Source organism: Lolium perenne, chromosome 6 (genome assembly GCF_019359855.2).
Source record: "Lolium perenne isolate Kyuss_39 chromosome 6, Kyuss_2.0, whole genome shotgun sequence".
Lineage (NCBI taxonomy): Eukaryota > Viridiplantae > Streptophyta > Magnoliopsida > Poales > Poaceae > Lolium > Lolium perenne.
Genome location: NC_067249.2, coordinates 38,533,497 through 38,676,453, shown reverse-complemented (window position 1 = coordinate 38,676,453; position 142,957 = coordinate 38,533,497). Strand labels below are relative to the sequence as shown.

Below are 142,957 nucleotides of genomic sequence, written 5' to 3'. Positions count from 1 at the left end.
TAATCTAATGTATAAATTTTCCTCCTTGATCCTGGCAGTGATTGTTCCTTCACACAAAAGCCGATTGATGGGAAGGTTCCATGTTTGCAGTTTTCTTTTTCTGAGGACATTCCTATGTTATCTGAATCTGTTGAGAAAGCTGTGAATGTGCTAGTCGATTCTATATGTGGTGTGCTTCTGGATAATATTATAAAAGGTACTTTAAGCTGCACAAACTAGTCTTCCTCCATGGAAATTTCGTTCACTGGATATTTCAAATTACAATCATTCTCTTGTTAAAATATAATTTCATTCTCCTATCTTATTGGAAAAAATTCTTATGTAATGCACCTTTTAATTTTTTCAACAAGGCTCGCATATAAATTACTACGTCCGATCCAAAGCTTAAGTCTTTTATTTTTTTGTAAAGTCAAACCAAGTAAAGTTTGACCAAACTTTTAGAAAAATCTATTAACAAATATGATATTCTGTAGATACCATATAAAAATACATTTCATTATCCACCTAATGATATTGATTTTGTATTTTACATGTTAAAGATTTTTGGCAAAAATTTGGTCAAACTTGACATAGTTTGACTTTCTAAAAATAATATAAGCCTTAAGCTTTGGAATGGAGGTAGTAGAGAATTTCATCAGTATAGTCAACTATAACTGTGTTCCTGGATGAGCCTATTGTTCTCAGTGGACTGGTAGTTCTGTATGCCTGTTCTTATGGTACCAGTGTAAGGACTGGCCGTTGGCTTTGTATCCAGAGTTCCTGTTCGTTAAGATCATTAGGGAGTACTGAACTCTGAACCCACCGAAGAACCAAAACATTAAATTTTCACGCTTGTGTCTTCTAATGCCTATTCCTTTTGGGTGGTCCTTCTATGTACTATGTATACCGGCACGTTTTAGTGATGAATATGTATCTTTTTGTGTAATAGATGGCCACTTAACTGAGATTTTGGTACAGCATTTTACATATATAGTGATTAAAACAGATGATTCATATCTGGGCCTACAAAGTAACAGCATGTATACCGGTCACGCATGTGGCGGAAGATGGTCCTTGGCTCTTCCGAAACAACATGTTGTTGGTTGAACCATATGACGGAGTCACGAAGTCGGAACATTTTAATGATGAATACGTATCTTTTTATTTAATAGATGGACTTAACTGAGATATGGTACAACATTTACATATAGCGATTAAAACGGATGATTCGAATATGGGCCTACAAAGCAACAGCATGTTTCTCTTGGCATTTTGTTTTGGTTATCATTTGCAGTGCTATAGCTGTGATCTAGACATATCCTTTTTCATTTTTTGGATACCGCTAATTTTTGTGCAAGTTTATGCGCAAGAAATTGATATATGTACTCTTTTCGGCCCATTAATTCTTCTCAATTAACAATTTAGGTAGTGTTTAACAGATATGTGTGTGAAGGACTTTCAGCTCAACTATTTTTTTCATTTGCTCTCCTCTGCAGGTGATCCTCGAATTCAAGAGGCCAAAATTACGTGGGTTGGGTCTGATGCAACGTCTTGGGTAAAACACACAAAGAAGGCATCAAAGGGTGAGCCAGCAGTAGAAATTGTTGTTGAGAAAGGTGAAGCTTTGCAAAACGGTGACGCATGGAGAATAGCGATGGATGCATGCATCCCAGTAATGAACCTCATCGACACACGAAGGTCCATACCTTATGGTATTCAGCAAGTGCGGAAACTTCTTGGCATAGCATGCTCCTTTGATCAAGTTGTCCAGGTTCGCCTTCTTGCATCTGGAGAGTATTCTTTTGGCACTTTTTTTTGTAAAGCTGAAAAGGTGTTTTATTTAAGATCCGCCCTTTGGTGGCAAAGGTTTCAAATCACAGGTAGGGCTCCCTTTTTATGTAAATTAGAATGGTCTTCTAAAAATAGTCCCAAGATTCCCCAGAGAAACCAGCAAGCAGATGCAGTTCACTCTCCTTTAATTTTTGACTTGGTCTATTTTTAGTAAGTAGCTAAATACCCCTGCTTAGCTACGGATCAACAATTTTGAGCGTCTCAGCATGTCAAACAATTGTTGCTATGCTCCATTGCGCTGGGCATTATCCCATTTCTTGCCCAATCCCTTGTCTAGGGGTTTGCCTGTGGGATCACTAACATTTTTTATTTTTAGATTTGGAGTTGGTGGATGGGAATTAAGGATGCAAATGTCTTTCTTGTGACAAACTGTAAATTACCTCAAATAGTTTTCCCCAGTTAGACGAATCATTGCTACAACAGGTTTTCTTCGGGGCGCTAGACAATTGCTTTCATTAGCACCATTCTTGGGCTCCATTGGGAAAATTTCTTTTTTGGTAATTCTTAGGGATGCTAAGACAATTGCTTTCATTAGCACCATTCTTGGGCTCCATTGGGAAAATTTCTTTTTTGGTAATGTTTTGGTCCATGCTTCCTATATTTTTGTTCCCCGTGTTCCATAGTTTTGTTCTGTGTCCAAATTGAATTCATTCTATCGTGCTAGCCTCGTTCCATTTGGAGTCATGTTTTGTTCAACGGTTCATATATTTTGTTTTCCACATTTTGTAAATTTTTCGCGTTTAGATTTGATTTGTTTCTTTGGGCTAGCCTTGTTCCTTTTATAATCATATTTTTGTTCCCCATGTTCCATAGTTTTGTCCCGCGTTATGATTTTGTTCCTTCGTACTAAGCCTTGTTCAATTTACGGTCATCTTTTGTTTCCCACAACATCTGAGATTGTTCCTTACATGCCTCCAAGGTGTTCCTCATAAAAAGTGGATTTTGTTCTCCTCAACCGATGGAGAAAATGACAAAAACTACCACAATTGAGGCAGTCGTGTCACATAACTACCAAACGTGTTAAACTGTATTCTGACTATTCGGGCCTATCTGTAAGGACTATGTGGCACGTGAAAACCTAACTGTAGTTTCATTTTGCAAAAATAACCTCAGAATATATTTTTATGTCACAGACAGATCCCATTCCCCACATAAAAAAACAAAAAAATAGATAAGTGAAGAAAATAGAAGTTCTCATTTATGCTTATGTGATGCACCGATGAGCTGCCCCGCAAAAGCAGAGGATGGGGGCGGAGGAGCACCCACCGCACTGACGAGCTTGAGCCTGACAGGGGACGGGGCGGAGCCGCGGATGAGCTCGTGGTCGCTACCGGCGACGAGCTTTAAGGGGCTGGTGGGGGAGGCTCTCATGGTTTTCACCATGGGGATGGGGCGCGGTCAGAGGGAGATCGGGGCCTCCATCGATGGGTGAGATGCTGGTAGGGGAGAAGCAGGTCCGGCGCCCCTCCGCCGCTTGGTCTCCTGCCGCGTATGACGTGTTGTAGGCTGCAGGGGTGGGATTTTGGGCGGCGACAGAGGGGGGGGGGGGGGGGGTGGAGAGCGTGGTGCTGGATGGACGGGATCTTGATGAAAAGGCTCGACGGCAGTGAGCCGTGGAGGTGGTTGTTTGACACGACTCGACGCCGGTGGGATCTCGCCGCCAGAGGGAGCCACCGTGAGCCGGGGAGAAGGGGCAAGGGCTGCTCCGGCGAGCTCTCTTGGGTCAACATAGAGGGGGACGAGGAAGATGTCGAATGGGACTTGATTGCTTTTTGGGAGAAGGAGATGGGGGGTCTTTTGTAAAATTAGCAGAAACACTTCATCTGTTTTTGCCATGTAGGACCTGACAGTGTGGGTTCCAGCTGCCAGAAACTGGATTAAAGCGCGCAAATTGGAAAATTAGTGCTCTTCGTCGCGAACGGACCCCAATAGTGGTACTCATGTGACAAAACGAACACGTTGTGTAGTTATGTGACACGATTGCCTCAATTGTGGTAGTTTTTTTGTCATTTTCTCCAACCGATGGGATAGTTTCTTATATGCCTCAAGTTTTTTCTAGTTATAAATGAGCTTGTCCCCCTCAACCTATAGTGTTGTTCCTCATATTAATCCAAGTTGTTCCTCGTTATAAATGATTTTGTTTCCTCAACCTATGGGGTAGTTCACTATATGCCTCTTGTTCCTCACTATAATGGGCTTGTTCCCATCAACCTATAGTGTTGTTCCTCATTATAAATGGTTTTGTTCCGCAACACTAAAACTTTGTTACCCTTAGTCGTGATTTGTTCCATAGACGCTGAATTTTTGTTCTCTTGATAGTCGTGGTTTGTTATGCCGATGCTAGCCTTGTTTCTTTTTGCGCTCATGTTTTGTTCCAGGGTCTCTATATTTTATTTTCCCCATATTTTATATGTGTTGGAATCAATTTTGTACTTCAAAGGAGACAATACATCTGTCCCATTGAGATAGTACTTGCTACTTTTTTTCCCTGATGTATTCCAACGGTTTTAATGCTGATAGAGAATGTTGAATGCTAGACCATTCATTTAGGAACGACAAGTTTGGTCAATCTCTATTAAATTGCTACTAGATTTTGCGAATCCTTGGCTGTGTCATATATGCTGTGATCATCTATTCGTATATTTCTTTTGTCAGTCCAAGTTGGCCAGATTTACTTGACCTATACCACAGGACTAGCTAATTTTATTAGGGGTGAGTATTCAATTATTTTAGTTTGTAAAATATGGTTTTCCAGCAGATATGTATAGGTGTGACTAGCTAATTTATCATTCAAATTTGTAGGCATTAGTAGATAGTACCATCTTTAAGATCAGTCTAGTTAGTCGCAGCAGGCTAGTTCCGAGATGTATAACTACTTAGCAATTTACCTTTCATCCTGTTTAACTAAAGTGTAACGCAATGCTTATGACGTCAAAGAATTTTCTGCAACAGTTTTTTGGTTGTGGATTTGGGCAGCGCCTTTTTGCAACTTTATCACCCTATCTTTATAGGTATTATTTTTCTTGATGATTTTTGCAGCGCCTTTCGACAACTATGAAAACGGTTGCTAAAGGAATTCTTAAGGACCATCTGGTACTTGTGGCAAACAGCATGACATGCACCGGTAACTTGAATGGGTTCAACAATGCTGGTTATAAGGCAACCTTCCGTTCATTAAAAGTTCAAGTACCTTTTACAGAGTCCACCTTATTCGTAAGTTTATTTCTAAGATCTTTTGATTTGTTTTTTTATCACAACATGCACTATGCTGATGTCCTGGTCTTCTTTTGTAGACCCCTATGAAATGCTTTGAGAAGGCTGCCGAGAAATGCCATTCGGATTCATTGGGTTGTGTGGTCTCATCATGTTCGTGGGGCAAGCATGCAGCACTTGGCACTGGGTCATCTTTTGAGATTCTTTGGAACGAAAATCAGGTAAGCTGGTCTTTCAATCCACTTGAGCTTATTGTTCATATAATTGATGGAGCTTAAGCCTAATATTTATGTAGTCAAATTTATTGCCGTTTTACTACAACACTTAGCCTAAGTTAGATACTGCTATAAAGATCTGCTACTACATGATGTGGTCTAACAATGCTAAATTACACCTTTGTGCTTTAATTTGACTATTGCAGCTAAAAAGCAACAAGGAGTATGGTGATGGCCTGTATGATTTCCTGGCCTTGGTGAGGACTGACCAAGAAAAGGCTAGATACACATTCTTGGACGATGTGGACTACCTTATTGAAGACAACGCGTTATCACCAGAATTGGATGGTATGCCTACTTTTGACGATTGTCTTGAAGAACAGCCAACAGATCAAGGCAATTCATCTTGGAATGTCCCCGCGACAGTGGAGAATGAATCCGCTGATTGGGGAGGCTGGGGCGCTGATAAGGCGAAGGATAAGAAGACTATGCCAGAAGAACCAGCTGGACTCAATACTTGGGCTGATCAGAGTGCTAAGAAGGATACAGATGGAGGCGGTCGTAACTGGGGGAAGCAACCAGCAGATCAAGATTCATCTTGGAATGTGCCTGCGGCAGTGGAGAATGAATCAGCTGATTGGGGGGGCGCTGAAAAGGCGAAGGCTAAGAGGACTATGCCAGAAGAACCAGCTGGACTCAATACTTGGGCTGATCAGAGTGCTAAGAATGATACAGATGGAGGCGGTCGTAACTGGGGGAAGCAACCAGCAGATCAAGATTCATCTTGGAATGTGCCTGCGGCAGTGGAGAATGAATCAGCTGATTGGGGGGGCTGGGGCAGTGAAAAGGGAAAGGATAAGAAGAGTGTTCCAGAAGAACCAGCTGAAAACAACACTAGGGCTGATCAGAGTTCTAAAAAGGATTCAGATGGAGGTGGTGGTAACTGGGGTAAGCAGCCGAACATGCCAGCATCACCATCAGTCAGTGCATGGGGCAAAAAGAATTCTGATGGAGGTGATGGTACCTGGGAAAAGCAAGCCAGCTCTTGCAAGAAAAATGTTGACCAGGCCTCTTGGGGAAACGAGCCAGTGCCACCGTCAAGAAATACATGGGACGACAAGGCGTCTAAGCCGCATACTGATGCACATAATGATTCCTGGGGAAGTGTGGCAGCTAATACTCGGACTTCTACTGCAGAAGATGTTCCTTGGGGAAGTACTCAAACTTCTTCTGCGGAGCATATGGATGCACAGAATGATTCCTGGGAGAATGTGGCTGCAAAGGCTGCTTCACTGTCAGATAATGCATGGAATGCTGCTCCAGTTTCCCAGGGAAATGAGAATTCAGAAGCAAAGGAGCCAGATGCTTGGGATGGCTGGGGTTCTGCTCAAGCCAAGGACTCCAGTACTGATGATTTGAACAAGAGCGATGCTTCTAACAACAGCAAAGGCTGGAAATCAGATGGATGGGCTGCCAAAGAAAGTCGGAGAGACCAAAGAGACAATCTGGGTAGGCCCCCAATGAGACCTGTGGAGAGGCCACCAAGACCACGGTTCGAACTACCAGCTGATGCAAAAACGATTTTACACGAAATTGAACCTATTGTATTATCGGTCAGAAAGATCTTCCGTGAATCATGGTAAATCATCTCACAATTTCTTGCGCTTTGTGTTTTTCATAGTGTTGCTATCAAGTTTTTAAAAGGTCCTAACAGATCAAAAGTATGCGACATGCAAAACAGTTACTTTGTTTACACTTTCTTAAATATTTACTTTTATCTTTATCTTAAAATGTCGCAGTGATGGTGTAAATCTTTCCCTGGAGGATGAGAAGTTCATCAAGGAGAAGATTCTGGAGCACCATCCTGAAAAGGATAAGAAGCTGTCCTCTGAAACTGATCATATAGTGGTATGGGTTCTTGTGCATTCTATGTCTACCATGATACTCTATAATAGAGTATGAAATACAGCAATTTGGTTCATGGGTGTGTTATGGGCTCACTTTATTTGTTGCAGGTTAACAAGCACCACACGTTCCAGGAGAGTCGCTGCTTTTACGTGGTGTCATCAGATGGAACACAGACAGACTTCTCCTACATCAAGTGCCTGGACAATTACGTGAGGAAGAGCTATGCAGAAGAGCCCGCCGAACTGGTCTCCCAGATGTACTTCCAGAGGCGCAATCGTGATCGAGCACCAGCTGAGGCTTCTCAACCAACTCTAGCAGAGACCTCACAAGCCACTCCACAGGAGGCTCAGCTAGAGACTCCAGCCCCACTTGCAGAAACAGCTTCACAAGAGGCTCTGGCTTCTCCGTCAGCGACCCAGCAAGAGACCCCAGCGGCGACTCCTCAGGAGACTCCGGCAGCGACAGAGACCGCCCCAGCGGCGACTCCACAAGAGACTCTGGCAGCGACAGTCAACAAGTGGGCTGAAAAGCCAGATTCTGATTCAGCGTGGGGCGCAGGAGCCTCCGATGATAAGTGGGCCTGATGATGTCTTAGGCGTGGTGTAGAAGCAACTGAACCAATGTACATGCAAGCCTACCTCTCATGTTAGCATGGCATATGCTAAAACCTTTCTGCTTTGCCCTGACTTACGTGTAGAGGGTTGACAGTACCAGTCTTTCAGAATGGGCCGTGTTTCCTGTGTCCCTTCCAGACGAGTTCTACATTCCGGGAGATGGAAGTGCTGCCATCTGTAGTAATCGAGACTAGTTTTGACCTGTCTTTGATCTCCTTGGTTGCTGGATATCATAGTTTGAATGATCTGATGCTAGTCGTATCTTGTGGTTGCTGTTTGTAAGGCTTCGTACCATCACTTTATCTGGTGCTGAAACTTACAGAGCTTCGGAGTTTGACTTGGTGCTACCATGTGACTGATAAAGGGCAGTTCCTTATTATGAACTTGTAGGCGGCCCTAGGCATTTTTTTGAAGGGAAGTCAGCTTTAGGCATAGAACTTGTGTTAGGCTAACATGTTTGTTTTTGCTTACAGTCAAAGCATCACAGTCAGGTGGTGCGCTCTTGCTGATGCGTTTGCTGTTGACGATCCCATCCTGGTTCTCGTTGTGGATCAATTCAGTCCATAGAATTCCGTTTTCCAACGATTCATGGTTTCAGTTGGACCACTCTCTGCAGTCGATGGCAGCAGAATCTATTCTTGCCAACACTGAACCTTGTTGGAAAATGCCATCACCCACATGGTAAGAAATTTACTTACTCCGGCTGCAACAGCCATTCTAGCCGAGTAGACAGGCTCGAAGTGAATGCATTCATCATTCTTGTGGCAAGACCACTATGGCTAGAGGGTAACAACAGAGTATTATGAGAGATGTGCCTCGATACTTATGGAGTCCACATGAAGATAAACACGAGAGATGGAGCCATGGAGGCTTACCAAGATTTATCTAAACTCGGATATATCTATACGCTAAAGAGTATCTAGAGATACATCTAAATTTTAATTTAGATAAACTTGCAACAACTTTTTATAGATGGAACTAGTACTTTTTTTTTCTTTCCGTGGAATGCATTTAGGTTCATGTAACAGAAACGTGTGAACTTCTTGTAACCAAACATTCTATCTATCTTAATGAAGAAGACACATAGAGCTTACCTGTTCTTGAAAAAAAAAAATACTTCCGATACAGAACTTCCAACACATAGAACACTCAAAAAATGGGAACAATAAGGTTATAAGGCCATCTTCAAGGAGACCTGATCGACCTTCCCCGCCTCACCCCCTCCCACTACCACCATGGGCTCGATGAGGGCCTGTACAAAAAGATGTGCTACAACGGGCCTCCCCATCGATCTAAAAGTGGTCTTATATGGAGACCCAGGCGTGCCCCCGCGGTTGGCTATTGCGCCCCGGCCCAACTAGACATTTTTTTGCTTCTTTTTTTAATATTTTTTTTCAAAAAGAAATGAACATTTTTAAAATGTGAATATTTTGTAAATTTTATTTTTTTAAAACGTGAACATTTTAAAAATTCAACATTTAACCTGATTTTTTTTAGATTTGTTGTTTTTAATTTTAATATTTTTTAAGATTGAACATTTTTATAAATCCAAACATTTTTTATATATGATTTTTTCGAATATGAACTTTTCTAAAATTTGAACATTTTTAAATCTTAACTTTTTTAAAATCTTAATATTCTCCAAATCTAAAAAAGATTAAAAAAAAGAGACAAAAATAAAAAAGAAATAGAAAGGAGAAGGAAAAGGAATGAAAAAATAGAAATAGAAATAGAAAACAAAAAACAAGAAACAAGAAAAAAAACGCGAACTGGTTGACTAGGTTGGCCCATACCACATGTTCAAGCTAGGAATGTGACACTCAGCCCTGCTTGGTAGCAACCTATCCATTCTCTTTCTCTCTCTCTCTCCCTCTCCCCTCTCTCTCCCTCTCCCTCTCCCTCCCTCCCTCTCCCTCCCTCTCTCTCCCTCTCTCCCTCCCTCTCTCTCTCCCTCTCTCTCTCTCCCTCTCTCTATCTCTCCCTCTCTCTATCTCTCCCTCTCTCTCACTCTCTCCCTCTCCCTCTCTCCCTCTCTGACAAGGTATCAACTTGTCAATGCGGTCTGTTTACCTCGATCCATTGCGTTGCTTGCGGTTGATGATGTCGAAGAACTTGAACGTGCCATCGAGATCAGATCCTTACGCCTCTAGTCCCCACAGACGGCGCCAATTGACAAGGTATCAACTTGTCAATGCCTATGGATTGTAGGCTAGGGTTTAGTTGAAAGTAGAGGGCAAGTAGATCTCGAAGGTTTCAGCCGAAAAGTACTCGACGATTATGAAAACTAGGGTTTGTAAACAATGATTCGATGATCTCTGTGTCCCTCGACTCCCCCTTATATAGGAGGCAGAGCCGAGGGATTCGTGTAGTACAAGTTACATAGTCCGGGAAGGTTTCTAACTCATCCCGCAAGATTACAAATAACACTTTCTATTACAACTCTAACTTTCCTTAATACTATCTTGGGCTTCCGAATCTCCTTATTCTTCGGGTAGTGGGCCTTCAGTAAACCCCGGGTACTATCTTCGGCAGGCCCATTTGGGATGCCTATGTCACTCTCCCTCTCTCTCCCTCTCCCCCTCTCTCTCTCCCTCTCTCCCTCCCTCTCCCTCCCTCTCTCTCTCTCTCTCTCTCTCTCTCTCTCTCTCTCTCTCTCTCTCTCTCTCTCTCTCTCTCTCTCTCTCTCTCTCTCTCCCTTTCCCTCTCCCTCTCCCTCTCCCTCTCCCTCTCCCTCTCCCTCTCTCTCTCACGTGGTTGCCTCCTCTCTCCTCACTGAATTGTTGGCGCCTTCACTCCACTCTGTCACCGCATGTCTTTGTGCTTCCACCAGGTGACCCTTTGCCACTCTAGTCGATGTTTTTGATGCATTTCGGCTGCGGGTAACCTTGGGCATAGAAGGATTCAGCCGTTGTTGCCACTGCCAAGGGAGGCCAAGAGAGCATGTCTAAGCTGGAGCGGTCTCCGTCCCTCACTCAGCCGTCTGAACAGCTGCCAGTCGTCCTTACTGGTCAGCCTCATGTCGTCAGCGGCGCCAACCTCCACCTCAGCATCGTCCGCTCACAAGGTGTTCAATCATTTGACCAACAAGGTTTTAGGCAATTTTTCTTGCAAAGTTTCTTCGATGAAATTTCATGATTTTTTGTTTGCATTGTTTGATGCGTTGACTATGAATATCGATAATGAGTATTGCTACTAGCCTACTATGAATATGTGGACACATCATCCGATGATGAATCCCGTGATGAAGTTGGCATATTCATCATCGTGACCCTTTTCTATGTTTCGAGGAGCAACCAAATGCATCGATCTGCCACCAACGTTCAAAATCGGGGCACATTACATCATGAAAGGATAGTCGGCAGTATTCTCCTCTACAAACACTATTTAAGATCCAATGAAAAATCTTTATGCAGAAAGTTGACACTTCATGATGCACAAAGAGGTGTGTATGTATTGTGTGTGGGTGTGGGGTGGGGTGGGGGTGAGATAGTATGATGGATAAGTCAAAGTAAAGAGAGATTGCACCGGCCTAGTTGGGCTCTCTTCTATTTAGAAGTACGTTGCTGCTATCGGTTACTTGCGTATGGAGTTGCTTATGATCAGGCAGATGAGTACCTTTGCATGAGACTCGCAGAGGCCACACGCCTTGATCATGAAATGTACATGTTTTTTTATAACAATGATTGCTAACGAATACTTAAGAGAACCAAATGCTATAGACATAACTTGGTTCTTGGAAATTAATGTTGCTAGAGGATTTTTTTGGGATACTTAGATGCATCAATTGCATGCATTGGAAATGAAAGAACTGTCCATTTTGGTTGGTAAATATAAAGACCATGTCAGAGCGTTCATTGTCATATTTGAAGTTGTGGTAAATTATGTCATATGGATTTGACACCTCTTCATTTGGCATGGAAGGATCTCACAATGACATCAACGTGCCGTAATGCTCTCTTGTGTTTGTAAGACTTGTCAAGGCAACACTCCGAAGTGCAACGATGAGATAAATAGCCACTGATACAACAAGGAATACCACCAAGCTGATGGCATATGTCCTTGATGGGAAACATTTGTGAAGACAACCATCAACAACAAGGTGACAAACGATCTCTCTTTGCACAACGACAACAAGAGAGTTGCATTGTGCAGCGGGAGTTTGATGTGCTCCAAGCTCGTTGGTCTATTATTCTTCACCCTGCTAGAACATGATCAGTATATCAAATATGGGAGGTCATGACTACTTGAGGTTGGGAAAGGCGCTAGGCTTAGGCAAAATGGTTGGCATTTTCCTAATGCATAAGCGAAGCTTAAGCGCCCTAGGCACCGCATATAATTTTTACCATCAAATATGTATATAGGTTATTATATCTGAATACATATTAATTTAGATCATGTAAATGGTTAAATTACTAACAAATACCATTAGAATATGCCCCATCTCTGACGTAAGTGAAATATGCCATGATTTCTTATTGGGGAAATAATTTCTTGGTTGCCCTACTTAGACTTTCGTTTATGCCCCAGGCGAGGCATATGTCATGCACCTAGTGCCTAAGCGTGCTAAAGCGTTGAATAGGACTTGCTTTCTCCAATAGTGTCATCATGCACAACATAGCTTTTTGGAATGAATGTGATGATCTCCGAGTGCACGATCCAGAGTGGGACTTCAGGGGGCCTCTTGTCGATCCAAATCATGCATCAGTCGAGCGTGCATACTTCCTCCAGAGGCATCCACAAATTCGTGATGAATGTGTTCATCGTAAGCTCAAAGATGCACTTGTTGAGCACATGGGGATCGCAAAAGGAAACCTATAGTTTGCATGTTCATGTCTCGTAGTGGACATTTCCTATCAAACTTTCAAAAAGTTTCTAAAATTTAGCTTTCATTTGAATTTTCGTATGAACTTCAATGTTTGAATTGTTGTTTAATTAGTTTGGATGTTAAAATTTATCTTGCACTTGATTTGTTTCATAAATTTTATAAATGTAACGAAGAACATGGAAATTGTCAATATGGACGAGGGTCGGTCCCTTTGGGGGGTTTCCCTTGGGCACACCCACCCCTATGTATAATATGAGTCTATACAGAAAAATTAGAGAAAAAATGCCCATTTTATAATTGTGAAAGAAAATAAATATGTATGTCTAAGCGCCACTTTAATTCTCGTCTCTTGTCTTTCTTTTACAATACATCATATGCTACATTCTTAAATATATCGTGGTAAGTGTACACTATCTACTTTTTTTTTATTAAACTTTGTGATACATTTTCTCAGCATGAGGTGTGCTATGCACAACTCTTCATGCATACTTACTAGTGGGAAGATGAGTCCTCCTCCTCCATAGTACAAATATTACTTTTCGTTATTCTCTTTATTTGACAACCCCAATAATTTCCAACAACATATTCATTCTTAGGAACATTCACGTGTACATTACTGAAAGCACTGTTCAAAAACTAGGCCGATTCAACGATTACTAGGCCGATTAATCGCTACTAGGGGCCTGACCGTGTCGATTACCATTAATCGCTTGGGTTAATCCTTTAGCCCGATTAATCAGTCTGAAAGTCCGATTACTAGGTATGTTCCCGATTAACTATTACACTTGGCTAATAAAGTTACAAAATTTTCAATGCATATCGCTAATACAGGCGCTACGCTCCCCAATAAAGTAGATTTTGTGAAGCTCCCGCTTCATTGCAGCCTCCAGTAGCTTGATTTCCACTATCGCCAAATAGTTTTTTGCCCTCCTAGACCAGTTACTTGTAGTTTCCCGGGCCTCAGATACAGGAGCTCGACCACCTTGAGGAGCTCGTCCAGGAGCTCGGGGACGCCTTCAAAAGGTTAGGTGGTTGAGGTGTAAGAGGGGTCGTACCCTAGGTAGGTGGTGGGAGAAGATAACCTTCAGAGGTGAGAGAAGAATAAGTGGAAGAAAGGAAGGCGGCTCCGGCTAGTGGATCCTGATTCGCTCGTGACCATGAAGATTATGTCACGCAGGAGAAGCGTATATGTTTTTCTAGGATTTTAGGCTCTAGAGATGTAGGTACAGACATATAGAGGCTCATATACTTGTATTTTTCTTATACAAACTATTTTAAGTGCTAATTTGTGTAGGTTGCACCGATTAATAGCTGACCGATTAAATCAGTTAATCGTCCGAATTCCGATTAATCGCTACTCCCAAGCCAACCGAGCAGTTAACGATTACCGATTTTCTTAACATTGACTGAAAGAATGACTTACTTTCCTGCTGCACGCCATACAGGATCCCGCTTGGAAGGTTCTGAAGTTAATAGCAAGATGACAAGGACCCTTGGTTAGCTACTAGCCTACTGCATCCATGAACAAGAAGATGGATAGCACAAAACAATATTGAAGATAAAACGGGGAAAATGTAAAGGAATATATGCAACATTGCGGGGATGATAGGCGCGGGAAGTTGAAAGAAGTTACTTTGGCTGGGCCCAGAGTTTGGTCAAAGCCATCCTAACATCACAAGCCATCTATCACATCACCTTTCTTGAGATTTGAAAGGAATTGCTGCAAAATATCATCGCTCTCCTCCATGTTAATTGTGGTTTAGTTGTAATAAGGTGTCCGGAAGGAAGTGCAAAGTAAAATGGGACATGGTTTGCCGCCCAACAAAGTTTTGTGGTCTAGGAATCTCAGATCTTGAAAAGTTTGCCACCTCTCTAAGAATTCGATGGCTATGGATTGAATGGACTGATAAGTCAAAAACTGGTTTTGCCTTGGTAACCCTTGTAATTAGAAGGATAAAGACTACTTTGATGCAGCAACCACTGGGAATGTTGGTGACGGGAAAAGCTAAATTTTGGCATTCACCTTGGCTCTCCGGTATTAGGCCTAAAGACATTGCCCCTAAAATCTTCAAGTTAACAAAGCAAAAGAATATTTCAGTTAAGAAAGCCCTTGACAACAACCACAAAATGGTTTCGAGGTGGAGCACATTTAACATTTTTTTTTTTTGCTCTTTGGGAGCTTGTCTCCACCTTCCAACTCCATTCTAGGAGCAATGACCTGATCATTTGGAAGTTCACCAATTATGGCATATATTTGAGATCCTCGTCCTACAAAATGCACTCCGAGTACATTATCATCTCTCGCTACGACCGTACTACATAGGTAATTTTTGTTCCTCAAAAAATGCAAGTTCTTTGCTTGGTTGATCTTGCAAAGTATAGTTTGGATGGAGGACCACTTGATTCAGTGAGGCAAAATTGCGGAAATTTCCCCTTTACAGCCAAGTGCAAGAATCAGCGTCGCATATTATTTTCAAGTGTTGGTTCACCATGCGAATTTGGAATGACATTCTACCTTGGTTTGGCCATCAAGATATAGACACCTCCCTTTGGGAAAACGAGGCTTACGTGCAAGATTGGTGGATCAAGATGGCCACGAGTCATGGAAATGCCTCACAAAGATATGGCCTCCTTGCTCATGCTTGTTTCTTGGGAAATTTGAAAAGAGCAAAATGCAAGAGTCTTCTGTAAGCATGTTTCTCCAGCCCCCATAATCATTGTGAAGATCAAATATGAAGCAAAAAATGTGGAGCAGCCGGTGCAAAATTCTTGTGTAATGTAATTCCGGGATAGTATGCTACTTAAAACCTAGGGCTCGCCCTAGGCACTTGTTCTAATAGCTTATTCTTGTTCAATTCAATGGCAAATCTTTTGCCTCCTTTCGAAAAAAGATAACTTGAGCCTGGTGATGCCATATTTTTCATGTGTGGCACTCATAAAATTTATGTAGTTGTCATCGTTCATGGTGAACTCGTGCTTCTGCCATTTTGGTTTGATAGCAGTGTGGTAGCAGCAAAAACTTGAGAATACTAATAGTCAGGTTTGAGAAATACTTCCCCTTATTTTGTTTTATAAGGTATGCATATTAGATTTTCAAAAATCAAAATTTTTCATGTTTGTCCAAGTTTATATAAAACAATGTCCAATTTAGAATAATAAATAAATTAAATGTGAAAATATGTTTTGTGATGGGTCTAATGTATTGATTCGTATTGTAAAAGTTGATAATTCTTCTAAATAGAGAATTTTGTCCAGTTATGTTTTTGCTGTGGTACTTGAAATTCAACTCCACAAGAGAGAGAGAGAGAGAGAGAGAGAGAGAGAGAGAGAGAGAGAGAGAGAGAGAGAGAGAGGTAGAGAGAAATGGGTTAATCTCCGGTGCGTGACTAATTCTCGGTTGATTGAGAATTAAGTTAATTCTGAGTCAGGTGATGTCATCCATGTGTAAGTAGTCAAATATCAGTTGCAACCTAATGTTGAGCTGAAAGAAAAATCTCAGTTGTAATTTATGTTGTAACTCATGGCTAGCATGATTGAGTCAAGTCACACTCCTATTATTTAGAAGTCGACTGAGAACTAAGCTATCTCCCAGTCAGCCGAGAATTAGCAAAACCGTGATCCCGGTGATTTAAATCTTAGACTCCTTGAAACATGGATGTTTCAGAAAGGAAAGCGAAAGGTTGCATTCAGGTTTTCCGGATAGTTCCATTTTTTGTCAAACCTTATTGTTCACCGCAGATCCAACCAAGTATCATTGCACATCTCAGCTATACATGGATAATACTCTAGAAAGGTGGGGCGTACAATACACTATATGTAGAAAACCCGTGCATGCATACAATATATGTATACATTTACCCTTAGTAACTTACAATATATATTGATGCCCACACACGTGCATGCTTGGTGGCTCCCATCATTCTTCATTATTTCATCATATACATACGTATTGTGCTCCATCCGATTCATAATAAGCGTGGTTTTAGCTCAAATTAGCTCAAACTTAAACTAAACCCTTGCCGCTTATTATATATCAGAGGGAGCACTTGATTTGGTTTACTGCAGCTTTGGTGGATACGTAGGATGGCAAAGCTAGTCGTCGTCTTGCGGCGCCACATAGGCACCAAAGCCTACAAGGCCATCAGCACCAGACCTGCCGAAGAAACCGACAGCAGCGCCATTCTCCGGCAGTGGCACGCTGAAGGCAGCTCCCGCCGGGCACCCAAATGGGCCATATACTTCTTCTTCGGAATTGACGAACTTGAGTGAGGTGATGCCGTATTCATCGTGGGTACCACTGATGAAGTTTATGTAGTTGCCATCGTTCATGGTGAACTCGCGCTTCTGCCCCTTGGTCTTGGACCCCCAGGGGCCGACGCGGATGTACTGCCCGTTCTTGTCGAGATAGGTGTAGGAGAAGCCGTAGATGCGGCCTCCGGACCTCTCGCTGCTGCGGATGGCGACGCTCTGCAGCCGCTCTGGCATGTTGCTCGCCAAGAGGTCCCTGGATGAGCCGGCGTGCCCTCCCCATGGACCCACCTTCACCGGAGACTCCTTCGTCCCCGGCACGTACACGCCTAGGGCCTTGAGGGTGTCACCTGAGTGGCCGAAGAAGGCAACCACCTCACTCTTGCCCTGCCGCACCGGCACGCTGAACTCCGGCCCAGACGGCCATCCGTAGGGGCCATGCTCCGTCTGGTTGGTACCCAGCTTCAGAGAGGTCACCCCTCTGTTGTTCGCGGTGCCGCTCACGTGGTTCACATGCTCGCCAGGATTCATCTTAATCTGCAACATTTTTTTTATAAGATATATTAATATCAAGCTGATATCATGTCAGTTAGACATCATACGACATATATACATGTAGCTAGTAATAATTCTAGGTAGAGTGTGTGTACAGTAGTGACACATCCGATGAAGTTAGTGCCCCATGTTTCGGACGAGATGGCCTTTCCGGTTTGGTCGACATAGGTGAAGGAGAAGCCATTGATGCAGCCTCCCGGGGTCTCGTTGCTGCAGATGCTGATGCTCACAAGGCGCTGGGGACTGCTATAGCTGTTGATGTCGCAAGGTTTCCCGCTTGGTGCACCCCACGGACCAACCTTCACTGAGTCCTATATTTTTTTACATAAATATCTGTAAATAGATCGCAAGAAAATACTATTTGACATCATACATACTCTCATGCACTTACTGCCATTCGAATAAGGGATCTCTTGCTAGATACTCGATAGGTCCAACTAGAGCTAGCTAGCTAGTGTGTGTAGCTAGCTCGAGATGGATGCTTGATGATGTCCAAGGCCGCCTATTTATACCGCGGGAGAATGGGCGAGCATCCCATATGGATCAATTTGTTACAGCTATCCTGATCGAATCTGTCTAGCATTTCCTCGCAGAAAAGACAAGAAGAATCCAATGATCAGATCGAAAGACTCAAGACTTTAATGGACCTCAAAGTAGAGAACATATGCTGGCTGCATCAATCATTTCTCTCCACTTATTCTACATCTCGCTTATTTTGCAGCCGTGAGAAAACTGTTTTCTTCGAGTTGTTACTCTAACTCATCAATCTCTATACAGAAAATCACATCCCCAATTCAACAGCGCCATATATGTCTTAGTAACAACCTAAAAATTGGAGGGTTTGTCACTATTGACGAATCTGAGTATTTGTCTTGCCTTCTTTTGGTGATAAAATTAGTAAATAAAAATTGTTACATCAGTGCAGAATCTTTTGTGCTTCATTACGCACATGTAACTTCCTTGGGATTTATCACGGTAACTAGTACTAAGCTTATCATGAAGTATGCTTCTATAATGCATAATCTTTTGCACAACAATTGATGTCAAAGTATTTGTTAGAGATATATTTGGTAGTTAGAGATATTAAGGGATTTGTATAGGACTACCATATCTTGAGAGCTTCTTAGCCTTCAAAGTTTGCAGTACTATATAAGTCGCCCGAGAGGCTCAATACAAACATCCACCAAATTAGGCTTATCGTGAAATATGCTTCTATTATGCATAATCTTTTGCACAACAATTGATGTCAAAGTATGTTACTCCTACCATGTTTCTTTTTCTAGGTCTTATTTTGATTGGTTAAAACGACAACACCCTTAACCATCTTGAGATTTGTGATATTATCCTAAAAGACTTGCATTTCCAAGCCGCCATGTTTATTCAGTTACCACCCCCACAGAATTTCTCACCCGGTAGATAAGGTTCCTTTCTATCCTTACTTCACGTGTGGAACGTTCGTTTTGTCGAAAGATTCATGCATGTATGTGGTCAGTTCCTAAATATACAGATGTAGCAGAATCTTGTGCAGCTAACGTGGAGTACCAATTGCAGTAAAGTTATTCTCACAATAATGGATATAGGAATGTTCTCTTATAGTGAAACTAGCGCCCCGGAGTACTGAGAGGCTCCTGAATAAAGGAGGTTACTGAAAGTGATATTGATACGGGTATTCCCTCCATTTTTTAACCGATGATGTTTTACACATTGACATTATCTTGGTTGTTCATTACCGTTACAGGCGTTTACTTGCGAGTGTAAGATTCTTAACATTTGTATCATGAATAAACTGCTGGTCATGAGCTTGCTCGCCAAGGTTCTTCGCAGGGTATTAGTTTTTTTTTTGTTTGGTTTTCTGATCCCCCAGACTTTCTTATCCCTGTATTAGTTGATGACTGTGTGGTTATTCAGTAATAAAGCTGCCTAAAGTTTTAAAAAAAACTACTGGTACTATTTTCATCCTACGTGCTGATTCTATATTAATTTGAACATACTTATTTTACCTGTTCCCATCCAAAATTGGCCGAATTTGGATTTCTTGCAGGAATAGCCTTTATTAGAGTTCAATAGAAACTGGGATAGATAAGCCCTCGGACAGCGCTAACATCCACACTTGGCAGCCTTGATCATCAAGCACTACACAACTAGCTAAATTATGTGCTTCTTTATTCGAAATCAATGTATGAGCTACATACATTATGAGCGCTCATACATCCCTGTTTCTTTTTACCTGTGTCGTTGCTTTGCTTGAGGTATCTACATCGACTAGCGCTCATACATAGTGTGCCACAGTGAAGTCAATTAGTTTGTGCCGCCAAGAGCCTGCGGCCCCGCACATCTAACACCGATCATCGTTGATCATTCTTCAATGATGTACTCGGAACATCATTAGTTGGTAGGGACTGTTTTGCCAACTTCCACAAAAACACCTTCACCTTGGATGGTACTTGGGTGTGCCACAACTATACCGGTCCACTTGAGACAGTGGCTCTATCTTCCAGCCCATCTTCCAACTTCTCTCTTGTACACACCAACATCTTATAGGTTGATCGCACCGAGAAAACACCTTTTTGGTCGTTAAGCCATGCCCAGAAATCTTGCCTCCCATTGCCCAACGGGGTTTGCATGATTGCTTCAACGTCCATAGGCAGCTGACGAATATGTTTCAGCTTGCACATCTCCTTCCAATAAACCCAACATGTATTCCTCTCTCCCTCTTGGCTGCCCCGCCAAAAACACGCTGATATGAAGGCAAAGACCCCTTGGCAGCCGGAAGCAACCCATGGAGAAAATCAACACATCTTGGGCAGCATACTTAACGAGGATGACCTTGCTCTGTATTCTGCTCCATATGCGATCTTTGATGTATTTGAACACACCACTTCTTGATCGCCCAATATCCAAGTGCATCCCCAAATATTTATCATCCAGAGGGTGGTCTCAGTGCCCCGATGTTGTCCTTCATTCCACTCGGGCATCTTGGGCAGCATACTTAAAGAGGATGACCTTTCTGTATTCTGCTCCATATGCGATCTTTGATGTATTTGAACACACCACTTATCGATCGCCCAATATCCAAGTGCATCCCCAAATATTTATCATCCAGGGTGGTCTCAGTGCCCCGATGTTGTCCTTCATTCCACTCGGGCACCTCTTGCTAAGGAAGGAGGATTTTATCCCACTTAATCCTCTAACCAAATACCAAGTAATACTTGTCCAGCAGGTAGCTCCGGTGCTGCCTTTAAACCATGGAGCTCTGATGATAAATCATGGCATTTTAAGTGGCACACATGTGTTACGTCGATGGAGAGACATTAGTATACATTCCAATAAAAAAAGACATAGGCAGCATATATAAGACTGATGCTTAAATAATTTTGTGATGCGCTCGCAAAAATAATATAATTTCATCCACGTAGTCAATGAACATGAACAAACATCACATAACAGTTTCATCATCCGACATGACCACCTATCTATAAACCATCGACCTCAGCTGGTGTCCACATGCAACGTCCAAAACAAAATGGAACACATATGCTAATTGTAGTTAAGGCAGCTGAGGGAATCAACTACAACACAGGACTTAAACTTCATAATACTTCCCATTTTCAGGAAGAAGAGCATAATGAACCAAGCAGGATGTGACCTGACCTGGTCTCAGTCAGAAAGTCTTCAGAGTTTACTCTTGGATCAATTTCAAAGCTAATGAGCTACTACACTGACGAAGACCAACATGGCAACATGCAGCAGCATAGTACGGTTTGTCTTCCAAGTCTCTTGGATCAATTTCAAAAAATAGTCTTCAAAGTTCACTCTTGGATCAGTTTCCAAGCTAAGGAGCTATTAAGTTGATCATGACCAACAGGCAGCAAGTCCAATGTATATTACTAACTGTGCAAGAACTAACTAACAATGCATTTCTTACCATTAATTGTTCTGCGTTGACTGAAGGAGATAGCATGACAACTACATACATTGGAGGCCCAGAGCTAGCCAGCCAGCTTTTCAGTAACAATCTGTCAAGGAAAGGTATCTGCTGCAATGTATGTCGAATAAGTTCTCCAACTGCAGTATGACCTTCAGCTTAGGTTCCCTAATTCAACATCAAGTCTAAAATAATAATACTCAACTGCTCTCTGCATATCTCACCAATACTTAGCTTAACCGCCAACTCGACCTAAGTTTGCAACACCCTGCAAGACTTTGCTGCTGTCTGAGCTCACATATAGATCCAATGAGCAGCGGGCACTGCCTATCTAGACCTTCATTCCGGTGCTATGCTGCTTCAGTTTTCTGAGCACAAGATGAGCTTCACATGGTCCCCAGCTATTGCTTCCTTCCATCCTGCAGTATACATGGGTCATGAATCATCCTTTGCTGTACATTGGTCTAAACAACGAATTAATCAAGATATAAATTTCCCTGGTTCTACAAGTGTGGTAGTACCAAACACTTCTACTCTCACCGTACAAGAAAAACTCCAAGCAAATAACCAGGTAGAGTAAATCTACCTACTGACAGAAGGCAGTTGAGTAAAACAAGTCAGGAATATCGTACCAAACCACATTTTTTTAGTCCTGCAAATCAAACAGCCGATAAGGGTAGGTGCTTACTCTGAGAAAGGAAGAACGCCGCTTCTTTACTGGAAAGCACAGTGCCTCCACCCGCTGCCAACTCTGCATCGCAGTAGCTTGAACCGCTCTCAGCCGTCACAAGGCTACAGGGAGAATGATTCTCTGCCGCAGGCGTAGCATCACCACCAATACTGTCTTCACAGCCATTCAAATCATGGCTGATTGATTGCGTCACCTTGACTACCTGATGGGATTCAGGGCTTGTGTAATCCTTGGAAGGCTGCAAGCCCTGCAAACATTTACGGCCGCCATCTTCGATCGCGACACTTATAGATCCTATCAGCAGTCGGGAGTTTTCACCTGCGATTGGAGCCATCCCATGTCCACCATCAACATCTAGCTCGGCTTTTGGGCATCGTTCTTCGACATCAGTCCGCACTTTCCATGCCCATGTTTTGCTTCTGTTTGACACTGCGCTGGCATTCGGATCCCTGTGACGTAAATGCCTTGTTGGAGATGGATGCTTCGACGCAACGACGGAATCTGAGACAGTGCTGTTATGGGGAAGGTTTTCTAGTCTGTCCTGATTACTTGTTGACATGGCTTGTTCCCTCCAAACAACACCAATATCAACTTCATGTCTGACATCTTCTCCATTGAAACCATTATCACCTGAAGGTGTTGGTGGTGCTGGCAATTGAAGATACTGTGGATTTTCTTGCTCATAGAGACCAAGACCTGAAATAGCCTCGACGCTATGAATCCCTGTTGCACCATCCACCATTACAGGTACCTGGACGATGACATCCTCATCTTTGAGGTCTTTCAACCTCTGTTCTTTCTGTCTCAGCTTCTTCATCCGTTTCCTTTCCATGATTTCAGCTTGCCTACAGGTTACAGAACGATAGTTGAGATATCGGTCACATCACAAATTTAAGTAAAAAATAGTGTGTTCATACACAATAACCTTTTCTGTGCAGCATCCTCTTCCTCCACAAGTAACTTCTGGCATCTTAATGATTCGGCAGCCTTGTCAGTGGACCATGCTTCAACCTATTGTTGTTTTATTAAACATTCAACATTAAAATTATAGAAACTCGTAGCTAAGAATAAATGGCTAAATGCACTAACTCTCTTTTGCATAATGGAAACACAATCATACCAGCTTCTGTTCAAGGATGTAACTAGTGCACGCAACAACGTTTTTCAGCTCTGTTGCAACTTTGTCAACCTCCCCGTCAAACAAAAACTTTTGACTACAGGCAGCATCCGCTGTGTTGGTACACAGAAACGTATTCTCACTTGCTTCGTTGAGCATGCTAAATAGCTCGTTTGAGGAGATAGGTAGTCTTGAAGCCGTTGTTTGAATAAGGTCCTACAGAGGGGGGACAGGAGAGAAGCTTAGACATGATGCTCAACACCAAATCCATATGGTAGAGTACTCTCAAGTCTGGTCAAAACTTTACCAGGAGCTCATTTCCAGCTCTTGCATATGGCAGCGGCAATGAAGCATACCCTGGCTTACACATCCATGACGACAATGCGGTTAAAACAGATAAACCTTTGATATCCTGAAGATGTATTTGTATTCAATATTAGACGCTTCAAAATACGAACTGGTGCATATAGCTTACACATTCTGGAGATATCAACCTATGATCATTACCTCTATAACCACATCCTCCAAGGATAAAATTGTTTGGGCCTGATCCACCGTGAGCTGAAGAGCATGACATATTAGTTTCATGAATGGTACAAGACGAGGGAACATATTGTTTCATTTGAATAGGTTATATGTTATCAACCACGGTAGCAAGGAGAGCAAGCTACTTTCTTCACCAAGATAGAGCATAAAAAAAGGAGTCACAAAGCAATATCTTACTTTGTCCCAGAATGCAGCAACATGGTCTCTATTCTTGGGGAAATCCTACAGACCATGAACAGATATGTCATGGCAATGTAAAGTAACAAGGAGAAGCGCTGAGTACACGGAAAATTAAAGGTGTGAAACAAGCCAACTTGCATATCATGTCCAACATCAGATGATCACAGTAATATGTTGAAATAATGTTGTAAGAATGTTGAAACAAGTTAATGAGGACCAGACATTTTTTAATACAAGATGCTTCATAATCTTAGCGAGTGCTACTTTGCTTGTTATGCTAGAATTCTGAATACACTATCAGAAACACGCATTCTTCCTATTTGCATCCTGTTGACCGCGTATACAAATATATGTGTAAAATGACAGTCTGCATCTAAGCACACATGTTATTCAGTAGTTATAAAGTGGGTTTTCACCCTAACTGACTGAAAACACGGACAACATTGGCTACCTTGTCAATCTTGAGAGCTCGGCGATGAACGCGCGAGTGCCGCCGAAACGCGACCGACGAGCAGAACTCCCTGGGGCACTTGGCGCACTTGGTGAGCTGCATCTTGGGGGGCGAGAACAGCGGCCACCCCGGGAGATCTGCGAGAAGAGGAGCAAACGAACACGAATCAGATTTCGTCTGCGCTAGTGCGTTGTGCAGGACCAAACCTAGCTGCCCTGCTCTCGGCATGACATACATTTTTCGGTCTCGCCGTTGGCCTTGGCGGCGGCCTGGGCGAGCGCGACGACGGCGTCCGGGATCTTGAGCGGCTGGATCTGCCCGGAGGTGGCCATGGCGTGTTATCGCCCGGATCCGAGGTTTCTGCGAGGCGACGGTCGCTGGACAAGGAAATGCTCGTACCACGGACACCAGCGGCCGAGGTCGACGGACGGGGTTGAGACGGGATCGGGCACAGTGAGGCGGGACGGCGACGGCGGCAGGGTTTGAGGCGGCACGGCGGTGGCTCTAGGGCATTGGGGTGGAATCAGGGGAAGTCGGGGAGAGGAAGACGAAGAGGAAACCAGGGAGAGATCACGATGACACTAGGCTTTCCCTTTTTCATTTCTTTTGGTTGAATTCTGCTGATACTGTGTTTGGAACTTTGGATGCATAAATTCCTTTCCGTTTTCAGGGCCGCAACCCAAACGGCAAAAAATAATCATAAATTCCAGATTTCACCAATTTAAGATCTAATTTCTTGCATCTAAATACAGAATGACATTTTTCAATTAAACTGCACATAAACTAGTGTTAATGTCATAACTTGGCATCATATATATTTATATATCAATATAGAAATAAAAAGGCGAGAGTGGGCAGATCCAACATCACGGCCGTACAAGCTTACACAATATCATCTCGCTCGTTAAGCCCTCAATCCCCTCTAAATCATGCTCGCGCTAATCAATCCTAACAAATTAATCTCCTCGTGCAACCATCTTTTTCTTGAAGAATTGATCTTACCAGTTCGTCACAGGCGTCCTACCGTCAGCCGCTGCCACCTTGCCTCCATCCAAGCCATGACGCTATTGTCGCCCTGCCCGCCCTCGCTCCGCTAATAAACTTTCGTCGACTCTACTCACGAACTGTCGTCCTCACACGCGACTCCCCTTCTGTCGCCTCGCTTCCCGGCACGCCAACGTCGCATTGCACGTGAACCCTCATGCGTTGTGGCCTGCTACCTGCCCGCTGCGCTCGATTCGTGTATGGAGTCAAGTTGCTGAGGCGGCAGAGCCCCACACCTCGCACGTACAAGTTGGCTTAGGGGAGCGTCCGCAACACGAGTGCAATTTTGCAAGGTTCAATCACGAGACTTGGTGTGTTGATCCCAGTGATTTGGTGTGGTGGTCATGAGACTTGAATTTCCCTACGGCTGAAAAAATTCGGTTAGCATTATTGTTGTGTGTTATCTTAGATAGATGAGCTATGAATCCCATCCCTTCCTTAGGCTGGTGCCAATGCATCACCACACTATAGCCTCGCCACGTCAGCTCTCACCCCCACTCTCACCCCACTCTCACCCCACGGTGCTAGTGCACGGGCTATAGTGCCATCTCTCACTTCCTCTCTCCTCTCTATCGCCTCCCTACTGCGGTGACCCAGCATACCACTGCATGTTGTAGTATACAAGTCGTTGATATGATCTTTGCGAAGGGACTTCTTCACAATTTGCCATATCCCTCAGAGTGGTACAACAGAAACATTGCAGGTCATAACACTCCATACTTTATTACAAACATTGCCTTAACAAGTTGGTATTCTCACAGGTCCTATGAGAACACCCTAAGATACTACTTAAGTACGATTACAACTCATAACAAATATAAAGAGCTCAACAACTTATTTAGGTAAGTTCTACGTTGCTCGGCTCTATGATGCTAAGGTATGTCACTACTCCTCCACCTCCGTGTCATCTGGTCCGTAGACTATCCCATAGTCTACGCCTTCCACTCCGCCTGTAAGATCAGGTTCTTCGTAGACCAGCTCGTAGCTTCCTTCTGGTGCTCCATCGTTGATAGCCTCCACGTCCGGATCACAGTCTAGCAAGGGTGTCGAAAGAAAGTGAGTACAGAGGTACTCAGCAAGTTCTAAAAGAATAAAAGGTGTTTGATGCACTAGCTACGACCATTGATCAGGAAATCGCAGGTCAATGCATGTTTTTGAAAACATTTCTTCAAAAGGTTGCTTTTATTATGAAAACTATGCCCGTCAGTCTTCACAGGTTGACCAGAACTTCGTGGAGTTCCTTTCCTGCCGCGTTCGCAGTTCCCTTCCCGGAACAAGGAGTGACAGCCACAATTTGATACACTCTGCAGAGGTGCGTTACTTTTCCCACAAGAGATCTCACCCTTTTTGCCATCCGCAGGGACTTGCCCCCGTTCACACTTCCTTTGGTGTGAGGCCAGGTATAAAGATCCAAGCCCACACCGCCTTCTCCGCGACTGCAAACCCACCCTTTTGTCCAACCGTACACCTCGATGAGACTTCCCCGATAATACGGCTTTACTCATGGTGTACTCCGGACAATCCCTCATAGATCGTAGAGCTTATCATCACTAATGGATGGGGATTTAAAAGGATTTCCCAACCTATTGCGGCAGTGCCTCCAGCACCCCACCGGCTCTCCGATCCGTTGGCGTGCAGAAGGGAAAAGATACGGCTGGCTTTTCTAGAGCCATTATAGATCTCATGGTCAACGCGGTTTGTACGGCGCTAGAATCACTGGACGGCATTGGTAATTAATCCTAGGGTGATATAACCCATTGCAATGGAACCTCCACCATATCAACACATACCATGGTTCCATTGCCAGCCACATAGTCATATTCATAGTTGGAAAATAACATTTCATTTGCGATGCGGGAATGATAAGTATATAGCTTTGCATTAAAGTAGTAGAAAATAATCAAGTTGACATGAGCAAGGGTGAACTTGCCGTGGAATGCGAGAGATAGTGCGATTCAATGCGATTGATGGAACCTGGACCTCGGGTTCTATAAGAAGCATCATTGTCCGGTAAGGACAATGTTATAAAAATCCAAATAATGCAATCATGGATGGATTATTTTATGTTGAATCCCTTTACCCCAATGAGTTATTACAATTTAGGGTTGTATTTAAGATTTATGTCTTTGACGGTAATTTACAATTGATTTAAAAGTATTAATCATTGTGATTCACACAAAGTACAACAATTCAAAGTAAAATGATTTTACTTGATGATTACCTTAGTCATTCCAAAATAATTTGAAATTATAGAGTGAACTCTATAGTTTTTGGAATAAAAAGGAGTATAGTATTTTTCTGGGAAAAATACCCTCTTTCAAAAGAAATGATTTGGAATAGTAGAATTTCATTTTGAAATGTTTGAAAATAAGTATTTAAACTTATTTGAGATTTTTCCTTGAATTTTAATTACAAGGAAATAATAATCTTTAATTCCAAGTTATTATTTAAATTCTGAAAATTCATAATTTTGAATTTGTTTCATAACTTCCATTTCATATTTTATTCTGGTTAAGATTTATTTTTCATTCATAAATCCAATTTTTATTGGATTTTTAGAGTTGTTTATGATTTATTAAAATTTGGTAAAGTTTTGGTCTTTTATTAAATGTAAAAAGACCAAATTGCCCCCCTGGACCCATATTGGGCCCAGCCCAATAACTTAACCCAGGGACGGCCCAATAAGGCTAGCCCCCTTTTGGGTTCGGTGGCGCCGAAGCGGCCCACCTCACTCACTCTCACTCGGCCCTCTCACTCGCTCGCCTAACCCTAACCTCTGGCGACTCCCGTGGCGATGGCGTCGCCGCCATGGCCGCCGCCTCGCTCCGGCCATCGCCGTGCTACTCCGCCGTAGCCACCTACCGATCCTGAACCGCCGCGTGCAAATCTATCGATCTATCCGCGCAGTTTTCCCCTTCTCGTCCTCTCCTGGCGAATCGCCTCCGATCTGGATCTCGTGGAGAATCGCCTCGACGAACTCCGGCGAGATCTCGTCCTCGCCGACGATGGTACGCGCCTGGGGTTGACCTGGCGCGGGTGCTGCTTGCAGTACTCGTGCCGTCGCCTCAGGTGCTGCTACGGTGGTGCTAGTTCGTGTCTGGTTCGCCGGCGTAACGTCGGCGCCTACCCTGGATTTGCAGCTGTTAGGGCCGCGCGAGCACTGCCTCGCCATGCCCTAGCCTCTGCTTCCAGGCGTAAGTAAGTGTTGCGTCTCTATCTCTCCTCTGTGCGCCTCTCCTCGTTACTGTTCTTCTTCCTCCTCATGCTCTGCTGCTCTCTGGTGATCCTGTGATCACACAGAGCCATGCTATTCCTATGCAATTTGTCTGTGCTTTGATTAATTGCAAGTTCATGGCACAGTTACCATTTACTGGTACTGGCACATGCTGCTTTGCTTGCTGTTCATGATGTGCTTGCTTCTCTGCTGCTCCTAGCTTGCTCTACACTTGCCATGCTCTACTGTGCTTGCTCAAGAGCTATCTATGTCATGCTATGACTTGCTTGTGCTTACTGGTATATCATGCTTGCTTGTCTAGGTGTACTTGTGATGCATCTGTGACACTTGTGTGTGTGCCAGAGGTGCCTGTGATATGCTCCAGTACTGCCTCTGCAAGCCAATGATCCATTGGATCATTCCTTGCTTGTTGGCTAACTCTCTGTGTAACTTGGCTTGCTATGATTGATCCATTTGATCAATTGATTGTCAGTGATGGCTTACTGGCTAATACTGTGGCTAAATGATTCAATTATCTTTGTGATGCTGATGCTCAAGCATTACTGTGCTGTTGCTTACTTGTGCTGTTGCTTATCTTAGCTACCTAGACTTGTTCTAGTGGCTATAGATTAACTGTGTTGCTTAACAGTGTGCTACTGTCATGCTTAGCATGGATCTGTGATAAATTCATGCTTGTATTACTTAAATTATAATGAACTGCTTATGCAGTGATGATTGAATTACTTGCTTGTGTCTGAATTTATGATTCATGATTCCTTTACAAGCAATTAGAGTCTGAATCCATTTCTGGATAGTGATGCTTTGTATTTGGCTTTCTCTTAATTGGTGCTAAGTGTGATGTGACCTCAGTAGCCTTGCTACTGACTGGTTGCTCACATGGTTGGTTGGATCTTGTTGGCTACTCATCTTTGCTTGCATATTTGGGGATCATAGTAACCATGAATGCCAATATGCTTGCCTGTGAAGAAATCTAGGGTTTCTGATGGTTGTATGCTTAGGATTCTTGTATAGTCTTAGCTGCTAATCTTTGCCATCTTTGGTGCTATCTATGCATCAAATCTGGCTAGTGTATGCCTCGTGCATATGTGCTAGTTTCGTGTATAAGATCTGTACCTAGATGCTTTCTATTTTAGTGGCTTTTGACCGGCAGTAATCCTTGGTGAAAACCAAGTGATGATCTACCCATATGAGCATCTGCTCATCCCATGCTTATTCATGCATATGATGGATTAGATCCATTGGATCTTTTCCAGGAACTAGGTATACCTTGTTCCAGCTCCTAGAAAGTAATGTTTTGTTGATGCAGACTTGGGTTTGTGTCACAGCCCTTCACCTCCAGGTCTTGGATGATCTTCTCAGGTCACCATGATTTCTGGTGGTTGAGTGTGTGTGTGTGTTGGTTTTGTTCTTGCTCAAGAACTGGATGAACTGAGCTTGTTCTTGCTTCACCCTTACCTGGTGAATCTTTATCTGGTCGACTGGTTATGATTTCTAGGGTTTGTGCCCCTTTTATATGAACTCTGCTTCTATCCTTGCATTGACACACAAGCCTGGCTTGTTTGGTGACTAAGCCGATGCATGGCCTTGTTACACGCTTACTTGACACACTTGAGCTGTGTGCTCTCATATGCTGAAACTTGAGCCCTCGGTGTGTGCTCAGGTTTGGTCTCTTTGCTGCCCTTATCTTGTGTCGTCCATGGTTTTGGACAAGCACAAGTGTGCATGACACTTGGTTCTGTCCAAACTGAATCTTGTGTTATTTGCTAACTGTCCAAACTGAATCTTTGGCTAACACTAACATTCTGGCTAGTGTTGATTCTTTGTTTTGCAGGTTTTGAAGATGGACATGACCATGAAGAAATACTTCAAGTCATATAGTCTAGGTTTTAGTTTAGGAATCATATTGTAATCTTCATTTTTATTTCTGTTTATTATTCATCAATTCTTGTATCAAGAATTTTGTAAAGACAATGTAATTTGTGTTGTGATATCAATAAAGCCCAAGTTTTTGTTTATGAGCTTTTGATTTATGTAATATTTATATTCTGGAATATACATTGTATTTATGATTCACTTTGAAATTCAAAGTTGTTTAAATTCATAAGTTGTGTTTAAATTATGCATTCCTTTTATATTGTTCAATGCTTATTGTTAAATGTATTAACACTTGTCAAATGAAATCAATTCCCCAAATCAACAAGATACAAAAGAGATCATGTCGAAATTTCCCTAACTCACATTGTAATCCTAAGTGCAAAATGAGAGAGAACCTCGATCCCTCTTAGGTTTAGTTGCAATAAAGCGCGAAAATTTCCCCCGTTTTGCGATGAAATGCACATCCCATTTCTAAATCAACCCTTCGTTGTTCCTATGTTCTGGGTTATTACAGCCTCTCCCCCTTAACAGAAACTTCATCCCGAAGTTAAGATTGGTACCTGAACATCTCGGGGTAAGACTTCCTTAATTCTTCTTCCGTCTCCCAAGTTGCTTCTCGCTCCGGATGATGTTGCCATTGCACTTTACAGTATTTGATTGCCCTGTTTCTTAACTTCTTCCATTGTACTTCTAAGATCTTTTCAGGCCTTTCCACATAAGTTAGATCAGATTGTAATTCTATTTCCTCATATGTGATAGGATCATCCGGTGCCTTCAAACACTTTCTGAGTTGTGATACATGAAATACATTATGAACTTGATTTAGTTGTGCCGGTAATTCCAACTCAAAAGCTGTTCCTCGATTCTGACTGATTATCTTAAATGGTCCAATATATCGAGGGCTTAACTTTCCTTTTACTCCGAACCTCTTAAGTCCTTTCATTGGGCTAACCTTCAGATAAACCATGTCTCCCACTTTCGGTTCCCAATCTCTTCTCTTTAAGTCAGCGTAACTCTTCTGACGACTCTGAGCTATTTTGAGTCTATCCCGGATCACCTCGATGACGTCTTGTCTCTCCTGGATGTAGTCCGGTGTAAACTCCTTGTTTTCTCCGGTTTCAAACCAACAAATTGGTGATCTACACTTCCTTCCGTACAATACTTCGTACGGTGCCATCTGGATGCTACTCTGATAACTATTGTTATATGAGAACTCTGCTAGAGGTAAATGATCCTCCCATGAGCCTCCAAAGTTCAGAGCACAGGCTCTAAGCATGTCCTCAAGTATTTGATTGGTTCTTTCGGTTTGTCCTCCGGTTTGTGGATGGTATCGTCTTGAAATCCAACTTGGATCCTAAAGATTCTTGTAGTTGTTTCCAGAATGCTGATGTGAAAATTGAACCTCTATCTGAGACTATCTTCTTTGGTACTCCATGCTTACTCACAATTTCCATTACATAAATATCCACAAGCTTTTCTGCAGTATCCTTTGTGTTTACGGCTATGAAATGAGCACTCTTGGTAAGTCTGTCCACTATTACCCATATCATATCCTTCCTCTTACTAGTCATTGGTAAACCAGTAACAAAATCCATTCCTATTCCATCCCATTTCCATTCCGGTATCTCTAGTGGTTTGAGTAATCCTGCAGGACTCTGATGCTCTGCCTTCACTCGTTGACATGTATGACATTCTGAGACATATTGTGCTATTTCTCTTTTCATGTTGTTCCACCAGAACATCTCCTTCAAATCCATATACATCTTAGTACTTCCCGGATGTATGGAATAAGGGGTTTCATGTGCTTCTTTTAATATGATTGACTTCACTTCTGGATCATCTGGAACACAGATCCTTTTCTGGAAGTATAATGAATCAAAATCCCCTAGATGGAATTCCGATGGTCTTCCTTCGCCAATCCTCTTGATTTCCTCTTGGATGAACAAATCATTCGCTTGCTTTCGGATAATCTCATATTTCAAGTCTGAGTACATCTCATCCATAATCCTCATGGTTGCTATACTTCCTTTGACGTCACCTTGAATAAACAAAATCTGAGCATCTTCTAACTCTTTCCGAAGTTCCTTTGGAATCTCCCATTCCGTAGGTTGATTCTCCGTACTCTTCCTACTTAGGGCATCTGCTACTACATTAGCTTTGCACGGTGTATAGTTGATCTTAAGGTCGTAATCCTTAATCAACTCCAACCATCTCTTCTCGTCCCATGTTTAATTCTTTACGGGTGAAGAAATATTTCAAACTTTTGTGATCGGTGTATAACTCACACTTGGATCCATATAGAAATTGTCTCCAACTCTTCAAAGCATACACAATCGCCGCTAACTCGAGATCATGTCTTGGGTAGTTGTGTTCATGTGGTTTTAACTGCCTTGATCCATAAGCTATTACCTTCCGATCTTGCATAAGAACACATCCAAGTCCATTCTTGGAAGCATCACAATACACCGTGTAATCCTTTCCGGGTTCCGAACTGCTAACACCGGTCTTGTGGTTAACTTATCTTTGAGTGTTTGGAAGGCGGCTTCACACTCATCGATCCACACAAATGGAGTATTTTTCTTGAGTAACTTGGTCATTGGTCCTGCAATCTTCGAAAATCCCTCTATGAATCTCCGATAATAACCTGCCATACCAAGAAATCCTCGTATCTCCTTAGCATTTTTAGGTGATTTCCATTCCAATACGGACTGAACCTTGCTTGGATTCACCGCTATGCCTTCTTTGGTTATAACATGTCCAAGAAATTCAACACTATCTAACCAAAATTTGCACTTGCTAAACTTCGCATATAGCTGATGTTCCCTCAAAGTTTGCAGAACTATCTTCAAATGCTTGGCATGTTCTTCTTTATCTTTGGAATAGATTAGAATATCATCTATGAACACTATCACAAACTTGTCCAAGTACTTCATGAATATCTTGTTCATCAAGTTCATGAAAATTGCTGGTGCATTTGTTAGTCCAAATGGTACAACCAAGTATTCATGGTGTCCATACCTTGATACAAACGCTGTTTTTGGTACATCCTCCTTCTTGATCTTGATTTGATGGTATCGACCTTAAATCTATCTTTGAGAAGACTCCTGCTCCTTGAACTTGATCAAAAAGATCTTGAATTCTAGGTAAAGGATACTTGTTCTTGATAGTTACATTGTTCAAATTTCTGTAATCTCCACACATTCTCTTTCCTCCATCTCTTTTATCCACAAAAATAACTGGTGTACCCCATGGTGACACACTTTCTTGAATAAATCCCTTCTGTTCCAGTTCATCTATCTGAGCTTTCAGTTCCACTAACTCCTTTGGCCCCATCTTATATGGTGGTTGTGCTATTGGTCTTGTGCACGGAATCAGATCGATTGTGAATTCTATCTCTCTATCGGGTGGCATTCCCGGTAGTTCCTTAGGAAATACATCCTTAAACTCATTCACTACAGGAATATCTTCAATTCTTACTTCCTTCAGGCTATTTAGTTCCAATCCGATTTCCAACTCACTGTACTTATCTCCTTGGAACACTATTCGACCTCCGATGGAGTTGCGAAGTGATACTGTTTTGTCTCCACAGTTAATCACCGCTCCATTTTCTGTCAACCAATCCATCCCTAAGATGACTGATATGTCCTTCATGGGTATGATGAATAGGTCCGCGAAATACACACAGTCACATATGGTTAGGACTTGTGCTTCTTTCACGTGGGTTACTAAGATCGTTCCCCCCGCGGATAGAACAGTTATAGGGGTTTCTAACTTAGAACATCTAAGCCCAAATTTTTCCACAAATTCCAATGCAAGAAATGATGTGGTTGCTCCAGTATCAAATAATACTTTGCCAGGATGAGTAAGAATGCTTAGCGTACCTAAGACTGTTTGATCCGACTCTTCCGCTTGTTCCAAAGATGTGCAATTCAGCTTTCCATAAGGCTTTCCCCTCTTATTGTTGTTGTTGTAGTTGCGGTTGTTGTTGTTGTTGTTGTTGTTGTTGCGGTTGTTGTTGTTGTTGTTTCCACCTCGTCCTCCAGAGCTCTGTCCGCTCCAGGACGCCTTGTTTGGACAATCCGGCTTGATGTGTCCATCCTTCCCACAACCATAACAGAGATGATTACGGGTTTCGACAATCCTTCGCAAATGACCTCTCGTGCCACAATTGTTGCGAGATGATCCGGTTAATTGGGTTCGACTCGACCTCCCGGTTGTATTGATTACAGTAGTAGGTCGGTATCGGGGTTTGAAACTCCGATCAGGTGTTGGTTCTGCGATTGGGTACTTCCTTGGCTCTATACGAGCACTCTTCCTGCTGTCCTCAGGGAAGTGCCTGTCGTCATCCTCGTCAGTGATTGCCGAGTCTATCAGTTCCTGTAATTCGGCAGTCCTTGCCAACCTTAGTTGCATCTTCATGTATGGATTCATGCCTTTCATGAACCGCTTCTTCCGCTTCTCCTCGGTATCTACATCCTCGTGTGCATACCTGGATAACCTATTGAAATCCCGAACATACCGCATGATTGGTGCAATGATTCTGTCTAGTTCTTCAAATTCCCTCTTCTTCACTCCACCACGCCGTCCGGAACATGAGCATCCCGAAACTTCTTCTTGAACTCTTCCCATGTGAATACCTTATCTGGAGGGTGTACTGCTACAAGGTTCTCCCACCATGATGCTGCTGGTCCTGACAACAGATAAGTGGTATATCTGATCTTTTCCTCATCGTTGCAACCAACGGTCTTTAATTTCCGTTCCGTATCCATGAGCCAATCTTCAGCGTCCATTGGTTCTGGAGCTGATGTAAATGGTAGTGGTCTTGCATTTTGGAAGTCCGATAGAGTTACTCCCTTGCCTTCATTACCCCTATCATTAATGACATGGGTAAAGAAATCCTGCATGTTTTTGCTCGCTTTCCCGGTAACGCCTCCTATCCTCCTCCATTGACCTCATATCTGTTGGAAGTCCGGGTGCAACATTGGGTGTGGTGGTGGTGGTGCGTTCTCTGCTCTAGCCGCTGCATCCGCCTCCTCTTTCTCTCGGCTTCCCGCTCTCTGCGAGCCTCTTCGGTTTCTACTAACGCCATTTCCCCCTAGTCCTCAGAATAAAGAGCGATTACTCATAATTACACCATGCAAATGTTTTACGAGCTCAACTCATTGCTGAACTAGTCACACAATGAAATCAAGAAGCAAATCCAAAACAAACATTTATTATGTATATACACCGTATAATACATAACACACTCACAAACTTAAATTACATGTGGTACATATAAACCACTTATTTGGCTCAAAGCCCAAGCCAACGGAAATTTAAAATACGTTCTAATACAATACCACCTAAATTACTTTATTCTTCATTGGAGCTCTACTCCTCCTCATCATAGCTCGCCTCCGCGTACATCCCTGGGGTCCATCCGGTACAACGGTCTGTCCTCCGAAGACCGTCCGGAATGAAAGTTCTTCCCGTAGGTATGTAGTCTGAATCGGACGAAGTGCCGAGACAGAGATCTGTCATGCCAAAGTAACTAGATAAAGACTCATACATATCCCCAGTGGAATACAGCTCCTCCTCTCCAGTCATCCATGGAGGATTCCTATTCACTTGACCCCTCATCTTCTTCTTCTTCTTTTTCTTTGTTCCAGAACTCTCACCTACGACGTACTGGGATGTTTTGGGTAACCCCATCTCCAAATCTAAAGAAATGGAGTTGGTGTCTTTCTCTTTCTGCCCATAGCTTTGGTTAACATTCTGATTAACCGCATCACTCTCATCTCTGTATCACATGGAATTGGCTCCTCCTCATCACCGAAAGGTTCCCCGAAACGCCAACCCGTCGAGTTCTCGATCGGTGACTCCGAGCAGTTTATGTTCCATGAATGGTCTCCCCCATATCCAGTATCATACGATGCTGACACGTGTGGATCGTGCGGGACAAAGTTAGGTGTAAGTGGATCTCTTGTAAGTGGGTTTCTCTTGGACCACTGGTCACTCAAATCTACCTCGCTGTCTGGGTTAAAGAAAGGTGTAGTATGTTGTGGTTGTGCCCTCAAATCACGCATCCGAGTTTGGACTTTATCAGGGTCCGTGAACTCAGCTAGCATGTGGTCAATCTCACCTCTCATCTTCATGTGTAAAAGGTACATCGTGGTCAATAAAGACTTACTGACTATCCATATCTTTGTCTGCAGCTTCAGGACTTCTGTGTGCTAACACCAAATGATTCAGAGTAGGATCCTCATCTTCCTCGGCATGAGGTATATGAGAAAACTCTGAACATAGGAGTTCTACTAACTTATGCTGCCTTATCTCAAGGATTGCCTTGAATAGGCCCATATGGTAGGCTGTGGTGATAGTTTTGGCTTCTCCGTATGGCATTATACGACTCATCAGCAGTTTTTCCGGTAGTTGGACCGATACTCTGCACTTGGCTAGGATTTCCCCATCATAGTAGGTATACTTGATAACAGGTATCCGTGGATCACAATGAAGTTCCTTCAGCATCCCACACAGGAGAGCTGTTATTGGTCCATCATAATCACCGAGCCAACCCTCAACCTTCCTCAAAGTCCTCTTAGGAAAAGTGTTCGCCATTATGGCTATATACAAAAGCAGAATATTAGTAGTGATAATGCATCATAATAGCTATAATAAAGAATTATCGCACTAAAATATATGGTTTTGCTATTCTCAAGTGAATAATCACCATATTTCTAGAGAATCCTTTACTATTTCTACTAGACTCCTACAGGTTTCTTCCCTATACTAGGTTTTTCCAACCTAAGGTCGCAACATTTGCTCGATACCACCATGCGGTGACCAAAGATACCACCGCATGTTGTAGTATACAAGTCGTTGATATGATCTTTGCGAAGGGACTTCTTCACAATTTGCCATATCCCTCAGAGTGGTACAACAGAAACATTGCAGGTCATAACACTCCATACTTTATTACAAACATTGCCTTAACAAGTTGGTATTCTCACAGGTCCTATGAGAACACCCTAAGATACTACTTAAGTACGATTACAACTCATAACAAATATAAAGAGCTCAACAACTTATTTAGGTAAGTTCTACGTTGCTCGGCTCTATGATGCTAAGGTATGTCACTACTCCTCCACCTCCGTGTCATCTGGTCCGTAGACTATCCCATAGTCTACGCCTTCCACTCCGCCTGTAAGATCAGGTTCTTCGTAGACCAGCTCGTAGCTTCCTTCTGGTGCTCCATCGTTGATAGCCTCCACGTCCGGATCACAGTCTAGCAAGGGTGTCGAAAGAAAGTGAGTACAGAGGTACTCAGCAAGTTCTAAAAGAATAAAAGGTGTTTGATGCACTAGCTACGACCATTGATCAGGAAATCGCAGGTCAATGCATGTTTTTGAAAACATTTCTTCAAAAGGTTGCTTTTATTATGAAAACTATGCCCGTCAGTCTTCACAGGTTGACCAGAACTTCGTGGAGTTCCTTTCTGCCGCGTTCGCGATTCCCTTCCCGGAACAAGGAGTGACAGCCACAATTTGATACACTCTGCAGAGGTGCGTTACTTTTCCCACAAGAGATCTCACCCTTTTTGCCATCCGCAGTGGACTTGCCCCCGTTCACACTTCCTTTGGTGTGAGGCCAGGTATAAAGATCCAAGCCCACACCGCCTTCTCCGCGACTGCAAACCCACCCTTTTGTCCAACCGTACACCTCCAGTAGACTTCCCCCGATAATACGGCTTTACTCATGGTGTACTCCGGACAATCCCTCATAGATCGTAGAGCTTATCATCACTAATGGATGGGGATTTAAAAGGATTTCCCAACCTATTGCGGCAGTGCCTCAAGACCCCACCGGCTCTCGATCCGTTGGCGTGCGAAGGAAAAGATCTGGTGGCTTTTCTAGAGCCATTATAGATCTCATGGTCAACGCGGTTTGTACGGCGCTAGAATCACTGGACGGCATTGGTAATTAATCCTAGGGTGATATAACCCATTGCAATGGAACCTCCACCATATCAACACATACCATGGTTCCATTGCCAGCCACATAGTCATATTCATAGTTGGAAAATAACATTTCATTTGCGATGCAGGAATGATAAGTATATAGCTTTGCATTAAAGTAGTAGAAAATAATCAAGTTGACATGAGCAAGGGTGAACTTGCCTGTGGACTGCGAGATAGTGCAGTTCAATGCAGTTGATGGAACCTGGACCTCGGGTTCTATAAGAAGCATCATTGTCCGGTAAGGACAATGTTATAAAAATCCAAATAATGCAATCATGGATGGATTATTTTATGTTGAATCCCTTTACCCCAATGAGTTATTACAATTTAGGGTTGTATTTAAGATTTATGTCTTTGACGGTAATTTACAATTGATTTAAAAGTATTAATCATTGTGATTCACACAAAGTACAACAATTCAAAGTAAAATGATTTTACTTGATGATTACCTTAGTCATTCCAAAATAATTTGAAATTATAGAGTGAACTCTATAGTTTTTGGAATAAAAAGGAGTATAGTATTTTTCTGGGAAAAATACCCTCTTTCAAAAGAAATGATTTGGAATAGTAGAATTTCATTTTGAAATGTTTGAAAATAAGTATTTAAACTTATTTGAGATTTTTCCTTGAATTTTAATTACAAGGAAATAATAATCTTTAATTCCAAGTTATTATTTAAATTCTGAAAATTCATAATTTTGAATTTGTTTCATAACTTCCATTTCATATTTTATTCTGGTTAAGATTTATTTTTCATTCATAAATCCAATTTTTATTGGATTTTTAGAGTTGTTTATGATTTATTAAAATTTGGTAAAGTTTTGGTCTTTTATTAAATGTAAAAAGACCAAAATGCCCCCCTGGACCCATATTGGGCCCAGCCCAATAACTTAACCCAGGGACGGCCCAATAAGGCTAGCCCCCTTTTGGGTTCGGTGGCGCCGAAGCGGCCCACCTCACTCACTCTCACTCGGCCCTCTCACTCGCTCGCCTAACCCTAACTTCTGGCGACTCCCGTGGCGATGGCGTCGCCGCCATGGCCGCCGCCTCGCTCCGGCCATCGCCGTGCTACTCCGCCGTAGCCACCTACCGATCCTGAACCGCCGCGTGCAAATCTATCGATCTGTCCGCGCAGTTTTCCCCTTCTCGTCCTCTCCTGGCGAATCGCCTCCGATCTGGATCTCGTGGAGAATCGCCTCGACGAACTCCGGCGAGATATCGTCCTCGCCGACGATGGTACGCGCCTGGGGTTGACCTGGCGCGGGTGCTGCTTGCAGTACTCGTGCCGTCGCCTCAGGTGCTGCTACGGTGGTGCTAGTTAGGTATGCAGTTCGCCGGCGTAACGTCGGCGCCTACCCTGGATTACGGTATTAGGGCCGCGCGAGCACCTTTGCCTCGCCATGCCCTAGCCTCTCGCCTGTGCGTAAGTAAGTGTTGCGTCTCTATCTCTCCTCTGTGCGCCTCTCCTCGTTACTGTTCTTCTTCCTCCTCATGCTCTGCTGCTCTCTGGTGATCCTGTGATCACACAGAGCCATGCTATTCCTATGCAATTTGTCTGTGCTTTGATTAATTGCAAGTTCATGGCACAGTTACCATTTACTGGTACTGGCACATGCTGCTTTGCTTGCTGTTCATGCTGTGCTTGCTTCTCTGCTGCTCTAGCTTGCTCTACACTTGCCATGCTCTACTGTGCTTGCTCAAGAGCTATCTATGTCATGCTATGACTTGCTTGTGCTTACTGGTATATCATGCTTGCTTGTCTAGGTGTACTTGTGATGCATCTGTGACACTTGTGTGTGTGCCAGAGGTGCCTGTGATATGCTCCAGTACCGCCTCTGCAAGCCAATGATCCATTGGATCATTCCTTGCTTGTTGGCTAACTCTCTGTGTAACTTGGCTTGCTATGATTGATCCATTTGATCAATTGATTGTCAGTGATGGCTTACTGGCTAATACTGTGGCTAAATGATTCAATTATCTTTGTGATGCTGATGCTCAAGCATTACTGTGCTGTTGCTTACTTGTGCTGTTGCTTATCTTAGCTACCTAGACTTGTTCTAGTGGCTATAGATTAACTGTGTTGCTTAACAGTGTGCTACTGTCATGCTTAGCATGGATCTGTGATAAATTCATGCTTGTATTACTTAAATTATAATGAACTGCTTATGCAAAGGATGATTGAATTACTTGCTTGTGTCTGAATTTATGATTCATGATTCCTTTACAAGCAATTAGAGTCTGAATCCATTTCTGGATAGTGATGCTTTGTATTTGGCTTTCTCTTAATTGGTGCTAAGTGTGATGTGACCTCAGTAGCCTTGCTACTGACTGGTTGCTCACATGGTTGGTTGGATCTTGTTGGCTACTCATCTTTGCTTGCATATTTGGGGATCATAGTAACTATGAATGCCAATATGCTTGCCTGTGAAGAAATCTAGGGTTTCTGATGGTTGTATGCTTAGGATTTACTGTATAGTCTTAGCTGCTAATCTTTGCCATCTACTGGTGCTATCTATGCATCAAATCTGGCTAGTGTATGCCTCTGTGCATATGTGCTAGTTTCTGTGTATAAGATCTGTACCTAGATGCTTTCTATTTTAGTGGCTTTTGACCGGCAGTAATCCTTGGTGAAAACCAAGTGATGATCTACCCATATGAGCATCTGCTCATCCCATGCTTATTCATGCATATGATGGATTAGATCCATTGGATCTTTTCCAGGAACTAGGTATACCTTGTTCCAGCTCCTAGAAAGTAATGTTTTGTTGATGCAGACTTGGGTTTGTGTCACAGCCCTTCACCTCCAGGTCTTGGATGATCTTCTCGAGTCACCATGATTTACGGTGGTTGAGTGGGTGTGTGTGTTGGTTTTGTTCTTGCTCAAGAACTGGATGAACTAAGCTTGTTCTTGCTTCACCCTTACAGGTGAATCTTTATCTGTCGATCGGTTATGATTTCTAGGGTTTGTGCCCCTTTTATATGAACCACTGCTTCTATCCTTGCATTGACACACAAGCCTGGCTTGTTTGGTGACTAAGCTGATGCATGGCCTTCTTTATTCTTGCCCAAAGACACTTGAGCTGTGTGCTCTCATATGCTGAAACTTGAGCCCTGGTGTGTGCTCGGGTTTGGTCCGTCGCTGCCCTTATCTTGTGCTGTCCATGGTTTTGGACAAGCACAAGTGTGCATGACACTTGGTTCTGTCCAAACTGAATCTTGTGTTATTTGCTAACTGCCCAAACTGAATCTTTGGCTAACACTAACATTCTGGCTAGTGTTGATTCTTTGTTTTGCAGGTTTTGAAGATGGACATGACCATGAAGAAATACTTCAAGTCATATAGTCTAGGTTTTAGTTTAGGAATCATATTGTAATCTTCATTTTTATTTCTGTTTATTATTCATCAATTCTTGTATCAAGAATTTTGTAAAGACAATGTAATTTGTGTTGTGATATCAATAAAGCCCAAGTTTTTGTTTATGAGCTTTTGATTTATGTAATATTTATATTCTGGAATATACATTGTATTTATGATTCACTTTGAAATTCAAAGTTGTTTAAATTCATAAGTTGTGTTTAAATTATGCATTCCTTTTATATTGTTCAATGCTTATTGTTAAATGTATTAACACTTGTCAAATGAAATCAATTCCCCAAATCAACAAGATACAAAAGAGATCATGTCGAAATTTCCCTAACTCACATTGCCTAACCCTAAGTGCAAAATGAGAGAGAACCTCGATCCCTCTTAGGTTTAGTTGCAATAAAGCGCGAAAATTTCCCCCGTTTTGCGATGAAATGCACATCCCATTTCTAAATCAACCCTTCGTTGTTCCTATGTTCTGGGTTATTACACCTACCGCCCCCACTAGCACCGCTATCGCCCTCTCTCGCCTCGCTGTCGCCCCCAACGTGGGCGGTAGCCGGACGGCAGCGGGCGGTAGCGCCCGGCGCCACGGCGCCCGCGCTCGCGTCCCGCCCCACTCCCGCCCGCCTCTCGCCCCAAGCCGGGCGATACCGCCTCCACTCCCGCCCCCATTGGCACCAGCCTTAGTGGAGAAGTTCCCATTGTGGATTCCAAGGCCTCTTTTCATGGAGTTGTTCCCCTTTCTTCATGAGATTCTAAGTATTGCTTGGCAATCTTCACCATCAATGTTCTAATTGTTATCAATCTTCCCTAGCATTCTATTGGTTGCTACTATTCTTTACTGGATTTCTTTTGGATGTGTGAACCGGCTGGTCAGAAGGAAGCAATTTCAATTGGAGTCATCGTTGGCTTGTCGTTTGAAATACAGAGGTTGTTGTGTTGGTGGTTTATTGCTAGATACGATTCTGCATGTCAAAACGTGACACCGGGCCACACCTCAAGAGGTCAGACCTTATAAACTAATTAGAAAGCTGGTTTGGTTCACGGTATGAAGATATTCTTCGATTACTCGAGTTTGTGTGAAACCTTATCTGAGTAATAAAGTTATTGTTTTCCCCACAAACAAGTAGAAGAAGAAGTAGAAGAAGATGAAGAAAAGGTCGTCTTATGAAGGATATTTGCTAGGAGAAAAGACAAGATCATCGACATGAGAAGAGCTGAGTCGATGAAAAATTTGCTAAGAAAATGTAGCATGTTGTTTTCATATAGTCGTAATTTTTTTTCATATAACCGGGTAAGAATTACGTCTGTATAACAAAACTTTGGAATAAGTTAACACAAGTTATAATTGGATATTGTTTTGTAGAACTATGCAGTAGAAAATCTCTGAATTGAATCGGGCCCAGAGGTCATTCCCCTCTCCTTCTCTCTCCACCTCCCTCTCGTCTGAGAGTCGCCTCGGTCGTCCCTGCTCTAGCCCTCTCTCCTGTATAGATGTAGCTTTCATTTGTCTTCTGGTGTGGAGTCTGGCCCTATCCCATTAGTCAGGAGCGGAGTGCTTAGCCAGATCTAGTGCGGTTTAGGGCTCCTTCTCGTCGGCATCTTGCTCCAGTGGCCAGAGCTAGAGGCGAGAATGATGAGCACTGTCTCCTTCAATAAAGCCGAAGCTCTTGGTGGGGGTGGTCTGGGGAGGGGAAGCTCTGCTCTGTTTCGGTCTTTGTCCTGCCGAGGGGAGACGAGACGGTGGTGCTCTTTCCTTCTTCCGATGGTGCCTTCCCCGGTGGCGGTGGTTCTTCATCAACGCGCACAAACCAAGCTAGAGGCTCAGCTATCCTTAGCCGACATGGCGGCCCATGATCAATAACCTCTAGATCGGAGGCTCTTCTCCGTCTTGGCTGCTGTAGCTCGGCGCTTCGTCGCCACCAAGTGGTGCGTCCCGGTGGCTTTGTGGTGACTAGCGGCGACGGGTCTACGTTGGAAAGGGGTGTTCGAGCGTTCTCGCTCTGTTCCGCAGAGGTGAAGCCTTGAGGACGCCGACGTCTGGTGGCGGAGGCATACAGGGATCAGATTGCTTTTCTTCTTTTTGTTCCGACATGTTGTCTGTAAATAGATAGGCCTTAACCTCAAGTAGTAGGTACTTTAAGGCGAGTGTTGTAAAGGTCCTATCTGCAATTTGTACCTGCCCCGTGGTTCGCTAAGGCTGGTGCCAATGGGGGCGGGAGTGGAGGCGGTATCGCCCGGCTTGGGGCGGTTGGCGGGGGGGAGTGGGGCGGGACGCTAGCGCGGGCGCCGGGGGGCGGCCGGCGGTACCGCCCGCTGCCGCCCGGCTACCGCCCGCGTTGGGGGCGACAGTGAGGCGAGAGAGGGGCGATAGCGGTGCTAGTGGGGGCGGTAGGGAGGCGGTAGGGAGGAGAGAGAAGTGAGAGCTGGCACTATAGCCCCGTGCATTGGCACCGTGGGGTGAGAGTGGGGTGAGAATAGGGTGAGAGTGAGGAAAAAAGCTGACGTGGCGGGTGAGAGTAGGGTGGTGCATTGGCACCAGCCTAATAGATGTTCCACCTGGATCTTCTAGACCCCTCTCTTGTTAATAGAAAAGAATTTAATCGGCCCCCCACGCGCACATTGGCATATTGCATTGTGTGTGTTGACTCCACAAGAACAACAAGAAGAACAACACTGCACAGCACAACACGCGAGTGGTGGTGGACTCCGCCGCACACCCCTTTTCCCCACTCCCTCTCTCCGTCTGCGCGAGGTTGATTGATTCATCCGCCGGAGATCAACAACCGCACTGCCGGTGCCGGAGGCGACGATGCTGGCTTCGATCTTCAGCCGGAAGGGCGCCTCGGGCTTCTCCTGGGCCTCAACCGCCGACCAGGTCACCCAAGGCCTCTCCGCCGCAGGACTCACCGCCATCGTCACCGGTAACCGCCCCTCCCCTCTCGCCTCCCCTTCCCTTCCCTTTGCCGCCGCCCCTCATTTCGATTCGGACCCCAGGGGCGTCGAGCGGAATCGGCGCCGAGACGGCGCGGGTCCTGGCGGCGCGCGGCGCCCACGTCGTCATGGCCGCCAGGAACCTCGCCGCCGCCGACTCCGTGCGCCAGGCCGTGCTGGCGGACACCCCCGCGGCCACCCTCGACGTCATGGAGCTCGACCTCTCCTCCATGGCCTCCGTCCGCAAGTTCGCCGCCGACTTCATCGCCAAGGGCCTCCCGCTCAACATCCTCGTGTACGCCCCTTCTCTGCTCCTAATTTCCATATGAGTACTAATATAGTACTACTACTTCCGTTAATACACTCCCTCCCCATTCCCGTGCGTCTCAAGGTTGTTAAATCGCTTCCGCCAAGGAACCTTCGGTTTCGGTTAGGAGTTGCACTAGTAGTAGATTTGATGTGATTTCAACTTCAAATTCCTGATTGTACAAGTACTACAACTGTGATGTGACCAACTATCAGTTTGGGTGCAATTAGCTGGTTTCATCTATGCACATAGTTCCAGAACATTTCCCTCGTAGATTTAATTCAGGTTTTAGGACAATTACTAGTTCGAAAGAACAATTTCAGTATGAGTTCATTCTATACAATTATAACACCCGTCATAAGTGCCTGAGAAGTACACCTGCATAGTTACTACCTATGACGATTCTTGTGCCAGGACACTTGATCCACGGCAAACACAAACCTCTCGCTTATTTACATCTACTATTTTCATGCTCTGCTCGCTCGGACACTTGTTCAAGTGTACTTTACAGCTCACTGCATTCCCTGATCAAATGATGCTTTCTCTGGCAGGAACAATGCAGGAGTGATGGCGATTCCTTTCACCCTTTCAAAGGATGGCATAGAGATGCAGTTTGCAACTAACCATGTCGGTATGACTACGGACTCACATCTACTTGACTAGCTGATGACAAACCAATTACATACTGTTATACAACGCTTTGTCAGAACAATATAGTGTTGTTGTTGCCATTGAAATTCACTTCTCACCCTCCCAAATTTGAAATGGAATGGTGTCTGCCTTACAAAAGTTTGGATGGTGTTATGTTTTCAGACAACAACAACATAGTAAAATATGACTCTGGTGTCATAATATTCAGGTCATTTTCTCTTGACACATCTTCTGCTGGAGAACATGAAGAAGGCCTCTCGTGAATCAAACGTGGAAGGAAGAATCGTCAATGTTTCATCAGAGGGCCACAGGGTTACATACAAGGAAGGCATCCGATTTGACAAGATAAATGATGAAGCAGAGTATGTAATTATTTGTTTTCCCCCTCCTGTTTACTTCATTTAAGGCAAATCCATTCACTAGTTGATGTTCAATCTTGCGTTGTGTAGGTATGGCACCATTGGCGCTTATGGGCAGTCAAAGCTTGCAAACATTTTGCATGCTAATGAACTTGCTAGGAGATTTAAGGTATCTGCACTGAACCTCATAGTCATAGGCTAGTAGCGTGTCAGACTTTTGTAAACTGTTTGCACGTAACTTGTTTTGTCTGTTTTCAAGTTTGTTTCCATGCCACATAGCTTTGTTTGAGCTCAGCTATGTGAAATCATCATGATCCTGATACAACATTTTATGTAACAGGAAGAGGGTGTTAACATCACTGCAAATTCTCTCCACCCTGGATCTATCATCACAAACCTTCTTCGCTACCACAGTATCATAGACGGTAAATATACTTGGCAGATATTTCAGACTCCTGCTTTCGCAGAAGAAATTGTCTTGAATCATGTTTCTCCTTACTTTAAATAACTCATGGTACTCACATCAACAAAAAAGAGAACGGAGTAGATATAAGATTTAGACAGAAACGACATGCATGAATCAAAATTATGCAAATTACCTGTAACTGTGAAAATAAATGATACTTTTGGAGCGGTAGCGACTGATCTCATCATTTTATCATATGCAGTTCTCAGTCGGACGCTTGGTAAATTGGTGCTGAAAAATGCTAATCAGGTACACTTCTGCAGTACTATGCTCAGTCTTCTGGGACTTTATCTAATCATATTAGAGAACTGAAAAGGCAACAAATGTTGCATTTCGTGTTATATTGTGTTGATCAATGATTGCTACGTTACTCTGTCACCAACCAACTTGTATCCTAGGGTCTGCCAGGTGGCTGTAACTTGTCTGGAAATGGCATACATATCTTTAGTTTTGGAGCACACCTTAAAGAGATTGATAATATATTGTTATATTACTCTTGTCCTAGGTTTAGCGATCTACAAACCCACGCTTCTTGGTCAGATTCAAGCCCCTACAATTAAAGATCTACTCTAGCATTTACGGTCTCTACTACCATATTGTACTATATTGATAGTACAACTCTGGATCTCACTAAGCCACTTGTTTATGGCTATGCTAATGTTCAGTGGGCAGTAAACCATTATTTAGTTTGCCGTTATGTGGCTGTTGCATTCATTTTTCCGTGCTGCCGCCGGGTTGTGCCGTGTCGTAACTGGAACAGTGGGTGGCAATCTAGTGACCTGCGCTGCACTTGGTCTGCTACATGCCCCTTAAACTTGAAGATCTAGCTTCGCATGTATGATCTCTGCAAGATGACCACGACTATACTGTATACTATATTGGTAGCACAAATCGCCAAGTCATTAGCTTAATGCCTATGTTAAGATTGCATTCCTCTGATCTTGGTTTGCTGCCTGCCTGGACCTGTCTCATACACTAGCCTTGCATTTGTGCTGCTAACAGGGGGCGGCAACCACGTGCTACGTCGCGCTGCACCCGGGCGCGAAGGGTGTGTCGGGGAAGTATTTCTGCGACAGCAACGTGTATGAGGCGAGCGAGAAGGCCAAGGACGTGGAGCTGGCCAAGAAGCTCTGGGACTTGAGCGTCGAGCTCACCACCTGAAGAACGCTCCTCGTGTCTTGTGAGAGATGAGATGATGGGAGGAAAGCAATACAGTATTGCAATGTAGACACCTCACTGAAACTTAATCGCAATGATGGTGAAGCAGAGGGTTTGGTCTATGAACTATTATACAGGTGGAGGAAACGCGCGCGGGTCTCTGAATTGCGCTGTGTTGCTGCACCAAGATGGTGTCTGAATTTTATCTTGTGAGGTTACTCAGGTAGCTGGGTGTCCTTTTTGACACTAGATACTGGGCCCGCTTGCAGAGTGCTTTAGGAAGGGACCGCCGTGATCCATAACTGCTGTACATATGTTCCTGGCTTTCGCTGGTGGCATCCCGTGCTAAAAACCTTTCTGTTTTGTCCACAGCGTGTTTGATAATCATTAGACCATCGTTAATAGGGCACCTGAAATAATGTAGTACTACGCGAATTGGGTGCACCTGGGCACACCAGGTGCCTCTTAATGTTTTTGAAATTTGTACTTTTGAGTTTCAGAAAGTTCCAAAATTTATTTTTGGAATACATATACATGATCTGTATATAGTAGAAAACTCGTTATGTTTTGGGTTATAGAAAAAAAAATCTAACAGTATATAGGGGTAACATATGTGTATTTTTGTCAGAATTTTTTCTTTTTTTGTATTCCCAAAATATAGCGTATTTTTAAACAAAACAATTGGGTGTACAGTCATGATGTAATTTTTTGTAGATATTTTGGACACCGAAGAGTATGAGTTTCAACTTTTTTTTCAAAATATAGGGCTCAATGGTGCCCAAGAGCATGGATGAGATTTTGACCTGAAAACTATTATAGGGCACCACTTTTGGGGTTTTACAAGAGCATGTATGAGTTTTCGACCTGAAAACTGTTATAGGGATAAAGCACCAGTTTCAGATCTTATAAAATAGGGCATAAGCAAAATTATAGATGTTGTAAATAGGGCACCACACATAGCAAAACCAGAATGTAGCGTCAATTTCATCGAGTGTGACGTTTTGGAGGCTGAGCTACTCTTTATTTTAAAGACTAAAAATTTGTATTTTAAAGTTTTAAAAGAATCTGAAATAAAATTCTAGAGATTGCCAGTGATGTATGCTACAAATGGTGCAAACTCTCATTGCAAACTGATTTGTATTATAAGCTACACGAAATTGACAAAATTTGACAAAATTAGTAGTCTTGAAATATGCAATATTCACTATAAAATTTGTCAGAATTTATCATTTTTGTGCAGCCTAGAATATAAAGTAGTTTCTATTGAGATTTTACATCATTGTAATACACATCATTGGTTATCTCTAGAATTATGATTTGGTTTTTTCAAAATTTTGAAATACATATTTTGAGTGTTTGAAAATAAAGGGCTACGTGTAGCTCGGCCTCCGTTTGAAGTTTTCCCAATTTTATCCCCATATGTCCAATAGAATTGTCAAATCAAAAGCAAGCTTTAGACTTGCTTGCTAAACATGTTGCTTTCTCGAGAAAGATGTTATCAGCAAAGGCGTTGATGGAAGAAAGCGGAACTGAACTAAGAGCATATCTAACAAGCCTCCTACTTTTCTACCCCGTAAAACGCGAGTATTTCGTCCTGTATAAAAAAATGCCCATAGTTAGATCATTCCGTCTAGCTGATCCCGTATTTGATCCCGTATGTTTGAAAATTTTAAAACCCCGGGAAATTTGTCCATAGTTCATAGTTCATAGATGGTTGATCATACACACAGATCATACATACATACATACATACGGAATTGCGCGATCCTTGGATCGCGACTTCTAGTCGGAGAGGTCGATGATGTATGCGTCCGCCTCCGCCTCCCGCGCCTGCGCCTCCTTCACGGCGGTGATGGCCGCCTCCTTCTCTTCTTCCTCCGCCCTCTTCTTGTCGGTGTCGTCCTTGAGGGACGCGGCTATCGCCTACAAGAAGATGGGGTCTTCCCCCTCCTCCTCATCCTCTTCCTCCTCGCCGGTGAGCGGAGCTCCTCCGTCGCTGGTGCTCCCGATGCGCGCGTCCCATGCCGCCTTCGCCCGGCGGTTCCTCTCCCACTCGGCGCGCCACTTCTCGAACTCGGGGCCGCTCATCGGCTTGAGAGGCGGATCTTCCTTGTACCAGCGCCCATCCGCGGCGAACTCACGGAGCGACGGCGACACGTACAGGGGGCCGGCGTACCTGCAAGCCGCACACCGACTCCCGGCGGCGGACCGCTTGCATTGGAGCCGCCACGCCTCCTCGACGGTGTCCGACGAGCGGGATCGCTTCGATCCGCTCGCGGGCGACGCAGTACTACTGCGGCGTCTGTACATGGCGACCGGCGGTTGTAATGCGGAGGCGTGCAGCGCGGGATTTCTCACCGGAGCTAAGTGGGGAGGCGGCGGCGTGATACGTCCATTTTGCATCACTATTTTATATCATAATTTGCTGTTATTCATTGATATATTTCATATTTAGAGGTAATACTTATGTTATTTCATCTATTTTACATGTTTCATGATTATTGGAGGATCGCGCACCGGAGTCAGGATTCTGCTGGAAAAAGTGCCATCAGAATGCAATATTTCGGAAGATCAACAATTGACGAAACTTATATGAAAAATCCTATTTTTCCAGAAGACGAAGGGAGCCAGAAGGAGGAGCCGAGGAGGGCCGCCATGGGCCCACCTCATAGGCCGGCGCGGGCCAAGGCCTGGCCGCGCCGACTTGTGAGGAGGGGGCCCACAGCCCCCTCTGGCCTCCTCTCCTTCGCGTACATCTTAGCCCCAAAAACCTAAGCTCCAGGGGATAGTCGCGAAGAGTCACAGCCGCCTCTGCGGGGCGAAAAACACCAGATAGAAAAGAGCTCTCCGGCAGGCTGAAATCTGCCGGGGAAATTCCCTCCCGGAGGGGGAAATCGACGCCATCGTCACCGTCATCGAGCTGGACATTATCTCCATCATCATCACCATCATCTCCATCATCATCACCGCCGTCTCCACCGCTGCACCTCATCACCGCTGTAACAATTTGGGTTGGATCTTGATTGTTTGATAGGGGAAACTCTCCCGGTATTGATTTCTACTTGTTATTGATGCTATTGAGTGAAACCATTGAACCAAGGTTTATGTTCAGATTGTTATTCATCATCATATCACCTCTGATCATGTTCCATATGATGTCTCGTGAGTAGTTCGTTTAGTTCTTGAGGACATGGGTAAAGTCTAAATGTTAGTAGTGAATTATGGTTGAGTAATATTCAATGTTGTGATATTTAAGTTGTGGTGTTATTCTTCTAGTGGTGTCATGTGAACGTCGACTACATGATACTTCACCTTTATGGGCCTAGGGGAATACATCTTGTACTCGTTTGCCAATTGCGGGGTTGCCGGAGTGACAGAAACCTAAACCCCCGTTGGTATATCGATGCAGGAGGGATAGCATGATCTCAGAGTTTAAGGTTGTGGTTAGATTTATCTTAATTACTTTCTTGTAGTTGCGGATGCTTGCAAGGGGTATAATCATAAGTATGTATTAGTCCTAGGAAGGGCGGTGCATTAGCATAGTTTCACCCACACAACACTTATCAAAACAATGAAGATTAATTAGCTATATGAAGCGAAAGCACTAGACTAAATTCCCGTGTGTCCTCAAGAACGTTTGGTCATTATAAGTAAACAAACCGGCTTGTCCTTTGTGCTAAAAAGGATTGGGCCACTCGCTGCAATTGTTACTCTCGCATTTTACTTACTCGTACTTTATTCATCTGCTAAATCAAAACCCCCTGAATACTTGTCTGTGAGCATTTACAGTGAATCCTTCATCGAAACTGCTTGTCAACACCTTCTGCTCCTCGTTGGGATCGACATTCTTACTTATCAAAAATACTACGATACACCCCCTATACTTGTGGGTCATCAAGACTATTTTCTGGCGCCGTTGTCGGGGAGTGAAGCGCTATTGGTAAGTGGAATTGGTAAGGGAAACTTGTAGGGATACGTTGCATAGAAAACAAAAAATTTCCTACCGCGAGAACGCAATCTAAGCCAAGATGCAATCTAGAAGATGGGAGCAACGAGGGGATGAACGAGACTAACCCTTGAAGATTTCCAAAGCCTATAAGAGTAGGCTCTTATTGCTGCGGTAGACGATCACTTGCCGCTTGCAAAAGCGCGTAGAAGATCTTGATCACGGTGCCACAATCGGGCAGCACTTCCGTACTCGGTCACACGTTCGGTGTTGATGAAGACGACGTCCTTCTCCCCGTTCCAGCGGGCAGCGGAAGTAGTAGCTCCTCCTTGAATCCGGCAGCACAACGGCATGGTGGCGGTGGCGGTGGAGATCTCCGGCGGAGCTTCGCTAAGCGTGCGGGAGAAGAGGAGGAGAGAGGGGGCGGCTAGGGTTTGGGAGAGGGGGTGGCCGGCCTCCTTGGGTGCGGCCAAGGTGGGGTGGTTGTGGTGGCCGGCCTCCTCCCCTATGCCCCTCATTATATAGGTGGATCCCCAAGTGTTGGACTACAAGTCTTCGAATAAGACCCCAACACTAGAACCTTCCATGTAGTAGGGAAACCTACCCAAGGTGGGAATCCCACTTGAGGTGGGATTCCCCCCTTCCATGTGGAGGGGTGGCCGGCCCCCTTTGGTGGAGTCCACCTTGGACTCCACCCTCTAGGGTTGGCCGGCCATGGGGAGGTGGAGTCCCTTCGGGACTCCTCCTTCCTTAGTGATTCCTTCCGAACTTTTCTAGAACCTTCCGCAAAATCACCGGATCATTTTAAATCTTATAAAATGACTTTCTATATATGAATCTTATTCTCCGGACCATTCCGGAACTCCTCGTGATGTCCGGGATCTCATCCGGGACTTCGAACAAAACTTCGAACTCCATTCCGTATTTCAAGTTCTACCATCTCAACATCAAACCTTAAGTGTGTCACCCTACGGTTCGCGAACTATGTGGACATGGTTGAGTACTCTCTCCGACCAATAACCAATAGCGGGATCTGGAGATCCATAATGGCTCCCACATATTCAACGATGACTTTAGTGATCGAATGAACCATTTACATACGATACCAATTCCCTTTGTCACGCGATATTTTACTTGTCCGAGGTTTGATCATCGGTATCACTCTATACCTTGTTCAACCTCGTCTCCTGACAAGTACTCTTTACTCGTACCGTGGTATGTGGTCTCTTATGAACTTATTCATATGCTTGCAAGACATTAGACGACATTCCACCGAGAGGGCCCAGAGTATATCTATCCGTCATCGGGATGGACAAATCCCACTGTTGATTGATACGTCTCCGACGTATCGATAATTTCTTATGTTCCATGCCACATTATTGATGTTATCTACATGTTTTATGCACACTTTATGTCATATTCGTTCATTTTCTGGAACTAACCTATTAACAAGATGCCGAAGTGCCGATTCTTTGTTTTCTGCTGTTTTTGGTTTCAGAAATCCTAGTAAGGAAATATTCTCGGAATTGGACGAAATCAAAGCCCAGGGGCCTATTTTCTCACGAAGCTTCCAGAAGTCCGAAGGAGAGATGAAGAGGGGCCACGGAGGGGCCACACCATAGGGCGGCGCGGCCCCCCCTTGGCCGCGCCGGCCTGTAGTGTGGGGCCCCCGTGCCGCCTCTTGACCTGCCCTTCCGCCTATATAAAGTCTCCGTGACGAAACCCCCAGTACCGAGAACCACGATGCGGAAAACCTTCCAGAGACGCCGCCGCCGCCGATCCCATCTCGGGGGATCCAGGAGATCGCCTCCGGCACCCTGCCGGAGAGGGGAATCATCTCCCGGAGGACTCTATGCCGCCATGGTCGCCTCCGGTGTGATGCGTGAGTAGTCTACCCCTGGACTATGGGTCCATAGCAGTAGCTAGATGGTTGTCTTCTCCCCATTGTGCTATCATTGTCGGATCTTGTGAGCTGCCTAACATGATCAAGATCATCTATCTGTAATTCTATATGTTGCGTTTGTTGGGATCCGATGAATAGAGAATACTTGTTATGTTGATTATCAAAGTTATGCTATGTGTTGTTTATGATCTTGCATGCTCTCCGTTACTAGTAGATGCTCTGGCCAAGTAGATGCTTGTAACTCCAAGAGAGAGTACTTATGCTCGATAGTGGGTTCATGCCTGCATTGACACTGGGACAAAGGATGTGAGAAAGTTCTAAGGTTGTGTTGTCTTGTTGCCACTAGGGATAAAACATTAGTGCTATGTTCAAGGATGTAGTCACTAGTTACATTACGCACCATACTTAATGCAATTGTCTGTTGTTTGCAACTTAATACCGGAGGGGGTTTGGATGATAACTTTGAAGGTGGACTTTTTAGGCATAGATGCAGTTGGATGACGGTCTATGTACTTTGTCGTAATGCCCAATTAAATCTCACTATACTCATCATGATATGTATGTGCATGGTCATGCTCTCTTTATTTGTCAATTGCCCAACTGTAATTTGTTCACCCAACATGCTGTTCGTCTTATGGGAGAGACACCTCTAGTGAACTGTGGACCCCGGTCCAATTCTCTTTCTTGAAATACAATCTCATCGCAATACTTGTTCTACTGTTTTTACGCAAACAATCATCTTCCACACAATACGGTTAACTCTTTGTTACAGCAAGCCGGTGAGATTGACAACCTCACTGTTTCGTTGGGGCAAAGTACTTTGGTTGTGTTGTGCAGGTTCCACGTTGGCGCCGGAATCACTGGTGTTGCGCCACACTACATCCCGCCGCCATCAACCTTCAACGTGCTTCTTGGCTCCTCCTGGTTCGATAAACCTTGGTTTCTTTCTGAGGGAAAACTTGCTGCTGTGCGCATCATACCTTCCTCTTGGGGTTGCCCAACGAACGTGTGAAATACATGCCATCAAGCTCTTTTTCTGGCGCCGTTGCCGGGGAACTGAAGAAAAGCTACACCACAGAGAATTGCCTCCCACGGCAACAGCACTTTTTCTGGCGCCGTTGCCGGGGAGATCAAGACACGCTGCAAGGGGAGTCTCCACTTCTCAATCTCTTTACTTTGTTTTTGTCTTGCTTAGTTTTATTTACTACTTTGTTTGCTGCACTAAATCAAAATACAAAAAAATTAGTTGCTAGTTTTACTTTATTTGCTATCTTGTTTGCTATATCGAAAACACAAAAAAATTAGTTTACTTGCATTTACTTTATCTAGTTTGCTTTATTTACTACTACTAAAATGAGTAATCCTGAAGTTGAAGTTCACACGTTTAAGCAACGAGGGGGAGAATGTTTGAGAGATGCTTGGTATAGAATTAGCGATGCCCATAATAGATGCACTAAGAAGCACTCCACCATTATTTTACTCAGGAATTTTTATGTTGGTATCTCTAGTTGGAATAGATATGTTCTTGATAGTCTCGCAAAAGGTGACTTCCTAAGTACTCCTGCATTAGAAGCTAGTTGCATTATTGAGAGCTTATTTGGAATACCCCCTGTTGATAAAGTTAAAACTGAAATCTCTCTTGAAGATGTTATGAAAAAATTGGAAACCATAGAGAAAATTTTTCCAAGTATTGAAGCTAAATTGGAAATATTACTTGATAAAACTGATGAACTTGATAAATCCTTAGGAGGAATTGATGAAAGAATTAGTGTCCTAGGAACTAATGCTGTCCATGATGATCAAATCAATAGGATTGACGAACTTGAAAAAGCTATGGGAACCTTGGGTTCAACATTTTCTTCTCTTAAATATAAGGAGAAAGCTTATGTGGGTAAGGAGCAAAAGTTTATGTATGTCTCTAAAGTGCCTAGACCAAAGAAGTATTATTATAGGCCTAAAATTGACAAAGCCCTTAGTACCACTATGGATGGGAGAGCTCATGATAACGATGCACCATCTCTTGATAATACTTGATACACACTTTCTGCGCCTAGCTGAAAGGCGTTAAAGAAAAGCGCTTATGGGAGACAACCCATGTTTTTACCTACAGTACTTTGTTTTTATTTTGTGTCTTGGAAGTTGTTTACTACTGTAGCAACCTCTCCTTATCTTAGTTTTGTGTTTTGTTGTGCCAAGTTAAGCCGTTGATAGAAAAGTAAGTACTAGATTTGGATTACTGCACAGTTCCAGATTTCTTTGCTGTCACGAATCTGGGTCCACCTCCCTGTAGGTAGCTCAGAAAATTAAGCCAATTTACGTGCATGATCCTCAGATATGTACGCAACTTTCATTCAATTTGAGCATTTTCATTTGAGCAAGTCTGGTGCCATTTTAAAATTCATCAATACGAACTGTTCTGTTTTGACAGATTCTGCCTTTTATTTCGCATTGCCTCTTTCGCTATGTTGGATTAATTTCTTTGATCCATTAATGTCCAGTAGCATTATGCAATGTCCAGAAGTGTTAAGAATGATTGTGTCACCTCTGAATATGTCAATTTATATTGTGCACTAACCCTCTAATGAGTTGTTTCGAGTTTGGTGTGGAGGAAGTTTTCAAGGATCAAGAGAGGAGTATGATGCAACATGATCAAGGAGAGTGAAAGCTCTAAGCTTGGGGATGCACCCGGTGGTTCACCCCTGCATATATCAAGAAGACTCAAGCGTCTAAGCTTGGGGATGCCCAAGGCATCCCCTTCTTCATCGACAACATTATCAGGTTCCTCCCCTGAAACTATATTTTTATTCCATCACATCTTATGTGCTTTTTCTTGGAGCGTCGGTTTGTTTTTGTTTTTTGTTTTGTTTGAATAAAATGGATCCTAGCATTTACTTTATGGGAGAGAGACACGCTCCGCTGTAGCATATGGACAAGTATGTCCTTGGTTTCTACTCATAGTATTCATGGCGAAGTTTCTCCTTCGTTAAATTGTTATATGGTTGGAATTGGAAAATGATACATGTAGTAATTGCTATAAATGTCTTGGGTAATGTGATACTTGGCAATTGTTGTGCTCATGATTAAGCTCTTGCATCATATGCTTTGCACCCATTAATGAAGAAATACGTAGAGCATGCTAAAATTTGGTTTGCATATTTGGTTTCTCTAAGGTCTAGATAATTTCTAGTATTGAGTTTGAACAACAAGGAAGACGGTGTAGAGTCTTATAATGTTTTCAATATGTCTTTTATGTGAGTTTTGCTGCACCGGTTCATCCTTGTGTTTGTTTCAAATAAGCCTTGCTAGCCTAAACCTTGTATCGAGAGGGAATACTTCTCATGCATCCAAAATACTTGAGCCAACCACTATGCCATTTGTGTCCACCATACCTACCTATACTACATGGTATTTTCCGCCATTCCAAAGTAAATTGCTTGAGTGCTACCTTTAAAATTCCATCATTCACCTTTGCAATATATAGCTCATGGGACAAATAGCTTAAAAACTATTGTGGTATTGAATATGTAATTATGCACTTTATCTCTTATTAAGTTGCTTGTTGTGCGATAACCATGTTCACTGGGGACTCCATCAACTTTTCATTGTTGAATTTCATGTGAGTTGCTATGCATGTTCGTCTTGTCTGAAGCAAGAGAGATCTACCACCATATGGTTAAGCATGCATATGTTAGAGAAGAACATCGGGCCGCTAACTAAAGCCATGCTCCATGGTGGAAGTTTCAGTTTTGGACAACAATCCTCAAATCTCAAATGAGAAAATTATTAATTGTTGGTATATGCTTATGCATAAAAGAGGAGTCCATTATCTCTTGTCTATGTTGTCCCGGTATGGATGTCTAAGTTGAAGAATAATCAATAGCGAGAAATCCAATGCGAGCTTTCTCCTTAGACCTTTGTACGGGCGGCATAGAGGTACCCCTTTGTGACACTTGGTAAAAACAATGCATTGTGATGACCCTAGGTAGTCCAAGCTAATTAGGACAAGGTGCGGGCACTATTAGTACGCTATGCATGAGGCTTGCAACTTATAAGATATAATTTACATGATGCATATGCTTTATTACTACCGTTGACAAAATTGTTTCATGTTTTCAAAATCAAAGCTCTAGCACAAATATAGCAATCGATGCTTTTCCTCTATGGAGGACCATTCTTTTACTTTCAATGTTGAGTCAGTTCACCTATTTCTCTCCACCTCAAGAAGCAAACACTTGTGTGAACTGTGCATTGATTCCTACATACTTGCTTATTGCACTTATTATATTACTCTATGTTGACAATATCCATGAGATATACATGTTACAAGTTGAAAGCAACCGCTGAAACTTAATCTTCTTTTGTGTTGCTTCAATGCCTTTACTTTGAATTATTGCTTTATGAGTTAACTCTTATGCAAGACTTATTGATGCTTGTCTTGAAGTGCTATTCATGAAAAGTCTTTGCTATATGATTCACTTGTTTACTCATGTCATATACATTGTTTTGATCGCTGCATTCACTACATATGCTTTACAAATAGTATGATCAAGATTATGATGGCATGTCACTCCAAAAATTATACGTATTTATCGTTTTACCTCGCTCGGGACGAGCAGAACTAAGCTTGGGGATGCTGATACGTCTCCGACGTATCGATAATTTCTTATGTTCCATGCCACATTATTGATGTTATCTACATGTTTTATGCACACTTTATGTCATATTCGTGCATTTTCCGGAACTAACCTATTAACAAGATGCCGAAGTGCCGATTCTTTGTTTGCTGTTTTTGGTTTCAGAAATCCTAGTAAGGAAATATTCTCGGAATTGGACGAAATCAAAGCCCGGGGGCCTATTTTCTCACGAAGCTTCCGTAAGTCCGACGGAGAGACGACGCGGGGCCACGGAGGGGCCACCCCAAAGCGCGGCGCGGCCCCCCCCTGGGCCGCGCCGGCCCGTAGTGGTGGGGCCCCGTGCCGCCTCTTGACCTGCCCTTCCGCCTATATAAAGTCTCCGTGACGAAACCCCCAGTACCGAGAACCACGATACGGAAAACCTTCCAGAGACGCCGCCGCCGCCGATCCCATCTCGGGGGATCCAGGAGATTGCCTCCGGCACCCTGCCGGAGAGGGGAATCATCTCCCGGAGGACTCTACGCCGCCATGGTCGCCTCCGGTGTGATGCGTGAGTAGTCTACCCCTGGACTATGGGTCCATAGCAGTAGCTAGATGGTTGTCTTCTCCCCATTGTGCTATCATTGTCGGATCTTGTGAGCTGCCTAACATGATCAAGATCATCTATCTGTAATTCTATATGTTGCGTTTGTTGGGATCCGATGAATAGAGAATACTTGTTATGTTGATTATCAAAGTTATGCTATGTGTTGTTTATGATCTTGCATGCTCTCCGTTACTAGTAGATGCTCTGGCCAAGTAGATGCTTGTAACTCCAAGAGGGAGTACTTATGCTCGATAGTGGGTTCATGCCTGCATTGACACCGGGACAAAGGATGAGAAAGTTCTAAGGTTGTGTTGTGCTGTTGCCACTAGGGATAAAACATTAGTGCTATGTTCAAGGATGTAGTCACTAGTTACATTACGCACCATACTTAATGCAATTGTCTGTTGTTTGCAACTTAATACTGGAGGGGGTTCGGATGATAACCTGAAGGTGGACTTTTTAGGCATAGTCCACACAATACGGTTAACTCTTTGTTACAGCAAGCCGGTGAGATTGACAACCTCACTGTTTCGTTGGGGCAAAGTACTTTGGTTGTGTTGTGCAGGTTCCACGTTGGCGCCGGAATCACTGGTGTTGCGCCGCACTACATCCCGCCGCCATCAACCTTCAACGTGCTTCTTGGCTCCTCCGGGTTCGATAAACCTTGGTTTCTTTCTGAGGGAAAACTTGCTGCTGTGCGCATCATACCTTCCTCTTGGGGTTGCCCAACGAACGTGTGAAATACACGCCATCATTGATCCATATGCCTCAACTCATACTTTCCGGATACTTAATCCCACCTTTATAACCACCCATTTACGCAGTGGCGTTTGATGTAATCAAAGCACCTTTCCGGTATAAGTGATTTACATGATCTCATGGTCATAAGGACTAGGTAACTATGTATCGAAAGCTTATAGCAAATAACTTAATGACGTGATCTTATGCTACGCTTAATTGGGTGTGTCCATTACATCATTCATACAATGATATAACCTTGTTATTAATAACATCCAATGTTCATGATTATGAAACTAATCATCTATTAATCAACAAGCTAGTTAAGAGGCATACTAGGGACTCCTTGTTGTTTACATAACACACATGTATCAATGTTTCGGTTAATACAATTATAGCATGGTATGTAAACATTATCATAAACACAAAGATATATTATAATAACCATTTTATTATTGTCTCTTGGGCATATCTCCAACAAAACTTTTACTGTTTGTGCTGATTTTATTCCTGCCTGCTGCTATAATTCATTATGGAGAGATCTTCTCTTGAATTTTTATTTGGAAAATCTACTACTACTGCAAAGGTAGTGGATGAGGCGCCAGGTGAGGAAGAAGTACCATACAAAATACCTATGCAAATTATTGTACGTGTTGTGGATAACCGTTATACAGGGGATGGAACTGTTCATCCTGGAGATCATTTACTGTTCTTACATGAATTATGCGGTTTATTCAAGTGTGCAGGTATTGCTATGGATGAAGTGAGAAAGAAGCTATTCTCTATATCGCTGTCTGGTAAAGCGGCGCACTGGTATAAATTACTGGATGATGGGGATTCTCTTGAATGGAATGATATTGTGCCCCGATTTTATTCTAAGTTCTATCCTCCAAGTGAAATTCACAAAGACCGGAACCGCATATATAATTTTTGGCCTCATGATGGAGAGAGTATTGCCCAAGCGTGGGGGAGATTGAAGTCTTTAATGCTCAAATGCCCCATTCATGAGCTTCCTGGTAATATTATTATTGATAATTTCTATGCAAGACTTTCTTTTCAAGACAAGACCTTCCTGGATACTTCTTGTTCTGGATCATTTACACGCAACAAAGAAGAGTTTAAAAGGGACCTTCTTAATCGGATCCAGGAGAATACTGAAGGATGGGAGAACGACAAAGATAGAGAGTCAGGTATAAAATATGATTATAAATGCATTGAAGCTTTTATGGATACTGATAAATTTCGTAATATTAGTGCTACTTATGGTCTTGATTCTCAAGTCGTTGCAAATCTTTATAAAGCTTTTGCCTCTCATTATGAATTTCCTAAGAAGAACTTTGATAAGTATCATGAACCGTATAAAGATAAAATTGATTCATCTATAAATAAATGTGTTGTAGTTGAAACTATCGATCATGTTATTCCTGAAGCTTATATTGAAAAAACTCCTTTCCCTGCTAAAATGAAGGAGTACTCTGTTATAAATAGTGTTGTTAATAAAAGTGAAAAGAAACCTATAGAACCTGAAGAGCAAATAAAAGTTGAACCTGCTGTGGCAATAGTTAAAGATCTTGTGACTGAAAATGTGGAGGATGGTCATATTATTTTCTATGAAGATGCTTCTAATATTGTTTCACATCCTAATAAGTCTAGAAAGACTAGTGCTCCTATGCTATCTGTTAGAATTGGTGATCATTGTTATTATGGTTTATGCGATATTGGTGCAAGTATTAGTGCTATTCCTTATGAGATTTATACGGAGATTATGCACGAAATTAGTTCTTGTGAACTTGAAGATATTGATGTGGTTATTCGGCTGGCTAATAGAGAAACTATCTCTCGAATTGGTATTGTTCGAGATGTGGAAGTTCTATGTGGTAAGATTAAATATCCTGCTGACTTTTTGGTACTTGGTTCTGCTGCTAGTAAGTATTGTCCTATCATTTTTGGTAGACCTTTTCTAAATACTTGTGGAGCTGTTATAGATTGCAAGAAAGAGAAAATTTTGACTCAATTTGCTGGTGAATCTTATGAGTTTAAGTTCTCTAAATTTGCCAAAACTCCTTATAAAGCTCATTCGCCTAATAATGATTTTAGAGTTGAACAGTGTGCATCTATTGCTCTTGCTCCTAATAATCCTTTGCAGCAACATTTGGAGAATAGTGAGAGTGAAGTTTTTAGGGAAGAAAGAAATGAGCTTGATGAAATTTTCCTTCGTCAACCTATTCTTAAGCATGATTTACCGGTAGAAGATCTAGGTACAACATTACCACCAAAGGAGGATCCTGTTTTTGATTTAAAACCATTGCCTAATAATCTTAAATATGCACATATTGATGATAAGAAAATATATCCTATTATTATTAGCTCTAAGCTTTCAGAGTTTGAAGAAGAAAGGTTATTGGAAATATTGAAGAAACACCGAGGAGCTATTGGCTACACTCTTGATGACTTGAAGGGGATTTCTCCCTCTATTTGCCAACATGCCATTAATATGGAAGATGATGCAAATCCTGTTGTTGAACATCAACGTCGTCTAATTCCTAAGATGAAGGATGTGGTAATAAATGAGGTATTAAAACTTCTTGAAGCTGGTATTATATATCCTATTGCTGATAGTAGATGTGTTAGTCCTGTGCATTGTGTTCCTAAGAAAGGAGGAATGACTGTTGTACCTAATGATAATGATGAGCTCATCCCCCAAAGAGTAGTTGTAGGGTATAGGATGTGCATTGATTATCGAAAAGTTAATAAGGTTACTAAGAAAGATCATTACCCTTTACCTTTTATTGATCAAATGTTAGAAAGGTTATCCAAAAATACTCATTTTTGCTTTCTTGATGGTTATTCTGGGTTTTCACAAATTGCTGTTAAAACTAAGGATCAAGAGAAAACCACTTTCACTTGTCCCTATGGAACCTATGCTTATAGACGCGTGCCTTTTGGTTTATGTAACGCTCCTGCTACTTTTCAAAGATGCATGTCTGCTATTTTTCATGGTTTTTGCGAGAATATTGTGGAGGTATTCATGGATGATTTTTCTGTCTATGGGAATTCTTTTGATAATTGCTTGCGGAACCTTGATAAAGTTTTGCAGAGGTGTGAAGAAACTAACCTTGTTCTTAATTGGGAGAAATGCCACTTTATGGTTAATGAAGGAATTGTATTGGGACATAAAATTTCCGAGAGAGGTATTGAAGTTGATAGAGCTAAAGTTGAAGCAATTGAGACCATCCCAGGGATGTTAAAGGTATTCGTAGTGTTCTTGGTCATGCTGGGATTTATAGGAGGTTTATTAAAGACTTTTCCAAGAGTGCAAAACCTCTTACTAATCTTCTTCAAAAAGATGTACCTTTTGTTTTTGGTGATGATTGTAAGGAAGCTTTTGAAACTGTAAAGAAAGCCTTAACAACTGCTCCTATAGTTGAACCCCCTGATTGGAACTTACCTTTTGAAATTATGTGTGATGCTAGTGATTTTGCTGTGGGTGCTGTTCTTGGACAGCAAGTAGATAAAAAGTTGAATGTTATTCATTATGCTAGTAAAACTCTTGATGCTGCTCAAAGAAATTATGCTACAACTGAAAAGTAATTATTAGTTGTAGTCTTTGCTTGTGATAAGTTTAGATCTTATATTGTTGATTCAAAAGTTACAATTCATACTGATCACGCTGCAATTAGATACCTAATGCAAAAGAAAGATGCTAAGCCAAGGCTTATTAGATGGGTGCTTCTGTTGCAAGAATTTGATTTGCATATTGTAGATAGGAAAGGTGCTGATAATCCTGTTGCTGACAATTTGTATAGATTGGAAAATATTGCTTATGATCCTGTTCCTGTTAATGATAGTTTTCCAAATGAACAATTGGCTGTAATAAAGGTGAGTTCGCGAGATAGCCCTTGGTATGCTGATTATGCTAACTTTATTGTTTCCAAGTACTTGCCTCCAACCTTTTCAGCTCAGCAAAGGAGAAAATTCTTTTATGACTTGAGGCATTATTTCTGGGATGACCCACACTTATATAAAGGAGTGGATGGTATTCTGCGAAGATGTGTTCCCGAATATGAACAACAAGAGATATTGAGTAAATGTCATGGTAGTGCTTATGGAGGACATCACGCCAGAGATAGAACCGCGCAAAAGGTTCTACAATCAGGTTTTTATTGGCCATCTCTCTTTAAGGATGCAAGGAAGTTTATTTTATCTTGTGATGAATGTCAAAGGGTTAGTAATATCTCCAGACGCAATGAAATGCCTATGAATTATACTCTTGTTATTGAACCATTTGATTGTTGGAGATTTGACTCCATGGGACCTTTTCCCTCTTCAGAAGGTAACACTCATATACTTGTCGCTGTTGATTATGTTACTAAATGGGTGGAAGCCATACCCACAAAAAGTGCTAATGGTGAGACCTCTTTAAGAATGCTTTTAGATATTATTTTTCCTCGATTTGGAGTTCCTAGATATATTATGACTGATGGAGGTTCTCATTTTATTCATGGTGGTTTTAGAAAAACTCTTGCTAAATATGCTATTAATCATAGAATTGCTTCTGCTTATCATCGTCAAACTAGTGGGCAAGTAGAACTATCAAATAGAGAGATTAAATCTATCTTGCAAAAGACTGTTAATAAATCTAGAAAGAATTGGGCTAGTAAATTGAAGGAAGCACTATGGGCTTATAGAACTTCTTATAAAAGTCCCATGGGTATGTCACCGTATAAAATGGTTTATGGAAAAGCTTGTCATTTACCTTTAGAACTAGAGCACAAAGCTTATTGGGCTGTAAGAGAACTAAATAAAGATCCTAAACTTGCCGGTAAGAAGAGATTGCTACAATTGAGTTCTCTAGATGAATGGAGAAGTGAAGCTTATGAAAATGCTAAACTATTTAAAGAGAAAGTTAAGAAATGGCATGATAGAAGAATTATCAAAAGAGAATTTAATATTGGGGATAAAGTCCTATTGTATCGGCCTCGTCTCAGATTCTTTGCAGGGAAATTACTCTCAAAATGGGAAGGACCATCTGTCATTGAGGAGGTGTATCGTTCAGGAGCGATTAAAATTAATTCTCTCCAAGGCGATGCCTCACAAGTGGTGAATGTACAAAGGCTCAAGCATTATATCTCAGGTGATTCTTATAATGAAGATGTTGATGTTATTCGAGTGGAAACTCCGGAAGCTTTCATCAAAGGACAAATTGACAGTCCGGCAGAATTCGACTTTGAATAGGTAACAGTACTGGTAATAAAAAATTCGCGTTTTACTTTCCGAACAATGTTTTTGCTGTTTTTGGAAAATATGAAAAATCACGAGATCAAAACAGAGTGGAGGAGACGCACGAGGGCGTGCCCCCATAGGCCGGCGCGGGCCCCAGCCAGGCCGCGCTGCCCTATTAGGTGGATCCCTCGTTGCCCCTCTCCGACTCTGGTTCGACCTGGTACTTTCCTTATGTCGTAAAAATTCCTGCTATATAATCTCCCGGACCCCTGGAGGTCCGTATATCATTTTCTCGACGTGTTTTGTTTCGAGCTGTTTCTGCCAGGATCTGTTTTCAATCTAGAAGCACCATGGTCTCCAATAACAAGGGAAAGGGGCTTTCGGAGGAAGAAGTGAAGAAGATGTCATCAAAACAGGAACAACAAGCTGTTGGAAGCAAGCAAATCTTGGTGGGATCTGTTGACACTCGACGTTCTTTCTCTCATAACTTGCAGGGACCTTTACCACCTGCTCCTAGCCTTGATTCTTTCCCTGTTTTGGAAGAAGCTTTGCGGGTTACCGATGAGTTTTGTGATCAATACCGTGCTCTGAGAAGGGAAGTGGAGATACTTCAGGAGGAGAACAACCGACTTCGTAGAATGCTGGAATATTACTCGATTCCCATCACAAGGCTGCCACCGCCACTTTCAGATAACAATGAATCTCTTCTAATCTTAGTGCAGAACTGCCAAACTGAGAAGCTGAAGCTGAAGGAGATCTTTAAGAATCGCGGGAAGAATTCATCACCACCACCACCGAAGGAGTAATTCATCATCGGTATTGGCATCCCCTTGGTTTGTTCCAAGCTTGGGGGAGTGCCGCGGTATCACATCATCACTCTCTTTTACCTTTTTACTATTAAGTAGTGTCATATCATGAGTAGGGATGTTATCATATAAGATGGGTTGCAGTGTGGAAGTATCTCTCTTTAGTTGGTTGTCTATGTATCCCTTGGTGTGAGTTATCGTTATGGAATATTAATGAGAAGTCTTATCATTTACATATTGCACATCTTATTTTAGTTTGCAATCTCTATTATATGATTGATCTTGTTATTAGTACTGGTATCACTTTGGGAGCATTGAGTAAATCTATTTGGTTTTGGCAAACTTAGCATTGGTCAATAGCAACAACACTTTGAGGTTTAAGTAGAAAAGAGAAATACATGTAGATATGTTGTTTCATTGTCTTTCTTTCTTGTTAGCTCTCAAGCTTATTATTCCGAAGTTAAAATTGTTTGCGCTTACAAGGAAGATGCATGATTGTTTCTATCACATGTATATTTGTTTGTTTCCCTCAACTCTTATGCTTGCTAATTAACCCTGCTAGCCAAAAACCTGTACCGAGAGGGAATGCTTCTCGTACATCCAAACCTTAACCCAAACCTATGCCATTTGTGTCCACCATAACTACCTACTACATGGTATTTTCTGCCATTCCAAGTAAATACTTCGTGTGCTACCTTTAAACAATTCAAAATTTACTATCTCTTATTTGTGTCAATGTTTTATAGCTCATGAGGGAGTATGTGGTGTTATATCTTTCAATCTTGTTGGGCAACTTTCACCAATGGACTAGTGGCTTCATCCACTTATCCAATAATTTTGCAAAAAGAGCTGGCAATGGGGTTCCCAGCCCCGATTAAATAACCTTCATAATTTTACAAAAATAGACACTCCTCCATGGTATGTGATTGTTGGACGGCACCCGAGGATTCGGTTAGCCATGGCTTGAGAAAGCAAAGGAGGGGAGGAGTGTCATCTAAATAAAACTAAAATAAAAAGGCACTCCTTCATGGTATGAGATTGTTGGCAGGCACCCGAGGATTCAGTTAGCCATGGTTTGTGAAAGCAAAGGATGGGAGGAGTGCCAACCTAAAATAAACTTTATGGGAGCCGCTCTTCGAGAGTTTGTCTGGCAAGGGGGTTAGAGTACCCGCTACCAGTCGTTGACAACAACAAACACCTCTCAAAATGTTACTTTTACTCTCTTTATATGATTTCAAAACTGAAAAAGCTCTAGCACATGATTTAATCCCTGCTTCCCTCTGCGAAGGGCCTGTCTTTTACTTTATGTTGAGTCAGTAAACCTATTTCCCTCCATCTTAAGCAAGCATTTGAGTTGTTGTGATCAAACCATCTATATTGTGATTTACTTCATCAGTCTTTTACTCTTCCTTGTTTAGTACAAGTTTTATCCGAATGAATATAGCTTTGAAAGTTATCAATGATTATGAGGAGATTATTATGATTGAGTATGCAAGTTTTGCCATATAAACTTTAACATGAGAGCGCTGCTCGATAGATAAGTACAATCTGTTAATTGTTCTCTGACCAAGAATGAAGTTTGCCATCACCAATTATGATTTCTTATGCACCTTTATTTGTGATTACCTTCTACTTGTTTCAAGTTGAATTATATGAGGAAGTTGTTTACTAGAATGTCTTGTGTGAATGGATATGATGCTTCTTGTCCGTATTTTATTTATCGACTCTTCACTCCATAAACATGTGGTCCTGTTTACCGAGTTCAGTTTCGCTTGGGGACAAGCGAAGTCTAAGCTTGGGGGGGAGTTGATACGTCCATTTTGCATCACTATTTTATATCATAATTTGTTGTTATTCATTGATATATTTCATATTTAGAGGTAATACTTATGTTATTTCATCTATTTTGCATGTTTTATGATTATTGGAGGATCGCGCACCAGAATCAGGATTCTGCTGGAAAAAGCGCCGTCAGAATGCAATATTTCAGAAGATCAACAATTGACGAAACTTATATGAAAAATCCTATTTTTCCAGAAGACGAAGGGAGCCAGAAGGAGGAGTCGAGGAGGGCTGCCATGGGCCCACCTCATAGGCCGGCGCGGGCCAAGGCCTGGCCGCGCCGCCTTGTGAGGAGGGGGCCCACAACCCCCTCTGGCCTCCTCTCCTTCGCGTACATCTTCGCCCCGAAAACCTAAGCTCCAGGGGATAGTCGCGAAGAGTCACAGCCGCCTCTGCGGGGCGAAAAACACCAGAGAGAAAAGAGCTCTCCGGTAGGCTGAAATCTGCCGGGGAAATTCCCTCCCGGAGGGGGAAATCGACGCCATCGTCACCGTCATCGAGCTGGACATCATCTCCATCATCATCACCGCCGTCTCCACCGCTGCACCTCGTCACCGCTGTAACAATTTGGGTTGGATCTTGATTGTTTGATAGGGGAAACTCTCCCGGTATTGATTTCTACTTGTTATTGATGCTATTGAGTGAAACCATTGAACCAAGGTTTATGTTCAGATTGTTATTCATCATCATATCACCTCTGATCATGTTCCATATGATGTCTCGTGAGTAGTTCGTTTAGTTCTTGAGGACATGGGTAAAGTCTAAATGTTAGTAGTGAATTATGGTTGAGTAATATTCAATGTTATGATATTTAAGTTGTGGTGTTATTCTTCTAGTGGTGTCATGTGAACGTCGACTACATGATACTTCACCTTTATGGGCCTAGGGGAATACATCTTGTACTCGTTTGCCAATTGCGGGGTTGCCGGAGTGACAGAAACCTAAACCCCCGTTGGTATATCGATGCAGGAGGGATACCAGGATCTCAGAGTTTAAGGCTGTGGTTAGATTTATCTTAATTACTTTCTTGTAGTTGCGGATGCTTGCAAGGGGTATAATCACAAGTATATATTAGTCCTAGGAAGGACGGTGCATTAGCATAGGTTCACCCACACAACGCTTATCAAAACAATGAAGATTAATTAGCTATATGAAGCGAAAGCACTAGACTGAATTCCCGTGTGTCCTCAAGAACGTTTGGTCATTATAAGTAAACAAACCGGCTTGTCCTTTGTGCTAAAAAGGATTGGGCCACTCGCTGCAATTTTTACTCTCGCATTTTACTTACTCGTACTTTATTCATCTGCTACATCAAAACCCCCTGAATACTTGTCTGTGAGCATTTACAGTGAATCCTTCATCGAAACTGTTTGTCAACACCTTCTGCTCCTCGTTGGGATCGAAAATACTACGATACACCCCCTATACTTGTGGGTCATCACGGCGCACGGTGGAGCTAGGGTTGCGAGTGAGGGGTTGGTATAAGTAGGGGGCGGCGGTGCGGATTTCCTGGGCCCCGTATTCCACCGAAACGGGCTGGCCCGAATACGGGGCCTGCTAGACGACCCAAACCGCGCTTGCCCCGTATCTCGCCGGAATTTACGGGGTGGGCGGGTTTTAAGGGGCCTGGAATGTGTTCCTGCACCAAACTCCACTTGAGATTAATGGATATGATCATGGCATGTCAATTAAAGTTTTACTAAAGTAGGATTTAAGAATACATTCTGCCGCATTGCGGATTAGTCTTAGAATAAAATATAGGTACCAACTACAAAGAAGCGATGGTGGACGTAAATACGAGAAATGACTTATGAGTCATGAAATCCTATATTAAATTACATTTAAGACTAATACTTGATCTTATTAAGTAAATATGTTACTTGATCTTCCTTAGAAGAATGAAAATTCAAGAAACAAATAAAACTCGATTTGTCACAAAGTACGTTTTAACAAATTCAAAGGGGCTGACTACAATTATGTAGCGATACTTGAGTCATTGGGGTTTTAACTAGCAATTACTACAATTTGTGAATTGATACAAGTTTGTCAAAACTACATCTCCTTCAACGTCTGTATTAAAGAAGGGTTGTAATTTGTACAACAAGCAAGTTTTTAAAATCTTTTGGATGACAGTAATTCGTAGCTGGATTTCTCGATTTGATGGATGATCAAAGTATTTTGGAATTACCAATCAAAGTATTTTAGATTTCTCGATTTGATGGATTTCTCGATAGATGCGCGAGAGAGGGGAGAGGAGCCACCAGCTACTCCATCAATAAAACATAGGGATGTGCTAAGCATGAGTTCGTCACTCTTCACTCCCGCTTTCTTTGGCTGTCTGCGGTGGCTAGGAGAGAGGTCGACGTGGTGGTGTGCTCGATGATGATGCTTGGCGATATCGTGGAGAGGTGAAGCTTTACCTACGGAAGCTTCCAGGTGACGGCGAGGTGAACCATCGCTACCTTTGCCCGAGGGGGCTGCTCTGCACCTCGGGAGCTCTTACTCCAAGAGATTTTTGTCTTCCAAGATAGGAGGATCTTTGGAATCAGCGCGACGCTTCGACGTTGGCTCTAGCAGTGTTCTTCGTCCCCGGGATGGAGTTGGCGGCCGCTGCATCAAAGCCATCAATTACGTCAGTGGAGAAGGACCGTGTCGCGTTCCAAATTTTCACGTGAGGTCCTTTTTTAATTTGTAAGGGCTATGGTGTAATTACTTTTATTCTGGGTCCTTTATGTAACTCTGTCCGTTATGAATGAAGCTTCGAGGGCCCTCGGAGGTCCTTGACCCGTTCAAAAAAAGAGACAGAAGAAGAAGAACACTGCGCACGGGTGGTGGACTTCGCCGCTCTCCTCTTCCCCACTTCCCATCTCCGTCTTTGTGAGATTGATTAGTTCATCCGCCGGTGATCAACAACCGAGACGCCGGAGGCCACGATGCTGCCGTCGATCTTCAGCCGGAAGGGCGCCTCGGGCTTCTCTTGGGCCTCCACCGCCGACCAGGTAACCCAAGGCCTCACCGCCATCGTCACCGGTAACGCCCCTCCCCTCCCGCATGCTTTCCTCTTCCCTTTGCTACCGTCCCTCAGTACGATTCGGTTCGTTCGAACCTCAGGGGCGTCGAGTGGCATCGGCGCCGAGACGGCGCGGGTCCTGGCGGCGCGCGGCGCCCACGTCGTCATGGCCGCCAGGAACATCGCCGCCGCCGACTCGGTGCGCCAGACCGTGCTGGCGGCTACCCCAGCAGCCACCCTCGACGTCATGGAGCTCGACCTCTCCTCCATGGCCTCTGTCCGCAAGTTCGCCGCCGACTTCAACGCCAAGGGCCTCCCGCTCAACATCCTCGTGTACGCCACTTCTACTCTTAATTCGCACCGTTCATACTTCATACACTTCCTCCCTCCCCGTGCGTTTCAAGGTGTTAAATCGCTTCGGTTATGAGTTCATTCTGTTACAAGTGCCCCGACATAAGTTTGTCCTGCTAGCAAAGTACTCCATAGCTGCTACCCATGACGATTCTTGAGCCAGGTCGCCTTTCCTGGATGAACACAAACCTCTTGTATTTACATCTAGTATTTTCATGCTCTGGTCGCTCGCACGCTTGTTCGAGTGTACTTTATAGCCCACTGCATTCCCCTGATTACATGATGCTTTCTCTGGCAGGAATAATGCAGGAGTGTTGGCAACTTCTTTCACCCTCTCAAAGGATGGCATAGAGATGCAGTTTGCAACTAACCATGTTGGTATGACTACGAACTCACATCTAGTTGACTAGCTGATGATGAAACATACCCTGATATGCAATGCTTCATCTAAACGTGTTGTTACCGTTGAAATTTGCTTCCCCACACCCTCCCAAGTTTGAAATGGAATGGTGTTGCCTTAACAAAATTCTGGATGGTGTTATGTTTTGTTACGATCTCTTTACTACTGATACAAGATCCGATACAAATTGTGCAGAGTTGCACAAATTCAGCGAGGAAGAAGGGGATCCGAGAAGAGAGAGCCGGCTGCCAGTTGCGTGTCTAGTTTCTCCATACCCTTTCCCATTGCTCACGTATGGGTTTGAGGCCAATCCTATACACCGACCAGCCGCACACCCTGATCGGTTATTGGGCCTGGCCCATTTTTGTTTTTTACGTTTTTTCCGTTTTTTGTTTTATGTTTTCTGTTTTGTTTGTTTTTCTGTTTCCTTTTTTGTTTAATTTTCATTTTTTTGAAAATCGAAATTCAAATTTGAAAATAGTTCAAATTTGGAAAACTTTCAAATTTGAAAAGTGTTCAAATTTGAAAAGCGTTCAAATTTGAAAAATGTTCAAAGTTAAAACTTGTTTTGTATTCGAAAAATATTCATATTCGGAAAATTTTCAATTTCAAAAAATGTTCTAATTTCGAAAAAAATCAAAATTTTGAATTTTTTCTTGAAAAATTGATTTTTTTGAAAAACAAAATTTAAAAGTTTTGTATTTTTAAAAATCAGATCTAAAAATATTTCAGCTTTTATAATAAGAAAATATATAAATAGAAAATAAGAAAAATAACAGAATAAGAAAAATAACGAGCTTACCTAATGGCGCCGCAACCCACTATGCAGCCGTCGGGTCGGGGGGTGTCGACACCCCATCCATACCGACCCAGTCGGCGTATAGGAGCTCCACACCTGAAGCGTGCTCGCTTGTCGCATGGTCGTTGGGCCTAGGGTCACCGGTACCTTGGGTTGGGCCTCCGACCCCGCTTGCTTTGTCGAGCAGGTGTTGCGCCCTCCTTGGTTGGCCCGATTGACGTAGTTGTGGCATCAAGTGACGTGGTAGGACCACAGCCCGTAACATGTGTTTTCAAACAACAACATTTTAAAATATGACTTTGGTGCTATAAAATTCAGGGCACTTTCTCTTGACACATCTTCTACTGGAGACGATGAAGAAGACCTCTCGTGAATCAAACGTGGAAGGAAGAATCGTCAATGTTTCATCAGTGGGCCACAAGTTTACATACCAGGAAGGCATCCGGTTTGACAAGATAAATAATGAGGCTGAGTATGTAAATTATTTGTTTCCCTCCTCCTGTTTACTTCATTTAAGGCAAATCCGTTCAGTTGATCTTCAATCTTTGTGTTGTGCAGGTATAGCGCCAGTGGAGCGTATGGGCAGTCAAAGCTTGCAAACATTTTGCATGCTAATGAACTTGCTAGAAGATTTAAGGTATGATTCGTGCCACCAAAGTGTTTTCTTTGAATGTGGTCCATTCATTATATTTTGTGGTTGGGGCATTGCACCATGTCCTGGTTTGTATTCGAGTTTGTTAGGTCGAGCGTGCTATATGTCTGTGTTTGTTCCAAACTTTCAACACGAGTATTTATCCTCAAGAAACTGAGCTGTTTTGTACGCGATCTGCATGTCATTATTTCATTTGTTTCACTCTTTATCTGCGTCTAAAATAGTTGGAGAACTATCTGCATCGAACCTCTCATAGGCTAGTAGTGTGTCAGACTTTTGTAAACTGTTTGCATGTAACGTTTTGTCTGTTTTCAGTTTCGTTTTCATGTTACATAGCTTTGCTTGAGCTCACCTATGTGAAATAATCATGATCATGATACAACATTTCATCTGACAGGAAGAGGGTGTTAACATCACTGCAAATTCTCTCCATCCTGGATCTATCATCACGAACATTCTGCGCAACCACAGTATCATAGATTGTAAATATGCTTGACAGATATTTCGCGCTCCTGCTTTCACGAAAGAAATTTTCTTGAATCACGTTCCTCTGTGCTTTGAATAACTCATGCTCACAGCAACAAAAGAAGAGAACAAAGTAAATGTTAAGATTTAGAAAGAAACAACAGGCATCAATCAAAATGATGCAAATTACCTCTAGCTGCGAACATAAACGATACTTCTACTTGTGGGTTAACGTTAGATTTCCGTTGGTTAATGGCTTCTTTTGCAGGGGTAACCACTCTTCTCGTCAATTTATCACATGCAGTTCTCCATGGGAGTCTTGGTATGTTGCTGCTGAAAAATGCTAATCAGGTACACTTGTGCAGTACTTTTTTTTCGAAATGGGGGTATATCCCGGCTTCTGCATCATGATGATGCACACGGCCGTTTATTAAAAAAGGTTCAAAGTAGCATCTTTTACAACTCACGCATCACCGAGGATCGATACAAAAATCAACCATCGAAAAAAACATATACTATGACTAAACATCAACATAGTCTTCTAGTATGTCGCCGACCAGCCTGGCACAAGATATCCTGAGCGACCATCAGAAGCCGTATGCAACCAGTAGCCATGGCATCCCGCTGCTCCACCGGTGAGAGTAGAGCCCAAAGCTGAACCCAATGGGAGACCATATGGATAACCTGCAAGAAATGAAAGGAGACTTTTTTATTAAAAATTATATCATTTCTGACCCTCCAAATAGACCAACATAAAGCCGACACCCCAATCCGGATAAAAGTCTTAGATTGCCTATCTACTCCATTCACTTGTGCAGTACTATGCTCAGTCTTCAGGGTCCTTATCATACTAAAGAATATAAATAGGAAAAAAGGTAATAAGTGTCTACCATCTCGTGTTATATTGTGTTGATCAATGATTGCTATGTTACTCTGTCGCAAACTTGTATCCTGGGGTCTGCCATGTGCCTGCAACTTGTCTGAAAATGGCATACAAATCTTTAGTTTTGGAGCACAGTCTAAAGAGATTGATAATATCTAGTTACATCACTCTTGAGTATTGTCCTAGGTTTAGCGATCTACAAACTCACGCTTCTTGGTCAGATTCGGTCCCTACAATTAAACAATTAAAGATCTACTCTAGCATGTTCGGTCTCTGCAAGATGACCACTATCCATACTGTACTCTATTGATAGTACAACTCTGGATCTCACTAAGCCATTTGTTTACGGCTATGCTAATGGTCAGTGGGCAGTAAACCATTATTTAGTTTGCCGTTATGTGGCTGTTGCATTCATTTTTCCGTGCTGCCTCCCGGTTGTGCCGTGCCGTACTGGAACAGTGGGTGGCAAATTGGTCTGCTACATGCCCCTTAAACTTGAAGATCTAGCTTCGCATGTATGGTCTCTCAAGATGACAACGACTATACTGTATACTATATTGGTGGCACAAATCTAGATCTCGCCAAGTCATTAATTTAATGCCTCTGCTAAGATTGCATTCCTCCGATCTTGGTTTGCTGCCTGCCTGGACCTGCCTGGACCTGTCTGATACACTAGCCTTGCATTTGTGCTGCTAACAGGGGGCGGCAACCACGTGCTACGTCGCGCTGCACCCGGGCGCGAAGGGTGTGTCGGGGAAGTATTTCTGCGACAGCAACGTGTATGAGGCGAGCGAAAAGGCCAAGGACGTGGAGCTGGCCAAGAAGCTCTGGGACTTGAGCGTCGAGCTCACCACATGAAGAACGCTCTTGGTGTCCGGTGAGAGATGAGGATTTGGTCTCTGAACAGTTATACAGATGGAGGAAACACACGCGTGGTCTCTCTGAATTGCGTTGTGTTGCTGCACCAAGATGGTGTCTGAATTTTATCTTGTGAGGTCTCAGGTAGTCCTTTTTGACACTCTACCATGGGCCCTCTGTCTGAGTGCTTGTTAGACATGTAACGTAGCTGTATATGTGTTCATACCATATTGGTATTAGAGTTGTATTGTATCTTGTATACACCCCATATATATATATGAGATAGGCCACCCCTAGAGGGTTGTGCCGGTTCCCCCCAAACATACTTTGTTTTACATGGTATCACGCCGAGTCGATCCCAAACCCTAAACCTAGCCGCCGCCGTCTGCCTCTCCACGCAGCCGTCGCCTGCTGCTACCTCGCTTCCGCCACCGCCGGCGCCATGGACACGAGTGCCTCCGCAGGCCTCTCCTCCTCCTCCGCCGGGCATCTCCCGGCCAGTCTGGCGGCCCTCCTCAACAGGCCGCTCGACCACGCCGCCGCTGCCTCTGCGTCTCCGATCGGGACGGTCAACGTCGGCTCCTTCCTCACGGCGCCCATCTCCACCTCGCAGCAGCTCGTCCAGCACACCGCATCGACCGGTGCCGCCGCTGTGACCCCAGCTGTCACGACCGGCGCCACCACTGCGACCACGGCTGTCGCGCCGCCGGTGCCTGCCTCCGTGCCGCCACCCTCGGCGCCCTCTGCCATGGATGTGCTCGCCACGCTGCCGCCGCCCTACCACTTCGGCAACCATATCACCATCAAGCTCACGCCCGACAATTATATTTTTTGGCGTGCGCAGGTTCTTCCGCTACTTCGGAGCCACTACTTGATGGGTTACGTCGATGGTACCCTACCCTGCCCTCCCGCGCTCATTGATAGCGTGCACGGCCCGGTGGTGAATCCGGCTCACCGTGTGTGGACAGCGCAGGATCAAGCCAACCTCTCAAGCCAACCTCTCCTCCATCCAGGGGTCTCTCTCGCCGTCCGTCGCTGGGATGGTGGTTTTTGCCGCTACCTCGTGCGAGGCCTGGAAGACTCTGGAGGCGAGCTTCTCTGCTCAATCCCAGGCGCGTGCCAACTCTCTTCGTCGTGAACTCGGCGAGTGCGAGAAGCTGGACATGAGCGCCAAAGACTACTACAACAAAGTGCGCGGGCTCGCTGACACGCTTGCCTCCATCGGTCAGCCCCTCTCCGATTCCGAGTTCAACTCCTACATTGTGAACGGACTCGATGAGGAGTATGATGGCTTGGTCGAAGTGATGGAAGATCGCACCACGCCCATGCCCGCTCACACGCTTTATGCGAAGCTTCTCCGCACCGAGCAGCGCGTCGAGGCTCGTCCTGGCCGTCGGAGTGGCGGCGCCCACTCTGACCCATCGGCGAATGTCGCGCACAAAGGAGGTGCGCGCAACCCGTCGACGCCCACCCAGGGGCAAGCCCCCTGCCCCCTCGCCTCCAGCCCCTGCATCGTCCCCTGGCTATGGAGGCGGGCGTAACCAGCGCACTGTCAGCTACGTGGCTGTGATGGTCACCTTGCGTCCAAGTGCCACCGCCGCTTTCAGCGGAGTTTCCTTGGCATTGGGAACGATGGCAAGGATACGCGCAACAATGCGCGCCAGGCCGCCATGGCCGATCGGCCCTCTCCTTCGGGCCAGCAAGGACAGACCCAGTCCTACTCCGTTGACCCTTCCTGGTACATGGACACCGGGGCTACGGATCATCTCACCAGCGAGCTGAACAAGCTTCACACTCGCGACACCTACCATGGCTCTGACAAGGTCCACACAGCAAATGGAGCAGGTATGCATATCTCTCATATTGGTCAAGCATCCCTTCTCACTCGTCATCCATCTAGACACCTTCATCTCAACAATGTTCTTCATGTTCCTTCTGTCACACGAAATTTACTTTCCGTTCCCAAGCTCACCTATGATAATAATGTTTTCTGTGAGTTTCACCCGTTTGATCTTTTTGTTAAGGACCGAGCTACGAGGGACGTTCTTCTTAGTGGGCAGCTGTGTCATGGACTATATCGTGTGGATCCTCCAGGAGCTCACCAGGTGTTCAGTGGAGTCCGAGTCTCTCCGTCGCAGTGGCATGCTCGTCTTGGTCATCCTGCCACTCCTATCGTTCGCCATGTCTTGAGTCGTCATGAGTTACCTAGCTTGTCTAGCAATAAAGATTTAGCAGTGTGTGATGCCTGTCAGCAAGGCAAAAGTCATCAACTTCCTTTTTCTGAGTCTGCTCGAGAAATTAAGAGTCCTCTAGAACTTGTGTTTTCAGATGTATGGGGTCCTTCTCAAACCTCTGTTAGTGGTCACAAATATTATGTCAGTTTCATCGATGCTTATAGTCGCTTTACTTGGCTTTATCTTATTAAGCGCAAATCTGATGTGTTTAGTATTTTCACTCAATTTCAGACGCATGTTGAACGTCTTCTCAAGCACAAAATAATTCATGTTCAGTCGGATTGGGGGGGCGAGTATCGCAACCTCAACTCTTTATTTCAGAAGCTTGGGATTTCTCATCGTTTATCATGCCCTCATACTCATCAGCAGAATGGTTCCATTGAGCGTAAGCATAGGCATATCGTTGAAACTGGTCTTACCCTTTTGGCCCATGCATCTGTCCCCTTTAGATTCTGGAGTGATGCTTTTTCTACCGCTTGCTTTCTCATCAATCGTACTCCTACTCGTGTGTTAGACATGAAAACTCCACTTGAGCTCCTTCTTAACGAACTGCCAGATTACACCTTCTTTAAGGTCTTTGGCTGTGCGTGTTGGCCCCATTTGCGTCCATACAATAAACGTAAGTTGGAGTATCGCTCTAAAAAATGTGTTTTCCTTGGCTATAGTGCTCTTCACAAAGGGTACAAATGCCTTCATGTTCCCACGAATCGTGTCTACATATCTCGGGATGTTATTTTCGATGAGAATTCTTTTCCTTTTTCAAGCCTCCCAGTGTCCACTATAACACCGCTGCATTCATCTTCTGTCACTGCTGACCAATTTGAGGATGTTGCATATTCTCCTTTGTTGTTGCCTAACCATGGTGCAGGTGTTGGTCGTGGAGCTCGCTTGGAACTTCTTGAGGATTCGCCAGTTGATGCTGCTGCCATCTCACACACTGACGTGCATGGCCTCGATGCCCGTGCACGCCGTGCTTCCCCTGATGGCGATCGTCCGTGCTCGCCCTCGCTCAACGTCGATCACGCGCCCGTGCATGGCCTCGACGCTCGTGCCCGCCATGCACACGACGATCGCCCGCCCGCCTCGTCCCCGGCTACTGGGCGCCCGCGCTCGCCAGTGTCCCCGCCTCACGCCGATCATCTGCATGGCCTCGATACTGCTGCCCATGCCCATGCAGAGGCTGACCGTGCGGCCACGCTGTCTCCGCCGTCGTCTGCTCCTGCGTCGCCTCGCGCCTCACCAGCCTCGCCGGCGTCGCACAGCCCGTCGCTGCCCCCGGCCTTTCCGTCACCGTCGCCTAGTCCCTCGCCGTCGCCCAGCCCTGCTCCTCCATCGACATCCACTGCACCTGTTGCTCTGTCGGTTTCGCGGCCTCATACGCGCAGTCGCAGTGGTATCTTTCGACCCTTGGAGCGCACTGATGGGACTGTCGCCTGGTATGCTGCCTGTATGTCTGCTGCACTAGCTGATCCATCTGCTGAGCCACGTATATATCAAGCTGCCATGAGCATCCCACATTGGCGACAGGCTATGGAACAGGAATATCAGGCCCTGCTGCGTAACGACACCTGGACCCTTGTTCCTCCGCCACCTCGTGTTAATATCATTGATTCCAAATGGGTGTTCAAAGTGAAGAAGCATTCAGATGGATCCATTGAGCGCTACAAAGCACGACTTGTGGCTAGAGGATTTCGCCAGCGGTTTGGTCTTGACTATGAAGACACCTTCAGCCCTGTGGTCAAACCTACTACTATTCGCCTTCTTCTGTCGCTTGCAGTTACTCGAGGTTGGTCTCTTCGCCAGCTTGATGTACAGAATGCCTTTCTTCATGGTTTGCTAGAGGAAGAGGTTTATATGCGCCAGCCTCCTGGTTTTGTTGATCCTGATCGGCCCTCTCACATATGTCGCCTCACCAAAGCTCTCTATGGTCTGAAGCAAGCGCCTCGTGCTTGGCATGCTCGTCTTGGTTCAGCTCTTCGTGCTCATGGTTTTGTGCCCTCTACAGCTGATTCATCTCTGTTTCTTCTCCAGACGACCAAGGTTACTATGTATTTTTTGGTCTATGTTGATGATATTATCTTAATCAGCTCCTCTACCTTGGCTGCGGATGCTCTCATTGCTTCGCTTGGGAAAGATTTCGCTGTCAAGGACCTGGGTACTCTTCATTACTTTCTTGGCTTGGAAGTGGCGACACATGGTTCTGGCTTGCTCATGACTCAGAAGAAGTACTCCCTGGATATTTTGCGCCGAGCTGGTATGCTCAAGTGTAAACCCACGGCTACACCTATGTCCTCTACGGAGAAGATTACAACGATTGATGGTAACTTGCTGACTTCTGATGAGGCTACTGAGTACAGGAGTATTGTTGGTGGTCTTCAGTATTTGACCATTACTCGACCGGATATTTCTTATGCTGTCAACAGGGTTTGCCAGTATCTCCATACACCACGTGACACTCATTGGGCTGCGGTTAAGCGCATTCTTCGCTATGTGCAGTCTACCTTGTCGTTTGGTCTTCATATCCGGCCGAATCCTTCTGGGGTCCTTTCTGCCTACTCTGATGCGGACTGGGCTGGTAGTCCGGATGACAGGCGATCCACGGGGGGCTATGCTGTATTCTTTGGCTCTAATCTGATCGCCTGGAGTGCTCGGAAACAAGCCACCGTATCTCGTAGTAGTACTGAGGCTGAATACAAGGCTGTTGCCAATGCCACTGCTGAGCTCATATGGGTACAGTCTTTGCTTCGCGAATTGCGGGTCTCTCGATCCACGATCTCCGGTCTGTGGTGTGATAATATTGGCGCTACATATCTTTCAGCCAATCCAGTATTTCATGCTAGGACTAAACACATTGAGGTAGATTATCATTTTGTGAGGGAACGTGTTGCACGACGATAACTACGAATCAAGTTCATCTCTTCTAAAGATCAACTTGCAGACATCTTCACGAAGCCATTGCCTCTCCCACAGTTTGAGGCTTGCAGGCGCAATCTTACACTTTTGAAAGCTTTACAAAGTGGCTAAGATTGAGGGAGGGTGTTAGACATGTAACGTAGCTGTATATGTGTTCATACCATATTGGTATTAGAGTTGTATTGTATCTTGTATACACCCCATATATATATATGAGATAGGCCACCCCTAGAGGGTTGTGCCGGTTCCCCCCAAACATACTTTGTTTTACAGTGCTTTAGGAAGGGACCGCCGTGATCCATAACTGCTCCCTGTACATATGTTCCTGGCCACTGTACATATGTTCACGGCATTCGCTCGTGGACCGTGGCATCCCGTGCAAAAAACCTTTCCGGTTTGTCCACAACGGTGTTTGGTACCTGAAAAGTACGAGAATTGAGGTGCACCTGGGCATCAGTGTGGCCTCCTATTTTCAAAAACAAAAAAGTGTACTTTTAAGTTCAAAAGGTTCCAAAATTTATTTCTGGAAAACGCATACATGGTTTGTATATCCGTTCAAAGTTTTCAGTAGAAAACTCGTTATTTTTTGGGCTGCAGAAAAAAAAATCTGACACTATATAGGGCTTTCATACATGTATTGTAAAAAAATTGTCTTTTTGAATTTCCCAAAATATAAAGTATTTTTAAACGGAATTTTTGTCGTACAGTCTTGATGTATATGTCTAGGTATTTTTTTTTTGCATACTTTTTGGAGGTTGAAAAGTGCGAGTTTCACAAAGTTTCGAAAAAGGGGCTCAAAACTGTCATAGGGCACCACTTGTTAGGTTTTAAGACACACATAATATAGAGCACCATATGATGTAAAATATGATACAAGCAAAATTATAGATGTTGTAAAATAGGGCGGTAGGAAAACCAGAATGTATCGTCAATTTCATCCCCATATCTCCAACAGAATTATCAAATCAAGCTGTAGACAACGTCAATTCTTCAGTATTTCGCATTGGAGCGTTTGCCAAGAGCTTGCGTTCGGCCTCCTCGTGTGCGAACTCCGGGATGCGGGGGCACAACTCCTTGTGCTGACTTGGCATGATCTAACATACGGGGCGCTTTGAGTGGATGCGACGGAGCATGAAGGACCAGATGATGGCAACAAAACTACATGTGTTTACCAACTCGTTGGGATTCCAAACACACTAATGCATCAAGCGTTACTCACATGGATGACTCGAGGGTTTATATCAAACTCGGGGGGGGGGGGGGGGGGTGGTTCTATTCTCTATCATCTTCAAACAACTTGCAAATGCAGAAGAATAGTTTTGTGTGTCAAGCTCCACCAAGGTGTTTGTCACGCACAACGATGTGTAACTAATACAAAACAAAAATAAAATAAAGTAAATATGAAGTGCAAACTATTAGCATTTTCGAAATTAGTAAGTATTGAAAGTAAAATTGCAAACAAAGCAAATTAAAAATTATTTCTTATGAACTAAAATGGACGGAGTTCATGGTTTTGCTTGATCTCTATAAGCATGGTAGCATGAATACCTATATAGCTTTCAATAACAAAAAAAACGAATGATAGCAAAATAAATTGAGTAGTCGATACACATTGATATATGCATCATGTTCTAGCATTGAGATGATGGAACACGTCTCCCTAATACTCTTGTAAAGAAAAACTTTCTCAAACCAAGTTTAAGATTGAACAACATATTTCCTCAAGAACATTAACATAATACTATTTTGAGCAAACAAAGCAACTAGATTGTCATTGGATGAAGAATAACATAAGTAATCATTTATCCTTAGTGAGTTAACCAGTGAAAAGGTAAAAACCGTAGCAGAATATATTATTGTTACTTCCACATGCATACCACCAAATTACTCTAACTAAGACACACATCACCCTTACCTGTTGTTTCATACAAGTTTGACCAGAACATAGCAAGTGTGGATCTTATGCGTTATTCATTTTTTTTCTTCTTAAAACTGCTTGGTAAGAGGTTCCCCTCTCCACTTTATATTGGTTTACCGTTGTGGCTTTATTTATAAAGCGAGAATGAAGCTATTTCGAGGAGAAGGAGAAAGGGGATCATCTGAATCGGACCCGAGGCACTGAGTGCGTTGACTCGACAAGAACAACACTGCATACTACCAAATTATTTCACTCCAACTGACACACATCACCTTTAGGCCTTGTTTGGTACTAGTGTTTTAGTGGGGATTAGTGGGGATAATACTGTAGAGTATTGGGTGAATCTCTGCTATCACCCAATCCCCACAAAACCTCATCCCCAATCCAATAGGTAGGGGTAGAGTATTGGAGATTGAAAAAATTGCACTAAAATTTGGGAAAAAGTGGGGATTAAACTCGTTCATACTCTAGCACCAAATATGTATTGGCGATAAGTAGGGATTTGAAGTTTGGAGCGGATTATCCCAGCTAATTCACTAAAACTCTAGTACCAAATAAGCCTTTACGGGTTGTTTCATACAAGTTTGACCAGAACATAGCAAGGCTGGGTCTTTTATTTTTTGCTTCGAATTATTTTATAAGTGGTTTTTTTCTTCACCTTGTATGGGTTGGCTTTACTTATAAAGCGAGGACAAAAGCTTATTTGGAGCAGAAATCGGGTCGAGGCACTGAGTGCGTTGACTCGAGAAGAACACAATATGCACAGCACGTCGGGCGGTCGGGTGGTGCTGGACTTCGCCGCATTCCTCTTCTTTGGCTGGTGCCAATGTATCACCACACTATAGCCTGCCACGTCAGTTTTTTTCCTCACTCTCACCCCACTCTCACCCCACGGTGCCACTGCACAGGCTATATTGCCAGCTCTCACTTCTCTCTCCTCCACATCACCATTTCTTTTTCAGATTAAGTTATTTCACTCGATTTTTTTAGACATTCAAAATAATGCAAAAAAATTATTTTATTCAACTAAAAATGTTACCGATTACATAATAATTAATAAAATTGCATAATAAATTTTAAAAATTACATAATAAATAAAAATTCTACTCCTCTTCCTCTTCTTCCTGCTCCTCCTCCTCGTCGTCATCATCTTTCAGACCAAGCTCTTTTTTCACCATCTTGATGGCCTTCGCATGTTTGCGCTTTTCTGCTTCGTTCATGTCGTCGGTTGATCGGTCTTTCATTTTGTTCCATTGCTTGAATAGCTTAGCCTTCACTAAACCCTTCATCATGTTCCTCATCGCGAAGGATTTACTTCCGACCTCACTGCTTGATGAGGATTCCTTCCCCTTCCTCCTACCCTTACGTGCCGCGGCCTTGGCCCTATCGCGGCCCGTTGGACGCTCCTCCTCCGTCGTCGCGTCGCCAGAGCTGTACTCACCAGAAACTCCCAGACGGCTTCTCTTGGATGTGGAATCGGTTCCACTACCAGGACCATGTTGTCCTTTCCACTTCGCTTCATTGCGAACAGCTTCCCACCAGTGGTGCCGTCTGAACGGCTGAGTCACTCTTTTGTCATTCGCGTACCTCTCCATTGCCGCCCTCATGACCATTGCATCGTCTGCTCCACTCTGACGTAACGATTCTTCTTGGATGTGGTATGCATTGAACAGGGACACCTCCTTGTTGTAGGAGTTCCAATGATCCTTCAGTTGCTTGGAGGTCCGACGACGGGCAGGCTCGGAGGTAGAGTTGAAGGTTTCAGCTATCTGACCCCAAAAACTATTGCCGGTCTTGCAATTACCGGCGACAGAGTCCTTGGAGTTAAAAATCCAAGCATGAACCTACCCCGAAATAGATATTGTAAGTGAAAAATCCAAGCAAGAACCAACCCCCGAAATAAACATGTGATGGGTAAGTAAAGTACCAGTTTTTCCTCGTCCGCAGTTGTCCAGTCAAGCCTCTTTGCACGCGGTGGTACGATTGTTTCCACGGCATTGGACTCGGAGCTTGAAGCATTGGCTTCAGGAGGTGGTGGGGGGTACGGACCATATGGCGCGTATGGATATGGAGGTGGAGCGTATGAACCGTACGAAGGTGGTGGGTAAAGACGTACAGTGCCACTCCCGCTACCTGTAGGTGGAGCATGTGGAGGTGGTTGGGGGTATGGATACGGAGGCGGAGGGTATGAACCATATGGCGCCGGAGGTGGAGCGTATGGCCCATATGGCCCCGGAGCTGGTGTGCCGGAGGAGTATAAAACTCGAGGAAGCGGCGAAGAACCGACATTGGAGCGACGATGTGTCGGAGAGACATCATCTAGGTGTATTGGTGACCCGTCGGGCTGCAAGAGATCCGTGAACGTGGTCATATCTGGTGGAGTCCAACCGGATATGGTGGAGAAGATTTGAGAGAGTGAAGGAGATGAATGAGATGAAATGGGTGTGGAGTGAGTGAAACCATATGGGGGGTATTTATAGGGGGTGGGGATGAAATTTTAGGGTTTTTAGCTTTTTTTTCGGATTTTTTTGAACCAACAACGGCTACCCCAATGGCTAGCTGACGTGGACGAATCAGATCGCGTCACATTAGCTAGCCGTTACACCCTCTCGTCCGCCTGTCGCCTCTCTCTCGTCCGCCTCTCGCCTCCCTCTCGCCCCCAGCGCTACCGCTCCGTGCTGCCAACGCTGCCGCCCCACTCTCGCCCGCCTCTCGCCTCCCTCTCGCCCCCAGCGCGGGCGGTAGCCGAGCGGTAGCGGGCGGGCGCCCGCGCCACCGTCCCGCGCTCTCGTCTCGCCCCGCTGTCGCCCGCCTCTCGCCCCGCCTCGGGCGGTAGCGCCCCGCCTACCGCCTGCGTTGGCACCAGCCTTCCCCATTCCCCCTCTCCGCGTGAGATTGATTGATTCATCCGCCGGAGATCGACAACCGCACTGCCGCAGGCGACGATGCCGCCGTGGATCTTCAGCCGGAAGGGCGCCTCGGGCTTCTCCCGGGCCTCCACCGCCGACCAGGTCACCCAAGGCCTCTCCGCCGCAGGTCTCACCGCCATCGTCACCGGTAACGCCACCCCCCTCCCGCTTCCGCCTCCTTTCCGCCCTTCATTTTGATTCGGTTCGTTCCAACCGCAGGGGCGTCGAGCGGGATCGGCGCCGAGACGGCGCGGGTCCTGGCGGCGCGCGGCGCCCACGTCGTCATGGCCGCCAGGAACCTCGCCGCCGCCGAATCCGTGCGGCAGGCCGTGCTGGCGGACACCCCCGCGGCCATTCTTGATGTCATGGAGCTCGACCTTTCCTCCATGGCCTCCGTGCGCAAGTTCGCTGCCGAATTCAACGCCAAGGGCCTCCCGCTCAACATCCTCGTGTACACCCTCTGCTCTTAATTCCCATAGTACTAATAATAGTCTAATATACTCATACACTCCCTCCCCGTGCGTCTCAAAGGTGTTAAATCACTTCAGTACAATTAGCTGGTTGTCTGTATGCAGATAGTTTCAGTACAATTACTAGCATATGATCTCTGAGGTTTGTCTGTATGTCGGGTGTTCAGTCAGTATGAGTTCATTCTGTACAATTGTAACAGTCCAATAAGTTTGTCCCACAACCGACGTACTATACTTGCATAGCTACTACCTATGAAGATTCTTGCACCAGGACACTTAATCCTGGATAAACGCAAACATCTCCTATTTACATCTAGTATTTTCATGCTCTGCTCGCTCACATGTTTGTTCAACTGTACTTTACAGCTCACTGCATTCCCTGATTACATGGTGCTTTCTCTGGCAGGAACAATGCAGGAGTGATGGCAACTCCCTTCACCCTCTCAAAGGATGGCATAGAGATGCAGTTTGCAACTAACCATGTCGGTATAACTACGGACTCACATCTACTTGACTAGCTAATGACGAACCAGTTACATACCCTGATATACAACGCTTCTTCTGAACAATATAGTGTTATTACCATTGAAATTTACTTCTCACCCTCCCATGTTTCAGATGGAAAGGTGTCTGCCTTAACAAAAGTTTGGATGGTGTTATGTTTTCAGACAACAACATAGTAAAATATGACTCTGGTGTCATAATATTCAGGGCATTTTCTCTTGACAAATCTTCTGCTGGAGACCATGAAGAAGACCTCTCGTGAATCAAACGTGGAAGGAAGAATTGTCAATGTTTCATCAGAGGTCCACAGGTTTACATACAAGGAAGGCATCCGATTTGAAAAGATAAATGATGAAGCAGAGTATGTAATTATTTGTTTTCCCCCTCCTTTTTCCTTCATTTAAGACAAATCCATTCAATTGATCTTCGATCTTGTGCTGTGCAGGTATAGCACGTTTGGAGCATATGGGCAGTCAAAGCTTGCGAACATTTTGCATGCTAATGAACTTGCTAGGAGATTCAAGGTATGCTTAGTTCCACCAAAGTGTTTTCTTTCAATGTGTGTCCATCCATCAGATTTTGTGGCTGGGACATTGCACCATGTTTCGAGTTTGTTAGAGCACCTCCAGCCGTTGGCGCTCCCCACGGCCAAATCCGGCGCTATTTGCCAACGGCCAAATCCGGCGATAAATAGCTCCGGATTGGACGAAACTTTGGCGTGCGGAGCGCCGAACTTCCAGCCGTCTCCCTAGGTAGACGCCTGGAGATCAGCGTTTTTGTCTTAGTTTCACAAATAAATTAACAGTTCGGCGAATTTGACAAATTTTGCCAATATTTGGCTTATTTTTACAAATAAACGTTACATTTCAACAAAGCAAGCAAATAATTTGACAAGTTTTGAAACAAATCAAATGGAAACTAGTTGGTATTGCGTCGAAGCCTCCATATGTGCTCCACCAGATCATCCTACAGCTGTTGATGCATTGTGGAGTCTCGAATCTCCTGACGCATATCGATGAACCAAGCCAACGATGCCGGCACATGGTGATTAGGCCGTGCAAGAGGACCCTCTCTGTCATATGGTGCAGCTTGTTCGCTTAGAGGAACCGGATACTTTCGCTCATTCTCAATAATCATGTTATGTAAGCACACACAACAGTTCATCATCTCCCACATCTTATCTTTGGACCAAATCATAGCGGGGAACTGGACTACAACAAATCTCTGCTGGAGGACACCAAATGCACGCTCGACGTCCTTTCGGCAACCTTCTTGTTCCCTGACAAACTCCACCTCCTTCGGGAGGACGGGGCTTGAGATAGTCTTCACAAATGTTGCCCACTTTGGATAGATACCATCTGCAAGATAGTATCCCTTGTTGTAGTGCCGACCATTGATCACAAAGTCAACCGGGGGAGCATGACCCTCAACAAGCTTGGAGAAGATCGGCGAGCACTACAAGACGTTGATGTCGTTGTTGGATCCCGACATACCAAAGGAGTGCCAAATCCAAAGATCATGGGTAGCCACTGCCTCAAGTACCACAATGCAGCCTTTTTTGTGACCCTTGTACATTCCCTGCCAGCAAACGGACAGTTCTTCCATTTTCAATGCATGCAGTCAATGCTTCCAAGCATCCCCGGAAATCCTCGAGCTTCATTGAAAGCGAGGATCCGAGCATTGTCTTCGATCGTGGGTGATCTCAAGTTGATGTCCCCGAACACTGCTATCACCGCCCTGCAGAACCGGTAGAAACAATCAAGGGTGGTGGACTCCGCCATCCGAAGATAGTCATCGGCAGAATCACCAGGAGCTCCATATGCCAGCATCCGCATAGCCACCGTGCACTTTTGGAGGGTGGAAAACCCTGCCATGCCGGTGCAATCCAACTTGCATCTGAAATAGGAGTCGTAGTCTCGAAGGGCCTACACAATTTCCAGGAAGAGTTTCCGGCTCATCCTGAAACGACGCCTAAAAACAGCCTCACCGTGCAATGGACTATCGGCGAAGTAGTCCACGTAGAGGATGCAGGAGCCCTCAATTCGCTGCCTCGGCTTGCACTTCCGGCGACCTGGTGCCGACACACCACGGCGACCAATGGCCTTCTCCGCATACAAGCCGGACAAGCAAGCTAGGATCAACATGTGCTCCTCAGTCTTGGGTGGCGGCTGCCATATCTTCTTCAAAAAGCTCGGCGAACATCTGCTCCTCCCCATCGTCCGAGTCCATGTCCGCCCAGGCAAATGGACTAACACCTGCCGGGCGTGGTCGACGAGGCGCGACGCGAGGAGTTGCCCGACGGCAGAATATAGGCAAACGACAAGATGGACGGCGGAATATAGGCTGGTGGGAGGAGGGACGGCGGAGTGCAGGCAACCGGCCGGCGGATTGGCGAGAGGTGGTGCCGGCGGCGAGAGAGCTACGAGAGGGGAGGGGGATTTGCGACGAGAAAGTGGTGGGGTTCGCGTGTTCTCTCGCCGACAGAGCGGGCCCGTCCCCGCTTTTCTCTCGTCTAGAGTTCCCGAGCGCACCCCGGGGGGGCCGGGGATGGCATGGGCTCTCTGGATGGATTAAGGGCCTATTCCGGGGGGAAACGAGGAACCGGGGGCGCGGCTGGGCCGAATAACGCCGTCCGGATGAAAAAAAACGGCTGCCGGGGGCCTGGTCAGGGAGACGGCTGGAGGTGCTCTTAGGTACAGTGTGCTATATGTCCGTGTTTGTTCCAAACTTCCAACATGAGTACTTATGCTGAAGAAACCAAGATGTTTTGCACACGATCTGCATGTCATTATTTCATTTGTTTCACTGTGTCTAAAATAGTTGGAGAACTTTTGTAAACTGTAACCATGGGGAGACCTCATAGGCTAGTAGTGTGTTAGACTTTTGTAAACTTTTGCATGTAACTTGTTTTGTCTGTTTTCAGTTTCGTTTTCATGTTACATAGCTTTGTTTGAGCTCAACTATGTGAAATCATCATGACCATGATACAACAGTTTATCTAACAGGAAGAGGGTGTTAACATCACTGCAAATTCTCTCCACCCTGGATGTATCATCACGAACCTTCTGCGCTACCACGGTATCATAGATGGTAAATATACTTGACAGAAATTTCTCATTCCTGCTTTCACAGACGAAATTGTCTTGAATCACGTTTCTCCTTACTTTTAATAACTCATGGTACTCACAGCAGTAGAAAAAGGGAATGCCATAAATGTTAAGATTTAGACAGAAACACAGACATCAATCAAAATGATGCAAATTACCTCTAGCTGTGAAAATAAACAATACTTCTACTTGTTGGTTAACATTAGATTTCTATTGGTTAGTAGCTTATTTTGTAGCGGTAACGACTGATCCCATCATTTTATTATATGCAGTTCTCACTCGTACTCTTGGTAAATTGGTGCTGAAAAATGTTAATCAGGTACACTTTTGCACTACTATTCTCAGTCTGCGGGGTCTCTATTTTACCATACTAGAGAACATAAATAGGAAAGAAAAGGCAATAAATGTAGCATTTCATGTTATTTTGTGTTGATCAATGATAGCTATGTTACTCTGTCGCCAACTTGTATCCTGGGGTTATCCAGGTGGCTTTAACTTGTCTGGAATTCTGGAAATGGCATACAAATCCATAGTATTGGAGCACAGTGTAAAGAGATTGATAATATATAGTTATATCACTCTTGCCCTAGATTTAGCAATCTAAGATCCCGCTTCTTGTTCAGCTGCAGACCCCTACTGTTAAAGATCTACTCTAGCATGTATGGTCTCCGTAAATGGCCACTACCATATTGTACTATATTAATAGTACAACTGTGGATCTCACTATGCCATTGTTTACGGCTATGCTAATGTTCATTGGGAGGTAACCATTCTTTAGTTTGCCGTTATGCGGCTGTTGCATTCAATTTTTTCGTGCTGCCTCCGGGTTGTGTCATGTCTTTACTGTAATAGTGGGCGTCGATCTAGGGACCTGCATGGCTGCACCTCACTTGTTCTGCTACATGCTTCTAAACTTGAAGATCTAGTTTAGCATGTATGGTCTCTGCAAGATGACCACTACTATACTGTATGGTACATTGGTAGCAAAAATCTAGATCTCGCCAAGCCACTAGTTTAATGACTATGCTTAAGATTGCATTCCTCCAATCTTGGTTTTCTACCTGGATCTGTCTGATACATGAGCCTTGGGTTTGTGCGGCGAACAGGGGGCAGCGACCACGTGCTATGTCGCGCTGCACCCGGGCGCAAAGGGCCTGTCGGGGAAGTATTTCAGTGACAGCAACGTGTACGAGGCGAACGAGAAGGCCAAGGATGTGGAGCTGGCCAAGAAGCTCTGGGACTTCAGCATCGAGCTCACCACCTGAAAACTGAAAAACGCTCCTCGCGTACTGAGGGAGATGAGATGGGATGGTAGGAGGAACGCGGGTGTTATATTGCAATGTACACAACCTGACTAAAACATGATCAGAATCATAGTGAAGCAGAAAATTTGATCTCTGAATTGTTAAACAGGTGGAGGAAACACACGCGTGGTCTTCTGTGAATTGTGCTGCAATGCTACACCAAGATGGTCTCCGAATTTTATATTGTGAACCACATCAGGTAGTTTGGTGTCTTGTTTGTATGTACCAAGATACTATTATGCACTTGACACTAGATTTCGCTCTTAGCATCTAGTGGTAAAGCCTTTCTGGTTTGCGCTGACTTCATCCAGAGGGGTGACACTAGCTGTCTTTTAGACCTGATGGGCCGCGTTTCTTATGTGGTGTACATTCTGGGAGATGGGATCATGTGGTATGCTGCCTGCCGAGACTAGTTTCAACCCGTGTTTGATTTCTTGGTTGCTGTCTTGCTGGTTATCATGGTTTGAGTTACGTGATGTTTGTTGCTATATCTCGTGGTTGCTGTCTGTAAGATTTTTTGATGAACAGGGAGCGGTCCCCAGCTCTATTGAAAATAAAGCAGAACAATGTTTTCAGGAGGAGAAATTAAACAGATACAGCCACCGCTACCTGGGGGTTTTAGCCACGAAATCTAAACAGGACAGCAACATAGCAGCTTACAGTCAACATAACAGCACAGAAACCATCTAGTGAAACTACTCTCCAAAGCTACCTAGATCATAGCACATTAACGCAGTCAACATAACAGCACAGAAACCATCTAGTGAAACTACTCTCCAAAGCTACCTAGATCACAGCACATTAACGCAACACTTCTCGCTTCAGGAAGCCCATCCTCGTCAGGTCACCACATGAATGTTGTCCGATTCCTCCGGGTGCTTCAGCAGGTAGGCTTCCGAGGTGTTGTGTAGAGATGTGTAGAGACGTTGCAGAAGATTTCCAGGTTGATATACAGTCGAAAGAAGTGCATTTCAGTTCGGCATCAGCGATGTCAACCTCCTCAGATTTCTCACCGGGGTGGATTTGAATCTTTCCACCAGATCCCCGTCAGGTTTTTGAAAGGGATCTGCCAAGTCCTTAGATACGATAGAATTAGCCCCCAATAACCAAGTTTTGCTGTTAAACATCAAATGGTTCCTATTATTTCATATGCCTCAAATTAGAGCAGATGAAACTACATTAAATTGCTCAAACCTCTTATTGCAGAGCCATTTAGAGGCAAGAGAAAGGTAATTATTAATTTGTACTCCAAAAATCTCTTGCACATCGGCCTAAAATATTTTAGAGACTAAGCAATCAAAGAACATATGTTTAACAGACTCTAACTCACTGCAAAGCTCATAAACAAAAAGTTTCTGTATGCCTCTATGTCTAAAGCTGTCTGTAAGATGTCGGGACGTCACTTTAATTGTTGCCGAGACTTGCATAGCCTCGGAGCTCGACCCCATCTCCTTGGGTTGTTGCTCTTTGTAAGGCAACGTGCCACTGCCACTTCGAATGATGCCGAAACTTATAGAGCTACCATCTGCTGTGTGATTGAGCCAGGACAGTTCCTTGTTATGAACATCCGGGCAGCAAATCATGTGTTCTGCAAACTTGTGGAAACTCTCATTTTCAACTAGTGTTCGTACCCTATTTTTATTGTGACACTTTCAAGTTTCTAAAAAATGCAAACAAAAATTCTAGACATATATTGTGTTGTATCTTGTGCATCTGTAAAGTTTCATTAAAAAATATGTCAGTACGTGACATATGTAAAAAAGAGAAGACATACGTACTATTACACATTATTTGTTCTTTTTTATGTAGGTCATATATTGACATATTTTTGGATGAAACTTCACAAGTGCACAAGACACAACACAATGTATGTCTAAAATTTTACTTTGCATTTTTTGGAAACTTGAAAGTGTCACAATAAAAATGAGGTGCGGGCGCAACTAGTTGTGGAATATCCCCTCTCGCAAACTTGTCACACCCTCGGATACATATTAACTTCCGCAAATTTAGGTAAAATGTCACCCAAATCTATCTATGTACATTAGACTTGTGGTAATTAATCTGGATCGGATGGAGTAATACTTTTGGTTTGGTTTCAGTCACTGCATCAAACCCAACTAGTGTTAATCTGTTCTGGTTCTCATAGTGGATTTCCGGTTCCTTTCATTTGTAGAATTTCACTCTCCAATGATCCATTTTACGTGCATCTATCTAAGTATTGGTACGGCATAATCTGTTCTTGCCAACACTGAACCTTGCCAGGAAATGGCACCATCCACATGTTAAATACTTTTCCGCTGTCGTCCCTACATTGTCCTTGCTCCCGTGGTGCATCAAGCGTCAGCGGAGGGCGTGTGGAGTTGTGCGTCCCGCAAATTTTCCGGTATTCATTCGATTTTTGTGTTCGCCGGTATGGTTAAGGTCTATCTCTTTTGATCTATGGATATCATCTTTGATGATGGTTGATGCTATGTTGCGATGGCCATTTGAGGCCTTAACACGGCGACTTTCCGTTTGTCCACTACAGTAAGTTCTACTAGTACGGAAGCTTTCCCTAGCTCAGGTGATGGAGTGTCTGCACGCTTTCGGCTACTGCTAGTGTATGTAGTCGTTGCTAGTGGTGAAAATATTAATTTATTATTTTTAAATTCTATGTACTACGAATGATTAAAAATATATTGTCGGATTTTTTCGGAAAAAAGCTTTTCCGCTGTCTATTAGGGACGATTATCATAATCCGATCGTCCACCCATAATATCCTCGAAAAAAAAATCGTCCACCCATAAAGTTCCCCGATCGATTTTTTTTGCATCTTATCCGCTTGGAGAGTTTAATGCGAAACATTTCCTAGTCAGACTCTTTTAAAAAAATATTTTCAGTACAGTCAGAGACGACTCGATCCGGTTATACAGTTGTAATAAATGAACGGAAACAAGCACCTTTGGATCGCCATCCAACGGCGGACACAGCGCGACCCGGCGCCGCGTGGACGCCCAAAACAAAACACTCTCTGCCCCCACTGCAAGCCTCCACTCGACGACCACGCCGCTCCACCTCGCCGCGATCAGCCGCCGCCACTCCGCCGCCTCCCTCGCCGGCCGACGATCTCTCCAATACCACCATGCAGGCCCGCGTCGTCGTCTTCCCCATCAGGCGCGGCGCCTGGTGCTTCGTGCGCCCGCGCGCCCCCGCCCCCGCCACCTCCGCCTCCGCCTCCGCCGCGGCCCACGGAGCGCTCCCCCCGCCGCCGACGATCAGGGACCTGTGGCGCGGGATCTCCGCCGGGGGACGCACCGCGCCCGAGAACGCCGAGGCCGTCGCCGACTTCGTCGCAGACAAAGTATTCGACGAAATGCGTCTCCCCCCTCCTCCTGCGCTTGCGGGTTTTCAGTTTCTGACAGGGTTCCTCCGGTTTCTCCCCCTTGGTAGATGAACACCGCGTGGAACGGGTTCGGGAGCGCGCCGGCGGGGTCGGTGAAGGGCCGGATCCACAGGTCCGTGGTGGTTTAAAGGTTTGGGCGTGCCGCGTGCGTGTGGAGACGAGATGATCGATCGGATGCTGACCCCATTTGCCGTTTCGCTTTGTTGTCGCGCAGCTTCGGCCTCAAGCTGCTGTCGCGGGTGCGGCCGTCGGAGATGCTGCTCAAGTCGGTGACCAAGGACGTGTCGAAGCTCGACATCGTGTACCCGGCGAGGTGAGCGGCGATGTCCTGCGTTGAAGTTTATCCATGGCTGTGCAATGTGCGTTGCTTTGTTTTTGTCTATTGGGTGTCTCCAAAGGGCAGGGTGCCAGGGTGGTACACTGGTACTGCTCAGTTTAGCAGCCAAAATTCATTCTGGAAAAAATAAAAGCCCGGTCGTCAAAACAGTTTGTCTTGTATTAAAAGTTTTCTGATGTTTGGGACTTTGAAAGTAAACTGTATCTTTTCTATTGGATGCGCATTTGCGGTATACCATTAGCATTTAGCGTGAGAACTGTGCATGGTTGTTTCTTCTGTAAACAAAAATTAACAGGGGCTAATCCCTGTTGGACTCATTTTTTTTTAGCATTTAGCAGCAAGTAGGCATGATCACCAATGATAGAACTAGTTAACCACACCGAGCAGGATGTTTTATACTATATGTAGGTGGGTTCTGTGCGATTAAGCTTCTGTTAGCCAGCAAGGTCAGTGGTGATAGCTTGTGTTGCTATTTCTCCATGGCTGTACAATGTACGTGCACTTGCATTGTTTTGTTTTGTCTATTCGGTGTTCAAATGGGATGTGCTAGTGTTTTTCGTTTGTCTTGTGGGTGCTGAAATGGCAGGGGGGTGCTTGTGCGTGCTGAGTTTAGTTATCAAATTTCATTCTTGAAAGCTGATGTTCAAACGTCAAAACTGTTTGTCTTGTATTGAAAGTTTTCTGACGTTTGTGACTTTGAGTGTAAGCTGTGTTTTTGGTATTGGAGGTACACGCACGATATATCATTTACCAGCATTCCAGCAAGTAGGCATTGTCGCCGAGGATAGAACTAGTCAACTACACTGAGCAGGATATGTTTTTGAGTATATCTATAAGTGTGTTCTGTACGATTTATGTTTGTGCTTACAGCTGGCATCAACATATTTACACTTATTTTAAACCATGTTTTAACTGCAGTATAAATCCCCGTCTTGTGCGTCGGCGGTTGCGGCACATTGCTGTTAGGGGTGCTTCTGTTCACAAGAAGTGGCTATATGCCTCTATTTGCTTGTTGCCAGTTACCAGTGTGTTCATGGTAAGTCATTGTTCAGAAAGTGTTGGCTACAATTGATGATAGTTTGTCCAGTACATTTATTTGAATGATTCCGAAGATCATGTTTCACATTTGTCATTGATTCCGAAGATATTGTTATTTCATACTTGTCGCTGAATCGCTGATATTTTAGTGCCATGGAGTGCTGACCACAGAAAATAGTAGATCTTAGTGGTGTCATCATTTAAACATTTGTTCCTGCCTCGTTCTAGCCTTCTAGTGTTGCACACGCCTCAGTTGGTTGAGGTCTAACTCTCTCGCGTGTTCTACTTTGTGACTTAGTACTCCAAACTGTGAATAGAGAAATGATAAGCCCATTTTATGTATCTAAAAATTTAAGGGACCAGGCTTAGATTTGTGCAAGTACGGTTCATACTCACAATGTTCAAAGATGTTGTACAATGATTGTTTTTGTGGAAGTGTGATTCGTCTTATCTAGTTAATGGTTTAGCACGCAGCCATTTTCAGTGCAGTTGTCGTATTTTATTATGCTTGCTGGCTTTATCATCGTCTGGTTCATCAACAGATCTGATTGTATGTTGCATTGTTGTACTTTGTTACTACATAAGGTAAGTAAGTTGTTAACAGAACATTATTTATTCATCTACAGGTACTGCCTTTACCAAACATACCATTCTTCTGGATGCTGTTTCGCTCTTATTCTCATTGGAGAGCTCTGCAGGTATGAGAGCTAATCAATTCTCTAATTCTTTTTTGACTATTCTCTGCTGTTACCCAAACTCCATATTTTTGGTGAAATGTAGTAGAGGGTGAATTTAGGATTTTCCTGTGCAATGTTGGTGTATATACTCAAAGCATGTCGAACACAATTCCAGTTTGTTTGAATTCTAACTTGTGAACTTGCTCTCTCAGCAGTCAGCACGTTTTCTGATTGATTTTCTATTTTTTCGTTATATTCTGTAAACTTGTTTGTGGTGTATAGTGTTATAGGAAATAATTTACGCAAAACTTTGTTTTCCATAGGATAAACTGCCTCCTAGGAGGATGTAATCTAAACTCTATATTTCCAATGAAATGAAACGCAAAGGTCCTTTGCGTTTTCTCGAAAAAAGAAGCTATAGAGGGCATGCAAGTCAAATAGGTTGTTGCAAGTTAAAAGTTTGCTAGAAAGAGAAGAGTTGTTGGTGATGGTACAGTTTCTACTTGAGGACTGTTTGATTGACCACCTAGACTGGCATGTGTTCTTTGATGTTTTTATAGAGCTAGAGATGTACTATAACAGATTTACCATATAAGAGTTAGCAAAATGGGAATCAAATATATATGTTTATTTGTTATTTATTTTGATGCAGGGAAGTGAGAGGCTCCAGCTGCTAGTCTCAGATTCCCCGGGCAAATGGAAAGCACTTGCTGATAAGAAAAAGGGAATTAGTGAAGGAAAGGATGGCAACAAAGAGGTTACTCCTTGGGTAAGTAGATGAATCAAAAAAAGTCCTTGGTCACACATGCCTCTGTGTAGACTTTTGAGAGTTCAGAGCGGAATGTATCTCCACCAATTAGGTGCAAGAGTCATTTGGTAATGGTAGCTTGGCACTCTACACTTCTTGCTTTCTGCTGTATATCCTCAAGTTTATTTAGAAGAGGATGTTAGATTTCAGTGATCATCAGCCTTGGTGTGCATTTTTTTTTTCTGTACTCTCGTCTCTTGCGTGTTTTGGGTTTGGGTATCAAGTTCTTGTGCTTGCATGGCTGCAGCCTTCTGATCATTAGCATGTAGCCTCACGCGTGACTAACTATATGTTCCAGTGTCCTGTACCCTGTATCTCATTTTTGGCATGCACTCTGTAAAAATGCTCACTGTGTTGTTCCTTCAACAGAATTTGCAGCCATCAAAGAGGCTTGCTGGGTTCCTTGAAAGGAGAGGCTTGGATGAGGGTTTGGACTGCGACACTATTTCAAGCATTTGCCAGGAGTACAACTTGGACAAGATCGACGTTCTGAAGTACAGGGATTTGGAATGGCCAAGCTCAACTTCTCGCTCGACCTAGGAGTATTTGTTCACTGACGACTGTACTGTTCGACACCTCCACTGATGATAACATTCTGAAGGGTGCAGGAGCAGCACCGGACTGCTAATATCCATCCATGATCAGGTGTGGAATTTTCTTTTTTGCTAGGCGAAACATGGAAGTTATTTTAACCGGTGGCATGGTGGGTTCTGCTGTGACCGCCTAAGTCTGCTGCTAGTTTAGAACGTTGAGAAACGAAGAGGACCTCTGAAACAGTAGCTGCCCATGGTGACTTGTTTACTTGTGTACCCACTGTGTAAATAGAGGTGGTGGTAACATTTGCAACCGCCATTTCTTTCCCGTTTCAGCACCTCTACGAGACAGTGAGGAGATTTGTCTGTCTACTCAAGTGAACAGTTGGGACTGAGATTGACAATAACCTTTTCTTTTTCTCTCTACATCTGATACGATCTATCTTTGGTCAGCTTTGAACCTAATGTCGGATTTCAAAGCACGATATTTTTGTCTCTGCAAGTAAGCAACTATTTGGTCTTTTATGTCTGTTCTCGGTGAAACTCTGAAGACCAACTTTACTACTACTTCTGTCCCGAAAAGGATGTTACAAATTTGTCTAAATTTAGGTGTATCTAGACACTATTTAGAGCAAGTTCCTATTAAGACAGTTGCAATTTTGCAATACCAATTGACGTACCATGTGCTAGCAAGAGTTGACATTGTAATTGGACGCAATTATATATGGAAGTTGCGACCCATTCAACAATGTCAACTTTTCTACCGTGCCAGGTGTTATTATTTGTGTTTCTTGTGTGTTTAGACGTGGATCGATCAGAAGTAATATGTAACTTGTTGTCATCTAAAAAAGAAATTCTCATTGTTGCCTCATCTTATCTGGTTCTTGTCCATGGCGAGGAACCTGCTCTTAACGGTGACGTTCGACCTCACCAACAGCAGGGACGACTATGGCGCCTTCATCGCTGGCATCCGCACCAGGCCCAGTAACCCGAGGCACGTCTCCCACGGCTGCCCGGTCCTCCTGCCGGATGAGCCCGGGATCCTGCCGCGCCGGTGGTTACACGTCGTCCTCAAGACCAAAGAATTTCTCTCTATACATCTGATACCATCCATCTTTGGCTAGCTTTAAATCTAATGTCGGCTTTCAAAGCATGATATTTTTGTCTCTTCAAAGTAGTACTAATAATCTTTTGAGTGCGATCAACCACTACTGTTTCTTTAATTACGGACATGCCTTAGGCGGCGTTCCTATTGAGACAGTTGCAATTTTGCATTAGCAATTGCTATACCGTTAGGTGGGAGCAAGAGTTGACATTGTCATTGGATATGCAATTATATATGGAAGTTGCGACCCATTCAAAATGACAATTTTTCTACCGTGCCAGGTATTATTTGTGTTTCTTGTGTTTGGATGGAACTACCACCAAGTTTCCTCGTGTCTACCAGGCTGACAGAGTAGAAGCTTTGAATGTTGACTACTACATCCATCTCAAAGTTTAACGCTTATTTTTTTTTAGAAAGTTTAACTAAGTAAAGTTCGACTAAAATTTTAGAAGAATCAATCAACAAATATCATATTTTGTAGATACCATATGAAAATATACTACCTCTATCTATAAATAATGTCTTAGATTTGTCAAATAGTAGATGTATCTAGTAACTAAATAGTGTCTAGATACATCAAAATTTAACAAACTAAAGGCATCTATTTATGGATGGAGGGAGTATTTCATTATCTATCTAATGGTATTAACTTTATATTTTGCATGTTAACGATTGTTGGTGAAAACTAGTCAAACTTAATATAGTTTGACTTTCTAAAATTAATATAAGTACTATTAAGATTTGAAATGGTAAACCCGTAAGTTTTCACGCAAAAAAGAAGAAGACATCGATCGATCACAGGTATGTTTCTTCTTGGTCCATTGTCAACTCTCACTGTTGTCTCTGGTTCTTGTCCATGGCGAGAAACCCACTCTTCACGGTGACGTTCGACCTCACCAGCAGCAGCAGGGACGACTATGGCGCCTTCATCGCTGGCATCCGCGCGAGGCTGGGTAACCCGAGGCACGTCTCCCACGGCCGTCCCGTCCTCCCGCCGGTCGAGCCCGGCATCCCGCCTCGCCGGTGGTTCCACGTGGTCCTCAAGACGCCGGCGAGCGCGCTAACGCTTGCCACCCGCGCCGACAACCTCGACCTGGCGGGCTTCCAAAGCAGCGACGGCACGTGGTGGGAGCTGAGCGACGGAAGAAAGCGAGGGGCGATGGTGTGCGTGACGCGCGGGTCGCGCGGCCTCATCCCGGGATCCTCGTCGCTGGGCTTTGGCGGCACGTACCGCGATCTCGTCGGCGGCGCGCGGGAAGCGATCGAATTCGCCGTCGGTCGGCAGCAGATGACGGAGGCAGTGGACGCGCTCGCCGCGCACACGGCGGAGGCCGACATCGCCCCTTACGGCGCCGAGCGGCAGGCGCTGGTGGTGCTCCGATACATGGTGCACGAGGCGACGCGGTTCTTGGATGTGTCGGCGGCCATAGCCGGCCTAATGCGCTCACCGGACGTGGGGACGACAAAGAGCATTAAGCTGACGCTGAAGGGCAGCCCGGATGATCTCGGGTGGGAGTGGTCGTCTAGCCTGCTGCTCAGCGCCGATTCCTTGTCCGGGAGATCCAGGGGGGACTATGGCCGCACATACCCGGCCGCGTGGGAGAGAGGGGATTGCCTGGCCAGGGCGGTCGCGAGAGTGGGGATACTGCTGTTCGTGGCCACGGAGTACGGGATCAAGGCCAAGCGGGTGCTGCGTCTGTTCGACGGAGACCTATGCCGCAGAGCTGGAACGGACGGCGGCGCGGCGACGGTCCAGGCGAAGGAGGACGTCAGGTTCCTGGTCTCCGGCGTGTCTGTGGCGGCTCACAGGTACATATTGGCCGGGAAGTCCGTCGTCTTCTTGCGGCAGTTCTTCTACGGCATTAGAGACAAGTCTCCATGCGTGGAGGTCAAGGACATGGACGCGGCGGTCTTCAAGGCCATGATCCACTTCATCTACACCGACAAGGTGCCCGAATTCGACCAGGAACAGCCGGGGATGGAGGCGGTGGCGGTGTTTGCCCACCACCTACTTGGAGCTGCCCACAGGTACGAGGTGGACGGGCTGAAGCTCATCTGCAAACGCAAGCTGCAATCTGGTGCCATATACGTGGGCATGGCGGCGACGACTCTTGCCTTAGCAGAGCAACACAACTACCGGCGGCTAAAGGCCATGTGCATCGACTTCATTGTGAGCACTCGCGAGAACCTCCATGCCGTCTTGGCGACGGAGGGATATAAGCACCTGGAGGCAAGCTATCCTTCCGTGCTCACCCAACTTCTCAAGTCAGTGCGTGTGACAGCAAGGGTGAGCTGGGAAATCCAAACCTAGGTAAACGTGTATGTTCAAGATTTGATGATAATCAAACCACGCATGTTTGTACATGTAGCAAGCTAGGCCAGCTATCTAGCATTGGGATTAGGATAATGCAAAGCAAGCTAACTGCAACGGCATGCCAGAATGGGATTGTTTAGCTTGTTAACCTTACCAAGCACCTTAATAAGCACCTTAATGAGCATTGAGATTGTTTAGCTCATGAATATGGCCATCTCGATTGTTTAGCTTGTCAACTCGGCTCATTAAGAAAACAAGCCAAACTCATATGAGTCGAACAAATGAGCGCTCATTGAACTCACCGAGCTTCAAGCTTATGTCCATCACTAGTAGCATTATATATCATTGTGCACACGGCTTTATTTGTCAACATCACCGCCATGTTAGTCGGGTGTGTTATATTGTGATCGAAATTCATATAAAAGCTTCTAGAGTGGAGTATGTTCGGTTATTGTGCTGACTCCTTCATCACGCCTTAGGGGACCCTTGTTGTAGGGGTAATCAAGGGGAATGTCACATCCTTTTCCATAGACAATTTGATCTTGAGAGCATCTCCAGCCGCGTCCCCCAAACCGTCCCCCAAACCGCGCCGGATTGAGCGTTCGGGGGACGTGTTTCGTTCGTGCCGCCTTTGGGGGACGTCGCTCCCCAGTCGCGTCCCCCAAACAAAAATTCGGAAATTTTAAACTTAACGAGATTCGACTAAGATTCGTCCAAACTTACAAGATTCGAACGAAATTTGACTAAATTTAAACTAAACCTAATCTAGAACCACTTGCGGCGGCCGGAGGCGTCGTAGTACTGCTGGAAGTTGTACATGTCGTCGGTGACGACCTCCTGCTTGATGCGCTCGCCGACGGGCTCGTCGACGGGCTCGTCCTTCACCGCGCCGCTTGGTCCTGCCTCGTCGTCGTCGGTGAGGTCCACCAGCGGCTTGCCGGAGTCGCGGATGGAAAAGGCGATCGCCGCGTCGAGGTCGCCCCTCCAGGCGTCCTTGTCGTCCATGGACGCCAAGAACGCCGCCCGCAGACCTGGGCAGTCCTCGGGGTCGTCGCTGCTGGCGATGAGCCGCTGCTGCCGCTCATACTCCGCCAGCAGCGCCGCCTGCGCCGCCTGCGACGCTTCCTCCGGCTCTTCCTTCACCTCCGGCTTCGGGATGAGGAGGGCGCCGCCCCGCCTCCCTTGCTGCCGCTGGCTGCCGCTGCCGCTGCCGCCACGCCTCGTGTTGACGGGCGTCGCCGGCTCCTCCTTCACCTCCCGTTTGGGAATGGTGTACGGCGCCGACCGGTAAGACGAGGACGGCGTCGATCGCGCCGGTCCTGAGGAAGAAGAGTGCGAGGAGGACGAGTACGTCGTCCTCCTCGGCTGCCATTGAGGAGACGGCGGCGGCGAGACGGCATCTCCAGCCTTGGAGCGCCGTTGCGGATGCCGCGGATGACGTTCTCGAGGGTGCGCCCCGGAACGCCCCAGAACAGGGCGCGGCCGTCCTTGTTCCAGCTATTGGGGCCGCCGACGAGCCCGTCGGTGCTGTGCATCTCGACGTCGTACTTCGCCTGGAAGTACGTCGTCCACCAGGCGTCGTTGTTGTCGACCGCCCACGTCGGATCCAACCGCTCCTGGGCGGTGAGTTGAGCCCGACGGGCCTTGACGGCGTCCCACCATTGGTCCGTGCGCGGCTTCGGCGGCGGCGGAACGCCAATGCCGTTCACGGCCATCTTCCAGCCGCCGCTGCTTGGCAGCCGCATGTCCGGCGGGACTGGATACCGGGCGCGGTACATCGCCCACGCCTCCGCCACGGTGAGGCTGCCGCGGCCGAAGCCGTTCGCCGCGGCGATCTTGCGGGAGGACGAGGTCGACATTTTTTGGAGAGACGAGGAGAAGATCTGGGAGGGGGAGGCGGCGGCGATTGTGATGAGCGGCGAGAACTGCATGGCGTCTTAAAACAGCGGCGGCAGCAGGTGGTTGCACGCAATAACTCCGGCGCGGACGGCCACGCGGCCATGCACGACGAGACGCGTCCCTGCGTCGCCTGGGAAAACAGGGACGCCATTAACGTCGCTTGACCAAAGGTAGGCGACGGGGTTTTAGCCTTCTGTGCCGCTGACGCGTCGGCCCCGCCACTCCCCGCCTCGCTTTTCGTTGTGTCCGGCGTGCCTGGTGCGTCCCCTGTGGGACGGGGATGGGCTCGGGGCGCCGGACACCGAATGGGGGCGCGCCGGACAAAAAAGGGCTTTGGGGGACGCGGCTGGAACGCATTTTCTGTCCGGCGCGCCCCAAATCCCTTTGGGGGACGCTTTGAGGGACGCGGCTGGAGATGCTCTGATGAAGCGGTGGAGTGGGATAACCTATGTAGGGAGTTCAGATGACACAAGGGAGGATGATGTGTCATGGGCTTTGGAAGCCTCTGGAGTGTACTTGATAAGATTGATTATCTTAGCTTGTCACATGGAGCGGCTGTTACACATTACACTCATGTGTGACGCACTAGGGTACCCCCAAGATTAGGGTCTTCCTATGGTAACTGATACGGGGTAGATTCCCATTTAGTGATCACGCCGTGAAGCGGCAATGCTAATCGACGGGTCTCTGCTCGCTTTGTCGGGAGCTTGAGGATTGCACCCACATTTTCTTCTCTTGACCACATGATCGCTTTGCATGGGCATGAGCTAGGGAGCTACTACACTGCGACTGGCCTAAGGTCTCTCGGGCTCCCTTTGTAGGCTTGGTTGGTTCACTTTCGCAGCCATGTGCTGAATGTTGTGGACTATTCGCAACAAACTTATGATAGAGGGCGTTTTGTATTTCAAATGTCGATCCATATGCAGCGTTGGAGGGCTATGGTTAGATTGAGGGACATGGAGAAGCTAGACGAGGCGATGGCCTGACCGTTGTTTATTATGCTGATATGTGTGTGTTTGTTCTTTGTGTCGGACTTTTACTATCTCCTTCCGACCAGATGTGGCATGCTCTCTCTATATTGGATTGTATCAGACTTATTTGTGTGTTGTAACTGAATCTGCTATACCTCCATTTGTGGCGACTTACACAAAAATAACCCAAAAGTGAAAGAAAAGCACAGAATGACCCTCCGACGAAACTATTTCACCAATCTAACCCTTTTGCGTGGCGCCCCTCCCACGGGCGCCACACATGCCCATGTGGCTCCCCTCATGCCGGCGCCACTGACCCAGCCGACGTGGCCCCCTCGTCGCTGAGCTGGTGCGCCCATCCGACGTGGCAGCATGTGTGGCGCCCCTCCCAACGGCGCCACACATGCACTTGTAATCCCCCAAAACATACTGTGAGACAATTCCTCTGGGACTTAGCCGTTTTGCGAGGCTCGATGTGTGGCGCCGATGAGTGTGGCGCCCGCGCCCGCCCCCAGCCCGACCCAGCCAGTTCTTCTCTCTGTTTCTTCTCTTCTCCCAGGAAACCGCCGCCGCCGCCCGACTCCCCTTCGCCCCCCCACCAAATCGACCAAGGATTCGTCAGATCTATCCGGCCAAGTCCTTCCTCCTCCATTCCTCAAGGTATTCCCCTTCGATTCCCTCTGATTCGTCCACTATTGTTGATGGATTTGGTAGATTTGGGTATGAACCCTAGACATGGAAATTCATGTTGGTGGATTTAGATATGAACCATTGATATGTTAGTGCATTTGGCTCTGAACCTAGCAAGATTTGGATATGTTGGTGGATTTGGATATGAACCCTAGATATGGTGGAACCCTAGATATGAAATTTTACATGTATGTGTTGAAATGGCTATGTATGTGTTGAAATGGGTATGTAAGTGTTGAATGTGTATGTGTAGGAACCGTAGATATGTTGGTGGATTTGGATATGAACCCTAGATTTGGATATGTTGGTGGATTTGGATATGAACCCTAGATTTGGCTATGTAGATATAAAATGGCTATGTATGTGTTCAAATTCTATGTATGTATGTCTTGAAATGTCTATTATTTGTGATGGAATAACTCATATTTGAACCAAATATTTGTTGGAACCCTAGATATGAATGTATGTGTGTATGTATGGAACTCTCATGGATTTGGATATGAACTCTCATGTATGTGTTGCTCATTTTTGTTAGTGGAATGACTCATAATATGGTTGTGTAAACATGTAGGATGGTGTGGCTTCTGGATGAAGAGTACGACAGGGTGCACCAGGCTGTTCATATGACGGAGAGGGGAACGGATCTTCACCCTTTGAAGATTCGTTACCATGACAGCGGATATACCGTATGACGAGAGGTACACGGAGTTCATCCGGCCTACCGGTCTTATGCCGTTCATATCCCTTGTAAGCCGTGGGGGGCCAGACATGAACCCCTCGGCACTCACCGCCCTTGTCGACCGGTGGAGGCCGGAGACTCACACCTTCCACTTGAGGGCCGGCGAGATGGCCCCTACTCTCCAGGATGTTTCCATGATCCTTGGACTACCTATTTAGGGCGAGCCACTGTGTATGAACACAGCTTCTGATGGGTGGCGGAGACAGATGGAGGACCTTATTGGTAGGGCTCCTCCGCTGCCAACAGAACCAAAGAAGAGAGCTCCCGCCGGCGCGTCTTTCGAATGGATCAGGACTAACTTTGGAGAATGCCCAGAAGAGGCCGACGAGGACACTTGGAGGACGTACGCCCACGTGTACTTATGGTACATGATTTCGAGGACTCTCTTTCCTGACAGTGGGGGGAAGCTGGCCCATTGGTGTTGGCTGAAGGCGCTTACGGTGTTGGATAACCGTTGGAGTTGGGGAACAGCGGCCCTTGCCTACCTCTACCGGCAGGTGATGATTTGCTCTATGTACTATTTTCCTATAGTAGTGTGCTAGACAAAGTACTAACCAAATGTCTTATGTGCGCAGTTGGACGAAGCTTGTCGCAGGTCTGGGAGCAGCGGTATTGGTGGATGCATGCTCCTACTTTCCGTATGGAGCTGGGACCGCCTATCAGTTGGGCGGCCTGATACGTCCAATTTGCATCACTATTTTATATCATAATTTGCTGTTATTCATTGATATATTTCATATTGGGACACATTACTTATGTTATTTCATCTATTTTGCATGTTTCATCGTTATTGGAGGATCGAACACCGGAGCTGTGGATTCTCGCTGGAAAAAGCACCGTCGTAACGCAATATTTCGGAAGATCAACTACGGAAGGAAATTATACCAAAAATCCTATTTTTCAAGATGACGAAGGAAGCCAGAAGGAGGAGCCAGGAGCAGCCAGGGTGGGCCCACACCCTAGGGCGGCGCGGCCCAGGCCCTGGCCGCGCCGGCCTGTGGTGTGGAGGGCCCACGACCCCTTTCGCCTCCTTTTCTTCGCCAAACCCTTCATCCCGAAGACCTAAGCCACAGAGGGTACCTCGCGAAGAGTTACAGCCGCCTCTGCGGGGCGGAGAACACCAGAGAGAAAAGAGCTCTCCGGCGGGCAGGAATCCGCCGGGGAAATTCCTTCCGGGAGGGGGAAATCGACGCCATCGTCACCGTCATCGAGCTGGACATCATCGCCATCACCATCATCATCATCTCCACCATCATCACCGCCGTCATCACCGCTGGACACCGTCACCGCCATAGCAATTTGGGTTTGATCTTGATTGTTTGATAGGGGAAACTCTCCCGGTATCGATTTCTACTTGTTGTTGATGCTATTGAGTGAAACCATTGAACCAAGTTTATGTTCAGATTGTTATTCATCATCATATCACCTCTGATCATGTTCCGTATGATGTCTCGTGAGTAGTTCGTTTAGTTCTTGAGGACATGGGTGAAGTCTAAATATTAGTAGTGAACTATGGATGAGTAATATTCAATGGTGTGATATTTAAGTTGTGGTGTTTTTCTTCTAGTGGTGTCATGTGAACGTCGACTACATGACACTTCACCATTTATGGGCCTAGGGGAATGCATCTTGTATTCGTTTGCCAATTGCGGGGTTGCCGGAGTGACAGAAACCTAAACCCCCGTTGGTATATCGATGCAGGAGGGATCGCAGGATCTCAGAGTTTAAGGCTGTGGTTAGATTTATTTCTTAATTACTTTCTTGTAGTTGCGGATGCTTGCAAGGGGTATAATCACAAGTATGTGTTAGTCCTAGGAAGGGCGGTACATTAGCATAGGTTCACCCACACAACACTTATCACAACAATGAAGATTATTTAGCCGTATGTAGCGAAAGCACTAGACTAAAATCCCGTGTGTCCTCAAGAACGTTTGGTCATTATAAGTAAACAAACCGGCTTGTCCTTTGTGCTAAAAAGGATTGGGCCACTCGCTGCAATTATTACTCTCGCACTTTACATACTCGTACATTATTCAACTGTTACATCAAACCCCCCTGATTACTTGTCTGTGAGCATTTACAGTGAATCCTTCATCGAAACTGCTTGTCAACACCTTCTGCTCCTCGTTGGGATAGACATTCTTACTTATCGAAGATACTACGATACACCCCCTATACTTGTGGGTCATCAAGACTATTTTCTGGCGCCGTTGCCGGGGAGTGAAGCGCTATTGGTAAGTGGAATTGGTAAGGAAAACCTTTACTGTTGTGCTGATTTTATTTCTGCCTGCTGCTATAAGTCATTATGGAGAGATCTTCTCTTCAATTTCTATTTGGGAAATCTACTACTACTGCAACGGTAGTGGATGAAGCGCCAGGTGAGGAAGTGATACCATATAAAATACCTATGAAAATTATTGAACGTGTTATGGATAACCGCTATGAAGGGGATGGAACTGTCCACCCCGGTGATCATTTACTGTTTTTGCATGAATTATGCGGGTTATTCAAATGTGCAGGTATTGCTATGGATGAAGTGAGGAAGAAACTATTCTCTTTATCGCTGTCTGGTAAAGCGGCGCATTGGTATAAATTACTGGATAATGGGGATTCTCTTGAATGGAATGATATTGTGCCCCGGTTTTATTCTAAGTTCTATCCTCCAAGTGAAATTCATAAGGATCGGAATCGCATATATAATTTTTGGCCTCATGATGGAGAGAGTATTGCCCAAGCTTGGGGGAGACTGAAGTCTTTAATGCTCAAATGCCCCATTCATGAGCTTCCTGGTAATGTTATTATTGATAATTTCTATGCAAGACTTTCTTTTGAAGACAAGACCTTGCTGGATACTTCTTGTTCTGGATCATTTACACGCAACAAAGAAGAGTTTAAAAGGGACCTTCTTGATCGAATCCAAGAAAATACTGAAGGATGGGAGATCGACAAAGATAGAGAATCAGGTATAAATTATGATTACAAATGCATTGAAGTTTTTATGGATACTGATAAATTTCGTAATATGAGTGCTACATATGGTCTTGATTCTCAAGTTGCTGTAAATCTTTTTAAAGCTTTTGCCTCTCATTATGAATTGCCAAAGAAGAACTTTGATAAGTATCATGAACCATATAAAGATAAAATTGATTCATCTATTAATAAATGTGTTGTAGTTGAAACTGCTGATCATGTTATTCCTGAGGTTTATATTGAAAAAACTCCTTTTCCTGCTAAAATGAAGGAGTACTCTGTTATAAATAGTGCGGTTCATAAAAGTGAAAAGAAACCTCGTAGAACACGAAGAACAAATAAAAGTTGAACCTTTGTTGCAATAGTTAAAGATCTTGTGACTGAAAATGTGGAGGATGGTCATATTATTTTCTCGTGAAGATGCTTCTAATATTGTTTCACATCCTAATAAACCCAAACAAGCTAGTGTTCCTATGCTATCTGTTAGAATTGGTGATCATTGCTATTATGGATTATGTGATATTGGTGCAAGTGTTAGTGCTATTCCGTATGAGCTTTACACGGAGATTATGCACGAAATTGATTCTTGTGAACTTGAAGATATTGATGTGGTTATTCAGCTGGCTAATAGAGAAACTATTTCTCCAATTGGTATTGTTCGAGATGTGGAAGTTTTATGCGGTAAGATTAAATATCCTGCTGACTTTTTGGTACTTGGTTCTCATTGTTAGTGATTATTGTCCTATTATCTTTGGTAGACCTTTTCTAAATACTTGTGGAGCTATTATAGATTGCAAGAAAGAGAAAATTTTGACTAAATTTGCTGGTGAATCTTATGAGTTTAACTTCTCTAAATTTACTAAAACTCCTTATAAAGCTGATTTGCCTAGTAATGATATTAAAATGGAGCAATGTGCATCTATTGTTCTTGTTCCTAATAATCCTTTGCAGCAACATTTGGAGGATAGCGAGAGCGAAATTTTTAGGAAAGAAAGAGATGAGCTTGAGGAAATTTTTCTTCGCCAACCTATTCTCAAGCATGATTTACGGTGGAAGATTTGGGTACAACACCGCCACCAAAGGAAGATCCTGTTTTTGATTTAAAGCCTTTACCCGATAATCTTAAATATGCTCATATTGATGATAAGAAAATATATCCTGTTATTATTAGTTCTAAGCTTTCAGAGATTGAGGAAGAAAGGTTATTGGAAATATTGAAGAAGCATCGAGGCGCTATTGGCTACACTCTTGATGATTTGAAGGGGATTTCTCCTTCTATTTGCCAACATGCTATTAATATGGAAGATGATGCAAAGCCTGTTGTTGAACCTCAGATTCGTCTAATTCCAAAGATGAAGGAAGTGGTAAGGAATGAGGTACTACGACTCCTTGAAGCTGGTATTATATATCCTATTGCCGATAGTAGATGGGTTAGTCACGTGCACCTTGTGTTCCCAAGAAAGGAGGTATGACTGTTGTGCCTAATGATAATGATGAGCTCATTCCTCAAAGAGTAGTTGTAGGGTATAGAATGTGCATTGATTTTCGAAAAGTTAATAAAGTTACTAAAAAAGATCATTACCCTTTACCCTTTATTGATCAAATGCTAGAAAGATTATCTAAAAATACTCATTTTTGCTTTCTTGATGGTTATTCGGTTTTCACAAATTGCTTTGTTAAAGCTAAAGATCAAGAGAAAACCACTTTTACTGTCCCTATGGAACTTATGCTTATAGACGCATGCCTTTTGGTTTATGTAATGCTCTGCTACTTTTCAAAGATGCATGTCTGCTATTTTTCATGGTTTTTGTGAAAGTATTGTAGAGGTATTCATGGATGATTTTTCCGTCTATGGGAATTCTTTTGATAGCTGCTTGCGAAACCTTGATAAAGTTTTGCAGAGATGTGAAGAAACTAACCTTGTTCTTAATTGGGAGAAATGCCACTTTATGGTTAATGAAGGAATTGTATTGGGACATAAAATTTACGAGAGAGGTATTGAAGTTTATAGAGCTAAAGTTGAAGCAATCGAGAAGATGCCTTATCCGAGGGATGTTAAAGGTATTCGTAGTGTTCTTGGTCATGCTGGGTTTTATAGGAGATTTATCAAAGATTTCTCTAAGATTTCAAAGCCTCTTACTAATCTTCTTCAAAAAGATGTACCATTTGTTTTTGATGATGATTGTAAGGAAGCGTTTGAAACTCTTAAGAAAGCCTTAACAACTGCTCCTATAGTTGAACCCCACGATTGGAATTTACCCTTTGAAATTATGTGTGATGCTAGTGATTTTGCTTTGTAGGCGCTGTTCTTGGACAGCGAGTAGATAAAAAACTGAATGTTATTCATTATGCTAGTAAAACTCTTGATGCTGCTCAAAGAAATTATGCTACAAGCTGAAAAGGAATTATTAGCTGTAGTTTTTGCTTGTGATAAATTTAGATCTTATATTGTTGATTCAAAAGTTACTATTCATCTTGATCATGCTGCAATTAGATACCTAATGACAAAGAAAGATGCTAAGCCAAGGCTTATTAGATGGGTACTTCTTTTGCAAGAATTTGATTTACATATTGTAGATAGGAAAGGTGCCGATAATCCTGTTCTTGATAATTTGTCTAGATTGGAAAATATTGCTTATGATCCTGTTCTGTTAATGATAGTTTTCCAAATGAACAATTGGCTGTAATAAAGGTGAGCTCGCGAGACAGTCCTTGGTATGCTGATTATGCTAACTTTATTGTTTCCAAGTACTTGCCTCCAACCTTTTCGGTTCAGCAAAGGAGGAAATTCTTTTATGATTTGAGGCATTATTTCGGGATGACCCACACTTATATAAAGAAGGAGTGGATGGTATTATGCGAAGATGTGTTCCCGAATATGAACAACAGGAGATATTGAGTAAATGTCATGGTAGTGCTTATGGAGGACATCACGCCGGAGAAAGAACCGCGCAAAAGGTTCTACAATCAGGTTTTTATTGGCCAACTCTCTTCAAAGATGCGAGAAAGTTTATTTTATCTTGTGATGAATGCCAAAGGGTTGGTAATATCTCCAGACGCAATGAAATGCCTATGAATTATACTCTTGTTATTGAACCGTTTGATTGTTGGGGATTTGACTTCATGGGACCTTTTCCGTCTTGAAGGTAACACTCATATACTTGGTGCTGTTGATTATGTTACTAAATGGGTGGAGGCTATACCTACAAAAAGTGCTGATGGTGAGACCTCTTTAAGAATGCTCTTAGATATTATTTTTCCTAGATTTGGAGTACCTAGATATATTATGACTGATGGAGGTTCTCATTTTATTCATGGAGGTTTTAGAAAAACTCTTGCTAGGTATGGTATTAATCATAGAATTGCTTCGCTTATCATCCTCAAACTAGTGGTCAAGTAGAGTTATCAAATAGAGAGATTAAATCTATTTTGGGAAAGACCGTTAATAAAACTAGAAAGAATTGGGCTAGTAAATTGAAGGATGCACTTTGGGCTTATAGAACTGCTTATAAAAATCCCATGGGAATGTCACCTTATAAAATGGTTTATGGGAAAGCTTGTCATTTACCTTTAGAACTAGAGCACAAAGCTTATTGGGCTGTTAGAGAATTAAATAAAGATCCTAAACTTGCCGGTGATAAGAGGTTGTTGCAATTGAGTTCCCTAGATGAATGGAGAAGTGAAGCTTATGAAAATGCTAAACTCTTTAAAGAGAAAGTCAAAAAATGGCATGATAGGAGGATTATCAAAAGAGAATTTAATATTGGGGATAAAGTCCTATTGTATCGGTCTCGTCTCGCATTCTTTGCGGAAATTACTCTCGAAATGGGAAGGACCATATGTTGTCGAGGAGGTGTATCGTTCAGGAGCAATCAAAATTAGCTCTCTCCAAGGCAATGCTACGCAAGTGGTGAATGGACAAAGACTCAAGCATTATATCTCAGGTGATTCCTATAATGTTGATGTCGATATTATTCAAGTGGAGACACCGGAAGATTTCATCAAAGGGCAAATTGACAGTCCGCCAGAACTCGACTTTGAATAGGTAACGATCGGTAATGAAAAGTACGCAATTTACCTTCCGAACTATATTTTTGCTGTTTTGGAAAATATGAGAAATTACGAGTTCGAAACGGAGTGGAAAGGACGCACGAGGGGGTGCCACCATAGGGCGGCGCGGCCTGACCTGGGCCCGCGCCGGCCTATGGTTTGGCCGCCCCGTCGCTCCTTTCCGACTCTGGTTCGATCTGGTATTTTCCTTATTTCGCGAAAATATTTGCTATATAATCTCCTGGACCCCTGGAGGTCCGTATATCGTGTTTTCGACGTGTTTTGTTTCGAGCTGTTTACGCGGGATCTGTTTTCGGTTTAGAAGCACCATGGCCTCCAACAACAAGGGCAAGGGGCTTTCGGAGGAAGAGAAGGAGGTGCCATCAAGACAAGATCAGCAACCCGGAGGGAGCAAGCAAATCTTGGTGGGATCTGTTGACACTCGACGTTCTTTTTCTCATAACTTGCAGGGACCTCTACCACCCGCTCTCAGCCTCGACTCTTTCCCCATGATGGAAGAAGCTCTACGGGTTACCGATGAGTTTTGTGATCAATATCGGGCTCTGAAAAGAGAAGTGGAGATACTCCAGGAGGAGAACTGCCGTCTCCGAAGATTGATTGAATACCACTCGATTCACGTTACAAGGTCGTCATCGCCAACTTCGGATAACAATGAGTCTCTTCGAATCTTAGTGCAGAATTATCAAGCTGAGAAACTGAAGACGAAGGAGCTTATTAAGAAGCTCGGGAGGAATTCATCACCACCATCTCCGCAGGAGTAATTCATCATCGGTATTGGCATCCCCTTGGTTTGTTCCAAGCTTGGGGGAGTGCCGCGGTATCACATTATCACTACCTTTTACTTTTATTGTCAAGTAGTGTCATATCATGAGTAGGGAAGTTATCATATAAGATGGGTTGCGTTTGGAAGTATCTCTCCTTTAGTTGGTTGTCTATGTATCCCTTGGTGTGAGTTATCGTTATGGAATATTAATGAGAAGCCTTATCATTTACATATTGCACATCTTATTTTAGTTTGCAATCTTTACTATATGATTCACCTTGTTGTTAGTATTGGTATCACTTTGGGAGCATTGAATAAATCTATTTGGTTTTGGCAAACTTAGCATGGGTCAATAGCAACAACACTTTAAGGTTTAAATAGAAAAGAGAAATACATGTAGATGTTTCATTGTCTTTCTTGTTAGCTCATAGCTTATTATTCTGAAGTTAAAATTGTTTGTGCTTACAAGGAAGATGCATGATTGTTTCTATCACATGTATATTTGTTTGTTTCCCTCGACTCTTATGCTTGCTAATTAACCTTGCTAGCCAAAGACACATACCGAGAGGGAATACTTCTCGTGCATCCAAACCTTAACCCAAACCTATGCCATTTGTGTCCACCATACCTACCTACTACATGGTATTTTCTGCCATTCCAAGTAAATACTTCATGTGCTACCTTTAAACAATTCAAAACTTAGTATCTCTTATTTGTGTTAATGTTTCATAGCTCATGAGGAAGTATGTGGTGTTTTATCTTTCAATCTTGTTGGGCAACTTTCACCAATGGACTAGTGGCTACATCCGCTTATCCAATAATTCTGCAAAAAGAGCCGGCAATGGGATTCCCAGTCCCAAATTAATTAAACTAAATAGACACTCCTCCATGGTATGTGATTGATGGACGGCACCCGAAGGATTCGGTTAGCCATGGCTTGTGTAAGCAAAGGTTGGGGGGAGTGTCATCATCATAATAAAACTAAAATAAAAAGGCACTCCTTCATGGTATGAGATTGTTGGCGAGGCACCCGAGGATTCGGTTAGCCATGGTTTGTGAAAGAAAGGTTGGAAGGAGTGCCACACAAAATGAAAATAATATGGGAGCCGCTCTTAGGAGGTTGTACGGCAAGGGGGTTAGAGTACCCGCTACCAATCGTTGACAACAACAAACACTTCTCAAAATGTTACTTTTATTCTCTTTTATATGATTGCAAAACTGAAAAAGCTCTAGCACATGATTTAACCCCGCTTCCTCTGCGAAGGGCCTGTCTTTTACTTTATGTTGAGTCGGTAAACCTATTTCCCTCCATCTCAAGCAAGCATTTGAGTAGTTGTGATCAAACCATTATATTGCGATTTGCTACATCATGTCTTTTATTCTTCCTTGTTTAGTACAAGTTTTATCTCGAATGAATATAGCTTTGCAAGTTATCAATGACCATGAGATGACCATTATGATTGAGTATGCAAGTTGTGCCTTATAAACTCTAACATGAGAGCGCTGCTCAATAAGATAAATATAATCTGTTAGTTGTTCTCTGACCAAGAACGAAGTTTGCCATCACCAATCATGATTTCTCATGCACCTTTACTTGTGATTACCCTATACTTGTTTCAATATGAGTTATAAGAGGTTGTCTACTATAATGTCCTGTGTGAATGAATATGATGCTTCTTGTCCGTATTTTATTTATCGACTCTTCACTCCATAAACATGTGGTCATGTCTATCGAGCTCAGTTTCGCTTGGGGACAAGCGAAGTCTAAGCTTGGGGGAGTTGATACGTCCAATTTGCATCACTATTTTATATCATAATTTGCTGTTATTCATTGATATATTTCATATTGGGACACATTACTTATGTTATTTCATCTATTTTGCATGTTTCATCGTTATTGGAGGATCGAACACCGGTGCCAGGATTCTGCTGGAAAAAGCACCGTCAGAACGCAATATTTCGGAAGATCAACTCTGGAAGGAAATTATACCAAAAATCCTATTTTTCAAGATGACGAAGGAAGCCAGAAGGAGGAGCCGGGAGCAGCCAGGGTGGGCCCACACCCTAGGGCGGCGCGGCCCAGGCCCTGGCCGCGCCGGCTGTGGTGTGGAGGGCCCACGACCCCTTTCGCCTCCTTTTCTTCGCCAAACCCTTCGTCCCGAAGACCTAAGCCACAGAGGGTACCTCGCGAAGAGTTACAGCCGCCTCTGCGGGGCGGAGAACACCAGAGAGAAAAGAGCTCTCCGGCGGGCAGGAATCCGCCGGGGAAATTCCTTCCGGGAGGGGGAAATCGACGCCATCGTCACCGTCATCGAGCTGGACATCATCGCCATCACCATCATCATCATCTCCACCATCATCACCGCCGTCATCACCGCTGGACACCGTCACCGCCATAGCAATTTGGGTTTGATCTTGATTGTTTGATAGGGGAAACTCTCCCGGTATCGATTTCTACTTGTTGTTGATGCTATTGAGTGAAACCATTGAACCAAGTTTATGTTCAGATTGTTATTCATCATCATATCACCTCTGATCATGTTCCGTATGATGTCTCGTGAGTAGTTCGTTTAGTTCTTGAGGACATGGGTGAAGTCTAAATGTTAGTAGTGAACTATGGATGAGTAATATTCAATGGTGTGATATTTAAGTTGTGGTGTTTTTCTTCTAGTGGTGTCATGTGAACGTCGACTACATGACACTTCACCATTTATGGGCCTAGGGGAATGCATCTTGTATTCGTTTGCCAATTGCGGGGTTGCCGGAGTGACAGAAACCTAAACCCCCGTTGGTATATCGATGCAGGAGGGATCGCAGGATCTCAGAGTTTAAGGCTGTGGTTAGATTTATTTCTTAATTACTTTCTTGTAGTTGCGGATGCTTGCAAGGGGTATAATCACAAGTATGTGTTAGTCCTAGGAAGGGCGGTACATTAGCATAGGTTCACCCACACAACACTTATCACAACAATGAAGATTATTTAGCCGTATGTAGCGAAAGCACTAGACTAAAATCCCGTGTGTCCTCAAGAACGTTTGGTCATTATAAGTAAACAAACCGGCTTGTCCTTTGTGCTAAAAAGGATTGGGCCACTCGCTGCAATTATTACTCTCGCACTTTACATACTCGTACATTATTCAACTGTTACATCAAACCCCCCTGATTACTTGTCTGTGAGCATTTACAGTGAATCCTTCATCGAAACTGCTTGTCAACACCTTCTGCTCCTCGTTGGGATCGACATTCTTACTTATCGAAGATACTACGATACACCCCCTATACTTGTGGGTCATCACGGCCCAGGGTACTCAACGAGAGGCCATGGCCTCATCACCCTCACTTTCCTGATCGGAAGCCCACTTGGGCATACCTTTGGGACAATGTCTCGGAGATGTCGGGCGATCCAAAGATCATGTACATGCAGTACACTGCGGAGTTGGACACTCTTACCGCTGAGCAGGTAACCGATCACTCTTTTGCAATCCTAGTTTTCATTGATTCTACTGGCATGTTCTAAATTCTGAGATATTTGTATGCTGCAGGTGGAATGGGAGCCATATGGTACCTACTACCGTATTGGCGCGTCGATGACTGACCTCAACCACAAGTGCACGGAGGAGGCGCGGTTCTGGCGTATGCGCTGCCCACTCATATGCATGTGGCTTGTTGAACACCACCAGCCGCAAAGAGTGATGAGACAGTTTGGGCTGTATCAGGAGTGCCCACCAGTGTGGCAAGACACGGACAAGGCGCTTCATAGGTAAACTTCTGGAATCATGCGATGGAAGATTCTTGATAGAAGAGGTACAAACTAACTTGTTGATTCTTGCAGGCTTGATAGGCAGCGGCAGAGGAAGATCACAAATTGGCCAGTCCATCATAGCGGCCACATCGCAGCGTTCCAACACTGTTTGCAAGCGGCACGGAATGCTGGCCCTGAGCAGATTGTGCCTTGATACGTCTCCGATGTATCGATAATTTCTTGTGTTCCATGCCACATTATTGATGTTATCTACATGTTTTATGCACACTTTATGTCATATTCGTGCATTTTCTGGAACTAACCTATTAACAAGATGCCGAAGTGCCAGTTCCCGTTTTCTGCTGTTTTTGGTTTCAGACATCCTAGTAACGAAATATTCTCGGAATCGGACGAAATCAACGCCCAAGTTCCTATTTTCACCAGAAGCATCCAGAACACCCGGGAAGGATCAGAGGGGGGGCACTGGGCCCCCAGACCATAGGCCGGCGCAGCCCAGGCCCTGGCCGCGCCGCCCTATGGTGTCGTCGCCCCTTCGACCCTCCTGCGTCGCCTCTTCGCCTATATAAAGCCCCTGGATCGAAAACCCTGATACGTTCGACGAAAACCACAGAAACCTTCCAGAGCCGCCGCCATCGCGAGGCCAAGATCTGGGGGACAGGAGTCTCTGTTCCGGCACCCTGCCGGAGCGGGGAAGTGCCCCCGGAAGGCTTCTCCATCGACACCGCTGCCATCTCCACCGCCATCTTCATCACCGCTGTCAAGCTCCCATGAGGAGGGAGTAGTTCTCCATCGAGGCTCGGGGCTGTACCGGTAGCTATGTGGTTCATCTCTCTCCCATGTACCTCAATACAATGATCTCATGAGCTGCTTTACATGATTGAGATTCATATGAGTTTGTATCACAATTTATCTATGTGCTACTCTAGCAAAGTTATTAAAGTAGTTCTATTCCTCCTGCACGTGTGTAAAGGTGACAGTGTGTGCACCGTGTTAGTACTTGGTTTATGCTATGATCATGATCTCTTGTAGATTGCGAAGTTAACTATTGCTATGATAATATTGATGTGATCTATTCCTCCTACATATGCATGAAGGTGACAGTGTGCATGCTATGTTAGTACTTGGTTTAGTCTATTGATCTATCTTACACTATAAGGTTACTTAAATATGAACAAATTGTGGAGCTTGTTAACTCCGGCATTGAGGGTTCGTGTAATCCTACGCAATGCGTTCATCATCCAACGAGAGTGTAGAGTATGCATTTATACGTTGCATTATGTGATCAATGTTGAGAGTGTCCACTAGTGAAAGTGTAATCCCTAGGCCTTGTTCCTAAATACTGCGTTACTACTTTGCTTGTTTCTTGTTTCTTGTGTTACTACTGCTGCAATACTACCACCATCAACTACACGCCAGCAAGCTATTTTCTGGCATCGTTGCTACTGCTCATATATATTCATACCACCTGTATTTCACTATCTCTTCACCGAACTAGTGCACCTATTAGGTGTGTTGGGGACACAAGAGACTTCTTGCTTTGTGGTTGCAGGGTTGCATGAGAGGGATATCTTTGACCTCTTCCTCCCTGAGTTCGATAAACCTTGGGTGGTCCACTTAAGGGAAAACTTGCTGCTGTTCTACAAACCTCTGCTCTTGGAGGCCCAACACTGTCTACAGGAAAAGGAGGGGGAAGTAGACATCAAGCTTATTTTCTGGCGCTGTTGCCGGGGAGGAAAGGTAAAAGGTACTCACACTCCGGACCTTGGCTACCAAGCTATTTTCCGTCGTTGTAAGTACTCGAAGCTATTTCCTTTAGATCCTGCAATTGTAACTTTTTGTTTCTTGTTTACACTAGTTTGGCATAATGGACAACAATGAGCTTTTTATTCTATTTCCTGAGTTAAGACATGGATGGTTTGATTCGAAAATTAAAAAACCCATGGAACATGTTAGTATGAACACTTTGAATACCATTGTTGCTAATGATATGGGAAATTCTAAGCTTGGGGAAGCTGGTTTTGATGAGCATGATCTTTTTAGTCCCCCAAGCATTGAGGAGAAAATTTTCTTTGATGATACTTTGCCTCCCATATATGATGATTATAATGATAGTGGTCTTTTGGTGCCACCTACTATGGAGAGTAAATTTTGTTGTGATTATACTATGCCTCCTACACTTGATGAGAATAATAATGATAGCTACTTTGTTGAATTTGCTCCTACTACAATTAATAAGAATAACTATGCTTATGTTGGGAGTAGTAATAATTTTATGCATGAGACTCATGATAAGAATGCTTTATGTGATAGTTATATTGTTGAGTTTGCTCATGATGCTACTGAAAGTTATTATGAGAGAGGAAAATATGGTTGTAGAAATTTTCATGTTACTAAAACACCTCTCTATGTGCTGAAATTTTTGAAGCTATACTTGTTTTATCTTCCTATGCTTGTTACTTTGCTTTTCATGAACTTGTTTATTTACAAGATTCCTATGCATAGGAAGCATGTTAGACTTAAATGTGTTTTGAATTTTCCTCTTGAAGCTCTCTTTTGCTTCAAATACTATTTCTTGCGAGTGCATCATTAAAACTGCTGAGCCCATCTTAATGGCTATAAAGAAAAGAACTTCTTGGGAGATAACCCATGTGTTATTTTGCTACAGTACTTTGTTTTATATTTGCGTCTTGGAAGTTGTTTACTACTGTAGCAACCTCTCCTTATCTTAGTTTTGTGTTTTATTGTGCCAAGTAAAGCCGTTGATAGAAAAGTAAGTACTAGATTTGGATTACTGCGCAGTTCCAGATTTCTTTGCTGTCACGAATCTGGGTCTACCTCCCTGTAGGTAGCTCAGAAAATTAAGCCAATTTACGTGCATGATCCTCAGATATGTACGCAACTTTCATTCAATTTGAGCATTTTCATTTGAGCAAGTCTGGTGGCCTAATAAAATTCGTCAATACGAACTGTTCTGTTTTGACAGATTCTGCCTTTTATTTCGCATTGCCTCTTTTGCTATGTTGGATGAATTTCTTTGATCCACTAATGTTCAGTAGCTTTATGCAATGTCCAGAAGTGTTAAGAATGATTGTGTCACCTCTGAATATGTTAATTTTTATTGTCACTAACCCTCTAATGAGTTGTTCTAAGTTTGGTGTGGAGGAAGTTTTCAAGAGTCAAGAGAGGAGTATGATGCAACATGATCAAGGAGAGTGAAAGCTCTAAGCTTGGGGATGCCCCGGTGGTTCACCCCTGCATATTCTAAGAAGACTCAAGCGTCTAAGCTTGGGGATGCCCAAGGCATCCCCTTCTTCATCGACAACATTATCAGGTTCCTCCCCTGAAACTATATTTTTATTCCATCACATCTTATGTGCTTTTCTTGGAGCGTCGGTTTGTTTTTGTTTTTTTTGTTTTTGTTTGAATAAATGCTTGTGTGGGAGAGAGACACGCTCCGCTGGTTCATATGAACACATGTGTTCTTAGCTTTTAGTATTCATGGCGAAGTTTCTTCTTCGTTAAATTGTTATATGGTTGGAATTGGAAAATGATACATGTAGTAATTTGCTATAATGTCTTGGGTAATGTGATACTTGGCAATTGTTGTGCTCATGTTTAAGCTCTTGCATCATATGCTTTGCACCCATTAATGAAGAAATACATAGAGCATGCTAAAATTTGGTTTGCATATTTGGTCTCTCTAAGGTCTAGATAATTTCTAGTATTGAGTTTTGAACAACAAGGAAGACGGTGTAGAGTCTTATAATGTTTACAATATGTCTTTTATGTGAGCTTTGCTGCACCGGTTCATCCTTGTGTTTGTTTCAAATAACCTTGCTAGCCTAAAACTTGTATCGAGAGGGAATACTTCTCATGCATCCAAAATCCTTGAGCCAACCACTATGCCATTTGTGTCCACCATACCTACCTACTACATGGTATTTCTCCGCCATTCCAAAGTAAATTGCTTGAGTGCTACCTTTAAATTTCCATTCTTCACCTTTACAATATATAGCTCATGGGACAAATAGCTTAAAAACTATTGTGGTATTGAATATGTACTTATGCACTTTATCTCTTATTAAGTTGCTTGTTGTGCGATAACCATGTTTCTGGGGACGCCATCAACTATTCTTTGTTGAATATCATGTGAGTTGCTATGCATGTCCGTCTTGTCTGAAGTAAGAGAGATCTACCACCTTATGGTTAGAGCATGCATATTGTTAGAGAAGAACATTGGGCCGCTAACTAAAGCCATGATCCATGGTGGAAGTTTCAGTTTTGGACATATATCCTCAATCTCATATGAGAAAATTAATTGTTGCTACATGCTTATGCATTAAAGAGGAGTCCATTATCTGTTGTCTATGTTGTCCCGGTATGGATGTCTAAGTTGAGAATAATCAATAGCGAGAAATCCAATGCGAGCTTTCTCCTTAGACCTTTGTACAGGCGGCATAGAGGTACCCCTTTGTGACACTTGGTTAAAACATGTGCATTGCGATGATCCGGTAGTCCAAGCTAATTAGGACAAGGTGCGGGCACTATTAGTATACTATGCATGAGGCTTGCAACTTGTAAGATATAATTTACATGATACATATTCTTTATTACTACCGTTGACAAAATTGTTTCATGTTTTCAAAATCAAAGCTCTAGCACAAATATAGCAATCGATGCTTTTCCTCTATGGAGGACCATTCTTTTACTTTTATGTTGAGTCAGTTCACCTATTTCTCTCCACCTCAAGAAGCAAACACTTGTGTGAACTGTGCATTGATTCCTACATACTTGCATATTGCACTTATTATATTACTCTATGTTGACAATATCCATGAGATATACATGTTACAAGTTGAAAGCAACCGCTGAAACTTAATCTTCCATTGTGTTGCTTCAATGTCTCTACTATGAATTATTGCTTTATGAGTTAACTCTTATGCAAGACTTATTGATGCTTGTCTTGAAGTACTATTCATGAAAAGTCTTTGCTTTATGATTCACTTGTTTACTCATGTCATATACATTGTTTTGATCGCTGCGTTCACTACATATGCTTTACAAATAGTATGATCAAGGTTACGATGGCATGTCACTCCAGAAATTATATTTGTTATCGTTTTACCTGCTCGGGACGAGCAGAACTAAGCTTGGGGATGCTGATACGTCTCCGACGTATCGATAATTTCTTGTGTTCCATGCCACATTATTGATGTTATCTACATGTTTTATGCACACTTTATGTCATATTCGTGCATTTTCTGGAACTAACCTATTAACAAGATGCCGAAGTGCCAGTTCCCGTTTTCTGCTGTTTTTGGTTTCAGAAATCCTAGTAACCAAATATTCTCGGAATCGGACGAAATCAACGCCCAAGTTCCTATTTTCACCGGAAGCATCCAGAACACCCGGGAAGGATCAGAGGGGGGGCACTGGGCCCCCAGACCATAGGCCGGCGCGGCCCAGGCCCTGGCCGCGCCGCCCTATGGTGTCGTCGCCCCTTCGACCCTCCTGCGCCGCCTCTTCGCCTATATAAAGCCCCTGGATCGAAAACCCTGATACGTTCGACGAAAACCACGAAACCTTCCAGAGCCGCCGCCATCGCGAGGCCAAGATCTCGGGGGACGGGAGTCTCTGTTCCGGCACCTGCCGGAGCGGGGAAGTGCCCCTAAGGCTTCTCCATCGACACCGCTGCCATCTCCACCGCCATCTTCATCACCGCTGCTGCTCCCATGAGGAGGGAGTAGTTCTCCATCGAGGCTCGGGGCTGTACCGGTAGCTATGTGGTTCATCTCTCTCCCATGTACCTCAATACAATGATCTCATGAGCTGCTTTACATGATTGAGATTCATATGAGTTTGTATCACAATTTATCTATGTGCTACTCTAGCAAAGTTATTAAAGTAGTTCTATTCCTCCTGCACGTGTGTAAAGGTGACAGTGTGTGCACCGTGTTAGTACTTGGTTTATGCTATGATCATGATCTCTTGTAGATTGCGAAGTTAACTATTGCTATGATAATATTGATGTGATCTATTCCTCCTACATATGCATGAAGGTGACAGTGTGCATGCTATGTTAGTACTTGGTTTAGTCTATTGATCTATCTTACACTATAAGGTTACTTAAATATGAACAAATTGTGGAGCTTGTTAACTCCGGCATTGAGGGTTCGTGTAATCCTACGCAATGCGTTCATCATCCAACGAGAGTGTAGAGTATGCATTTATCTCTGCATTATGTGATCAATGTTGAGAGTGTCCACTAGTGAAAGTGTAATCCCTAGGCCTTGTTCCTAAATACTGCGTTACTACGCTTGTTTCTGTTTTACTTGTGTTACTACTGCTGCAATACTACCACCATCAACTACACGCCAAAAGCTATTTTACGGCATCGTTGCTCTTTGCTCATATATATTCATACCACCTGTATTTCACTATCTCTTCGCCGAACTAGTGCACCTATTAGGTGTGTTGGGGACACAAGAGACTTCTTGCTTTGTGGTTGCAGGGTTGCATGAGAGGGATATCTTTGACCTCTTCCTCCCTGAGTTCGATAAACCTTGGGTGGTCCACTTAAGGGAAAACTTGCTGCTGTTCTACAAACCTCTGCTCTTGGAGGCCCAACACTGTCTACAGGAAAAGGAGGGGGAAGTAGACATCATGCCTCACAACTTTGTCGCTTTCAACAACTACCTCGAGTGGTTCCATGAGAACACGCGTATCGAGTTAGTTAAGCACGCGTATCCTGAGGAGATCTTGGACGACCCCATCCAGTTCGATGAGGTTGGGCAAAGCCAGCACGACACCTTTGCTCGCAGAGGGAGATCGACTTCTATTGCTTCCGAGCTGAACTTCGTGGTAATGGATTCTCTCACTAACTAGTACATCATCTACATTGCCATGTGCTCGCTTCAATTGTGTATGCTATGTTTGTCACAGCGGGAGGAGATCCAAAAAACAGCTGAGGAGTGCGAGGTTATCTGGGAGCAGAGCGGGACAGATCCCAAGCCTGTCGGACCGTTGCGGTATTTCATTAAGGTATGATCACCAACTTTGAATGTACGCTACTATGATGTGGTGGATTTGTAACCATGAATGACATGACGCAGAACACTGCACGAAAGATGCGGCGGTTAGCCAGCTTGCTAGGTTGCCGGGAAGCCGAAATCGCTACATCTTCCTCTTCAGAAGAGCGGGAGGTATGGACTATTTTGTTGCTGTCAAACATGTTCTTACTAATTTCAACTTTTCTAATCTCATGTGTTCATGTTTGTGAAGATTCCCGAGGACGAGCTAATTCTGAGTCAAGGCATACTTCCAAAGCGTACCTCCAAGCAAGCCCCACGGTCAGCTTACCAGTTCAAGCCAAGGGGCAAGGCTCCAAACCGGTACACTCCGGAAGATTATGTCAACCGAGGAAAGAAGGTTGTCACTGAGGAGGATGACGGGCCGCGGCGGAGATCAGCTTTGTCGAGGATGAGGAACGACGAGTCGTTCTCTTTAGATGAGGAGGAGGAGGAGGAGCAGGAGGAGCAGGAGCAGCAGCAACAACAGCCACGGCAGCGGACGAAGAGGATGGCCGTCTGGAAGCAGCCCGCGAGGACGGCACGTCGAGGACGCTACTAGGATGTGCTACGTGTTGTTGTGAACTCTATATTCATAAGTATCGATTTGTGAACCCTATGTCATTTCGAACCATGGTCTGTAATGCTACTTGTTGTTTGAATCTACGTGCTACAATGTGACCTATGAAGTGTTATATGTGTATGTCATGAAATTGCTACTTGTTGTGTCCAATGTTGTACTCGTAACTGTTGGAGTTTGGTAGGATTTTTCATGTTTTTAACACAAGTCAATGTGTGGCGCCCTTCCCACTGGCGCCACAAATGCTAGTGTGGCGTCCGTGGCATCGGCGCCACACATGCCAACTTATATGAACTACTGGGTCGAAAACATCCAGGGGCTCCGGACGATAAGTCCTTAGCCGTTTTCGCGAGCCTCTCTATGTGTGGCGCCCGTGGCATCGGCGCCACACATCGAGCCTCGCAAAACGGCTAAGTCCCAGAGGAATTGTCTCACAGTATGTTTTGGGGGATTACAAGTGCATGTGTGGCGCCGTTGGGAGGGGCGCCACACATGCTGCCACGTCGGATGGGTGCACCAGCTCAGCGGCGAGGGGGCCACGTCGGCTGGGTCAGTGGCGCCGGCAGGAGGGGAGCCACATGGGCATGTGTGACGCCCGTGGGAGGGGCGCCACACAAAAGGGTTAGATTGGTGAAATAGTTTCGCCGGAGGGTCATTCTGTGCTTTTCTTTCAAGGTTATTTCTGTGTAAATCGCCTCCATTTGTGGCTTTATGTATAAAGCCGAACTAGAGGCTTTATGTTTACAACGAGTGGAGTCGCCGGGCTGGACTAATGATGGGCCAGGCAATGGCCCGTTGGCCACCTTTAGACCAAGATAGAGCCGCGGAAGATTTGATCTTTTCTGAAGTCTTTTAGGTGAAACGTTGAACATGATTTGTTGATGAACTTTGAAGACCAGCTTTACTAGTGATCTTTTGACTGATCCACCTCTGTCTACTGCTACCTCCTTGATTGGTCACATACACTACAGGGAACATAGTAGGAAAGGCCGGCTGCCAACTAAACTCGGAAAAAGTTGTGAAAACGACGTGGATGATACATATTGCTAGTTTATTGCGGATTTTATATCCTTGATCGAGAAAGATGGACTCGTATGATTAAGTGCGGTTGCAGTTAGCTGCTGGCACTGGAGCAGATCAAGATGGGGCCTAGCCAATGGCCGGCCTGTTTTGAAGCTCCAAGCTTATCCATGCATAGTATAGTAGTAGTAGGCTAGTAGCAGCAGCAGTTCGTGCTGAGTGCGACGTTTCTGCGGCGATCTTTGTCGCAAATTGTGGTGGACGTGGATGGGTGGAATTGACGTGGTTAACACATGTCTCAAGTTGCAGCCGTACTGTTCTTGCATGTTAATCACTAGATTCAGTTACTCGTTCCCCAACAATAAAGTACTGAACGAGAAGAGAAATGAACAGCCTGCAAATCCTCCTTGACAGTAAACAAATGTTTCAGAGAGCCATTCGGGCTTATAGATTCGCACAACCATATTAAAAAACGGCGTAACTCTCCGTTTCAAAAAATGGCGTAACTGACACACACAAAAATATAGGTTTCTATTGTGGTAATTCCCCCCCGACACCAAAATATGTTTGATTACACCATGACAATATGTCAAAAACTGATTATTTTGGTGAGATGAAACCCTAAGCCTCCCAAGAGGTCACTAGCGGTGCTAAGGAATTTTTGTCCGTAGTTTTGTCTCCTTTCGATGATGATGGTGTAGGCGGAACATCGTGATGACAGTAGTTAGCTAGTGAATACCTTATTTAGAACATCCGGAGATTTATTGATGCATATACGAAATCGTGCATAGTTTGATGGATGAGTGCAAGAGCTTTGCCCTGGAAAACGTAAGATACAGAGAGCTGACTAGTCATATAGCTAAGATCCGTGCAGGTCTAGAATCCAAAGACGATGGCGTCGTCATTCGTCTTTTGTTTTCCCAAATGAATTTGTATTACTCAACAGTTACGGAATACAATCTATGTGACTTTTACTCCCTAGACCCTGTAGACCAGAGGCGAACCACACTGCCATTCACATTTGTTCTAGCATAATTTGCCAAAAAAATGACTACTAGTATTTTGGCATCTCTTAACATGAGTAACACAAGCCGCGGTACAAAGGAATCTGGTTAATTTTGTCATTAGTCTTCGGCCTTGCTTGGTAAGCATTCACTGGATTAAAAGGTTGAAGATCACTAAAACCCATGACTTCTATTACTTTTAGGATCGCCGTACCACACCATTTTTTCAGTGGATTTTCCTCGTAAGTTCATATCTTGAAATAACACTCTGTAACTATTTTGACATCTTTTTCGATAGCCTAAAACAGCTCATTGAATAGGTGAGAAATCAACACTTCGAGATACCCTGCTAAGATTCTTTGCAGAATAACCAATGATTGGTTTCTTTAACCTTCCAATAATAATGTGTTCAAATTGATCATCGGTAGAGCACCCTAGGGCAGTGGGGTAAAAAAATTTGAGGACCAACTAGTAATCTTTTGACTGATCCACCACTACTGCTTCTCTGATTGGTTGAGGTATTACAGGATTCATATATAGTCGGAAAGGCCGGCTGCCTTCTGAACTCCAGAAATGTTTTGAAACGACATGGATGCATCACGAGTTTATTGCAGTTTATTGCGGTTTTTATGTATCTTTGGGACCGATTCCTATGATTAAAGTACGGTTGCAGTTAGCTGCCGGGATTGGAGCCACTAGTGGAGAAGAGGCCTTTGGACCCAAGCAAATGACCCACTGCTGAACCAAACCGGGTCCAATGCCCCCATTGGACCCGGTTCGTTTCTGCCCAGGACGACCCCACCTGCTCGCGCCTGTCCTGTAGCGGCCTTTGGACCCGGTTTGTCATACAAACCGGGACTAAAGGTCCACCCGCAGGGCGCGGCGAGCCGTGTCGGCACAGGGAACCCTTCAGCCCCGGTTTGTATGACAAACCGGGTCCAAAGGCCCCCCTCTGGCTATATAACCTTGCCCCTGCCCAAGTGTGAGCCACACTTAGCCATTTTTTCACTATCTTCACAAGAGGGGTGTGTTGCTTTCCTCTCTTCTTCACATGCACAAGAGGTGTTCGATGAAATGCTTAAGAGGATTTGCCACTTGAGTTTACACAAATCAAGCCACACTTAACTTGCTTTTTTCTTCTTCATCGAGGTTAACAACTTTATCCTTTTCATCTGCAATTGATAAAATGCATGTGTATATATACATCGTGATGTTCTGTAATGGTTTTGATCAGCTTAATTATATCATGCGGATGAATCGGCAATGGATGTACATTGACCGACGGTTTGACGAGTTCATCATGCGGGCCTGGATAATTTTATGGCCGTGGCGGAGGCAAACAAACATGGTGGCTTCATGTATTGTCCATGTGTGGACTGCAAGAATACCGTAAATTACGCTCGCTCGAGTCTCATTCTTAGCCACCTTCTGCGATCCGGTTTCATGCCCAGTTACTATTGTTGGACCAAGCACGGAGAAAGAGGGGTTATGATGGAAGACAATGACGAAGAGGAAGAGGATGATGACGGTTATCCCAATTTCCCTGAATACGATGATACTGCAGAAGGCAATGAAGACAATGAAGTAGAAGATCAAGAGGCACCGGATGAGCTGCTTTGATGATGATCTTGGCCGGGCCATTGCCGATGCAAGGAGAGAATGTGAAACTGAAAAGGAAAGGTTGGCCTTCGACAAGATGATAGAAGATCACAACAAATTGTTATACCCAACTTGCGAAGATGGCCATAAAAAGCTAGGCAGCACACCTTGGAATTGTTGCAATGGAAGGCGAGAGAACGGTGTCACCGACTCAGGATTTGGAAAGTTGCTGACAATAATTAAGAGGAAGCTTCCAAGGGGTAACGAATTGCCCGCCAGTACGTACGAAGCGAAGAAGATTGTCTGCCCTCTAGGATTAGATGTGCAAAAGATACATGCATGCATTAATGACTGCATCCTCTACCGCGATGAGTACGAGAATTTGGATGCATGTCCGGTGTGCACTGCATTGCGGTATAAGATCGACGAGATGACCCTGGTGATGTTGAGGGCGAGCGCCCCGGGAAGAGGGTTCTGCCAAGGTTATGTGGTATGCTCTATAATACCACGGCTGAAACGCTTGTTCGAGAAATAAAGAGCATGCTAGGTTGTTGCGATGGCACAAAGAAGACCGTAAGAAAGACGTGATGTTGAGGCACCCTGCTGATGGCTCCCAATGGAGAAAGATCGATAGCGAGTTCGCAAACTTTGCACGGGATGCAAGGAACTTACGGTTTGGTCTCAAGACTGAGATGGCATGAATCCTTTTGGAGAGCAGAGCTGCAGCCATAGCACCTGGCTTTGTGACTCTTTGTATATATAACCTTCCTCCTTGGTTGTGCATGAAGCGGAAGTTCATTATGATGCCAGTGCTCATACAAGGCCCGAAGCAACCCGGGAACGACATTGATGTGTACCTGAAGCCATTAGTCGAAGAACTTCTACAGCTGTGGTCCCTAGCGGGTGTACGTGTGTGGGACGAGCACAAGCGGGGAGGAATTTGACCTAAGAGCGATGCTTTCGTAACCATCAATGACTGGCCTGCTCTTGGTAACATTTCAGGACAGTCAAACAAGGGATACAATGCATGCACACACTGTTTACATGAGCTCGAAGGTGATTATTTGGAAAAAAGGTCAAGGTCGTGTACCGGGGCATCGTCGATTTCTTAGGCTTACCCATCCCGTAAGAAAGAAAGGCAAGCATTACAACGGTGAGGCTGATCACCGGAGGAAGCCTCCCATCGTGATGGTGTTGATATATTTGGTATGGTCAAGGATCTAGATGTAATATTTGGAAAGGGTCCTGGCGGACGGTGCATTCCGAATGACGATGCCGGACACGCGCCCATGTGGAAGAAGAAATCTATATTTTGGGATCTACCCTATTGGGAAGTCTTAGAGGTCCGCTCTTCAATCGATGTGATGCACGTGACGAAGAATCTTTGCGTGAACCTGCTAGGCTTTACGGGTGTGTACGGGAAGACAAAAGATACACCGAAGCACGGGAGGACCAACAACGTTGGAAAGACCCCAAAAAGCTGCATGAGAGAGTTAACGGACGTCATTTATCCAGCTACGCTCTTACAAAAGCGAGAGAAGGAAATATTTTTTGAATGTCTTAGCGATATCAAGGTCCCGTCCTGGCTTCTCCTCCAATATAAAGGGAATAATAAATATGGAGAAGAAAACATTCCAGAACTTGAAGTCTCATGACTGTCACGTGATAATGACACAGTTGCTTCCGATTGCATTGAGGGGGCTTCTACCGGAAAATGTTCGATCGCCCATTGTGAAGCTATGTGCATTCCTCAATGCAATTTCTCGAGAAGGTAATAAATCCAGAAATTCTACCGAGGTTGCGAGAATGATGTGGTCCAATGTCTCGTTAGTTTTGAGCTGGTGTTCCCACCATCCTTCTTCAATATTATGACACATCTCCTCGTTCACCTGGTCGATGAGATTTCCATTCTCGGTCTGTGTTTCTACACAATATGTTCCCCTTCGAGAGGTTCATGGGAGTCTTGAAGAAATATGTTCATAACCGTGCTAGGCCGGAAGGAAGCATCTCCAAGGGCTATGGAACAGAGGAGGTCATTGAATTCTGTGTTGACTTTATTCCTGACCTTAAGCCGGTTGGTGTTCTGAATCGCGGCATGAAGGGAGACTAAGTGGAAAAGGCACGCTAGGAAGGAAATCAATGATATGTAGGGACGGGATTTCTTTGACTCAAGCACACTACACGGTCCTACAAAGTTCCACCTTGGTGGCTCCGTATATCGGTGACCACAAGAACTTTCTACGCTCCCAGAACCCGGGGCAGTCGAACGATTGGATTAGACGTGAACACATGTCGACTTTCGGCGGTTGGTTGCAAAAACATCTCCTGAATAACAAACATATTGAAGATCAGTTGTACTTGCTGGCCCAGACACCATCTTCGATCGTAGTGACTTTCCAAGGGTACGAGATAAATGGGAATACATTTTACACGATCGCCCAAGATAAAAAGAGCACCAACCAAAACAGTGGTGTCCGCTTTGATGCAATAATGAATGAAGGCCCAAATGACACATATTATGGTTACATAGAGGATATATGGGAACTTGAGTATGGACCTTCTTTTAAGGTCCCTTTGTTTAGGTGCAAATGGGTCAACAAAACAGAGGCGGGGTTCGGGTAGACAAGTTGTATGGAATGACAACGGTGGATCTCAACAATCTTGGGTATAGAGACGAACCATTCGTCCTAGCCAAGGATGTGGCCCAGGTTTTCTATGTGAAGGATATGTCTACCAAACCAACAAAAAGGAAACATAAGGAAACAAAAACATCAAACGATGAGCCAAAGCGCCACATAGTTCTTTACGGAAAAAGAAACATCGTGGGAGTGGAGGACAAGACAGACATGTCGAAGATTATAATCAGTTTGATGAAATTCCACCCTTCAGAGTGAACATTGATCCAAGCATCAAGTTAAATGATGAAGATGCTCCATGGTTACGGCCGAAGAAGATTAATTAAATGATGAAGATGCTCCATCATCAAGTTAATTGAAGAATGTTCATGGCACAAATGAGTATCTCAACATGGCAATCAATTTCCCATTTATTTTTGTGTAATCATGTAACGGTATGTAAGTTTTTAATAGTGGAGAGGCGCCACGGGAGATTTCCCAACCCTTTCCCCAACACCGTTAGATGAGATGTAGTCGTTCGGGGGCTTGGCAAGGCGTATCGATGCTCCTTTTATAGGCACGGCACCTCTTCTACTTTGTCTTGTTCCTTCGACGGGCGTCGTGCCCTACATGCTTTAGCTCATCGAGCCGTGCGTCCACCCCCGCGTTCTTATCCTGCCGACCTCTTTAGTCCCGGTTGGACCCACCAGCCGGGACTAAAGGTTACCCACACGTCCTTATCCCACCGACAGTTTTGTTAGATGACACAAAAAGGATCTTTAGTCCCGGTTGTACCCACCAGCCGGGACTAAAGGTTACCCACACGTCCTTATCCCACCGACAGTTTTTGGCGCCCGCTGCGTTCCCGCCTATTTTTCTTCCCGCGCTTTCCATTGCTTCCCGCCTCCGTCCTCCCGCCATTTTTTCACTATATATATGTTGGCTTGGCCTCCATTTACATATCACATCTAGACTCATATCTGCAAACCTCATCACCAGGTCACATGGCTTCCATCGTATCTCTAACCCTCCGGGAGGCGGAGGCGCTTTGCGCGTCGAACTACCCCTGCCCGCCGGGCTACCGCGTCCCTACCGGCTGGTTGCTGAGCGTCGGAGGGGTACCGGTCCCTCAGTCCCTCTAGGTGTGGCGCGCGAGATGGCCATCACGAACCACTACTACTTCGAGCTCACGCCAGAGCAGCGGAGGAATCCCCAGTGGCATCCCGACTACAGCCCGACTTGGGAGAGCTTCTTCATCAATCGGCGTGAGAGGGCGCTCGCCAGGCACGAGGAGGGCGGCCCGCCTCCTTCGAACTTCAACGAGGCCGGCCGTCGGCTGTGGTGGCGCGACCGAACTCTCCAGGGCGTCATGGCCCACCGTGGCCCCCGCCTGCGCTACCCTCAGTCCCAGCCCACGCGTGCTCTCCCGCCGAGGTTTGACTACCGCGACCCCGATGCCAGCCACGATGATGACGGCGACTACGACGACTACCGGTGGCGAGTACTACAGGGCTAGGCACGAGTATGACCGAATGACTCGAACGATCGAATCTGGCCATGTATCTTAATTAATTTTCAGTTGAGCTAGGCACGAGTACTATAGGGCTAGGCACGAGTACTATCTGGCCATGTATCTTAATTAATTTTCAGTTGAGTTACGTACTTTAATTCCACATGTAATCTGGCGGGAAACTTTTCTCATCATCGGCGTACGCCACAACGACTTTATTGAAAATACAATAAAATAGATAAACAACTAGTCTAGTCGATCTACTCGTCGTCGGAGGTTGTCTCGGTCCAAATGTCGTCCCACCGAGGGTCGTTGTCGGCCCAAGTTGTATTCGGGTTATCGAGCTCGAACACGGCGACGGCCCGACGATGGCGCCTGTTGGACGTGCCGAGGGTGAGCCGGAAGCCACCGGCACGCATCTCGGCGTAGAACCTACCGTTCGGCCGCGCTCGGACGCCACGGAAACCGGACGAGCCGCGACGGCGCGGCGGCATCCCGGCGACGAATGAACAGAGGCGACGGCGACGTGTGGTTCCGCGCGCACGCGGCGCTTTATAGCACAAACGCGGCAAGTTTGGCGACGGTGGCGCGGGAAGCGGCGGGCGTGGCACGTGGAAGCGGCGGCGACAGTGGCGCGGGGAAGCGGCGGGGCCGAGGCACGGCGGTGGCCCGTACATGGCGGTGACGGTGGTGGCCAGGCGGTGGCGGTGGCGGTGGTGGGCAGGCGGTGGCGGTGGCGACGATGGCCCGTACATGGCGGTGACGGTGGTGGCCAGTGCGGTGGCGGTGCGGTGGTGGGCAGTACACGGCGGTGCCGACGGTGGCGATACACGGCGGTGGCGGTGGTGGGCGGCGGTGGCGGTGGCGGCAGTGGCCACTACACGGCGGTGACGGTGGTGGCGGTGCGGTGGCTTTTTTTAAATTGAAATAAGGCGGGAATGAAATTTTTTAAAAAAATTTGCCTTTGGTCCCGGTTTTTATTACAAAACGGGCCTACAGGCCATTTTTTGGCGCGCAGCGAAAACGCAGCAAAAAGGCCTTTAGTCCCGGTTTGTTTTACAAACCGGGTCCAAAGGTCTTTGGACCCGGTTTGTAAAACGACCGGTCCAAAGGGGGGTATAAAATCGACACTTCGTCTCGCGCGGAGATCAATCGCGCGGAGACGACGGAACGACGCCGCCAGGCTGCCGCCCGCCATCCGCCCACCGCGCGCCGCCACCGCTGCCGTCGCCGCCGCGCCGTCCGCGTCCGCCGTCCGCCCACCGCGCGCCGCCACCGCCACGCCAGCGCGCTCGCGGCATTTGTCCGCGCGCCGTCCGCCCGTCGCGCGCCGTCCGCTTCGCCGTCCGCCCGACCGCCGCTGCCCACCGCCGTCCGCCGTGCCGCCCGCGCGGCTTTCCTCTCTCCTTGGGCGCCAAGGTGAGCCGGCCGGCCACCATTTTTTTTTTAAGTTTTAAGATTTTTAGATTTTTGTTTTTATATATGTTAGATTAATTAGTTTAGTACAAAAATAGTTACAAAACTAGTTACAAAAATTAGTACATAATTTGTAAATTAGTACATAATTAGTACATAATTTGATTTATTAGTTTGTTAGTGTTAGTGTTAGATAAAAAATTAGTGTTTAGTGTTAGATAAAAAATTAGTTAGTTTGTTAGTGTTAGTGAAAAAGTTAGTGTTAGATAGAAAATTAGTTAGTTTGTTAGTGTTAGTGTTAGTGTTAGTTTGTTAGTGTTAGTGTTAATAGTGTTAGAAAATTAGTTAGTTTGTTAGTGTTAGTGTTAGTGAAAAAGTTAGTGTTAGTGTTAGTGAAAAAGTTAGTGTTAGAGTTAGTGTTAGTGAAAAATTAGTTATATAGTTAGTGTTAGTGTTAGTTAGTGAGTATGTAGTGCCACCGCGCCCCCGGCCCAAAATAAAGTATGTAGTGCCGGCGCCCCCCAAACGGTAGTGCCGGCGCCGACTAAGTAGTGAATTTATTTTTTAATTTATGTTAACGTTGGTACATATATATATGATTTGTTTTCGTAGCTACGATGCCGCGGCTGACGACCGGCGGCGGGCCGTGGTCTGACTCTCACCGAGGAGATGGAGCAGATGGGGGAGGTCCGGGACTGGGCTCCGCCGGGGTGGCACTGGGAGGTCTTAGCTTCCGGGTCGCGCACCTTGGTGCGGAATCCGGGTCCCGTTGTCGACCCGGATATTCTTTGGTGGAGGTCTTATGGGCCACGGTCGTTTCAGAGGGAGCCGGCCCCGCCGGAGGAGGTAGCTCAGCGCATTGAAGCGGAGGACCAGCACGTTCGCCGTTACATGTACGCGTTAGACAACATGTATAGGACCGGATGGAGCGTTATGCGGGGATCTCATGTTAGCTATGCTCCCGTTGTTGTTCCGTGGCTTTGGGGGCACACCCAGCGCGGCTCAGGACCCGGTCGGCGCCCTCTAGGACCCGGTCTGCGCGGTTGAGTGGTTGTAGTAGTGATTGATATGTATTAGGGTTAAATAAACATGAACCCGATCTATGTATGCATGTAACTGCACTATCTGCTTTCAGCACTATATTATCGATCCTTAGTTAAGAACTACACATATGAAACTCCATATTCAGTTTTACGCATTATCCTTAATTTGATCATATGATGGTTCCTATGTATAGCTTGCAGGTCGTTGTAGAAAGCATGGAGAGAGATGAAATTCAAGAAAATTTCATGGAGGAACTCATAGCAAATGGTACTCTGGATGATCGCGACGACGACGTTATTCCAGATGATGGCGGTGACGATGTCACCGCAACTTATTTGAATGACTCCGGTGAGGGAGCGGAGGATATTGAGGAAGAAGATCCTAGTGGCGCCGGTGAGGAACAAGATCATCATAATGGCTCCCGAACTGTAGTTATCACCGAGGTATATAAATTAATTAAGCCGCTGTTGATCGACTAGATGCATTAACTAATGAAATTATGCGACTATGAACTATTTCTTTTTTAGCCCTCCGGATCGAGCACTTCTTCTGTAAAGTCGAGGAAGCGAGGCCCGGCCAAAAAGTTGGATGACGGTGTTAGGCACGACATCACCCACATCGACAAGGATGGTAAACCGATTGCTCCAGAGAAAGGTGCAAAGGCATTTATAGCTCAATGCGGAGTGCTTGTTAGGGACCACGTCCCGATCACCGTTCGAGAATGGCACAAGCCGAAGGGACTAGTGCTGTCTGCAGAGGAAGAAGCTCAAGGTCTTTATATCGATGATGTAGCCAAAAACAGCATTATGAACAAGCTCATGGCACATTTCAACATAGTACCCGAAGAGGGGGGTGACGCTGAGAAGGCCAAGATGGAGCAGGCCCTCCGCGAGTTTGGCAAGAAGAAGATGGCCGAACTATTCAAGAGCCACAAGAAAAGATTGCGCCGCCTTATCAAGTTAAAGAAGACTCCGGACAGTGAGAAGGTAAAAAATCACTGGGACGAATTCGTGAAGTACAGCACGGAGTCAGAAGAATTTTTGAGAAGGTCGGAAATAAATAAGGCAAATGCTGCGTTGAAGCTATATCACCAAATTCTGGGTCCAGGTGGATACAGGGCTAACCGTCCTAAGTGGGAGGCAGCTGAGGCGGAACTGACCGATAAAGGGATCAGATTAGGGACACACGGTTGGATCGAACGGTGCAAGGAGTGGTTCTACGGGATTGGGGGAACGTTGGATCCGAAACAGGGAAGTGCATCTATAAGAAAGCTCATACGAAGGTTCCCATTGATGCCCTGGAAAAGGCACATAGGGACGTGGAGGCGGGGTTGTTCCAGCCCGAAAGAGAGAACGATGAGTGACACGCGCCCTTGGGAACAAAGAACACGGCGGACGAACACGAGGCACAAGAGGCTCCGTTCCGTGGAAGTATGGCTTTCTGCGGAAAGGAAGAGATTTCCGATAAAAGCCATGAGAGGAGGAAGGCAAGGGAAACAGACCGCCTGGCTAACTTAGAGGAGGGTATGAGCACCATGCAAGCCCAATTAACCATGGTAACCCAAGTACTTACATCTCGGATGGCTCGGGGGCAGGCTGTAGATCTGCACCGCTCAATGCCATCGCCCCGCTGCAATCTCAACCACACCGGAAAAGCAGCGTGGCTTCCTCTCGGAGGTGGATAATGATGATGATGATGACCAGGTGGTCGAGCCTCCTCGCTACCCCCGTGGATGATCTCACCGAGAGCCGTCCTTGTGAGCTGCATGTTAAAGTTTTCAACCTATCCTTCAAGGCGGCGGTCGGCATCCTCTTACCTACAAGGTCTTACCATTGCCGTCCGGTCCAAGACGACTTTCTTTGTTGTGATGGTGGATGAAGTGTTGAGAGAGTATGAGGGGTTGGTGCTTGAGCACCACTGCAGGTGAAGATGGCGAAAACAAAGAACTGGCAGAAGCCCGTAGAACCACCGTGCAAGGGCGGAAGTAGAACAATGTGCTTCTAGGTGAGAAGCCAACAAGCAGTGCCACCTCCGCCTCCTCCGCCACTGTGCAGTCTCCTCCGCGTGATGATTCTCCTCTGCGCGATGATGATTCCCCTATCCATGACCAGTCTCCTCCGCGTGAAAATACTCCGCCTCCTCCTCCTCGTCGGAGACTCCGCCGCTTCCACCTAAGCAAAGAGGAAGCGGTCCGCGGCACCTCCTACAGCTCCGAAGAGATCATCAACTCCAATGAGGGAACAGACTCGAGTTGTTGCCACATGAGCAGATCGAAGAGCAAAAGGCGTTTCTTGCAAGCTGCGCCGAAGAAGATGTTTATTCCACCGCAGACATGAAGCACTTTGCCGAGACGAGAATGAAGAGACCTGAGCTGAGAGCTGATTATGACCGCTCTCTTGGACAGTCCTCTAAAGCGATGAAAGAAGCAAAAAGTCGCCCAGCTTGGACAGCGGGACATTCGAGCCGCACCCCACTTCATCGTGGAGCCATATCATGATCCAGAGACGGCATCGATGATCGAACGGGCGGCTAGAGCTCGGGGAGCATCGGTTGAGTACGAAGATTACTATCCAACGGCTCAAGTGGTAAACAAGTATAGATACGGATCTGATCTCGTCAAACCTGGCGAGCTCGCGCGTCTAGGGACTCAGATGCGAAGGTTGCATGAATGGTACCTGAAAGCCTGTCGAAGAGGTGATCGCTACCTCACGGTGTATCTTAGAGATGAGCATTACTTCCGGGGGGAAGACGAGATAAACATTGACGTAGAAGAAGCTGTTTGATTATTCAATCAAGACGCCCTCGACAAAGCTGTCATCGGTTATACTGCACTGTAAGTGATTTATTTGTGTAATTAAGTTTGTAGCTCATTCATTTGCACTAACAATTATCCTCATTATATTCTTTGTGTACGCTATACATTTAATTATGCGAGAATGAAGAAGCTGGAATACAAAAGAGGCAAGCTCCTACCGCTGGGGTTCATAGACCCAAACACAGTTCATGAAGTTACGGTTCAAGACTTCGCCAAGGACACAGAGGACAACATCGTAATGTTTTTAGAGAAGCAAGCAGACAAAGAGGATATATTCTTTCCCTACAACTTCAAGTGAGTGTTATATATAACATACATTATGCTTGTGCACCTTCCACTTTATTCTCGTAATCATTGAGCTATGCTTGTGCAGTTTCCATTTTATTCTCCTAATCATTGATCTTCACCTTGGAGTCGTAAACGTCATGGACTCGAAACGTAAAGAATATGCGGAATGGGCGGACATGGCTGCCATCCTCCAGAGGTAGTTTCAATCAATTTCGTATTGGCATCTTCATCTGCTCTAATTCGAAGATATCATCAACTAATCAATTACTCATTTACTCATTATTTTTTGCCGGGCAGGGCTTGGAAACGGTTCATCAATACTGTTCGGGTGAATGGAAACCGGAGCTTACATTTAGAGATTACCCTGTAAGTAGTACTATATATATAGCTATGTCCGTGAAACTTTATATATGATATTTACTTTCAATACGATGCTTGATTATTAGTTTGATCGAACTATTTTTTCGTAAAGTGTATCAGGCAGGAAAAAGGGAATAACTTATGTGGATACTACGTCTGCACCTTCATGCGTGACATGTCCTGTCCCAAGGGTGGGGATCCCCAAATACACCACACTCGTGTACGATAACAAATTTTCACAATTAATCTTAATTAGTACCATCTATTGTATTGAGTTCCATTCATATATTGATCTCCTTTTTTAAATATAGATGACACGCCTGCGGGACACTCTCATAACAGCGGATCAAATAAAAGCAATTCAAGAGGAAATCGCGGGATTCTTTATTACCGAGGTCCTTACCCCAGGTGGAGAGCACTATCGGAAGATCGTGACGGCGGAGGATATTCGTTCAGGAAAAGTTGTATTGTAAATATGCATGCATTACGTGTATTGTGTTGACTATGTCGTGTACTGTTGACGATGTCTATATATATTCATGACGATTTTTTGTGGTTTCTTGAATGATATATATATGCATTGCTGAAACTCTGCCGCGGCAAGGGAAACAGACTGTTTCTCTGCCGCGGCAGAGAAACGCTGGTACAGCCCAAATCTGTGCCGCGGCAGAAATAGCAATTCTTCCGCCGCGGCAGAGAAACATAGGCCCGGTTCGTACCACGAACCGGGACCAAAGCCCTTCCAGCGCGAGCTCCCTGGTCGCACCACGTGTTGAGGCCTTTAGGCCCGGTTTATCTTTGAACCGGGACTAAAGGGTACCCCCTTTAGTCCCGCCTAGTTGGTCCCGGTTCAGGAACCGGGTCTAAAGGCCCAAATGGACCGGGCCTATTGCCCAGTTTTCCACTAGTGAGCAGATCAAGATGGGGCCAGCCAATGGCCGGCCTGCTTTGGCGCTCCAAGCGCATCTACTCCATATCGTAGCAGCAGCACGTACCGACTGCTGAGCGCGACGTTTCTGCGGCGAACTTTGTCGCAAATTGTGGGGGACGTGAATGGGCTGGAATTGACGTGGATAACTTGTGTCTGCACTGTTTCACAATAGATGTCGATCGCTAGATTCAGTAGAGCGTTCCTAAACGAGGAAAAGAAACGAATACCCTGTAAACGTGTAAATCCACCTTGACCTTACACAAATGGTTGAAATATCACGATCGCAATATAGATGCTGTTTTGCCTATTCCCGGTAGTTTTGCAAGTACCGAACACCGATGCCTAAGTTAGAGTCCGGCGCTTCATTGTTCAGTGTAAAATATGGCTACCAAGCAGCTAGCGCTTACTCCATGCATCAACTGCAATTTTAAGCACCTGTTTCCCATGCTTAAGCGCTCCACTGTGGCTGCTCGTTCTGCCGTGACTGCCTCAGTGTAGCTGAGAAACGAAGACAAGCTCTGAAACTGCAGCTGCACATGGTGTATTCTTTTACCCATGGGCAGAGCTAAAGCTAAAAGACATCGCCGAAAATGGTGAAAATTAGGCCCGGTGGAGCAAAACGACCCTTGCTCGCCATGATTCCGTGGGTGGGAACCATTTCGACGCGGCCGTTTCTTTCCTGTTTCAGCACCTCCTCGGTAGTGAGATTGTTTGTCTGCTCAATTTCTGTCTGGGTTCCAAGACACGATCTTCTTCTTTTTGTATCTGCAAAGTAAGCAAAGATTTGCTGTTTTTTTTGTAGGGTCTTGTCGGTGAAACTTGGAGAATCAACTCAATTGGTACATGGCGATCTCCAATCCACCTTTGAGTGGTTGATTGCCGTTCACAGGATGTACATGGATATAGTTGGAGACGCCGGCTGCCAACTGAACTCAGAAAAGTTTGGAAAACGACGTAGATATATACATCACGAGTTTATTGTGGTTTTTATATCCTGGAGAGATATATACATCACGAGTTTATTGTGGTTTTTATATCCTGGAGAGAGATGGAGTCGTATGATTCAGAGCGGTTGCAGTTAGCTGCTGGTATTGGAGCAGATCGAGATGGGCCCGGCCTGCTTTGGCGCTCGAAGCCTATCCATGCACTACACATACTCCTCCTAGTTAGGGTTGAAAATGAAAGGGAAATGGATGGAAACATGCTTTATCGTTTTTGTTTCCCTCTATCCTATCGGAATCGAAAATGGAATCGGAAACCCCGGAAAAGAATATGAAAACGGAAATCATCGAATATGAACATAAAACAGATACGTAGCGGATACGTTACGAACACGGATATTTGCCACAACACAATGCGGCATAATACCTTGATTTTTAGACCGAAAGACACACATAAAAAAAGACAATAAGACAAGATATATCACTTAACTTCTACAAGCAACAATTCATCATAAAGTAATACACATAGTTTAACAGCTGCATGTACACACAATTATACAAAGTGATTAGGGTTAGAGTAATTAGTGGACTTGATACATGCCCAAGCCATGTTTCATGTGTAAATGTAGACCTACTAAATACACGTGTCTCTCTAGGTTATATTTTCGGAAACTTTCCGTATTTATTTTTCCGGAAACTCCTCTGCCGTTCCCCTTTCCACCGGAAAGGGCTCCCTCGCTTTCTTTTCCGTTTCCCTTTATGATTTTGCCGTTTCCGTTTCTTTTCCTCCAAATGCCATTTCCTTTTCCATATTTGGCCCTCCATTTCCTTTTTCTTCGGAAATGGACGAAAAGTTTCCCTTTCATTTTCAACCCTACTCCTAGTAGACTAGCAGCAGTTAGCAACACGTACTGAGTGTGACGTTTCTGCGGCGATCTTTGTCGCAAATTGTGGTGGACGTGGATCGGCCGGAACTGACATATGACAACTTATTGCGGTGTGTTACGGTAGGAGTACATGGATTCAGAGAACTCACTTACCTAGAGACATACCATGATCGCACTCTGTCCAGATGCTTTCTTTGAGCGAGATGGTGTGTGCAAGAATACAAGCCCGCCGTTCCCTAGCGAGAGCGTTTCATTTTTCGAATCCGTGCACTGCTGTAATAACCTTGTAAGGTTCAAACGTTGTAATAATACTCCCTCGAATTTAAATAACCTTTGATGAACTTCATTAGATAGATTTTAGTGCATATTACGATAAGTTTATAAAGTCGGAGAGGGTAACAGTAAAATATTCATGTTTGCGTAATTTGGATCATGACAGTTCAAGATCGTTTGAAAATCATAATATGACATTGTAAAGCTACTCCCTATGTTCTAAAATAAGGAAAATTTGTCACGGTACACCATTATTTTTGGTCTTTGCCGAAACATACTACGGAAATGTGTCTTTTCTCAGTACCATTATAATTTTGCGGTACGTTTGCTAAAACACACCTAATGATCTAAAACGAAAGTTTAATTTTTTTTACTTAGGATGACCATTCACGTCTAGTTTAGACCTTTTTTTCTATGTAGTTTTTTCCCGTTAAAATTTTGGTCCGGTCGTCTGTAGTTTTTTCATGAGACTGAGTGGATATGTACATTGAATGAATCAACATATACACCGAATAAACTAGAAGATTGCAGATTGATTACGAGACTTTTTTTTCTACGAAACACAGTACAAACATAGACGTTCACCCACATACACTAACCCTTATAAACGCACGCATATCCTATCTCTATGAGCATCTCCGAGAAACTGAGTCCAAGAAACTGATCTGGCGGGTTTTGAGATTGACGAAATCACCACGGACACATCACTGTCGACGAGAACGTCGTCTCCCACTGGAAAATACTCAGCCTTTTAATAATACACCAAAGTGTTAAATCTGAGATTTAAACTCTAGTGTCACTGTTCTCCTAACCATCCAACCACACAGGTTGGTTCTCATTGATTATGAGACTCGATTTTCCATGAGATTGCTTATGAAACCCAGCATATACGATAAACAACTCGATGTACATAGCAGATTTTGGCAAATTTCTTATGAGATATGAGCTAGTACTGAATCATTTGTATGTGCTCAATTAGGATCCATGCACCCAGGCCTAGTCGTCGTCCATGGTTGCTGGCAGATCGTGGTCCAGCGCGACGGTGCCAGTGACTGCGGCCAAAGGTGCCGGTGAGAGCAGCATAGAGTGCCGGATAAGGCCAGAAACCCTCCTCGGCGCTGCGACACTTGTCCATGCGGCAGGTCACCAATGGTGCGGATGGGATATAGGGACAATCAGGGAGAGAAGAGTCGTTGGGAACGAAGTACGCGTGCTCGCCGAGCAGCAGAACGATGACGACCGCCGTGATGGAGGTTTGAAGTTCCTGGATCCCGCTAGGACTGGTTGTTGATCGATGCTGGAATTCGCCCCCTTGGAGGTAAGGTGTACGGTAGAAAACCAATTGTGGTTTGGTTTTCTGTTTTTAGGTTAGAAGGAAAACCGGTTTCACTCTAGGTAATTTGTAATTTCAGGATAAAATAAATAAATATTTTTGTTTTAGGCATCTGGTGTGTTATGGCGCACCTACCGCAAAATTGTAATGATAATGGGCAAAGACACGTTCTGGCAGTCTGTTTTGGTAAAGAACGAAAAATAGCGGCATCCTGTAGCAAATTTCCCTTTTAAAGTATGAGGCGTATAAGCTTAGTCATATAACTCAATCCTTTTAAGTTTGACTAAATATTTACGGAAAATACCAACACTACAATATTGAATAAGCATATTGAGAATATACTTTATGGTGAAGCTACTATAATTACTAGAATTCTAGATGTTTATTTGGTCAAACTTAGAATTTGTGGAATTTGGAAACGACCCCCATACACCTTATGCTACAATTCCCAAGGAATTCTCGTAAAACTCTATGGATTACATGGACCTTTGACCGATTTTTCAGATGCAAAACCTTTCGTTCCTTGAGGCCGCAAACCACGTACCCAACACACACGTACCAACCAGTAAGTAACTTGTGCCCTGCATACAACATACCACTGATCTATGCAACCTGGAATATGGTAAGTTCGATGCCATTCAGCTGTAAACAATGACGCACCTGTTATTTGATAGGATGCAGAAGTTCAATGATTACAAGAGATGGTTTACGCTCGTTATGTAGTCGGACCAACCGATTAGCTATAGTGCTCTATGGCTAACGAACTTCAGCTTATTAAGCGTGTGGTACCTAATAAGTTTGTCGCGAGATGTGTGTTGTTACGTTTCCTCTTTGATGGAGAAACTTGGAGCCTTCTCTGAAGCGCATGAGCGAATGTGTTGTTTGTTTACAGTCTTGTTAAATCTTTGGATGTTGATGAGAAAGAGGAGGGCAAAAGAAACACACAACAAGGGAGCTGAGAAATGCCCACTCGCCAGCTTCAAATGAAGAGCTTTCTGGTTGACACGGGCGCATCGCATCACTCGCTACTTGCAGCGTACCGGCC

The 142,957-nt window shown here is 44.6% G+C and overlaps 8 protein-coding genes across 12 annotated transcripts in view; 5 read left to right on the top strand and 3 right to left on the bottom strand.

Moving 5' to 3' along the window:
- LOC127308314 (DNA-directed RNA polymerase V subunit 1) overlaps positions 1 to 8,159 on the top strand; it is a 16,351-nt gene extending 8,192 nt beyond the window's left edge. Inside the window, exons 13-19 of the mRNA XM_051339091.2 lie at positions 39 to 196; positions 1,476 to 1,750; positions 4,870 to 5,043; positions 5,124 to 5,264; positions 5,465 to 6,897; positions 7,058 to 7,166; positions 7,274 to 8,159. Coding sequence (XP_051195051.1) covers positions 39 to 196; positions 1,476 to 1,750; positions 4,870 to 5,043; positions 5,124 to 5,264; positions 5,465 to 6,897; positions 7,058 to 7,166; positions 7,274 to 7,750 — 2,767 coding nt within the window. The 3' untranslated portion in view covers positions 7,751 to 8,159. The remainder of the gene's footprint in view (positions 1 to 38; positions 197 to 1,475; positions 1,751 to 4,869; positions 5,044 to 5,123; positions 5,265 to 5,464; positions 6,898 to 7,057; positions 7,167 to 7,273) is intronic.
- An 8,261-nt stretch (positions 8,160 to 16,420) lies between these two features.
- LOC127308315 (mannose/glucose-specific lectin) lies at positions 16,421 to 17,925 on the bottom strand. Its single transcript, XM_051339092.2, has 3 exons — positions 17,800 to 17,925; positions 17,504 to 17,719; positions 16,421 to 17,390 (listed from the first exon to the last, which is right to left on the bottom strand). Exons 1-3 carry the CDS (start codon positions 17,803 to 17,805, stop codon positions 16,698 to 16,700), a joined length of 915 nt encoding a protein of 304 aa, XP_051195052.1. The 5' UTR covers positions 17,806 to 17,925; the 3' UTR covers positions 16,421 to 16,697.
- A 2,831-nt stretch (positions 17,926 to 20,756) lies between these two features.
- On the bottom strand, positions 20,757 to 24,943 carry LOC127308316 (uncharacterized). The gene is made up of 9 exons (XM_051339093.2): positions 24,554 to 24,943; positions 24,319 to 24,455; positions 23,865 to 23,909; positions 23,649 to 23,702; positions 23,449 to 23,553; positions 23,145 to 23,357; positions 22,950 to 23,035; positions 22,022 to 22,869; positions 20,757 to 21,752 (listed from the first exon to the last, which is right to left on the bottom strand). Exons 1-9 carry the CDS (start codon positions 24,648 to 24,650, stop codon positions 21,694 to 21,696), a joined length of 1,644 nt encoding a protein of 547 aa, XP_051195053.1. The 5' UTR covers positions 24,651 to 24,943; the 3' UTR covers positions 20,757 to 21,693.
- A 19,533-nt stretch (positions 24,944 to 44,476) lies between these two features.
- LOC139829691 (short-chain dehydrogenase TIC 32, chloroplastic-like) lies at positions 44,477 to 48,083 on the top strand. The gene is made up of 8 exons (XM_051339100.2): positions 44,477 to 44,763; positions 44,837 to 45,068; positions 45,632 to 45,711; positions 45,940 to 46,093; positions 46,181 to 46,259; positions 46,431 to 46,515; positions 46,759 to 46,805; positions 47,559 to 48,083. Exons 1-8 carry the CDS (start codon positions 44,652 to 44,654, stop codon positions 47,715 to 47,717), a joined length of 948 nt encoding a protein of 315 aa, XP_051195060.1. The 5' UTR covers positions 44,477 to 44,651; the 3' UTR covers positions 47,718 to 48,083.
- Positions 48,084 to 70,190: 22,107 nt separating this feature from the next.
- LOC127308318 (short-chain dehydrogenase TIC 32, chloroplastic) lies at positions 70,191 to 90,603 on the top strand. 5 transcript variants are annotated; one of them, XM_051339098.1, is made up of 8 exons: positions 70,191 to 70,735; positions 71,052 to 71,131; positions 72,271 to 72,424; positions 72,511 to 72,589; positions 73,002 to 73,086; positions 73,338 to 73,420; positions 89,972 to 90,176; positions 90,279 to 90,603. In XM_051339098.1, exons 1-7 carry the CDS (start codon positions 70,326 to 70,328, stop codon positions 90,128 to 90,130), a joined length of 1,050 nt encoding a protein of 349 aa, XP_051195058.1. In that variant the 5' UTR covers positions 70,191 to 70,325; the 3' UTR covers positions 90,131 to 90,176; positions 90,279 to 90,603. The 5 variants fall into 5 exon arrangements, with proteins under 5 accessions (XP_051195058.1, XP_051195066.1, XP_051195056.1 ...); XM_051339106.1 differs by lacking the exons at positions 89,972 to 90,176; positions 90,279 to 90,603 and adding an exon at positions 74,652 to 75,121 and having other exon boundaries at positions 70,191 to 70,422; positions 70,504 to 70,735; XM_051339102.2 differs by lacking the exons at positions 70,191 to 70,735; positions 71,052 to 71,131; positions 72,271 to 72,424; ... (1 more) ...; positions 73,002 to 73,086; positions 73,338 to 73,420 and adding exons at positions 84,545 to 84,932; positions 85,004 to 85,235; positions 85,661 to 85,740; ... (2 more) ...; positions 88,764 to 88,848; positions 89,138 to 89,184 and having other exon boundaries at positions 89,972 to 90,290.
- On the bottom strand, positions 82,876 to 84,304 carry LOC127308317 (uncharacterized). The gene is made up of 2 exons (XM_051339095.1): positions 83,803 to 84,304; positions 82,876 to 83,719 (listed from the first exon to the last, which is right to left on the bottom strand). The coding sequence occupies exons 1-2, from the start codon at positions 84,244 to 84,246 to the stop codon at positions 82,979 to 82,981; spliced, it is 1,185 nt and encodes a 394-aa protein (XP_051195055.1). The 5' UTR covers positions 84,247 to 84,304; the 3' UTR covers positions 82,876 to 82,978.
- Positions 90,604 to 93,152: 2,549 nt separating the features above from the next.
- Positions 93,153 to 97,370, top strand: LOC127308320 (uncharacterized). The gene is made up of 7 exons (XM_051339108.2): positions 93,153 to 93,509; positions 93,599 to 93,663; positions 93,766 to 93,864; positions 94,807 to 94,924; positions 95,553 to 95,624; positions 96,256 to 96,372; positions 96,781 to 97,370. Exons 1-7 carry the CDS (start codon positions 93,291 to 93,293, stop codon positions 96,949 to 96,951), a joined length of 861 nt encoding a protein of 286 aa, XP_051195068.1. The 5' UTR covers positions 93,153 to 93,290; the 3' UTR covers positions 96,952 to 97,370.
- Positions 97,371 to 98,716: 1,346 nt separating this feature from the next.
- Positions 98,717 to 100,413, top strand: LOC127308319 (protein synthesis inhibitor I-like). The gene has a single exon (XM_051339107.2). It carries the CDS (start codon positions 98,906 to 98,908, stop codon positions 100,358 to 100,360), a length of 1,455 nt encoding a protein of 484 aa, XP_051195067.1. The 5' UTR covers positions 98,717 to 98,905; the 3' UTR covers positions 100,361 to 100,413.
- The last annotated feature ends 42,544 nt before the right edge of the window (positions 100,414 to 142,957 follow it).

What these genes read in the sequence shown, in the direction of transcription:
- LOC127308316 (XM_051339093.2), bottom strand. Translation starts at nt 24,650, where the DNA reads ATGGCCACCTCCGGGCAGATCCAGCCGCTCAAGATCCCGGACGCCGTC. An exon ending in TTGCTGCATTCTGGGACAAA is followed by an intron (nt 23,703 to 23,864) that starts GTAAGATATTGC and finishes CATGCTCTTCAG; the next exon opens with CTCACGGTGGATCAGGCCCA. An exon ending in GAGCTGGAAATGAGCTCCTG is followed by an intron (nt 23,358 to 23,448) that starts GTAAAGTTTTGA and finishes CCCCCTCTGTAG; the next exon opens with GACCTTATTCAAACAACGGC.
- LOC127308318 (XM_051339098.1), top strand. Translation starts at nt 70,326, where the DNA reads ATGCTGCCGTCGATCTTCAGCCGGAAGGGCGCCTCGGGCTTCTCTTGG. An exon ending in AACTTGCTAGAAGATTTAAG is followed by an intron (nt 72,590 to 73,001) that starts GTATGATTCGTG and finishes TTCATCTGACAG; the next exon opens with GAAGAGGGTGTTAACATCAC. An exon ending in TGCTGAAAAATGCTAATCAG is followed by an intron (nt 73,421 to 89,971) that starts GTACACTTGTGC and finishes TGCGGCGAACAG; the next exon opens with GGGGCAGCGACCACGTGCTA.
- LOC127308320 (XM_051339108.2), top strand. Translation starts at nt 93,291, where the DNA reads ATGCAGGCCCGCGTCGTCGTCTTCCCCATCAGGCGCGGCGCCTGGTGC. An exon ending in GTGAAGGGCCGGATCCACAG is followed by an intron (nt 93,664 to 93,765) that starts GTCCGTGGTGGT and finishes GTTGTCGCGCAG; the next exon opens with CTTCGGCCTCAAGCTGCTGT. An exon ending in GACATCGTGTACCCGGCGAG is followed by an intron (nt 93,865 to 94,806) that starts GTGAGCGGCGAT and finishes TTTTAACTGCAG; the next exon opens with TATAAATCCCCGTCTTGTGC.
- LOC127308319 (XM_051339107.2), top strand. Translation starts at nt 98,906, where the DNA reads ATGGCGAGAAACCCACTCTTCACGGTGACGTTCGACCTCACCAGCAGC.
- LOC127308315 (XM_051339092.2), bottom strand. An exon ending in TCATCGGATGTGTCACTACT is followed by an intron (nt 17,391 to 17,503) that starts GTACACACACTC and finishes AAAATGTTGCAG; the next exon opens with ATTAAGATGAATCCTGGCGA.
- LOC127308317 (XM_051339095.1), bottom strand. Translation starts at nt 84,246, where the DNA reads ATGACCACGTTCACGGATCTCTTGCAGCCCGACGGGTCACCAATACAC. An exon ending in CTGCGGACGAGGAAAAACTG is followed by an intron (nt 83,720 to 83,802) that starts GTACTTTACTTA and finishes ATTTCGGGGTAG; the next exon opens with GTTCATGCTTGGATTTTTAA.
- LOC139829691 (XM_051339100.2), top strand. Translation starts at nt 44,652, where the DNA reads ATGCTGGCTTCGATCTTCAGCCGGAAGGGCGCCTCGGGCTTCTCCTGG. An exon ending in CTCCCGCTCAACATCCTCGT is followed by an intron (nt 45,069 to 45,631) that starts GTACGCCCCTTC and finishes TTTCTCTGGCAG; the next exon opens with GAACAATGCAGGAGTGATGG. An exon ending in AAGATAAATGATGAAGCAGA is followed by an intron (nt 46,094 to 46,180) that starts GTATGTAATTAT and finishes TGCGTTGTGTAG; the next exon opens with GTATGGCACCATTGGCGCTT.